Below are 136,564 nucleotides of genomic sequence, written 5' to 3'. Positions count from 1 at the left end.
TGTCAATGAAAATGTTGATAAAATTGATAACGGTCAATTTAGCTATGTTACTCGTGGATTCCTCGCCTACAAGTTGGACCCTGTTGATCTTAAGTGGGTTGAGTTTAAAACCCTTTGTGGTCGTGCAATTTTCCTTGGGGATAATTCTTCTTTCTCTGTATCAGCTACAGACTTCCAAGGATGCAAGCCGGATTGCATTTATGTCACCAATGATTACCATGAAGGCTATTTAGGTATGGAAGAACATGGAGTTGGTCCTCATGACATTGGTGTTTTCAACTTGGAAGACGGGGCCTATGAACCATACTGCCCAGTGGAGTCCGACATGATCCTGCCTCGTCCAATTTGGATTGAGCCGACACCTCGACTTTGTTGATGAAGTATCTCGTCATTTAGTTCCTAAAGTGTAGTTGCCGAGGGAAGTCTTTAGTCGCATCCTTGCATATGGAGTGCTGAATATCTGTTGTCTCTTGTTGGTTTGGAGTGTTTAATGTATGTTGTCTCTTGTTGGTTATGGACGTAGAGTCGAAAGATTTTACATTAGCTCCTTAACAATTTGGTGTAAAATATACAATGTGATTCCTGTCTATAGTTGTCCAGAGTTTCTCAGCATGTTGCAATATATCACTCTGTTAGATGAAATTGACTGACTTGCAGATTCACTTCTTTTTTTGTTCCAGTTCGAATATAAGTTTTACAAAATTAGGAACTCTATGTACAATTTTATGATACCATGCAAGTTTTTGAGGTGTAAAGTAAAGGATTATGTTTCGACCAAATATGATCAAAACACCAAGTGGTGACGAAAGAGATGAATAACGTAAACAAATAGTGAGAAAAGTGATGGTGATTGAGTGAATAATGAGACTGTACCTTTCAGTTGCCTACGTACCCAAATTATCGATGGAATCAAGTCTCAAGAACGTAGTTCTGTATGAAAAATAGTTTGGTATTTATCATCACATTGAACTTCATAAATCCAAAACATTCACTAAAAGAGGAACTTATGGCGAGATAGGATCGCGGTGAAGAGTGTATTGGGCGTAGATGACTTATATATTAAATCTAATAAATGCAATAGAAACTCAAAATGAAAAGTATAGTCCAAACCTGAATGCTTACACGTACATCAGTTCATATATAGACATCTAATGAGTCGGTTATACAATCTGCCACAATTCCATAGATGCTGGTGAGAAACAGTTAGTATGCTAGCAGTCTAGAGTTTCATAGCTTAAGGAATTTTCATTTTTTGGTTATGACTTAATTCTAATAGGAACTTTTGTCAAAGCTTCCAACACCGAGTTCAATCAACTATACCCCACTACTGCTTTGTTTCAAAAGTATGAACTTATTGTTGTTAACTCTTTTAGCTGAAGTAGCGGTGAACAAAGGTATTACCAATATCACCACTGTTACCATACAGGCTGTGCGCCTGTGCCTGTTGGAAACAATTCATGTACATTTCGCTAGAATAAGGAACAATAATCAACTTGAAAAAGTAGTTGCTAAGTAGTTGGTAGCCTAATAGGTGTTTCCCTCACAGGAAGCAACGATCCAGTTTTGAAATCGCATAATGAATTTCACTGAATCAGCATCGCTTTTGGTAGAGTTTTTATTGGTGGAAGTGAGGAACCACACACCAACTACATTCTAGTTTATATTTACATAAAAAAGGTTTCACAGGTAAACAAGCTCACGCGTATGACCATAAAGTATGACCAACCATCCATGGGTAGAACTTAAGATGGACCTATTCTTAGGGACTGGTAATTCCCACTGGAAATGCTTCTTCTCGATAGCATTGTATAAACTTTGTGTTGGTCCACCAGGGTCGACTTGGCTAGGAAGCATAAGCAAAGGAACTTGGTGGTGAATTGAAATTGAAACACTAAGTTCATCATAAACAAAACGATGCCACTGCTTACAAACAGCAGCAAAGTGGATTACATCTTTAAGAGTCTGAATTTGTTCACCAGCACATTTGCTGGTGAAATCTACCAGCCTTCACTTAGAGTCCACGTATTACCAAACCTCTTCTATTTTCTTTTTCTTTTTTTTCTTTTTGAGAAATGAATTAAAATAAAATAAGTATATCAAAAAAAAATCAAAAAGGAAATAACGATTATTCACATTTTGTATAGTTCTTCTCCCACTTTTTTCAAAAACAAGTTTACATTTGAGCATGCGATATTCCATTGAATGACATTTTTCATGCTGATCATTTTGGTAGCTCATTTGTCAAATTTGGGGTCGAAATGAATCGGGAATCTGCGTTTTAAGTAATTCGAGAAATCCGGGACATGACGAACATTAAGCATTGGGCCTAATGATCGAGTCCAACGGACTGATCCACAAATACAACCAACGAACATTAAGCACTAGGCCCAATGGCTTTATTTCGCACGCCTCCATCCAAACGGTCATATCTCTCCCTACTCCCTATAAGAGCATTCCCAATGCAGGTGAAAATAGGGGGTTTGTGAAAATAGTCACCTCCATTTTGTGGAAAACCAGTGCCCAATGCACAGGTGAATAACTTGTGACTATTTTGCCAAGTTGAAACCAAGGTAAAACCTTCAACCGAGATAGTGGCTGACTTGTGAACTTCGGACGGGATGTCGGATTCCGTCTCGTGTGTTTTTTTTAAAAAAATTAGTTTTTTTTCGGACGGAATGTTTCATTCCGTCTCGCGTGTTTTTTCGGTTTTTTTTTTAACTTCAGACAAAATACCAGATGGGATGTTACATTTCGTCTCGATCAAAAAGCCTCCAGACGGAATCCAACATCCGGTCCGAGATTTTTCAGTTTCACCTTGCTTTTCACCAAAACGGTGAAAAAAGGGGGAATAACTGCCTACGTGGAGGTGATAAGGGGGAATAAATCCACTTGCATTGGGAATGCTCTAAATATCAACCCCGCCCCTCACTCATCCCATTCTCTATCTCTCCACAAATTAATTCTTCCATACTCTACTCTTTTATCACATAATGAATCCGATCGAAAAATTTGAAAAGCAGCAACGTGATGATGCATTTAAGGTCTTCATGATAACGGTGTTTATCATTGTCAAACTGTTAGTTATGCATAACATCCTTCAACATATCTAGATCTATGTAACGTACATCTTTCCTTTTCTTTAATGTTTTTGTACATTAGCGTGGTGTATTAAATAATTATAACACATTTGTAAGGTTTACGTATTAAATGGAGAAATTGCCTATGTTATATTTGTATGTATTATTTGTATTTTTACTTCTTAAAAAAAATAAAAAAGGAAACCCATAAACAAAACAAGCTCGAATCATTATGATCAAATCAAGTCGCGCACGCTACTTAGGTATGCCTAACCAATGTCACGCACGCCACTCTGTAAGCTCTAACTAGCTTCCATTATTGAGGTTTGCTACATCAATTAAGAATTTACGTGTAGGTCTAACTACCCTGTGGCCATTTCCTCCATATGTTCTAGCTCTTTACATGCCTCGATAATTGAGTCTTAGGGGCGGACATTAAATGCCCTATTTAACAACTTAAGATAGAAAATACATGTTGGTCTAACTGCCCTATGAAACCTTCCTCCAGTATTATCTATTATTTCTGAACACCTCTTAATCGTCTCGAGAATCTGACATTAAAAGACCTACCCGGGAATTTCTTATTTGAACGTACTACCACATAAATGTGATGCGACCAGAGCACATGTTTTATCTGTGTTTTTCCTACATATTAATTCCGGATCTAATGCACTTGTCATCCTGATCCGTAAATGTTCATATCTTGGCTATAAATCTCTTTCTTTCAACAATCTTCATCTCACTCATTCTTCATTATTCTTTCCTCACTTATACTTTCAAATGGATCAACCAAGAAAAATAGTGTCCGAGAAAAAAAAATTGATTTTTTTTCATGAAGGCCTATTTTCCCCACATTTTGACACTGAAATTGTACGTCGAGGATGGATACCTCTACTATATCATTATACAGTTGCTTATTCCAGGGAATTGATGATGATGTTCTACCAATTTACCGAACCTAGCTAACAATGGTAAATTCTATTTCCATGCCCATGGACAATGTTTTGAATTGACTCCAGAAATCATCTCCGAAATCCTTCAAATTCCTATGGAGAACCCTGAGGTGCATAGTCAGGAATCATAATTTTATACCATCAAGCAACTAATGCAGGCCACTGTATCTCATGGCGAACTCGGAAACATAAACCAAGTTGTTCTTCAGCTCTCCTTGCAACATAATCAACGATCCGTTCTCCACTGGTTAGGACACAATGTGGCTGGAACATCAAAAACATCTAAAGTGACCAAACCTCTTCTCCAGATACTCTGGGTGATACAGACTCAAAAGGATGACTTTTGTATATTCCAATTTCTTTGGAACTCGATCACAAGGACCAAAGAACGGTTTGCCCCTTTGCCTACCCTAGTCACGTGAATTATGTTGCATTGGGGTTATCAAGCTATTTATCTAGAAATACCTCTTCAAATAGCTCGCCTTACTGCAATTCACGCAAAGTGCGCTGCTGGTTTTTGGACTCTAGATACTCCAATAAACCTGACAAAGGACCAAGAAAACCACAACACATACTCTGAACATTTCTTTGATGAAAATGTCATACATAACATCTTTAATCTTATGGAAGGCATTCAATTTCTTCACCAAGGCCTGCGAGCCCTGTATGTCCGTCAGGAGGTCATTGTTACAAGTCTGCTGGAATTATAGGAAGCTCGGGCAATACACAAAGTGGCACAGGAAGAATTCTTGCAAAACCACTCACAGTTTTTGGAAAATCACACTCTCCTAATGAAGAACCAAAGCGATTCAACTTTTATGCCAATATGGAAGTTTGGCTGCATACTTTTATGCCAATATGGAAGACAATTTACATTCAACCATGCACACGGTTTCTTCCTAGAGCGGGTTCATAATCACAAGCGGTTGGGGACACATAACATATTTTCTCTGAGCCAACGATTGCCCTAACTTTCGATCTGCCTTATCACCAGCCAGCAACAACTTGGTCATACATTAGCCAGAATTTGTACCGTTCATTTTCATGGCCTCATTTTCACTGGACATATGGTGATGGTCTAGCACGGATAGACAAACGAGCTACACCTGGCAGATGGCCATAAACCACCATTCCCTTAGCAAGCATGACCATGAACGTGGGAAATGCGATGTTGTTTGTACTTCTAAACATCATGGGAAATTGGCATTTTTCTACTGCCAATGACACTGCATGTGTAGTTTTTCATGCGCTTGCTCAAGGTCTAAGCAGTTAAAATCGATTTTTGAAACTAATCGGCCGAGGAGCGATATGGCGATTAATCGGTGATTTAATCAGTTATATCGGATGTATATATTTGACACTTTCAAAATATATAATAATATAATCATACAAGATATTTCTAAATAGTTATCCGAGATGCAACAAAAAATATCAAATTCTCATAATCATATAATCAACTCAATTTTAGAGTACTACAGAGATGCCAAACACAACAATTATGTTAAATATTTAAAGGAATAAGGAGAGAGAGAGAGAGAGAGAGATAGATTTGAGATACAATTTTGTATATTTAACATTAGCTAATGAAGAAAAATAAGTAAACTCTTAGTTTTGTGTGTTTATTAATTAGGTTTCATTATTATTAATACGGTGTAAAAATCCAATTTGTTAATTTTATGAATGTTTTTGGATGGAGAACTGATATTTTCAATAAATATTTTTCTTGGTTTAGTAAGAAATCGGTCAGCTCGGCCGATTAATCGGTCAATTCGGTGATTAAATCGGTTAAGTGAGAAAAGTCAAACACAACAATTATGTTAAATATTTAAAGGAATAAGGAGAGAGAGAGAGAGAGAGAGAGAGAGTACAATAATTTGTATATTTAACATTCGTTAAAAGAAGAAAATAAGTAAACTCTTAGTTTTGTGTGTTTATTAATTAGGTTTCATTATTATTAATACGGTTTAAAAATCCAATTTGTTAATTTTATGAATGTTTTTGGATGGGGAACTGATATTTTCAATAAATATTTTTCTTGGTTTAGTAAGAAATCGGTCAGCTCGGCCGATTAATCGGTCAATTCGGTGATTAAATCGGTTAAGTGAGAAAAGTTTAAAAATCGATAAAAACTAATCGGGTTACAAGCGATACGCGAGTAATCGATCGATATAACCGATATTGATAGCATAGGTCAAGGTCATATACTCTTTGATATCACAAACTGTGTTATCTCTAATTTGAAAAGAGCTCGCAATTTTCGGCACGAATATTTACTTTTACCTGTAACCGCATGCCGATTTATGAGGACACATTTCCCACAGTTTTCGGTCACTTTCATCGACTGGGTTAAAGTAGATTCTATGTGCTCTACGAACAGAATAACTCGTTCATTAAGATTTCAGACATGGTGTGAACGACCTTCACGATACCTGAGGTACGTCTGCTGTTTCCCTGACGATGAAGATATGTTGGCACATTTTAATGAATCAGGGGCACCACAATGGAGCACCATTTGGCAAACCATTATATATTGGCGCGATGCTAAGGAAATGCATTTCACTCGAGATGATGAGAGAAAGTCAGTATCTAGTGGTTGGTAAAATTTGAGTAGGACAATGTGTATATATATATGTAACTATATTTAGTTGTGTTTGGTGTGCTATCATTTTTCCTTTTGTATAATATATTTGGTTATAAAAAATTTATGTTGCAGATGTCCGGTCCTAATTTCGCTCACGGTTCTCAGGTAATTTCTTCCTCTTGATACTTCGAAGACTAAGCATCATTCTGTTTGGGGGTGGTTAGAACATGTAGCAAAAATCAAGCAAAATTTTTAGGATCTATATAGTTTTATTTCCTTTCTGAATAAGCATATTTAGTGACAAAGTCTTGTTTCCTTTTCTGTGATGAAAATTGTCTAGAAATCTCACATTAGCATTCGAATTAGGATTTGTTCTTAGAAACTTAAGATAATACATACGCAATAGTTTTTACATCTTTTCATGAGCATTCATGCACCGAGTATCATTGACTGTACATAGCAGTAAGTTTTTGAGTCCCACGGTTAGACTATTTAAATTCCAAATCCGGTGAGAATCTAACCAAAAAGCCTCGATATGTGTGAATTATGAGTAATGACATAGAGGGATAGTTTTTCCGAATAGAGAAAATCATGTGTCTACTTACTTGATCACTATCCAAATCCTATGAGAGAATTTAGGCATTCTTTGGATCGACATAGCCAAAAATTCATACCTGTACATTTTACCGCTAGTCGCCCTACTGAACCTTTCATCAAACCTTTCACTTTCACCCATAATTCCTTACCCATCTATTAACCCAAAATAAAATAAACCCACCTAAATGATAAGTATGAGAAATAGGATGAAATGTAGAAAAATAAAGAGAAAGACTTGTCCAAAATCAAAGTCAGTTACTTACTTCAGAAAGAAAAAGAAAAAGAAAAGAAAAATAGAATTATATTTCCCAAAAATCAAAAGAAAAAAAAAATCAAAGTTAGAACTCCCCAAAATCAAATCAAAAGGAGTTCAAAAGCTTAAAATAGCAAAGTATGGAAACTCATGTAGAAGCAGGAAAAGAAAACAAAGATTTCTCTAGTGCAAATATCTTGAAGACCTTATTCTCTCATACTTATCATTTTTTATTTTCCATTCACATTTTCTTCTATACCACCACCTAAGCCTCATAATACCTAATAAAGACATCTTGCTCAATTAGGAGTAGGATGGTGTGATAATAAGTAGTAGACGTGATTGATCGACCTTGGCTCCTCTGACTGTCATTGAGATGTGAGGAAAAGTGTGCCACTGCACACTGAAGTTAGCGAAACCTGAGTTGAAAAATTATGAGCGAATTTGTGTTTCAACACATACCTGTGAGAACCTATTTAGGAACGCTCTCCAAAGGATCCAGAAATGGCCCTGTTTGTACATTTCAATATAAAGTTCACTGTATGCATGTTCATATATAGATTTTTTTAAGAAACAATTATTGATATGGGTACTTAACTATAGTGGATTTTTACAATATGGGTAATCTATTTTTTTTTTTTTGTGAAATAGGGTAAAGTAGATTTCAAATATTGCTAAAATGGGTACCGCTCTATGTATACCGTGAAGTATGTATAATGTATTTGATGATTTGGCAGACATAATGCGTACACATGGCAACTAAGTCTCCACGCGTCGTAGTGCTTGCACGAAGCAACGTGAGTCTCCATTTAAAAGTTGTAAACGAAAATGAAGGACGATGCTCTCACTCATGTGAGTCTTCAAGAACTTTGCTTTCTCAAAGTCCCGATGTTGATCTCCTCCAAAATCCCTAACTTCACAAACCCTCATCCGAAGAAATTCAGGTGTTCTTGTGGAAATTCTTGTTGAAAGAAAACCTAGTTTAACTATCTAAACAAATAAGTTATATTATTATTACTTTTCTTTGTGTTTCATTTTGATATTTGTATAGAATATGGCCTATAATAATATAATATTATTGGTGGTTCTTTATTTGTATAGGTTTGATATAATATTGTTTGTTCTTTATTTTATTTGAAATCATTTTTATTTCGTTTTCAGTGGAAACTAATCATGAGAGTATGATGATAGAATTCCACCATTCCAAGAGATTTAAAACCTCACCAATGCTAAATTATAGTGGTATAATAGAGTATGTCACAGAGCTGGACTTTGATAGGATTTCTTATTTTAAACTTTTGGGGATAGTGAAGGATGATTTGAATATACATAATTTATCTAACATGTATTGGGTACCTCAAGGTAGAGTTTTGCAGAATAATATCCACCAAATCCTTAGTGACAAAGAGACAATTGAGATGGTTGAGTATGCCAGGAGAACAGGTGTAGTTAAGGTATATATTGAACACAATGAAGTTGTGTCCCAATGCCCTGTTATAGAAGAGGATTTGAGTAGTGATGAATCTGAGACTATAGTAGAAATGGAGGATGAATCTGATCAGTCTAATGCTGCTAGTTTAGATCATTTAAGTGGATGAAGAATTGCTTGAAGTAAGAACACAACAGTTGGTTAGTATGAAAAAGAAGAAGAAGTCAAAAGTTATTGAGGATGTCAATGACAATTTGGATGGCAATGTGAATGTTGAGGATGTTCCAACTGATGGAGGTGGTCCAAGTATTGAGGGATTAGCACCAATAGTGGATGGAAATGAAACTGATTATGCTAGTAATGATAATCATGATAGTCCTGAGGTTACTAGTGAAGAGGATGAGATCAGGCCTAGGTTGGCAGCTAAAAATAGGAACAAGTTCCCAATATTTAATACCAAGACTTAAAGAAGATTCAGTTTGAAGTTGGGATGAGGTTCAGTCATAGAAATGAACTGAAAGGTGCTTTAAAAGAATATGTTGTTGCTAGTGGGTGCCCAGTTAAGTGGTATATCAACAAAGCAAGTAGGATGCAAACAAGATGCTACCCAGAAGGTGGTGAATGTCCTTGGAGACTGTGGGCTAGTCCTATGCAGAATGAAGAAAGTTTCCAAATCAAGACACTTGTTAATGTGCATAAATGTTCAAGGAACTTGAACCAGTAGGCTTGCTAACTCTCAGTGGTTGACTAAAGCTTATCATGATAGAATCATTAGTAATCCATGTTGGAAGTTAAGTGATTTCAAGTTTGAAGTGTTGCAAACTTACAAGTTTAATGTATCAAAAATAATATGCTTCAGGGCTAAGAGAAAGTGTATGGGAGACATTGAAAAGAATTTGGTTGAGATATATTCAAAAATTAGGAACTATGGTTTTGAAATATTAAAGAGGAATCCAGGGAGTACAATGAGAATAAATGTAGATAAAGTTGTTGGATTAGCTCAACCTGTTTTTAAGAGAATGTACATTTGTTTGATGCATGTAAGAAGGGTTGGGTGGAAGGTTGCATACCTGTCATAGGTTTAGATGGTTGCTTTTTAAAGGGGTGCTGCAAAGGGCAACTTCTTACTGCAGTTGGGAGGGATGACAATGATCAAATGTCTCCCATTGCTTGAGCTGTTGTTGAAGCTGAGAATGCAAGCAGTTGGATATGGTTTCTTGATTTGTTGATTGATGACCTTGGAATTGCCCATGGTGTTGGTTTGACTCTAATCACTGGCCAACAAAAAGGTTTGCAACAAGTCATTAATGAAGATGTTACCATTTGCAGACCATAGATGTTGTGCAAGGCATATATATGCAAACCTGAAGAAGAGACAACCAGGTAAATGTGTTTTTGTTTTTATAATTGTTATTTTAATATGCAATTTTAAATTACAAGAATTTAAAATTTTAAATGTTTCAAATTACAAAGTGTAATTTACAAGAGTTTGTTTTGGCAGCTTGCCAAGGCAAGCATTCCTGAGGAGTTTAATCTTACCATGGAAGAGATAGCAAAACTGTCTGATGAAGCAAACAAATATTTGACTGAGCAACAAGATCCAAGATAGTGGCCTAGAGCTTTCTTTTCTTTTGTACCCTGTTGTGATGCACTTTAGAATAACATGTGTGTGACATATAATGGTGTAATCAAAGAAGCAAGAGGGAAGATTATAATTGCAATGCTAGAGGATATAAGATTGCAATGCTAGAGGATATAAGATTGCAATGTATGGAAATGATGCATAAAAAGAGAATTATATATGAGAAAGGTGTATGACAAAGGTGTTTTCAAGTTATAAAAAGAGAATTATATATGAGAATTATAAAAAGAGAATTATATGAGAATTATAAAAAGAGAATTATATATGAGAATTATAAGATTGTATGACAAAGGTGTTTTCAAGTTGGCCATAATATGAGAAATTATTGCAACTTAGTGCCACCAGCTAAATATGTAAGTAAATATTTTGTTAGTTACCCTCAAGTTTTCCCTTTTGGTTAACTTGTGTCTCTAACTTACATCTCAAACAACCATGCCACCAACTGTGCAACCAGAAGCTAAAGAACCATCTTAGGCAACCATGCCACCAACTATGCAACCATCTTAGGTTAGTAGTTTAGTTTATTGGTTTATAATGGTATAAGGTTAGTTTATTAGTTTGGATTTTTTTATTTTAATTTTTGAATGGTAGGAAACTTTTAGTGCAAGAGTTAGTACAAGGGGGAAGAGAAATAGTAAGAACATAACATCAGAGCCAGAGTCCACTCCTCAGCCAACCATGCCACCACCTAGTGTGCAACCATCTCAAAGTTAGTAGTTTCTAAATTTATTTAGTTTATTGGTTTATAATGGTATCAGGTTAGTTTATTAGTTTGAATTTTTTCTTTTAATTTTTGAATTGTAGGAAACTTTTAGTGCAAGAGTTAGTACAAGGGGGAAGAGAAAGAGTAAGAACATAACATCAGAGCAAGAGTCCACTCCTCAACCAACCATGCCACCACCTAGTGTGCAACCATCTCAGGTTAGTAGTTTCTAAATTTCTTTAGTTTATTGGTTTATAATGGTATCAGGTTAGTTTATTAGTTTGAATTTTTTTTCTTTTAATTTTTGCATTGTAGGAAACTGTTAGTGCAAGTGTTAGTACAAGGGGGAAGAGAAAGAGTAAGAACATAATCTTGTAGGAGAGTTTTAAAGTATCCCCGATCTTCCTCTCAGGCCTTGTGATCTAGAAGCTTTTCTTGAATAGAGAATAGATGAGATGATTGTGAGTCCAGGGTTGAACCACCCGGGCGGCTGCCTAATGATTTCCTTATTTATTTCAAGAATCAAACCCTATTTTTGTGTAGTTCCTAAGAGCAAATCCCTCCGGTTTATATAGGAAGAGCTCACGAGAGTCCTAGGGTTAGGATTGTCCTCCTCCGCTTGTGAGTTCCCTTCCATCTTTGGACTCTACCTTCCTATTAGGATTCCTCTCCTTATGGAAGTCTGAATCTATACCATATCTTATGAGAGGTAAGTTTCCTTGTTGATTATAATGTCCCATCGTGTATGGGAAGATTATATCTAAAAGGTAACTCCTAAGATATGTCATCACGATTCCTTCCTTACCATCGAGATCGCCATCTTTAGTTTCCTTCGTTTCCGGATTGTCTCTATATCGCCTCCTAACGACTTGGAAAGTCAAGCCATACTTAGAGGCAATCCACCGCGTGCCTAGCACATGTCCACTAAATACTGTATAATCCCGAGATCACTTATTCACATAACTGATCCGATGGTTCTCGCCTCATTCGGACATCTATAATCTTAGGTTATTTCCCATACACGTGTCATCTGTTCAATGATGGGAAACCCCCCTTAAAGATGCCCCCTCTCGTGCCATCTAACACGTGGGCTCTTGAAGCGACACTGCTTTTGGCGTGAGAATCTTTTTTCTAAACTGTTTACTGGAACTGCTTATGTATCCAACTAATTAAGACTCTAAAAAGATGGCTCGAACAGACACGTCATTTCCCGAAAAAGGTAATGATGGCAGTTTCATCTCGAAAAGACACAATGCTTGGGCTAATCGTAACCATCCATCTTATCTGTACATAAAGGATCTGGTGAGAGAACCCTAATTACCTCTTCCACTAATTTTTCTCTGTATGCTAAACCTTTTGATATCCCACTTAAGGTTTAACCAAAACTTGAAACTTTCTCTCTTTTCCGATCATGAATCCCAACTGGTCACTTGTAAACTTCGGAGATCTTTCCTCCCTGGAACTAATTCGAGAGAAATTTCACATCCCTGATGATATCAGCCTGGAGTGGGGGAGGCTGTCAGATGAGTTGGCCTATAAAGAAGTGGCGCTTATCACTATTGGTCAGTATCACTGGTTCTAAAGCAAAGTGGCATACTATATTTTTGAACAGATAGTGAGAAGATAATTCCCTAAAGGCTTAGTCCATGGTGGATCATAAATAAAGAACTGATGCAAGGAATAAATTCGATGGCAATATGGAGAACTTTATTGATGACTTGGAGAGGAGTGAACAATACATAAAGAAGCATAGAATAACAATTTACTGATAGTATTTGCGAAGGTGTTGTGGGTACGTCCACAAATTACATGGCAGAAACAATGCCAATTGTGCAGGCCATTAAGCAAGCGCTCAATCTGGGATGGCGATATATTTGGGTAGAATGCAATTCCTCATCAGTTGTCACGCTTTCCAGAACAACATAATACATTGGAGAGTGAAGGAAATATGGAAATCTCTGAAAGGAAAAGCAGCATGGATAAATGTCACTCCATCATGGAGAGAGACTAATTTGGGAGCAAACAATTTACCAAACTTTTGCTCTAACTTCGTGGAGATAGTATATGGTGGGAATCTCGACCCTCTTTCATGAAAAATTTGGAGAACCACTATACTACCTATTTTTGTTTTGTTAACTAGATAACCATATTCTAGTAATGACCCTGTATTCCTATTCTATTTCTGTTTTGTTACTTTGGATTCCATGTAACTCTTATTCTTTTATTAATCAATTACCTTTAGCAAAAAAAAATTTGCAAAGGTGTTGTGCGTTCCATGATTTGACAAGAATGTCCCCTTCAACAAATGCTTAGGTAGTTCCTCGACCCATAATTCTTTTAAGGCAACTAATTTATGCTTCATGTTATCCAAAATGACCCTATTAGAGGCTTCACCGCCATTTACCTTGTGGATACCTTGGAGTTGAGAACAGATGGGTAATGTGAAACTCCTCACAAAGTTCGATGATCATTCCTCCAAATAACCGCTGCCCATTATCCGAGATGATAACTTTGGGTATGTCAAACCCTATGCATAATGTTGTTCCAAATGAACTTTCGACTTCCTCGTTCTCGAATGAAAACAAGGAGAACTGCTTCTATCCACTTGGTGAAGTAATCCATTACGACCCAATAAGAATCTAACATTGCCGGGGGCCGGGTGGTATAGGTCCTACAATGTCGGTTCCCCATGTGCAAATGGCCATGGGCTGCCAACGGGTGCAAAATTGCTTTGGAGCATGGATAAGTGGGCGATATCTTTGACACTTTTCACATTTCGGCAAAAACCTATGCATTCTTTTGCATGTAAAGCCAAAAGTATCCTTGCCTTAGGATCTTAAGAGCTAGTGTTCTGCCCCCAGCGTGGTTACCACAAATTCCTTCATGAACTTCTCACATAAACTGTTCATCGAGGTTTGGGGAGAGACATCTGAGATGAGGTCCCAAAAAGGATTTCTTGTATAGATCATCTTCAAGGAGGGTGAATATGTGTACTTTTGCAAGCAGACGCCTGACTATATTCTTATCCTCAGGGAGTGTCCCATCTTTGAGGTAGGACTTGGCTGGAATAACACAAATTGTTTATAATCGCGGAGTGCTTAGATGCTGGATTTCTCTTGGAACTCTATAGGGATGGAGCGAGACTCGCTTTTGCCCAACATCGAGGTAACATACGCCAAAGCGTCTGCGTGCCGATTTTCATATCGAGGTAGCTGATAAAACTGAATGTTCTCAAACTTGCCCTGAATACCCCTCATCGGGTTCTAGATATTTGGCCATTCATTCTTCCCCGCCTCATATCCTCCATCAACTTGGAACACAACCAGCGTGAGTCACTAAAACTATGAGGTGTGTTAGGCCTAAGTCGAGAGCCATTGTGAGGCCGCCAAGTGTTGCCTCATATACTGCCTCATTGTTAGAGGCATTCCAACCTAATCGGATGGACTTCTCTAGTCACATGTTGTTAGGAGTAACTAACATAGCTCCCACTCCAGCACCTCTGTCATTTGAAGATCCATCCACAAATAGTCGCCACCCAGAGCTCGACTCCCATGGGTCTGGATGGGTATTTGGAGATTCAGGCAGGATGCCATCATCTGAACTGGGGGTGGTTGAGTCGTACCCAGTGTAGGTTATTGGGAAATCTCCCAAGAATTCTGCTAGTGCCTAACCCTTCTCTGAAATTCGTGAGACGTATATAATGTCATATTCTGATAGTTGCACAGACCATTTAGCTAACCTCCCTGACCTGTTCGGCCTTTCCAGAATTGATCGTAACTAGTATTCCGTGATTACCCAAATAGTGTGGGACTGGAAGTATGGTCGTAACTTCTCTGCTGCAAAAACAAGGGCTAAAGCGACTCTTTCGAGTTTAGGATATCTTGTTTCTACAGGGAGGAGCATTTGGCTCAAGAAATAGACAGGTTTTTCAACCTTCTTTTCATCCACACGTATCAATACATGACTGATACCGTAGTCAGATGAACAGAGATAAAGACCCAAAACTTCTCCCTCAACTAGTTTGAAAAGGATTGGTGGTGCCCCCAGGTACACTTTGAGCTGATCGAATGCTTTTTGGCATTCTTCTATCCATAAAAATGAGGTAGTCTTTCGCAGTAACTTAAACAGAGGTTTGCACTTATCTGAACTCTTAGAGATGAACCTGTTCATGGCTGCTAGCCTGCCTATAACTTTTTGAACCTCTTTCATATTTTTAGGTGAAGGCATCTCTATGAGCGCCCAGATCTGATCTGGGTTTGCCTCGATTCCTCGCTTAGTAACCAGATACTCTAAAAACTTCCCTGATGAGACAGCAAAAGCATATTTCGCAGGGTTGAGTTTCATGTGATACCCTCGGAGAACGTCAAATGCACGTTTCAAGTGGGAGAGATGATCTCCCCGCTTCAGGCTCTTGATCAAGAGATCATCTACATACACCTCCACAATGTCACCTATCAATCTTTCAAACATTTTGTTAACCAAACACTAGTATCGCGTGACCCCCGCATTTTTCAGCCCGAATCGCATGACCCCGATAACAATACAGCCATCCTCGGTTGTGAAACTTGTAAGCTTGTGGTCTTCTTCATGCAATGGGATCTTGTTGTAGCCAGATGATCCATCTGTGAAAAATAGCAGTTCATGTCCAGCCATCGCATCTACCAATTTGTCAATCTGCGGTAGAGGGTAACTGTCTTTTGGACATGCGTGGTTTAGATTCGTGAAGTTAATACATATTATCCATGACCAATTCTTCTTATGTACTGGGATGATATTAGAAATCCAGGTGGGGAAATTGATCTCCCTGACAAAGTTAGCTGCCTTTAGTTTTTCAACTTCGGCTTTTACTGCTTTGGATCTGTCAGCACCTATCCTTCTGGGTTTCTGCTTGACCACTATTGCATCACTGCAGACATTGAGCTAGTGACATGCCACATGGGGTCAATCCCAGCATTTCTTCAACGACCAAGCAAACACGCGTCTTTGTGTTCTCGAAGGAAGTGTATTAGAGCCCCGCTTTAGAACTCAACAAGGTGCCGATGAAAGTGGATTTTGACGAGTCGCCTCCACAATTTCCACTTCCTCTAACAGCTCTAGTGAGAGGGCCCCTCCCTCTCTCTTGAGACCAACTCCAAGATAGGGGATCCAACTGTAATTGCTATTTGGCGGGTTGCCCCACCTCCATTGGTTCAAAAGGGGAGTGGGGACCGCTTCATCGCCCGGTCGTAGCATGCTTTGGCGACCACGATCCTCTCGATTGTCTCAATTGTCCCGCTATATGGGTACTTCACACATTTGTGATAGGTGCTAGGAATGATTCAGAGAATGCGGCCCAGTGTCCCGCCTAAGATCATGTGATAGGGTGTGTTAGTTTTTACCACAACAAAATTTATGATAAGAGTTACCAAACCTGTAGTAACGGGTAGTTGGATCTCCCCAACTGTTAGAGCTTTGTCCCCGCTGAATCTATATAGGTTGGAGTTGGTGGCAATCATCTTAGAATCGAGAATCTGCAGCTTTTTGAATGCGTCGTAGTATAACACATCTGCTGAGCTGCCTAGATCAACCAATATGCGATGCAAATCATAACCTCCAAAAGGAAGTGTCATAACAAGTGCATCCTCATGTGGGCTCTGGATGCTACGACAGCCAGCCTCAGTGAAGAGGATAAGCAGATCTTTGTGGGGTACCGCATTGACCTGTGCGCCCATAGTCAGTTCATTGTTTATGATCCTCATTTGCTTGGCGATGCGCATCTGATATTGCGCACCCTTTTCAGTGATCTGCCCACTTCGTTTGCTTGCCTTTCTGGAAATCATATTTATCTGGAGGCGGCCATTGAGCGGTCCAGTTCTCGGGGATCCCGAATCGACGCGTCTTTGATCTCCTCGGCTATATTTGCATTCGCCTGTTCTTGTGCTACAAACTGCTTCAAATACCCCCTTTCAATCAGATCCTATAGTTCATTTTTCAGAGTTCTGCAGGCTCTGGTGCTGTTTTTTTCTTTTTTTTTTGTAGGCAAAATGTGAATATTATATATAATAATAATAAGGTTACAATAGGGGTTATGCACCACCCGGTTGGATTAAGTTCCCACTATGCGTGACATCCCAAGTTTGCATAAGGGCTTTGATAAACTAAATGGTTACCTCATTAGGCATTGCCCAACTAGTAAAAGAAAATTGGTTGAAACTACCAAGTTGGTTAAAACCCCAACAATTTCCAACCCAAAACTGAAAAGCCCATAGGACCAACGGGTCAGGGAGACCAGATCTCCACCTTCTTGACCCGGAAACCTTCACCCTCATTGTTGGCTGCCCCACCGCAACTAGCACCCTTGTGGTCATCCACGCACCAAGGTAATTTCCAAGAGCGTCGGGCGTATAGTCGCAGCTACCATCTCATTTCGGTCAGTGCCCATGTGAAAAGCACAAGCCTAACTGCAGTTCCTGATGGTGGTACAATCGCTAAATGTCAATTTATCCTGCACTAAAAACCGCCGGCTAATCAATTGAGATTCCCGTCCCCAAACCATCGAAGCTTTTCAGCTGTGATTCCAGTCCTTAAACCATCGAAGCTTATTAGCTGAGATTCCAGTCCTCAAATCGCAACACCCTCACAAATTGAAACGCACCGAAGGGAATTGCCAGCAGCTCCACTGCATCACATCAGACCACCTCCAGATTCCAATGGGTGTAGCACACTACCACACAACCCCACAGTCACCAGAATTACAAACAAAAAATCCAACAGTTCATTACCGATACAAGATCTGGCCATGAATACGAAACTGTAGCATGTAAAGCTTTCATCTTCCTGATTTGAAAAGCTAATAGAAATTTCAAGTTCAATCGTGTAACCCTTCATTGCTTCAAACAACTTCAGTGATCTGATCCCAAACTCTAGCCTTCAAGACTTAACTTGCTATCTCTAGTTCATACATCAAATCAAGAAAGTGCAAAGCTCTAAAAAGCTGCTCAAGAAATTAAGACTTCACCGTAGCTCCGCTCATCAGTACTACCAAAAACTTAACATACAAGCCGTTTCCAATCAAAAGAAGAGGATTAAACGAGTTTGCAGACCCATCAATCCATCTCCTCCAGGTAACAATTGCGGAAAGTACAAGCCAAATCTGCAAATCAATTTGTTGTTTCAAGCCAAATATAAATAAATTAAGTCTCAAACTTAAGCCTTCAAAGCTTCACAACCTGCAATCTCAAGTTCTCAAACCTAATCCATCATCTTCTCAACTCAAAACTCCAAACAGAATTACAAGAAGCTCCATACTACGTCACAACTCAAACTCTTCCAAACTTCAATGAATAAAATGGGTAAATTAACTTATCCTCTTAGCCCATGCAACTATGAAAACATATTTGTTCTCTTCTTCTCCCCATCACTACAAAGATGGCAATGGGTACTAAAATCGAAGGTAGTAAAGACAATAATTAACGAGAAAGGTAGAACCTTTACCCACATAATTACTGCCACCATTTAGAAATCAGAACGAATCTAGCAATCTTCAGTGAGAATCTTCTCAAATAGAGATGCTTTCAACTCAGTTCTGTTCTTCTCAACTTAGATCTGTTCTTGGAACCATAATCACAAGAATGAGAGGGAGATTTCTGGCGACAGTGCCTTTAGAAGGCAGCCACCGCCAGTGGGAGCTTTCTCTATAAGCTTTCTCTATGCGTTTTTAAGTTTTTTTTTCACTCTCGGAATCTAGCTTTCTCTATAAACTCTGGTGCTATGACCCTTACTCTTATGAAACTTGCAGTTGGTCCTTTGGTCTCTGGTACTCAGGGAGCCTGGCTTAAGCGGACCTGGCCATTTGAGGTAACTCTGATTCTTGATCGAGTCCGAACCTCATCCGCATTTTGTTCAAAGGGCGGTTTACGTCCATCGAGGGAAGAGCTTCTTCACTCCTTCCACACGCGGGCTTCTTCTATGGTTTTCCATCTGCATTCTTGGTTACATTCTCGCGTCCTCACGGGCATCCGTCCCCTTGATGGGGATTCAGCCCTTTGGCGCCACCCGCGATGGCGGGTCTCTCTTCGGTTTTGAAGGGAATAGTTCCTTCTCGATAGGCCACGGAGCCGTCCGACTAGCCTTTTTGCTTCCCCGACGTATGTTCGGGACATCCTCCTCCCACCCGCATGAGTCTCTCAACCCCCGCTCTAGGAGTTCCTCTAAATCACAGGGGGGGGTTTTCTGGAGAGGGATCCGAATAAGACGTTGTTTTCATCCAACCCTTGTTTGAAAGCTATTATGGCAGTTTGTTCGTCACAATAGTCTATCTGGATTGAAATTTCCATGAATCGTTGCATGTAGGACCTCAATGCTTCTCATCCTTTTTCTTTGATGTTGAACAATGCGTCGATCCGCTTTGGTTGGTGCTTGTTGCATGAGTACCAGTCTATGAAGGTCCTAAACATTTCTTCTAAGGACGACCGCCGCCAGGTAACCCTCGTGGGTACCACCGAGGCGTAGATCCGCATGGGGAAGCTTTGAACTCTTGATACATGATGTGGTCATACCTTTCATATTGTCCCATAGTTGCTCGATATTGGAACACGTGATCTACCGAATCTGACTTGCCTTTGAAGACACTAAACTTCGGTTGACGGTAACCGCGGGGATAAGGTTTTCTCATTATTCGAGATGCAAAAGGAGATCTGCCTGCCCCTATTATGGCGGATTGAACAAGGGAGTCTTGCATTTTTCTCCCCTTGCCTGTCATCTGATGCATTTGACGGATTAGGTCATTCTTCTCAGTTTCCCATGCAGTTTCTTTGGTAGAATGCTTCTTGGTATGAGTTCTTTTCCTATGTCGAGGGTCGACGTCACGATCCTGGTTAATTGACTTTGGTTCGGATGTTGTATCCGAGTCCTCATCTGAGTTATTGTATTACGACTCAGATGTCTCGCGTCCTACGCCTTGGGTTCCTTGCACGACCACCTTTTGGAAGGTCGTCATCTTCGAGATCGATGAGTGGCTCCTTCCCTATGTCAGATTGATGCAAATGCCTCAGCAGCTGTACTTCTCATTCAAGATTGCTTATTTGCTGTTCCAAAGCCTGTACTACCTGGCTTGCTTGAACAGACTCTGGGTTGGTGAGGACAGCATTCTCACCATCTTGACACTCCTCTTCAGCGTTATTCCTGGGGCCTACACCAGGAGCTACTGGTCCGTCGGTGCTGGTCATAGGTCTTTGGAGGGGATTACTCACATCGTGGTGATCGACATTCTCCCCCCCCCCCCCCTTCAGGTATCTCGTGCTCTTCTTCTCTCACAGCGACGCTGCGCATGGTTGCGCCACCCTTTGTTTTCTTTGCTCCTACCATCACAATGGTAAGAGTTTTTAAACTAAATTAGTCATTTGGAACGAATGTTTACTTGCTTTCGTCCTCACAAACGGTGTCAAAAGATGTATGGGAGTTTTCGAGTATCCCCTGATCTTCCTCTGTGCCTTGTGATCTATAAGCTTTTACTGAGTAGAGAAGAGATGAGATGATTTAGTTCTAGGTCTCAAAAATATTTATTTTAGATTCATTCACAATCGCTTTCAAGCCAACCCCAAATATTTGTTATGTGTTGGGCTATATCTTCTTGTCTTTGTAGTAGCATGTCCTCTTCAGTCGTCAGCTCCATAATAATAAGTGAGTTAACATGGCTTGCTTGATTTGACAAATCTTGTGAAAATAGGCTGTATTTTTTTCATTATCATTCAACCAATTCTTTCCACTGTTAATAAAACTGTTTATCGGGGAAAAAAACCAATATTAATAAACCAAAATTTTCAATAGCCCCCACAACAACACTGATTGAAATTTATCGTCAACTATCTAAAACTAATTAGTTAGCAACGAAGAAAAACGTTTTAAGTTAGTCACCACGAAGTGTATCTAATATCAATTCAAAACATACCAAGGGTTCTATATCATGTTTGATGTGTAACCTACGCATCAGAACCAGAGTTTGTAATGGGAAATTATATTTTTGTTCAGCAAGAACTTGAGGAAAAATAAATAATTAAGACACGAAGCACTATATACATCTTACAATAATGACAATGTTGCTTACATTTTCAAGCAACATGAATCCAAGTATATTACATTATAACGATATTACATCATATGTTCCACCCCCAGAAAATATCAACAGTAAGTGTGAACAAATAAGACCTGAAATCTAATGTGTCGTTCTACGCTTGCTCTTCTTACTGCTAGACTCTGGCCGCTCCACACCCAACAGATGGAGCTGTTCCGTTAGTCGGAGAAGCTCCCTGTCAAGTCGGGCATTCTCTCCTCGAAGTTGTTCCTCGGTTAGGCGTGCTCACTCCCGCTCCTCCCATCTCTCCTTCTGCATTTCCCTAGTTGTGCTATAGATTGATGTGCGTAATCCCTCCACCATACGAAGAGAGTCGATATATCGGGCACGTAGTGTATCCTGGATAGGTCTTTTAGTTTCTGATCAAATAACTTAAATATGTATAGAAAAAAGATTGAGAACATAGAATACATTGACTTACCGTTGAAAGCTCTACAATGTTTGGCTGGAGCTCAGCCACGCAAGTGTCATCAACAGATGAGATGGGAATGTACCGATCACATCCATCGAATCCCATGACAGTATAATACCACTCACAGTTGTCTCCTCGTGTCGGTGTAACTGCCGCATAGGCATTGTAGGAACGTGGATGAGACTGTGGAGATGCAGGTCCAGGAATACGAAGTTCAGGTCGTATCCCATCCCTGCCAATCATATCAATGTTGCCTGCTCGGTAAACTGCAGGAAGCAACGGCCCAATAGACACACGGTGCCAATACTCTGAGTAATCAATGTCATAATCCAAAAAGTGAATGGCATCAATCCAACCGTTAGTGCGATGGTAGTCCACAGTCTCGTCAGGGATGTCTTTCGAACTCAACATGTTCGCCGGGGGATCCCGAGGTACAGCTATCTCTCCTGTAGCATGTCGCCAGTATCTATCCCCCAAGTAATATGCTTTGTGATCGTGACTGGTAAGGATAACCCTAAATCTGGATAGGGTTGCAGCAAATTTGACAATCCCATCACTCATGTGGCGTGATCTCTCCCAAGGTCTCCATCTAATGGAATCAATAGATCGAATCTCTATCTGTTGTCGTGAGATATGGACGTTGTGGTGAATTTCATGAAATTCCTTAGCACGATTCTCGTAACACCAAGCTTTCATCCTGGGCCATGAATCATGATCATGGACATCATTGAGGATTGCATTCATTGAAGCTAAGTACTCGTAAAACCAGACCTGTGATAAAATTAACTAAGTAAGAGCGCATTCTAATTATGATGCTCATTATTTAAAATTAGGCTTGGACTAAGTTAAAGGATTACCTCGAGAATCGGGTGAACCCCAACCACCTGTCCTTTGGCAGCAGAACTCCTGGTTGCTCGATCAAGTCCGCGATACAGGTGACACAATGTAGCACCCCCCCAATCATACTCCCAAATCTTCTCTAGATCCAAGAGGCCAGTCAAGTATCCCAACCGAACACCACTATGCCCGCAATTAAACAAACAATGTCCAAGAAAGTACAACAAGAATGCCCTAACATACTCTGTCTCCTCCTCGGAATTTGCCTCGGGTTGCAATGAATTGTTCTGTGTAGCACTGATGTAATGATGACTAAATGCGCTTAACTTGATGCCCTTGGTCTCAAAACAATCAGGTGCCAATCTAGGTAAGTATTTGTTCATGTATGTCAAGCTCTCCAATGCATGGTCAAATGGGATTGTTTGCCCAATCCCAACGCTCATTCCAGTGAGCATCACAAAGTCAAGAGGAGTAATTCCAACTTGTGCACACGGAAAGTGAAAGGTGTGTGTGGTATCCCACCATCTCTCAACTAAAGAAATAATAACACCTCTATCAGAGTGACCGCCAAATGGTACATTCCTCAAACGACACTCTGTGACAAACTGGCAGTCCATCGAATACAAAATTTAAACCAGGTATAAAATCACAGTGAAAACAAAAGACAAACCCACACCGGGTATGATATATGTTTCTCATCTACGAAACTAACTAACACGCGAATAGTTATTCCAATCATGCCCTTCCTTGTCATTTATCAGCAGCACAATAGCCTCAGATGGTGAATAATGTAATTCAACTCTCCAAGGACTAAAGAATAACTACCCCAGTACAAGCTCAAATAAATTAATGAAATCAAACAATAGAAGCAATTAAATATAAATTAAAAACATTTAGGGCATTTAAATAATGTTATTACCTGATGAAAGTCACCTGAACCAGATGAGGTTCCAGAAATATTGTTGTTAATTAGAGCAAGCGTTACTTCCAAATTTTTACCATCTTCTTCTTTTTTAGTAACAACGATTGCATTTGATGGTTCTGTTTTTACTATGACACGTGTTGTTGGTTGGTTTGATTCTTGTTCTGCATTTTCATCTCTCTTTGTGTGTTTGTGTCAAAATTGTTAAGAAAAATGGCGCGACAAAAGATGATGTGGCTCGTCGGATTGTTGAAATGCCCATGAAATCTATGGTACACAATTCCATGAAATATCTGGTGAATTGACACTATTCTTTGGTATATTGGGTATGTCGATATTTTAGAACAATCGTTCCTTGAATCCCTTCTAAGAAATTTAAGAGTTGAAAGATCAAAATTTTATCACTCGAACAACGTCTTTTTTTTAATAGAAAACAATGGTAATAGTTTCATCAAATAATTGGAATTTCCTGTTCATTGATCAGTTGTTGATTTTTAGCTACAAGTCTACAACACTAGCCGGGGTTTCAATTTTCAAGCCTGCGTTATCAGAACAGGGGAAGTCCAGAGGCTGCCCGCCCAATACATACTTCATCCAACATGGCGTCTTTTCAATGATATGCCTGGCACAGTTAAACATGACAATCATAAGCGCTAGAGGCCAAGTGTTCCAAGGCAATAAGATGATATAGGTTCTAGATGGTAACGTAAAACCATATCCTGCACCAGATTTCACAAAATGCAGAATCTTCTGAATTAAGGCAAAACAAACGGTTTCACATCTTATCCTCTCATTACTCAAAGATATGCTGATGTATTTAATAACGATGCAACAAAACAATTAACTAAAAAACCAAGAAACAAAACTCTTCTATTACAATTTCGAATAAATAACAAAGAGTTCCTGCTGGTTCCAGTAACTGGTCTTATCAAACACAGACATAACTCTCTTCTCCGGCCAACTATCCAAGGAAATTCATAATCACCAAATGAAGCACCATATTGCATAGTACAAAATCTGCAAAAGCACGTTCTGGTGGTAAATCCTGCAATTGACGGTACATAACTCAGTTATCAACAACCCTAGAAGCAGCAACAACCAAAACACATGCACACTAGAGGGGACAGGGGGAGAGATATACCTTGAATTCTTTGTTCTCTTTGTTTACTTGGATGCGAAGACAAACTTCAGCATAGAAAAAAGAAACAACATCAGTCTTTTTGAAGTCATATAAGCATATTTTCTACCATACAACAGAAAATTGTTTATCCCCCAATAAATGCCTTTTTCAAAATAAATAATTTAAGAAGCACTTCCTTACCGGCAAGAACTGCAGTCCCTACGCACGATAATACACCAGAGAGAAAAGAGTTGAATGGAAAAGATCCAACAATTGCCATGTAAACAACCTGCTCGGCAGTAAAATGAATGTAAAAACGTGTTACAAATTGCAAATAATAATTAATAGGATGGCCAACTCGAACCAAATAAAAAAAACTTTGTTATCATTTAACCATTTCTCAGGAAGTGAGATATATATGAAAGTAGTAACATATTTATTACTTTATTAGTAATATTTATATTAAACTAATACTGATCGACCATTTGGACAATTGATCTCCTCATATTTGTGCAGGTCTTGATACAATGACGTTATGAAAAAGGTTTACAACTGTGATCAAATATTGGTCATGCCACCTGTCAAGACATTGTAAAATGATATGCCAACACATGTAATCACCCTCTGGGATTCACCTATATCGTGCACACTGTTTCCTTTTTTCTTTTTTAAGTTTTTCCTTTGATAGATAAAAACAGATTGCATAAGAGCAAATGCACAATGCACAAAAATCAGTGTGTCTATTAAAAGAAAATCGGTGATTACTTTCCAGGAAAACCATCTTCATGTATTTAAACTTTTTAGGCCCAACTTTTTAACACTTTAATATAAAGACAATCAAAACAAAAGACAAAACAAACATGCAAAGTTCTACTCGTTTCCTGCTATTTCCTCCTCACTAACATTCAGTACTCTATTTCCTTACGTATAACTATTTAACTATCAGATTTGTTACAGATAGGCACTAGATATAACAGTCTAAAAGTGAAGTCGTACAATTGAATCGAGCTCAACCTAATCTCTGGAATTTATGATTCAAAAGTCAATACAATACAATCTTGGCCCCCAGCCCCTCATTGTATCATAAATATACCTCTAAAAAAAAGAAAGAATTGTTATGTATGCTGCATTTGACATAGGAATCCCCTTTAATCACTTATCCATCAGCTTTATACAAGACTAGAGGACATCACTGCTTCCACTAATTTCATCTTTATACAAGAATAATGTAAATGTATAAAATAACTAGAATAAACCTTAACAACACCTGACAGCCTTTATCTATTCTAGTGGTATAAGGACAAGTTCGCTTCAAATAGCTAGATGTAGCAACCCTAATTGAAAAGTGCTTCTAGACGAGAAGAGAGAGCTGCAATCTATTCTGCTATTATGCATAGCAGCTGCCTGCCTCTGTCTGCTCTTAGCTTTCTTCTTGGCATGGCTAGCTCCGTAGAATCTCTTGTAGAGAGTAGGAGTGAATGAAGAGCGGAGGAGTGAAAGGAAGTAGAATCCCTTCCTCTAGAGATGAGTTCCCCTTTCCTATTACTTGTTCTCTTTCTTATGCGCCCTGTCCTTATGAGTCTTGAGTATGCTTTCTTCGAGTAGCCTGTCGTCTTTCTTAAGCGCATTGGTTTGGTAGGTTTAGAGCACGCTAGGCTCTATTATATTAGAATGGATTATATCGATCAGTTCGGGAGAGATGCAGTATATAATCTCTCTTTCCTCTAGGACCCTCCTTATGTATGAGCGAAGGTATCCCTGCTAGAGGTACTTGCTTCTTCTTTTTGAGGATTCTCAGTTGCCTTTTTTTATTTAGATAATAGAAGACGATTGTAATAAATATATCGTCTGCTCGGATATATAAAGCTTGAATGCCTGATAACTAATTAGATCGAGCTAGCCTTATAGCCTTCTTGTTTTCTTGTCTAAGACTATCCTACCTATGATTGAAGACGAAGACGAGATAACCGCATTTTCCTTCTATTCTTTATCCTAGTTAGCAAACGCTAAATTTCTGCATTTGCATCTTCTCTGTCTTCTCCTATAGGGCTAGTCCCTTCCTGTGCTAGTAGTTGAATAATGAGGGGAAACCAAGTCCTCTCTTCCTGCCGCAAGGAAGGTATGGGCTAAGGTAAGGGCAGCCCTTTCAAAATATGAGCTAGGTAGTTCTTAGAGCGGAGGTAGGACTTAATTAAGGCTGAAGTCCGCAGCTCTGAGTATCGCCCGCAGTTAGTTTTTGTCCTTGAGCAAGGACAAGGGACCAGGCAGGCACTACTATTGATAAAGAAGGCTGCGTAGCGTAGTGACGTGAACATATGCCCTTTCTATTAGCTGGATGTGCACGTATCCTAACGGGAATAGAAGATAGAGTTCGGATACTATGCCACTAAACAAAACCACATTCACCGGTTGGAGAAGGTGCTTATGCCAAAAATGGAATGAGACGCTACTACAGAGATCAGTAGGTCCAGCCGTCAGTACCTTATATTACAAAAACCCTTTGGCCAGCTATTCGGCCTAACCACTTAGGCATTCGTGGACGCGAAAGGCGGTCCAACCGAGAACTAAGAGAAAGGGGGCAACCCTCACTCGACGAAAAGGCAAAGCAAACTCAATTCAAGAGCGAGGTTTTTAGGATCCCCTTCTGGCACGAATGAGAAAGCAGCCAGCAGAGCTGGTAGAACTGGAAAAGCAGCACGCGTGTAAAAGAAAAGGGGAGTGCTTGCAGACATAAAAACTGGACTTCGTGCATGGGTTTGAGTTCAGTACGAGTACCTCGTAGCCGAGCAACTATTATTAAGAGATCGGAGGGCGAACCCTTTGCTCAACTTGAAGTAAAAGGAAGGTGCGCACCTATGTCCATCCTAACAAAATAAAAAACCCCGACTTGGGCAATAGCTGCAGGTTTCATTATCCAGAGGATTCTCTCTCAATAGAAGGAATTGGGGAGTCCGTGCGCGGGAACTATCTTCGTATTGGCCGGAAGCTCTATAAAGGCCAATCTAGGATTGTCCGTTAGTCACTTCTAGTCCTAGTCCCTCACTCTTTCACCAGAATGAAGAACACTCACGAGAATAGCAAATCTTAGTTAGCAAATCTTCTAATGGCAAACGGTAGATTTAATGGAACGAGAAGACGGCTGTTTGCCGTGATCGAAGGCAAATCTTTTGAGTTCGAGTGGTGGAGAAATGCATCAAGGAACGAAGAGGTAGGAATTACAGAGAGAGGGAGGGGAGGAGTCTTTGTCTGCTCAACCTCGGTCGGAAACGGAAAATGGTTGGGCGGTTTGCTATGTCAATGTTCTTTGGGCTTGATCAAGGCAGGAACATCGGTGGGAAACTCAGATGTCTCTGGACAATAGTTTGGGACCGTCAGACACAATGATAGAGGCGAATTCCTGCAGGTGATGTTTTTCTCAAGAGCTCGTTCAGAGAGAACCAAAACACTATGCTTCCCAGCAGGGAAGGACAACAATGGATGGGCTGACGCAGGTGCAAAGATATTGAAACTTTTGAACCCCCAATCAAGCGTTGTGGTCTCAACTAATCATGTCTTAAGTAATGGCGAACCACAAGGGCCAAACCTGGAGAGGAGAGACTTAAACCCTACATCTGAATGGCGAGACCTTACAACTCTAGCGTGGGAGGCTGGCGTGCCAACAGTTACAGTGAGATCAATGGGGTCTGTCCTCAACTCTTCATGGTGGACTTTGACAGTGTTATGTTCTTTTTCTAGCAAAGGGACACCGGACTGGGTTTGGGTCAAAAGTAATCTTGAAATAGTTTTCGGCCAAGTTGACTTCAGGATCATGGAAGAAGGAGACGAAGCGCTAGTCTTTTTTCAAGCAGAAAAGGATGTTGAGAGACTTATCAAGATGCCGCATCTTCGGTGTGGCGAAGGAGAAATCATTTTTAGGCGATGGAACCCCGAAGTCGGGAGTGTCAATGAAAATCGCTTGAAGTTGACGGAAGTTTGGCTTTCCTTCTCAGGAGTCCCTATTCACTTAAAAACCAGAGAGATTGCAAAGGCTCTAACTAAAGCATCGCGGTAGCTCGATGAACCTAGACGAGAACTCTTTAGATGTGTGCAGAAAAAGAAGATTCGGGTAAAATCAAAGGTGGGAGATGTGGGGTTAGTTCCTAGAATTATTCGTTTTGGAGGAAAGGGGGTATATGTTCCCTATTTGGGTTGAGGTGGAATTAGATGGGGAAAAGGAGGTTGATATACCTAGTTGGCCGGAGTTGGCGAACGTTGGTAGTGTGGTGGCGGAGAATGACACCGGAGAGGGAGCAGGAGATCAGGATGATGTGTACAGGAATATAGCTAGCAGTCCAGGTGGCAGCCATACACTGGACGATCGTAGTAGTCTGTTGGGCATCGCGGTAAATGCTCAAATTCAAATTTTGAATTGGGGATACAGTCGCAGGAGCATCCTTTAGCTGTACAAGATGGTGACATCCCTCTAGTTGGTGATTGTCAGCATCACGTTCTGGCAGAGTGTGAGGCAAGGGATATTGAGATGAGCAGTACAGAACAACCTCAGAACTGTGTACCAGGGTGTGATAATGTAGTTAGTGAACAGGTGGCAGAACATGATAATATTGGGAGTGAACAGGTGGCAAAACAGGGTAATGTTGAGGTGGCCACACATTCTGTACCTCAAATAGTCCAGCTAGAACACGAGTCTTTAATTGTAGCACAAAACAGAAAGTATGGGGCCCATAGAACAAGGGGGAGGAGACATCTTTCGGTGGTCAAAAAGAAGCCCATATGGGTAAGGGTAGGAGATCTCAGTCAGTGGGTGCATATGGGCTTCTACCGTGGCCTAACAAATTTAATTGGAGAATGGGTATTTCTACTGCTTACAAAGGTAGGGGTAGGCCTGCGAATCCAGCCCACCATAGAAAGAGAATGGAGGTAACAGATCCAGGCCCATCTTTGAGTCTTAATGAATCTGTCTCTTCGATCAATGGAGCAGATAATGCTCTTCCATGCCGTGAGCCGATTGAGGAACAACCTATAGAAGCTCCCAACGACGCTTTAAGTATGGGAAATGCTAGTAACTTGTATAGGTGTCAAAATCCAGGAGATGTGAGCGATTGGATTAGATTTATGGTGATTCCTCTTGCCGTAAATCTCGGTATTTCTACTTGGTCGGGCAGAACTGGTCTAGAAAAACTGTTTGGGGAGTTGCACGACAGCAGCAATGGTGGCATTGGACATGTTGTGGTGGACAGGGATGACGTAGGAGGTCAGGATTTGACTATGGCGGGGGATAATGTAGGTACCCATGTCGATTAAATTTGTGTCTTGGAATTTAAGGGGTCTCGGAAACGATGAAACATGCAATAACTTAAGGTTACTGATAAGGAATCATAACCCTGTAATGTTATTATTACAAGAGACCAAACTGGGGGAGGGACAACATTCTGTTCTTGGGGATTTGTGGAGACAGCCATGGGAGTATGCATGTGTTCCAGCAATGGGTTTAAGTGGATTGTCAGGGGGAATTATGGTGGCATGGAATTCAGACTTAGTTGAAGTTACAGACAGCTTGTTTGGGGCATACTCATTATCTGTGAAGTGCAATCTTAAATCAAACGGATTTTCTTGGCTCATGACTAGGGTCTATGGTCCAAATGATGATAGTAGTCGCACCCATTTCCTGAATGAGCTGGAAGATATAAGGGCGTGGTCTGAGTTACCATGGTGTATCGGTGGTGACTTTAATATTATACGGTTTAGTCATGAAAAAAGTGGTGGGAGTAGACTTACGAAATTTATGCGTAAGTTTGATGATTTTGTTTCTAGGAACTGCTTGGTCGACTATCCTTTAAATGGGGCCTTGTATACATGGGCAGATAGGCGAAGTTTGAGTAGGATAGATAGGTTCCTTGCTTCAGTGGAATGGGATGAACAATTTCCTCAAGCTAAGGAAATTGCCTATCCTAAATATATGTCTGACCACCGGGTTATACTGTTGGATTGCAGTCAGTCGACAAGAGGACCTTTACCGTTTCGTTTCGAGCTTATGTGGTTTGAAAATGAGAATTTAATGCATTTGATTGATGAGTGGTGGTCTTCTTTTGCTTTTGAGGGTCCTCCAAGCTTTGTGTGGTGGTGCAAGATAAAAGAACTCAAGAAAAAATTAAGGGTGTGGAACAAAGAAATATTCGGCAAGGTGGACTTGCTTATCAAATCTAAATCTCAAGAGATTGATGAGCTTGACAAAAAAGAGGAAACATCTACACTATCACTAGATGAAGAAGTGTACGTATGCGTCTTCTTGAGTGAGTGAGAAGTCTCATGAGGAAGAATGAAATATCTTTGGAGGCGTAAGTCTAGAACTCGGTCATTTAAAGAAGGTGAAGATAATACTAGCTATTTTCATAAGTTTGCTAACGCGAGAAGAAGAGTTAACAGTATAAACCGTTTGGTTATTGGGAACGAGGAAGTTAGTGATGAAACAGCCATTCGAGATCATATAGTTGAGTTCTATGAAGCACTTTATTCAGAAGATCCGCTAGTGAGGCCCGAGATGGAAGGAATGGAATTTAGCAAAGTTTCTGAAGAGCAATCAGTCGGTATTGAAGTCCCAATTGATGAAACTGAGATATTGGCTGCAATTAATGAATTGGGTGGGGAGAGAGCTCCAGGGCGAGATGGTTTCCAAATGATCAGATTTCGAAGTGTTGGCAAACATTTCGGTAGATTTTATGGTCGTTGTAACTGAATTTCGTGGAGCTTACGTCTATGGACAGAAGAAACAACTCAACTTTCATTACCTTAATCCCTAAAAAGGAGGGTGCATTATCTGTTGGTGACTATAGACCAATTAGCTTGGTCGGTGGTATTTATAAGGTAATATCCAAAGTTTTGGCTACACGGATTAAGGCAGTTTTACCGACAATTGTGTCGTGTGTGCAAAGTGCATTCATTGGTGGTAGACAGATATTGGATGGCCCTCTTGTTGCCAATGAGTGTATCGACGCCCGTCTTAGAATGAAGGAGTGAGGCAAATTATTAAAGGTGGATATAACCAAAGCATACGATTGTGTTAACTGGGATTTTCTCGATTACTTGATGAAAAGGATGGGGTTTGGTGATAAATTCCGAGGGTGGATCAGATTGAGTACCTCTTGACCTCTTTTTCTGCGGCTCATCGGGTTAAACTACGTGGTACTTTAGAAGCCAGCGGGGTTTGAGGCAAGGAGACCCAATATCTCCGTTCTTGTTCAATATTGTGATGGAGGCTCTCAGCCGTTTAGCCTTAAAAGCTATGGACCTGGGATATATGAAAGGCTTTAAACCAACTTCTACTGGTTCGGAGGTGGGCATTCTACAGTTTGCCGACGATACTCTGTTTATGATAGATGCTTCATTGTCTCAACTTTTGGTTGTCAAAGCGGTACTTCTGATTTTTGAGGCGTTGTCAGGCCTCAAGGCTAATATGACGAAGACCAATTTGTATGAAGTGGGTAAGGCTGATAACCTGGAAGAGTTGGCTCGAATTATGGGATGTGGTATTGGTACTCTGCCTTGTCGATACTTGGGATTACCTCTCGGTGCATCGTACAAGAATAAGAAGATATGGGATCCCGTGATAGAAATCGTTCAAAGAAGAATGGGTGGGTGGCAGAGGAAACTTTTTCTAAAGGTGCGAGATTGATACTTATGCAAAGTGTGTTAGCTAATTTGCCTGTTTACTACATGTCCTTGCTTACGATCCCGGTTAGTGTGGCTGAGGGAATCGAAAGAAGGGTTAGAGATTTTCTTTGGGGTTCCACAGAAGTTAAAAGGAAGTACCATTTAATGAAGTGGAAGATTGTATGCACACCCAAGGAGAGTGGTGGTCTTGGCTACCGCAACCTTGTGACAATGAACAAAACTCTTTTGGGACGTTGGTTGTGGAAATATGGAAATGAGGTCAATCCTTTATGGAAGAGGGTGATTGTTGCGAAATACGGAGTTAGTAGGTATGGTGGATGGCCTAACCAGGTTACACACTCACATGGTGTATGTCTCTGGAAAGGAATTCTCGCAGCTCTCTCTGACTTTAGAAACGGCATATCCTTTGTCTTGGGGAATGGTAATAGCATTCGATTTTGGTCGGACCGATGGATTGGTGCTGAACCGCTACGGGTGAAGTTTCCTTTCATTTTTCAGGCTTCAAGTTTGAAGAACGGCATGGTCAGTGAGTTTGGCAGTATGGATTCGACTAGTATCTCTTGGAATCTTCATCTCAGGAGAGCTAGCAATGACTGGGAAATGCAACAATATGCAGAATTTACTGCTATGTTAGGCAACATTGTCTTAACAGATCAACGGGACTCGTGGTGTTGGCGTTTGACTAATAATGGTGTTTTCTCTGTTAGTTCCTTCTATGACGCCTTGATGGGAAGTAATACTGGCAATGCTCACGGCAGTACAAGCTTCCCCACAAAGTTGGTCTGGACAGTCCTCATTCCACTTAAAGTCAAGTTCTTCTTTTTGGGTAGCAAGTGCATGGACGAACTTTAACAGCAAACTCCCTTATTCGTAGAGGAATGGACATCTCCCCTATATGCTCTATGTGTCAAACCTCTCACGAGAATATTTTTCACCTTTTTTTCATTTGCTCTTTTGCGCTGGAATTGTGGACGCTTATGATGCAGCCGGTATGCATTGCATTTCCTCAGATAGCTCGGGTAGATTCTTTGGAAGAATGGCTAGTGGCATGGCCTAAGCTCAGAGGAGTCAGCTTCGCTGCTAAGGTATGGAGAATGACTCCATACGCAGTGATTTGGGTATTGTGGAAATCAATAAACAATAGAGTTTTCAGAAACAAGTGTACTACAGCTGAAAGAGCTTGTGTGGAAGTGAAGGCTTTCTTATGGTATTGGTCATCGGCAACACTATAAAGGAAGAACTACAGGTTCAGGGACTTGGTGTTTAACTGGCAGGGGATCATAAATAGTTCTTTGTAACTGGTGGAGTGATATCCTTCAGGTTGGAGTATTCTTCTAGTTGGTGTAGCTCTTTGTTTCTTTCATGTTTGTGCTAAGGGTGATCCTCTCTGTCACCATATAGTACATCAAGACTGTTGATTTGTGTGGTAAGTATATGTAGGTATGTAATTGATCCCTTCCATTAATAAAATTCAATTATCAAAAAAAAAAAAGCTCTATAACCATCCCCAAAGAGAGGAAGTCAAAGATAGCTACTAACAGAGCTCAAAGCAGATAAGAAATCGGAAGAGACAGACGCAAGGAAGATCAGAGGTCTAAGGAGGCTCGAGAGACCTCTCGTCCTAGCAGCCGATCACTCACTAATAGCTACTACCTGGAAGAGAGGAATTATTAAACCTAGCACTGACTCTCGTCTGGAATGGGAGGCCGGGTTGAATAAGTCCTTATGGAGCTGGGAGCCCAGTTAAGTCAGATTATTTCCTGGAACAAACCAACTCCATAAGGAAGGGAAGGCTAAGAAAAACAAAAAAGGCATATGCTTTTGTCTCGGCGGATGAAACAGCATATTTAGATGCAGCAGATGGGGATTGCTGAAGCGGAGGACTACTTGGCTTTAGTTTTAGCAGCGTATGATTTGGCCTCTATGGATGCAGAGAAATCGGAATCCCGAAAGGAATGAAACGGAGCCAGACATGAATGGAAGGGTGGGTTAAAGACCGATAGGAACGAAACTGGTCCCAGGGACAGATAGGAGAATGACCAGTTAGCTAAGTGTGAAATAAGAGGCTATGAAGCGTAGCATTATTCCAGGTCAGCTTCTCCATTCTTCTTTCCAACCGGGTGGGCTCACCTCAATTCAGATATAGGGTACCTTTCGGACCTAACACCACAAACCATCTTTGTTTGTTTTACGATATGATATGCTTTGGCCGAGATGTCCGAGAGGTGCCAGGGGGCTTTGTCTTGTATTCTCTCTCATAGTCCATTCTTTCAAGAATGAATACGCCCCCTCAATAGAAGGCCTGTCGGCTTGGCTTCCATTAGCGTGTACTTGATACGAAATCTTTCTTCTAGTGGCTCAGTGACCTTCCCAATCCAATCATCAGTTCTATCTACTCCAAGTGGTTATCTTTTTTGAGACCCGATCGATGGAGTTCTATTCTGCCCATTCCTCTGATCCAAGAGTAGAAGACTATGCCGTGGCCTCTCTGAACGCTTTTTCTTTCTAGACTCCTTCAGTTCCTTGACACTGGCATTCCGGCCTAACGTCAAGAGCTGCTCGATCTTTGGTTAGAAGATCTCCCTTACCCCCCGCTCTAACCGAACCACCCCCCGCCCAGGCTGCCGATTACTTATCCGCAGAATTCCCAGAGCTCTGCTAACGCAATGATCGGGTTTTTTTACCAACTGCAACCAGAAGCTATGGACGAGAGTCATCATCGAAGCCTTTGTCCACACGGGTCCTTCGCTTATTTTCTTCACAGCTGCACATATGCATCCCTTTCGCTGTCCTTATAGGGTTCTTGCATACTTATACTTTCTATTATGTCTCGAGCCAAGCGTTCATCCCGCCGAGCCCCCTAGGTTGTCTATGCAAATGCCCAATCGTTCTTTACCGGGGCCTGTCACCAAGAAGCAGACTTCTCTTGTGGGATTGGCCGTACCAGCTTCCCACTTGATGCAAAGACCATCTAAGTCAATAGATATGGGGCAAGAAAGAAAGCGAGTCGCTAGTTTTCTAGTCTGGAGTCTTGTAAAAAAGGGTTCCACCTCAAGCTACAGGTTCTTCTGGTAGACAAGGCCCGCGCGCCACGCAACTATAAACCAGATCACTCTAGTCCGCACTATTCGTATTTCTTTTAGGTCAGTGGCACAAGCAACAAAGATTTTCGCTACAAGTGCACCTAGAGCTCTGCAACCAAAGGCCCTGTTGCTTTGCCGGCCAGCCTTGTCCCCTGAGCCTAACTCTCCTAGATTGATGAAGGAGCACAGGAATGAGCCATAGGGAGTCTTCCCTGCTTGCTTCAGTCAACATAGCACCCCTTAGGGACTGTCTTGGGGGGGGGCGAAGCCTCAATATCTTCGTGCCTGATGCCCAAAGCTTGGACTATGCCACCGCTAGGACTATTTTAAAGACACCACTCTTCCTATGATCCCTCCTCAAGACTAGAGGACATTTTAACCTTAATAATTGTGTTCTGTTGCCCAGAAGCACATCTTCTCCAAAAAATCACTGCAATGTGATAACCCGTGAATAAGAGCAGAAACAAGGGCCTTCAACTAACTCAACAGAAGCAACCACAAATATGTTTCATGATGAATAACAAATCTGCTATCGGTATCCTTATCCTACATTTTTCCACTTTACAGCTACCTTGAGCTCTTCACAAATTGAATTAAGTCTCCTAAGTGCTCCATCAAATCTTTGTGTCTTATTTCCATCTAACCCATTTAAGTTTAAAAAATTTGGTACACTTATTATCAATTAAAATAACACACATAATTTAGAATCCAATTCATAAATCTGACTGCCTAACATATAAAATGGAAGTTATACCTGAATGACAGCAGTAAGAATATAAGGACCTTCAGATTGGTGGGTGTAGCCACGTAAGCAGATCGGAGGGATTGGAAAAGAGCTTGCGCATCTTTCTTTCTTCTCTCTCGCTGTTTTTTGTGCTACGGGCTGAATCAGAACCAAATTAAGGTAACAGATAGTTGGGCCTGAAAAGGACAAAGCCCAATATTAGTGAAAAAGCCCAAATTCCCAGTTTCCAAGACATTTTGTCTTGATCAATAAGATCAGACACATAACATCACAAAGTCTAGGGCCAACAGGTTTAATTATGACCTCGATCTTCTGACTTCTTCCAGATAAAGATCAAGCACAACCTCTCTTGAGTATTCATTCGTCACACCATATTTGATCAAAATGCTTAGTTGCTAAGTCTAGCTGCAACAACGAAACAAGGATTTTTTTAAGTTTTTTTAGTTGTTAATTCTATCTATGTATCACCTTGATAACCTTGATTGACTCTATGGAGTTTAATTTAGTATAAGCATGTTTAGGAAGCTAATGCGTGTAGAAAGGTTTCTTTTCAACTCATGGACGGCATTATTAGAAGTCAGATTCCTATTTGTTTTAGGATTTCTATTAACATAGATAGCAACAATATGTACGGATTAGGATTAGGAACTTGTAAACTCTATATAAACAACTGTGTAAACAGTAGAAATCAATCAAGTAAATATTCTCTCAAATCTATCTCTCTCTAATTTATCAGCCTAATTTTGATCCAAACCCTAACCGTAGCGGCTCTAAGCTTCTGCCTCCTCTCAATTCTCAATGACCAACAACTCAAACACCAATAATGACTCTCCTCCAGAGTCCGATGATCCTTTCTTTGTACACCACTCAGATAGCCCTACGGCTGTTTTTGTATCTCCTCTATTATCCGGTGTCAATTATCCGACATGGTTACTGGCTCCGTCACACGCACCTCCCACTACTCCCAAAGAGAACGCCAAGTGGTCGCGATGTGATGATCTCGTTGCTTCATGGATTTTTAATTCTGTTATTCCAGACCAGATATCCGTGGAAGCATCCTCTATGCCGACTCTGCATCCGAAATCTGGAAAGATCTAGGTGACCGTTTTTCACAAATTAACGCACCCAAGGTCTTTTAACTGAAGGATTCCGTCACTCTTCTCAAACAAGACAACTGTCCGGTATCTGTTTACTTCACTTTGCTTAAATCTTTATGGGATGAATTAAGTTCTTTGTCAACTATGCCTGCTTGTACTTGTGGTCATGCATCTATTTTTACCAAAGAGATTGAAGATAGTCATTCTATGAAATTCATGCAAGGCCTCGATGATTGTTTTACATCCATTCGCAGTCAAATTCTCTTAATGATATGGATCATTTTCCTCGTATGTCTAATTCTCCGATGACCATGTTCTATGGCAATCAAGCCGCCCTACATATCTTTTAGAATCCAGTTTTCCATGAATGAACGAAGCACATCAAACTGGACTGTCATTTCTTACGCGAAAAGATACAAGCCAAGTTATTATCTCCTACGTTCGTTCCATCCTCAGATCAGTTGGCTGACACCTTCACTAAACCTCTCGGCAATGACACCTTTATGAGATTAATTCGCAAGTTGGGAGTTCTTGACATTCACTCTCCAACTTGAGGGGGAGTATTGGAAGTCAGAGCGTGCACGCCCTCTACTTTAGTACAACTAGAGCGCCCCCGCGCTTTCTATTCCAATAAACAACTCTCGCAACTTGTACAATTTGTTTCCTATTTGTTTTAGGATTTCTATTAACGTAGATAGCAATTAGAACTTTGTTTAGGGCCGATTGCCTTGAGCCGCCCCTGGATAGAGGTGAATAGTATTTCACTAATTTGGGGCTAGAGTAGAGTTTACTGGTATAATATGTTATAACAAGTTTTTTAACATAACTTATTGCAGCTAGTCAGCTAGATGAGAGTGAGAGAGAAAAGCAAGTGAAATAACTCTTAGCAAAGTTTTTTTTATATGTAACTAGCAAAGTCGACGCAGGGATGTAGCAACACTCTAAAATTGAGTAAGTGATGCTAAATATTCACAAATCCAAATGTGACGTGCGGTTTATTTGAAAGTAAAATTATGGTATTAAAAATTAGAAATTTAGTAATAATTAAAAGGGGGAGAATTCAAAAACTATATTGCCATTAATCAGAAAGAATTGAACATTTATTTGATAAAGAAAAATTATACAATTTAGATATTATAATGTCAAAACCTGTACGGGCTCGCTACATTGAAAAAAATAAACTGAAAATGCTTCAAGGTGTAATAATTATAATGTCTTTTTGACTACATATTATGAAAGAACTAGCCATTTGGCCCGGCCTATGGCCGGACTTGCTACATAGATGGCTAATTACTCAAAAACCTAAAGTCCACTTGAATAAATAATATATGTATATTGATAGCTAATGATTCATTGTATACTTTGTTTGAAGGATTTATGTTTTTCTAATATTTTTTGAAGGGGATTGCAAGCTCTCAAACCTTGATCTAGTAAGTGTAAAGCATAGATATATCTTTTCTGGCTGATACATCAGGAGTAGCGAAAGACAAATCGATATCAATTTCAAATCTAGATGAGAGTCCTACCTTAGCTTTCTCAGCTGCTTGATGAAGCATTTGGACAGCTAACTTGGCGATTATATTGTAGCATCAATCCCATGAATGCATTTGATCTCACTCACCAAATACTCCACTATGACATTGTCAAAGTCCTCCCCATCCAAGAAAGGATCGTGTTTTCCTACAATGTTGAGATCACCATCGGAAATTCGTAGTATGGAGACATCAAAGTTCCTATCACCAAGATCACAGACTGCTATTAGACCCTCTTTGTTAATCAACCCATAAGATATTGCAGCAATAGGCTCATTAATAAGTAGTAGTGGATGTAGCCTTGCCATTAACCCAACATTCATTATTTCCTTATATTGAACATCAATAGTTTCTCTTGGAAAAGCAAAGATGGCATTAGATACTGACTTTCCGTAGTACTTCTTTGCAGTCTGTTTTATGCCTTTCAGAATCATGGCTGCAATATTTGTTGGAAAATACTGCTTTCCATAGGCAACACACAAATCTCCATTAGGAGCCCTGACTATCTTATAGGAAACCATTTTCATTTCTTTCGACTATCTTATAGGAAACCATTTTCATTTCTTTCGATCTGGACCAGTGGGTCATCGTATTTTCTGCCTAAAAGACGCCAAATCCTAGTAATCGTGTTTGTTGGATCGGTCCCTGCCAAACTCTTTGCTTGCGGTCCAATAATAAAATTCCCCTCATAGTTAGCTTTCGTCTCGCTAGTTCCAAAATTGATACCGAAATCAAGAACAACAGTTTTTGTAGCATCTTTCTTCAAAATCCCCAAAGGTCTCTTAGGTTGTCTATGCTAACCTCTTTGTCTTATAAAATTACATTTGAATATTTATTTCAAATACATTTTCAAAGAACAAAATCAACGTTTTGTTTTATGTTGAATGGAAAAATAATACAGGGTTGGTTTGAAGAAGTTACCGACCGATCGATAGCCAAAAGAGTCGATTTCTTGAGAGGTCAATCTTCAGGAACACATTTTATAGTCTGTTTGATATGCAAATAAATTGGCTTTCTAGTCCCAATTGATGTATGGATGAGTTGCCTGCCAAGTTTTGTGAGTGTAAATCCGGATATCAATCTTAGAACTATATCGAACCACTACTTGTATCTAAAATTGAATTCTTCCAAGGTCCACTCAACAGAAGATCATTTAGAGGACCAACGGAGTAGGGAATAACATACAAAGAACTATTCAAGGGAAACTGAGCAAGTGGGCATATAAGTGATATGCCACAAATTGCTCTTAAAAAACAAATGGCTAACGACATTTCAATTATGTAATGCGGATACTCCTACATACTAATGCATCATAATAATTATAAATAAGAATCGAGATCCAATTTTAATCATTAAACAAACTAAACAGAAGTTAATACACAATTGTTTGTGTTGTGACGACAATCAATGATTTAATAACATTTATTTACATTCGGAGTTCTATACATAGAAATAATGAAAATCAGTAAACTCGTAATGACTCTTTAGTTACCTAGATGTATATACAATTTTACAATTTATAAAAGATATATTTGAGAGTAGAATCCCAAGTCTCAACACACATTTTACAATGAAACATTCAATACAAAAGCAGTGTAATCTCCTACATTGTGACTATGTCTTTGTAACTGTCCCATACCTGTAGCACAATTACTATGAATAATTAGTTGGATTACAAAGTAAGGTAACCATGATTATTTACTGACACATCTACAAAAGTGTGCATATTAGTGTGATTATCAACTCTATATCCAATCACAACATTACAAATCAAGTCACAGTAATTCCTATTCCATTCCATAGCTCAAAATATTAGAAAACCTTAATCTTTGTTTCATCACAAATGTGGACGTTAGTTCAATATCTAAATTTCTCCACAGAGTTACTGACGGATCAAGTCCATAAAGAGTTAATTGTTTAATTAGGATTATTTAATTGAATAAAGTCAGGGGTCCTTAATGCCAGAAGTGAATTGTTATTAACACTTCAGCTAAAAATGTTTCATGTACAGGTTTGTGCCTCTATACTATTATTATATTTGGAGATTGTCAATGCACCCTTCAGAAAATAACTATTTGGCACAAACTATACAATCCAATTCCAACATTACCATTGGCACTACCTTAACTTACCAAATGAATGCAGATGCAACATATTCATCCCCTAGTTTAATGGGTTATATAGAGTATTTTTTATTTTTATTTTTTTTTCGATAAACATTTTTTTTTATGAAGTCGACTTCCTTTCATCAACTCTAGTTTGAAAGGACCTGACTATGTTATAAATTAAATATTCAAATGCAACTCCCTTTGAGAACTCAAACAAATCCAAGTATCTATAATGAAATCAAACACCCTTACCGAACTCGCTATCCTCACCAAACTCATCCACAATTTCACTCTCACCTCCACCACAATATAATGGACTATTCCCAAAACTTGTATGATCAAAATCCCTAACCAGATATTGTTCTCTATAACTCCATGGCGGCTGGTTTTGCAAAAACCGACAGCCCAACACGCGCAACTCTTCATTAGAATTCTCCACTTGGGACTGTATCATTATGACTACTTATTCCCATCTCTTCAAAGTAAGGCATGTTCAACCAAATCAGTTTGTTTTCATATTTAAATTTGCTTGGATTTAAATATGAAAACCAAAACCGACCACAGTTCCACATGCTTTTTCATTCTTCTTTTTGTTCTTATTATTTTTATTAGTGAAGCCATCTCTTTCACATAATCACATTAATATTGACAACCAAGAAAACACAATCCGCGATGGCTAATGTTGCTCCCAACTTTAAGGTCAATTAGACCAGATACGACACAATATGATATCCCATTTGGTTATAAATTAAAGTAGATATATGATAACTGCCTTTTCATTAGAATCATTTCGACACTTGCCATTGGGCAACGGAATATTTGACAGGCCAAAATCAATTCGATCAAAGATAACCACGCGGTTGTTGTTTAGCAAATTTGCATGTGCGATCTTTGCTATCCCAATGTTGTTCTGTAAAAGCGTCCATTGGCCCCCTCTGGCTGCATAGGCAATTAAAACACCGTGGATCAACATTAAGATTAAGTATATTTTCAACATGCTACAACACATCCACATTTTACTTCATGGCTCAATAACAAAACAGAGAGGCTGCAAAGAAAAGAAAAAAGAGAACTTCCAAGTTCAGCAATGGGTGAAGCAAAATGAGCATAAAATTATTTGTACAATCGAAATTGTTCAAATCTGACCAATTTAAATTCAAACAATATTGTAATGGTTGTTTAACTCCACACACACACACGCAGAGAGAAAGAGAGTAATCGCGGTCAACGCCGACCGGCTTTCCATCCTCCAGAGTACCTCAACTACGGTTCCTGACTGATCAGCCTGAAGTAAAAAAAGAAACAAAAGGTAGAGTTACACAACAAAGCCTGTACATGACATGATTTACAAATTTTCGGTAGAACCACGACTTGTTAAGCAGGAATTTAAAGAAAATACAATCATTGTCTAAAGGAACGAAATTCAAAAAAAAAGAATATTTAAACCTAACACAGACACTAAAGATAATTGCACTTACTTTGATTGCCAAATACTCATAAGTTGTGAATTCGACATATAAACCCTCTTTGTCTCGAAGTGATGCTCTGATAAAAAGTATGTCTCGCATAACACAATGAACGTAAACGGAAGCCCAAGGATTGAGCAATATTCTCCTATAGTAAAACTTGCACTCATTGACCTTATCCTATCTTTACTTGGGAATCTCACCCATCCAGGTATCTAGTACAGTTGGAAATATTGTGTTCCAACCGTCTAGAGGCCATTCACTGGCCATGGCCTCACTAACTTAAATTTCCACAACTACACATAGCCACATCATGCAATATAAACTTGTAAATGACATTGAAAGTAAGAAGAAGAACCAAAAGTACCTTCATTGTCAGGCTCAACAATTCCTTGCTCTTGCACATTGGACACACCAAAATTTATTTGTCCATTATCTTCTCGTTCACAGTACTACTAATATCTTCATTCATTTGTGGGGTCATGCAGTTTCTACCATATCTTTTTAGATGAACCGGTGCCTAAGAAGATGAATAGAGTAGATTCTATCAAAATAAGTATTGCCTTTGAGATTATTTACAAAGTAAACAAAGATAAGTAATGAAAGATTTTCACCAAGACGACTATTTTTCTCAATCTGAAATTTGTTTTTCAGTAAATGTTGTTTATTGCTTCCAAAGCTTTCTATCTTGCCAGAGATATAGTGTTGGATTTCACCGTTTACTTCAATGTTTTGGAGCTTCTAATAAGTAGGAAAATGGACGGTTCTTGGGAAGTTGCCTTGTTCTAAATTGTTGCTGCTACTTACTATTATTATTTTTCTATTTTGTTTGGTAAACTTTATTTCATCAGGATCACCTTCCTTTTATGGTTATTGTTATTGCTACTGCTGGTAACTTGATATTATCATGCATGTTTCATGACCCTCGTAGTATCTTCTTCTTCTATTCATCTTCCAGCAAATGATGAAATTATTAGTCATATAGTGGGGATACGGCCTTGGGTCATGGGTCACACCTCCCCCACCCAAAAAAAAATGGACTCAACTACTCAAGTAAAATTTGTGAAACACTAACATATAGATTTTACTCCTCTTCTCGCACCAATCATTTCTATTTGGTGTATCATTTTCCGAATCAGTGTAAACTTATTATTGTAAATTACTTCAGCACTTCTACTAAATGTTGCCTCTAATACCACCTTAGTAAAGGTGAGTAGTTAGTAAATCCCTGGTTAGGCAAGATGAGTTCAAGTGCATAATCGCTTTTTTCTTTGCCTTCCATCAAGCTATTTCTTTTTTCGTTACATTGCTAGATAACTTGTTTGATGATGATGTAAGGCATTAAATCTCGCATGTGGTACTCAGACTTCACCAACCGGGCAAAAGTCATTTTAGTAGTATAATGTACATAAATCCCTTTGGGGAACATGCAAACCAAATTACAACATTGGGAAATTTATAGCCATCTGATGACTTTTTTTTTTTTTTGGTACCTACATCAAGCCTATCTCAATTGATTGCTAAAAAAACAAGTAGGGCATTAGAATGGTGTTGCTCAACGTGGGGGCACAAACATGCAATTGAGATGGTCCATGTGCTTCGGGTTTCGGTCCTAGCATGTGGTACTCATACTTCACCAATTGGGCAAAAGTCAATTTTTAGTAATATCGTACATATATATCTCTTCTTTGGACATAGAAAATACTATTTTGAAAAATTAAGGCCCTCGATGAGTTGATCCATGTGGCTACCTTAAACTCATCTCAGTTGATTATTAAATATATGCAGAGAAACAATAGGGCGATAGAGAGTGGTATAGCTCGATGTGGAGGGCACAAACCTGAAATTGGGCTGAAAAATGTGAAAAATGCTGCTTGTACGGAATTTTCTAACTGAAAAGCTCAAAGCCATTTTGTTTTTGATGTCTTATTGAAATGTGGTTTGGCCTGCTTGGCCTGCATATGATGATCTATAATCTTCAAAAATCTTTGTTTAGTCTGGGTATAGTTCCAACCCACCCTTCATAGGTGTTTTTAGTATGTTCTATGTCCTTCGAAAAGTTATGAGTGTGTTTGTAACTTTTTTACAATTGCGTGCAAGCACAATTTAGTTTTTTTGGAACCGAAAAAGGAAGATGTGAGTATGTAACATCTTGGTTCATCTTTGAGCATCTATATTATACTTGAATATTTTATTGTTGTAGTATGCATTTTCTCAATACCTCTATTTGATGACAATCAAATCTACATTTATGTTTTATGATGCATGCACATATTACAACTTGTGCATTGTACGCTTTGGATAATATTATACATAGGCTTCCTCGTTTACCAAGGTTGTCACCCAAAAAGAAAAAAAAGTTTACTCTGCTTCACTGATGAAGTTTGTTCCATATCTAAGAATGAAGACAATCAACATTTCTACTTTTAAGTAGTTCGTATGGACTTTCTTGATTCATGGTATCTGTGTATGAAAACCAGGACTCTCAAACCGCTATTGCAATTGGATCAAAGTCGTACAACACTCTTATGGGCGAGCTTGTTGCGCTCGAAACAACTTGGTTATATGGATCTTTACTTCTTGGAATGGAGAAATCTCTAAGAAAATGGATCAAAACTGTGCTTTTTGGCAAGAAAGCATCGAGATCGAATTCATGGTCAAAGCGTAAAATCAAAAGTGAAGTAGATTAAACAAAAAGTAACTTACCGAGGTTAAATAATTCAATTGTTGTTTGTTGGTTTCTCCACTTGTGGCTTTCAAATCCGATCCAATTATTTTTCGGATGACAATTTTTCTTCCAAATTCGAAAAGTTCGGAAAATCGGAAAATTTTCAAAAATTTCAGAATTCACAAAATATAGAAGTAAAATTATATATCCAATTAATATATTCATTTAGCAATTATTTTAAAATGTATTAATTCAATAAACAAATTAGACTTTTTAATACATTCATTCAGTAAGTTTTTTCTTCATGTTAATACATTAATTCAATAAATAGAAAAATGGGAGAAATTGAGACATGTATTAGAATGACAATATTGATTTTTTGAAATTGTAAGAGAGACAATATTCTACTTCTCTAGGATTTTTATTTGGTTTGTAAACTATTTGCAGTTTTAATTTAGTAACTATATGAAATAAATAGTTATATATTAAAATTTTAGAAATTAATTAATTCCGATCCAATTATTTTTTGAAAAAATCGAATATCAAAATTTCAGATATTGAAACACAAATATCTTGGCTAAATTCGAAAAAATATCAAATCGAATTTTGGAAAAATTGGGTTTTCGGAAAAAAAAAAAGACGCCCTAACCTTCACACAATCGCCCAGCCTACATATTTGCAATGTTTAGGGGGAGAGCTATCCTTTTTTCTCTCTTATCATACAGTTTTCTTGATTTCTTTGCCGCAAAGATACCTCAATAACTTTTCATACAATTGTAGTGGTATAGAAGTATATTTCGTTTTGACATATTTAATTCTCTCACAAATGGTTTACCCCACCACATAGAATTGAAAATTTGGACAAATAAAAATGAATGAAATGATAACAACAAAATAATAAAAAATTGAAATTGAGTGAAGATATTCTTGTAATTTCATTTAAAACCCCATCAGATAACCACACCCATTGAAGTTACAAAACAAACACAATTAAGCACGTTCGCCTCGAATCCTTCTAGCAAGTTGAATGTCCTTAGGCATTATAGTGACCCTCTTGGCATGAATTGCACAAAGATTAGTATCCTCAAACAAACCATGGTAGGTGGGAGGGATCGTGACCTTTGTTGTGTTTTGAGTCTTATCAAAGGCCGTTATAGATTTTGCGGGATTCACTTGGATCGGTGACATGGCCAGCGATGATTCGGCTACATCAAAAATAAGATTTAAGTATATGTCTACTTAAATATTTAAGAAAAGGGGAAAGATAAGATTTAAGAATGGAGATAAGATTTAAGAAAGAGGTTTTTATCTACTTATCTATTTTGGGTTTTATGTATTTTGGACTTTCTTAACAATTGAAATTGCCAAAAAAAAAGCAGAATTCATTTTTTAGGTAAAAATCTGATGTGTCACCGAGAGAAAAAAAACGGGATCAATTGGGAGCATTCTCAACTACTCGATGGATCGGTGACATGGCCAGCGATGATTCGGCTACATCAAAAATAAGATTTAAGTATATGTCTACTTAAATATTTAAGAAAAGGGGAAAGATAAGATTTAAGAATGGAGATAAGATTTAAGAAAGAGGTTTTTATCTACTTATCTATTTGGTTTTTATGTATTTTGGACTACGAACAATTGAAATTGCCAAAAAAAAGGCGTAGAATTCATTTTTTTAGATAAAATCTGATGTGTCAATCTGAGAGAAAAAAGGAGGGCTGACGTGGGTCACTGGGAGCATTCTCAACTACTCAGTATTAATGGTCTTTGATAGCAATGTATAAAAAAAATGTCAAATAAACCGAAGAATAATTCCCAAGTCTTTCTGTACATGAAATGTACAACAATTGTGATGTCAATAATTGGAATATCACTTCAATTATCATAGCTGCTCCTTAGAGACTTGGAATACATTATCTTACAGACAGAGATTAAAAGCACTGCAACAAACTATATTTCACATAGCCAAAGCTAAATGGCTACACTTCGCCTTTAAATAATATGCCAAATTGAACTTCTCAACACTCACATCTGACTGCACACTTCAACATATGCACAATTTTTACATCCCTAAAACAAAGCGCAGATCACTACGCTACACTTTCTCTTGATACAGATGAGAGACACAGAACGCCTAAACAGGAGTTAGGTATTGTCTACAAAAATAACAAACAAAGAGCAATGGTCCGAAACAGTCAACACTCACATATGACTGCACACTTCAACATATCCAACCTAAAATGCAGCTTGAAAGAAACCAAATACAACCTCCAACAAATTTTTCCTTGGACCTTAACCTGGACACAGCCTTAGGTATCATCGACTTGAGAGTGAAATACAAAGCTCGGGAATGTAGTTGTGATGTCCCTGCCCAAGGAAAATGTCAAAAAAACTGTCAGTTTGGGCCAGAACGATGAAACCAGCACGTTGGTGAACATAATAGACTGCAGATCGCAAAGGGAAACATAACATGCATAGTCCTCTAACTAACGCTGCAATCTCATTGGCTTGTTTGCAGAAGTTAACACGCAGGTTAAGGGAGCTTCAGATCTTTGTCTGAATCTGATTGGTTTTTTTCTAATTTGCTTTATGCTGCAGATGCTCTCAATGGATTTGATAGTACGACGGTCATTCGATAAACGTAAAACTGAAGGGCGTTGTCAGCTTGTTTCCAGAGCTGATTCTAATCACATGGTTATGAGAACTTCATCAAGTCAGATTTCTAATCAGAAAAATTAAACACTAGATAATACATGTAAAATTTCTTCTTATTCTAAATCACGCCTTTGATCACCCAAAATAAAAATCGACCAACTCTTTGTTAGGAACTTAAGAATTTAATAGCACTCAACTCAAAGTCGCCAGTAGAGATGGCCACGTAAGTTCACCGGTGAAAAGTTTTCTAAGTGTTATGCCTTGAGGCAGACAAGGATTGAACCTAGGCATTTCAAAAAAAGTACGATCCAAAAAATACAACAAAAACTTCTGGAAATCAAATGTAAAAGGCATTATTGAGGATAGTTGAAGGCCCCTTCTCAAATTAACAGAGGATATGACATGACTCATGAGTTACTGAAGAATCATAATCCTCAACTTATGCTGACAAACATTCTTGCCATTCCCCATCTAACTAGGAAAGAGCATTGAAGTGATAAAATTGAAACTTACTTGAGGTATTGAAGAGTCATATTCTTCAACAGAGATGGATGTCGCAGAACAAGACTTCGCCACTCTTCCTTGTCGATCTTCCCATCATGTTTTGTATCAGCTTCCTCAAAGGTCTGTTATCATCATCAAAAACAACACCATTTTTATATTGGTAACAACTGACAAGTAACAACAAAAAAGCCTTGTACCAGATGATGAACAAAAAAATAAGGCAATCAACTTTTGACCCAACTCTTCTAAAACTGCTAAGCGAAGTTGGTACACCTGACCAGACAAACCAGCATAATGACGAATAATATACCTAATGAATGATTAGTATCATTAGCTGTGTAAGAACTCCCACCTAGAAGCAGCTCAGCCTTTCCATCACACATCGACTTAATTCACTCGGTGGACAAAGAGACGCGATTATGAATATTAGTTCACTAAAGGCTTTCCTTGTCAGACGAGAGCCTTCCAGATCCATTCCCGTATAAGCCTAGATCGTGGTCCTCATTGGCTATTGATGCATGGGTCATGAGGATCTGGGCCATCAGACCTGCAATATGAGGATAGTGTCGCATGACTACAAACCGGTGTATTTTGAAAGGATCAAACTTCCTTCCAGAGTATCACCATCATGACCAGAAAAGCCTGGTATTTCTTGGTAGAAGCACTGTACAAACTCAGAAGGCTAAGGCTCTACTTGGTAGCGACTTTCCCTCTATCCCTTCTTACGGTAAATGCACTGGGAATACTGCCTTTTTGCTCTTGTACATAATTTGGCTCGAGTGTAACAGGACGCATTTAGACGGGGACAAAGTCAACTTTGCAAATTATCATCTTCACCATTCTGGTCATAGTCTACAGGTTTGAGGGCCTCCTTTTAAAGTTTGTCTTCAAATGGAAATTTATACTGTTCTTTAAGTGTACTAGGAAAAAAAAATAGGAAGTTCATCATCACGGTGGTACTCTTTCTTTCTTTTTTTAATCTAAGCTCTGCTATGACATTCTTAAAGGTAATTCCACTCGACGTACTCCAACTTTTCTATGTTTTGTAAGATCTTTAGAAAATAATAATAATATTAATATTACTACTACTACTAATAATAATAATAAAGGTGAAACTTTGAATGAAAGTATTCTTTCAGAAAAGGTTTTGTTGATGATCACAAACTTTCAGACTATTAGCAACAGATTAAAACGGATATCACACACAAGGACACAATGTTACCAATGTCAAGAAGCACGGCACTCAGATAAACGCATTTGAAACTCAAAACGGCAATATGAAAGGTGAAATCTGATTTGAAATATACAAATAAACTAATTATAAGATAGTTACAGATTTATTTACTTCTTTTTATTTTTTGATCACTAAAAGAAGTTCCATTAACGGTGGAACAACTTAATAAAGCTGTAAAAGAGTGGTGTGATTTATATTCATGTGTGCTATTAACTTCAATTATCAAAACCATAATTGGTAGCGTTGATATATATTTACATGATTATCGGGATAAATATCTTGTATGAATTGCAAACCTCGGATAGACTAAGATAGGGTAAAGCAAAAACTAAAAACAGAATCAACAGTTTATGTCTACAACAATATTCATAATGGGTAGAAAATGGCCTAACATGGATGCAGAACAGCACATAATGGTATCACTGACAACAGAGAACAATAAAGAAACACCACTGACTGAGTTAGTGGTGGTGGGGGAATCACAGCACCTTGTCAATAATACTTTCTATCACATCATCGGAAAGATTCATTCCAGATTCAGCTAGCGTAGCCACTACCATTTGCTTCACCTAGACATACAGATGTGAAGTGAAAATGTCAAAAAAAACTCTTCAGACTTTCATAGAAAATGAAGGTTCTACAGAATATAGATTCGAGACAATAATGCTTCATTTCACAGAAACAATGCGTTTCAACATGTTGTATATAGATTCTTAGAAACTCAAACAAGAGTGTGTATGTATACAACAACACGTCTGTGTATTTGAATTATGCATGGCACTACAGCAATATATATTTAATAGCAACAAACATAAAATGAGGTATATGAGTATATATCAAATAATTGTTTTTTTTAATCAGTTATTTAATCCGAGCGTAACAAGCTATCTCTCAGAAGTCACAAGTTACTGTGAGGGTTATGAAACATAAAGTTGGACATAGAAATCGCAGCTAAAAATGATAATTACAGCTAACTAATATCTGAGAAATTACAGCTTAACACTAATATCTCTGAGAAATTATACGACTTGAAGTTTCGTTTATAACCAAGATACAGTAATTACCAATAACATATTGATAAGAATAATCACCTACCTTATTAATAGAACAAGCTGGTCTAGGGAATATAGTTAGCAATCATGGTCCCAAATTCATCTAAATGATGCGGACTAACCTTTTCTGGACCAATTCTAATAACGGTGTTTGGTTCCCCTGATGTGTCTACATCATATTCTAATAATGACCAACTTTCTTCTTATTTTAACATCACTAACATTACCTTATGAAGAGGAGCACCGGAACATGTGTTTGGGCTGTCACACATCCCATATTCTAGAATGCCACCAAAAGTTATGATGTTTTGTGATTTGATTGTTCAAATTTTCAAAGTGATTTTCCGACAAGAGTTCTGATTCTTAGCAACTCATCCTCAGATTTCAAAGAAGTATAGACAGTTACAAGGAAATCAATTTAGGCAACAGAAGTAGGTATGTAAGTATGTACGCTCATTCCAATCTGGTGGATCTCTCTCCCCGGGATCTTTAATTAGCATGTTTTCTTCAGCTAATGAAAAACATGGTTAACATATACTAGCGTAGTTTTAAGATTAATTTCATCAAAAGGTAATATCCAATTTACCGCCATCATATATATATGGACACACTAGCAACTATCAGTGCTCACATTACGCCAATGCCTACTAGATACAGCATGAAATCAAATTTTCATTTTATTCACCATCCTTTTGCATGTCATTTTATTTTATTTTTTTATTTTTTTTCAAGCACACATATCTGAAATCAATAAGTTGTCAACAAATGATATAAGGGTGTTGCTATAGCTAGCTAAAGCGCCAAGTTTAATTTAAGCATAAGCAGGCATAAGGTAAGGTTCACAATATTCGATTCTATTACAAAATTATAGGTGAAAATAATAATAGGTACCTCCTGTCTCTCAATGAACCCTTGTTGCTTAAGATCATACAATTGAAAAGAAACTGCAAGCAAAGAATGTTTCAACATTATTAGCCAATTCTACTCATCAACCAAATAGAATGAACTAAAAGAAAACGTTAAACTGACAGCTATCTACAACTTACAATCAATCTTATCGTCAATTGGAGCATTGGGATGAAAGACAGAGAGAGCATGAGCAAACTCTTCAAAACCTAATATCCCATTATGCTTTGTGTCAAACAGGTCAAATACCTGAAGATTTGAAGTTTTGAACCATGGAAATGATTATAAATAATTAGAAGAACACCCTCAAAAAGTAAGCTACGAAAAATGACAATAACAAGAAACTTGCGTGCAACTATGATAGAGTCGTCACAATCATTCTTTTTGGAACAAAAACTAGAATGTGTCTTCAATCTTCATACACTTATAATAGTATGAAACGACATATATAACCACTTAAACTAAGGGGGTGTTTGTTTTTTGCACTTATAAGTGCCTTACTACATGTTTACTACTTATAAGTTTCTGTAAGTCAAGTTTTCCTACTTACACTTTTGGCACTTGTAAGTAGCAAAAATATACCAAATAAAGGGTCTACCATTTATAAGTACGCTGAAAAACAAACACCAAAAAAAGTGGTCCACCGCTTACAATGAGAATAAGTAGTAAAAAGAACTTACAAAAAACAAAAAACAAACACCCCTAAATGTAACAGTTGTGGATATGATCCTTTGATGGGATTAGAAGCACGTCCTGGATGCGAAAAGGGAAATGAAGAAGAACAAGTTGGCTGAAACAAAATGGGTGTCCAAGGAAGATGGAAATGCAAAACTGCATAAAGTAAAATCTTCCACTTCATAGAATCATTCACTTTGCTTCTCAAACCCTGCTATTTTTAGTTGAGTGTTTGAGACGCCGGTCATGTGGTATGACTCAAAACAAAGGTAGTAAATGAAAGTTAAACACACAAACAAGCACACACTATAGTATCTTGAACTCACCAACTTGTAATACAAATCAAATGTAACAAAATCTGTAGTAGACAGTGATAGACCACTTTTTTTCACCTCGCAGAATGTTGCCATGTTGGGCACTAAGGAAATTAATATAATTAGGATGTTAATATGCAGATTGGTTAGTTCCAGAAAATTAACAGTAGGAAGCCATAGTAGTCAGTATAATGTGCTGAGAAATTTTTAGTTGGTGTTTATACAAGGGACATGTACTGATTGCAAGTATTCCTATCTCAACTTTATCTATTCAGTACTAAATGTTTTGATATAAAACCATCTTACCTCGTACTTCAAACATCTCTGATTGCAGGAATGACTGGAATTATAGAAGAACAGTTATAGCATGCTTCATCCAAGCCATCTAGGGCTGTTCTAGCTCTCAGAGGAACGTTACTGAAGAGCCCAACCATATTCAAAGAGATATTGAGGATGGGCTTCGTTTCCTAGCTTACCGCAAGGTCGTGAGTGGCTGTGCTGCCTTTTTGTACTAACATTCTGGAATCAATCAAATAAAATATCTATTAGATGCACACTAATTAAAAACAAACTAAACTAAAGACACTAGAATCTTGTTTTTGGTTACCTTGAATTCATCTGTTTCCCAAAATTGGCACCAACTCTCCCAGGCCTCTTGTGATACACCATTATATGGGCGTTCAAGTTTGTTTACATTATTTCGAATGTCAAGGTAGTACTTGTGAAATCTCTAAAACGATCCCCGATATGATTATTGACAGCAGTCGGGAAATGTGGTAAATGCATATCCATGTCAAACTTGTCCTACAAAAAAAAAGGAAAACACAAAACAAATTGACAAAGCTCACATACAAAAGGAATATCCAGATTAAGGCCGGTTTAACAAATTCAGTAGGAGAAACAACTAGTAAAAGTCAATTGCCAAAACAAGCTTATGAAGACCTTTGTCCTGCTGGAGGTTTCACAGCAATCCACTTGTGGCAAAAGGTGGTATAAAGCCTAGAAATGACACCAAGCTCGGTGATACACTGCTGGCTCCAATCACCTACAGGCCCTACAGGCCTTTCTTTCCCAATAGCAATCTCTATCCTGGGTTTTGCAACCCCTCACTTTAAGTGTTTCATCAGAGATGGGTTTAGACTTTAGAGTGATCTAATTACAAAAGTTTAGAGAAAGAGCAAAAGAATCACAAATAGAGTAGATTCGACAACTGCATCCTCACTTAGAAGGAGTGTTACTACTGACGTCTCCATTACAAACGACACTTATTTCCCGAAATCTTAATTTATGGTTAAAACACGCATAAAAGAACTTGGTCTATTCTTAAGCACCATGGAGCAAAGCATTATCTTTAAATAGCCAAAAGGATGGTTTGCAGACTGTACCGTGGTAAATTGGAGGAACCAGAGATAAACAGAAAGCAGAAAAAATGCTTTTGAGGTTCATTCAATAAAATTAAATTTAGGTACACAAGCATCTTTAACTCCCCTCGCTGCCTGTGCTGAGAAGTGCAACATAATACTGAAAGTAAAGCACATTATACTTCACTTTCAGTGTACGCAGTCTCCCTTAATTTCAACTTTTTTTTTTTTTTTAAAATTGTTAAGGTGTGTGAAAGCTATTTATATATTGTCTTGTTTTGAGTTTCAATATCCTCACAGCATTTTTATGAATACTGCCCTTATGCCTAACATCACCTTGAAGCAACTAATCAATAATAATGGAATGCCAAACCAAATAAGAAACCAAATACAAACAGAATATACACAGACAGGACAGGCATGTTCATCACTTAGTACAGGCAAAGTTACAAGTTGGCCTAGGCACAGAGCTTCTAATAGTCAGGTGCTAGGTTACATTGACACGCCGTATCGGACACGGATACGAATTGTCGGACACGGCAAAATATCCAAATTCGAGGTAAATTACATGCAATATGTGTCCGACAAGGACACGTGGATACGTATCCGACACGGATTTTTTTCAAAATATGGTGTATCCATGTAACCTAGGTCAGGTGTGATTTCATGTGTGATGCTTCATACTTTAAAAAATTGATCATGTCGAACACATCGACACTTGTTCCAGATACACAGATACACGTTGAGGGAAAAGACAAAGAAGGAAAAAAAAAATGATATCCTCCACCTAGTAACATTTGGAAGAGGGAAGAACAAAGGTGAAGGATTAGAACATCACCCAGCATCAACTGTCAACATCCAATAATTCCTACATCACAAATCAAGTGTAGATTTTACGCTGCAACCCCCTCCTCCAGAGTGATTTCATCTGAAGGGTTGAAACTTGAAAGCTACGTAACACTGATGAGCTTCCAAAAAAGATTGTGTCGGACACAGTGGCAGATCTGCGGGGAGGGGGAGGGGAGTGGCAGCACTTTAACTTTGGAAAATGCTGTTGTGTGGTATATATTTATGTATAATGTGGAAGAATGGGTTAGTGGAAGGTGTTAATTTGCTCCTCCTAAACTTTGGAGTCCTTAGCTGACATTGGTTTCAGAGTTTGCTTCAATATAACAAAATTTGTAATTCAAACTATCAAACATAAGAAATATCACAACTGCTTCACTCACAAGGGTCCAGCCATCAAATTTGTTTAAATATTGCCATTGTTTTCAAGATTCTAATTAAATATTCGTTTTCCCATATTTATTTAATTGTTGTCCAGACACTGAATTACCACTTTCTAGGCTTGACCTTGGGTTCGAAAGTTCGATGAATAGGGAGGTCAAAATTTACACTTCCTAGGGTTGAACAAACTCTTTCTCGTTGTTAGTCAATTTGCACCGTTGAAAAATATTCCAGGCTCTGCCACTAGTCAGAGTGTCAGACGCAAAGACACACGTGCCCGAATACAGAGATGCACATCGATGCAGACAATCTTCGTTTTGATTCTTTTACTCTCACTAAAAGAAATAACAAAATAAAAAAAGTTGAAAAAGTAAGAAACAAAGCGAAACATGACAAAAAACGATTTCCTTCACCTAATAAACATTTGGAAGAAGGGAGAACAAAGGTGAAGGATAAAAGAATCAGCCGTCGCCAAGTGTGAACATCCAATGTTTCATAAGTCAAATCAAGTGGTAGATTTTAAGCTACCCCCAACACACACACACCCACCAAAACCGGAATGGTCAGACACATAGCTAACTTCTATCCATGTTTATAGTAAAACAGAAACAAACTCATAAGTATTTCTGTTTATTCTTTAACGTCCATTGATGATGGGTAAGGAGTTTGAGACCTGGTTGAAGGAGGTGCAAAGGAGGATTAGTGAAACAAGGGAAGACTAGGTCCAAACGTGAAGGGATAGAGGAGAATAGCGACCAGAAGGTAATTGTAGATGTATGTTTGCTTGCGAAAATACCAATCTTCCCTAAGTTAGTGATGCACTTGCGTCCAAATAAGGATATGAACGACACGCCGAAGTATCACAAATTGGTGATTGTGAGCCACTACGGTTGTTCTGCGTGACAACTGACAACCAGATATGAAACTTTTTTTTTGCTTGGTATAAAGATACGAAACTCACAAATTGAAGAAGGGGATGACAAATTCTTCCTTGTAATCACCCTGCAAAGAATAAACAAAAGCACACAAAGAGAAACTCTTCTCTCTCACGAAACACAAAGTTTATAAATCAAAACCAAATTGGCCAACAGCCTAAACTCAATATTTAGGCTTAAGCAACTAGTGAATTTAGAAGCTAAACTCCTAATTCAAATAATAAACTAAAAACACCTAATTTTAATTAAAAATAACTAACCTGTGCTATAAACATCAAAACAGCAACCAAACATGATTACAAAAATCCCTCGTATTATAATAACCAATTGGACCTGCTCCAGCCAGCTCGGTGCTTCACGAAGACAGACCGGAGTTCGGGGTATCATCAAGTTCGCATTACCCTGGGGGATGAACCGAAGACGACCTGCTCCACCAGATATGGGGCCTATGACTTCCTGGTCATGCCATTCGGCCTGACTAATGCTCTAGGCGCATTCTTCAAATAAAGGTTTTGGAAACCTAGGATGCATCATTTGGTTACTGATGAATGCGCTGGCAAATGACCACATGAGCCCTTATGCCATGTTGGCGTGCATCAGCATGCCTAGCCTCTTAAGAGTGAGCCTGTATCTTAAGCCTTTGAGTCCACCTGTACTCGGATATGCTTCATAGAGGTTGGTATAGCCACGTGATTATCCACTTGTGTCGCCTCCAAACGTGTCAATCCGCAACCCCCCCCCCCCCCGGTCTCCCTTATTGTTCTAGAAGTCCTTTGCGCTAGTCTCTAATGTGGTAGACGCCTTCTATTACTGCTACTATATCAATTGCCTAGGCTCTGGGTATAAACAGCAGTTACTTAAATTGAATTTGTGTCTAAAATTCATAAGACCTAGATCCTCTTACAGATTGACATGTAGAAAGTCATTATTCAGATTTCATGAATATCTCATCCGACTACGAATAGCACCAACCAATATCTACGCCAGTGCAGACCACTAGGAGAGATTGAGAGAATAACGTGATTTCTTTGATAGATGCAAAATTCCAACTTACTCCTAGACAGCGGAGTACATATGTTTACTGAACAACCATTTGAATATTTTCAGTTTCATCAATAATTCCAAAAGGAAACCCCTATGGCTCTATCCATTAGTTATGCTTACTTATTACAATTGTTAAACACAACTATTTGAAAATGTGTTCTTAGATATAAAAAACAATATCTAGAGACGAATGCCCTAACCTAGGTTAAACTGATTGCAGTTGGTCACTTGCCTGCAATTGCTAAACACACACGCACGCGCACGCAAGAAAAGAAAAGAAAAGAAAAACAAAGACAAACTTAATTTTGAAAGTCTCTGGATAAGATCTGACCAAGAAACAGAGGTGGCGTATGGCTGTGGAAGATTTGAAGCTTTGTGGTGTAATGATGTTTCAAAAGTGCACACTTAATAAATGAAATGCTGCCACCAATGTGTAGGAGCATGATCAAAGCTTCTTCTACTTCATATACCAGTAGGATCTCTCCTAATATTTTTCAACAAAACACGTCTATTTTAATGTAGCCAACGTATTGTGCTGGTGGATGTCAAACATACTTATCCAAAACGTAAATTTCAAACGATAAGCTTATAACCAATAATAAAAAGTAATGACCATATATACCTTGTCTGACCATCAACATCCCAGAGTAAGAAGCTAACCTAGCGTCTCCACATTAAAACCTAAATGAAAGAAAAAAGAATAAGAGTTACAAGAGTGAAAAATATAGGAAGCTGATATAATCTTAGGTTCTCATTAGGCTATCTGTGAATTGCTCCCAGTAAAGTGGGGTGAGCAATCAAAGGAAGATAGGATGTGGGAGCTCGATGGCCACCCTCCTTTATATCTTTCTCTCAAGAGAGAAAGAGAGATGAGAGGGAGAGACTACTTATAAATTGTTTTACGACAACTCTATCCCTAAAATGAAATAATATAGAAAGTGTCGTGTTGTTCTTCCGGCTGAGAAGTCATGCTCATGAACTTCTCAGACATCTGTCTAAGAAGGCATCCATATTTAGGGGCAATGTTAGGTACTTTTCCCACTTAACAAGTTGTATTACTTTCTCCTTTTTTGTTTTCCCATAATTTTTTTTTTAAAGTAGAAAATACAGATCACTTACATTAACCTCCATGGTTAAAATTAACTGTCAGTTGATCAAAGTTTCAAACTTAACACCCTCTTGTTATCATGCGGCTTCTTCCACATCGCTATATCTTCTGCAACCTTCTAGGAAGGTACGCCAAATTACTACATTCGGCTGGAAAGGCATCCCACTAATTAATTTCTCTGCCTCCTTAAGATGTCCATTTCTAGCAAGCAAATCGACTACACAGATATAGTGATCCATCTCTGGTTCAACATTATACCCTTTCATTCTTCCAAATAATTCCAACCCTTCTTCCACTAATCCACCATGTCTACACGCAGAAAGCACAGCGATAAAAGCAACCCTATCCGGCTTGATGCCAACTGATTCCATTTCTCTAAACCTTTCAAGCGCCACGCAAGGAAAACCATGGAGCCCAAGGGCTGAGATTAGAGCTGTCCATGAGAACAAATTTTTCTTTGGCATTTCATTAAATACTTTCACCGAACTCTCCATACTGCCACACTTAGCATACATGTCTACCAGGATGTTACACACAAACAAGTCACAGCGGCTGAAGTTCATCTTAATCATATGGCCATGTATGGCACTGCCCAAAGCCAGGTCGCAAAGCCTAGTGCTGATACTTAATAGGCTTACCAAAGTATAATTGTCGGGTAGTGTTTGAACCGATTGCATGCCTTTGAACAGTTCAAAAGCCTTTCTGTAATCCCCAGATCGGGCACAAGCTGCAATCAAAGTATTCCAAGACACTATATCAAATTTGTCAATTTGATTAAGCAATTTTTGGGTTTCTTGGTATTGGCCACTTCTGTTATGTATTCCAGCAAGTATATTCGAGGAGACTGTGGTTAGTGATTGGGTTGAATCTGTGGCAAACGACAATGCATGAGAAAGCAGGCCATTAATGTGATACGAGGCAACCAGAGAGCTGGAGACGTACTCATGTTGATGGTAACCCTTCTTTAATATCAAACAATGAAGCTGTTCCAACTCTTGAGTCGAAGACGACTTAAGAACAGCTGAGAAAGTATACTCATTAGGATGATAATCAGCACGAATCATCTGCCGTAATAGATAAAATGGTGTATGAGAATCCTCATTTGAATGTCCGGCTATCAATGCATTCCAAGAAACTACATTTGTTGATTGGAGTTCAGAAAATAAAAGATCTGCTTGTTCCAAACAATTGCATTTTGCGTAGCAATCAACCAATGCACTACCCACAAACACATCAGACTGAAAATTTTTCTTAACAGCTTTGGCGTGTATAAGCTCTCCATATTTAATAGTTTGCATCCCAGCACAGGAACTAATAACACTTGCAAATGTGGACTGTTCTTGCGAGAAACCCTGCAGGGGCATTATCAAAAACAGGTCCAAAGCTTTTCCTGGATAAATACTCTTTGCAAAAGTTCCAATAATAATGCTCCAAGAAACCATATCCTTGACAGGAATCTGTTCAAATACTTTCTCACCAAGGAAAACATCCGCACATTGTACATACATTTTTACAAGAGAATTTGCAACTGAGGTGTAAAACTCTGAGCCAGTTTTAAGCACCAACCCATGAATTTGTTTACCTACTTGAAGATAAGCTAACCCTTTAAACCCAGACAAAACACCTTCAAAAGAACGTTCCGATGGATATTCAGACTCTCTAAGTAGCTCACAGAACATAATCACAGATTCCTCAACAAACCCATGATGCCCAAAGGAAGAAATCACAGAATTCCAAGTCACCAAGTTCCTATAAGGCATTTCTTTAAAAAGTTTCATAGCTCCATCCAAATTTCCATACCGACCAAACAAACCCACCAACGACGTTCCAGGAAAAGCATCACTATAAAGCAACCCACTCTTGACCATCAAACAATGCAATTGAAACCCTTGAAAAAGCTCCAACTCAGACGACGAAAGCAAACTTCCAAAAGTATACTCCGTAGGACTAAATCCCAACCCCATCATCTCAACAAACAAACTCCACACTCCATTTTCCTCCCCACAGCGAATAAATGCACTAATAATCGAATTATAAGACACAGCATTCCGTTCAGGCATTTCATCAAACACTTTCTTGGAAATTGAAACATAGTCAAGTAATGCATATGATTTAATGAGATTGTTACTAAGGAAAATGGGTTGGTCGAACTGAAACCCAAATGTGATAATGAGTGCATGGATGGATTGTATTGTGTGGAGTGATGGGGGTTTTGAGGTTGATGCTTGAAGAAGTAAATGAGGGAGTTGGTGTTTGACGTTCAAGTGTTCATGCCGTGCAGTGTGAATAAGTTTGGAGAAGTTTTTGACAATGCAGTTTCTGTATAGGTTTTTAGTGCATGGATATAACAACATCCAAACCTAAGGAAGCTTAGACAAGTTTTAGGATTGTAGGATTTTCTAGGCTTTTGAGGTGGCAGCTGGTTTCTCGTAATGGGCCTGCCTGTGATTAAATACAACTTAACATTTTATTGTTTCAAAATTGACAGCATAAACACTGGAAAATTGAGCCTTAAGCAAAAATAGTTTTTAAAAAAGATGAACTGTTATTTTAATGTCCAATATCAATTCCTCTAACTTTCTTGAGTATTATACTGCTTCCAATTCAAATGTAGTGACATTTATCTTCTCATTAGCGTGATCATCTTTTACTGGATTGATCATATCTCTCCCTTTGCCCCAAAGGACAATATAAAGTCCAACCACGATCAACAAGGATCCTACAACACTGAATCAACAACACAACAACTTGTAAGTCAAATCATGCCAAATAAAAAATTGGGAATAAATGAGAATTACGTACGATCCCACATTGAACTTTTCATCAAGTAAGGCCCAACCAAATATAGCCACAATAACAAGCATCAATGGGCTGAATGCAGCAACATAAAGAGGTCCTCTCTTTTGGACACTCCATGCCATTAAACAAAATGCAAGTCCAGAACCAACGATTCCCTGTGTATAATGTTATCACTTATTAGTCCATTGCACCTTATGAGTTCGTACAAAAGTGTCGGCTATTTTTCTTGGGCTTGCAACAAATTAAGACAATAGGGACTTACAAAGTTGTAATCAAAATTAACCTAAACAGCCCAAAATCTTATTAAAAAACACATTAATAAGTCATCAAAATTAACCTGTTAATATGGCCCCATTCATAAGTGGACTACCTAAGTCAATTAAGTACTCTAGGAGTACTTGATCATTTACGGTTCCTTAAGAAGAATTACGTATTGAAACTTACTCCATATAAAATTGCAATGAGCCTGATCTGGGAAGCCAATGACCATTCTTTACTACGGTGTTCCACAATTGCTCCAATGAGTGTGCACTCGATGCTTCCGATGAAACACATTAAAGTAGTGCTTGTATAAGGGGCTGGAAATATCTTGCTTAGTTTACCCTGAAAATTTTCCCAGACAAAAGTATAGTAGGATGAGGTATCATGTAGTTTTGTTCCACCAAACCAAGTCCTCGTTATTCTTGAAATGAAAATGACATATGTTTGATCAGAATGTCCTTTCAATTGGTTAGAATTCGTTATTTCTGAGAAACAAAATTGATAAATTAAAATCATGCCGGTACTTATGTTAACCAAGTATGAATTATATATTTACTATAAAGTAGGCTTATATACATACCCATCGGTTCTTTTGCAAACTTGTTTATCTTAGAAGTACATATTTATTTTAAGTTAAAAATAAATACGTAAGTAAAATTTCACCTATACAATGAATTCAAACGTAATTTTTTATGGATATGAATATATGATATATTCACCATAAATATCATCTCCACAAAATTCTAGTTCATTTGGAAACCTCTAACCTAGATAAAATATGATTGCAAAACCTCGACATTTCTGAATCGTTAGATTTCTTTTTAAAAATGACATCAATTTTTATCTAGGTTAGAGGTTTCCAAATGAGCTGAAATTTTGTGGAGATGATCTTTATGGTGAATATATCATATCCACAAAATATTATGTTTGAATTCATTGTCTAAGTGAAGTTTTACTTACGTACTTATTTTAACTTAAAATAAGTATGTACTTCTAAGATCTGTGTGTGTGTGTGTGTGTATATATATATATATAACAAATTGTGATTCCTGTTTTACTCACTAACCCGTTATAATTTCCTAACAAATTGTTTTAATTAAATTTTAAAAACCCGTTTTTTAATTGGGAGAAGGATGACCCTGTTTTAATAGTTGATTTAATTTAGAAGTGTGATTCTCGTTTTAATAGGAGAAAGATTCTCATTTTAATTAGATATGCCATATTTTCCATTTTCAATAGAGGAGAAATTTCCGTTTTAATAGGAAAATGATTCCCGTTTTAATTATAAGTGCTAGAATTTCTTTTTTCTAATAGGGGAGGAATTCCCATTTTAATTAGAAGTGTCTAGATTTTTTTTTTTTTTTTTTTTTTTTTTTTTTAGAGAAATTCTCATTTTAATAGAAGACAATGATGTGGAATTTTAATAAACTTCAAAAATACATTTGTGAGAGCTTTAATATTAAGACTAGAAAGTAGGCTCCTGCATACGCACCAGCTCTTTTGAAAACTTGCTCAACAATCATAATTATATATATAATTTTTTTTTAACAAATCGTGCTTCATGTTTTAATTGTTAACCCATTATAATTTATTAACAAATCATTTTAATTAAATTTTAAAACCCGTTTTTTAATTGGGAAAAAGATCTTGTTTTAATAGTTTGCTTAATTTAGAAGTGTGATTCCCATTTTAATAGGAAAATAATTTCCGTTTAAAGAGGAGAATGTTTCCCGTTTTAATTAGATATGTTAGATTTTTTCTTTTCAATAGGAGAGGAATTCCCATTTTAATAAGATAATAATTCACGTTTTAATTATAAGTGCTAGAATTTATTTTTCTCATAAAGGAGAAATTTATGTTTTAATTAATAGAAGATGATGATGTGGAATTTTAATAGAGCTTGAAAAATACCCTTTGTACGTAGGAGCTTTGATATTAAGATATAGACTATGAAGTATACCCTTGCATACGCGTCGACTCTTTTGAAAGTTTACTCCACAATCATAATTATGCATATAGAAGTTTTCTAACAAATTGTGATTCCCATTTTTAGTCGCTAACCCGTTTTAATTTTCTAACAAATTGTTTTAATTAAGTTTTAAAAACCCGTTTTTAATTGGGAGAGGAATGATCCCTTGTTAATAGTTGACTTAATTTAGAAGTATGATTCCCATTTTAATAAGAGAATGATTCTCATTTTAATTAAAAGTGCTAGATTTTTCTTTTTTCGATATGGGAGGAATTTTCATTTTAATAGGTTAAGGATTTATGTTTTAATTATAAGTGCTAAAATTTTCCTTTGTGGGAGCTTTAGTATTAAGACTAAAAAGTAGACTCGTGCATACGCACCGGCTCGTTTAAAAACTTGTTCAACAATCATATATATATATATATATATATATATATATATATATATATATATATATATATATATATATATATATATATATATATATCGTGATTCCTGTTTTCATCGCTAACATGTTTTAATTTTCTAACAAATTGTTTTGATCAAGTCTTACAAACCCGTTTTAATTTCTCAACAAATTGTTTTAATTAAGTTTTAAAAACTTGTTTTGTAAATTGTAATTGAAGGAGGGATCCCGCTTTAATTTAGAAATGTGATTCCCGTTTTAATTAGAAGTGATATATTTTTCTTTTTCAATGGGGGAGAAATTCTCATTATAATAGGAGAATGATTCCCGTTTTAAATAGAAGTGCTAGAATTTTTCTTTTCAATAGGAAATAAATTCCTATTTTAATAGGAATTGATGACATGGAATTTTAAGAGAGCTTTAATATTAATATATTGATATTGATAAAGATATCTACCTGGACAATAAACCATCCAGCCCAGGATAAGCAACCTAGTGTGACCAGCAAGGGGCCCAAAAATGTGGCCTCCGCATTGTCTGAACTCCTTGCTCTCATGCTCTCGGCGTACCTCCAATGCAGACCGGATTCCCCAATGTGAATGAGCTTTCCTTTGTAAAATGACATTACCATGGCACCACCTACACATAATATCGTCCCTAGCACCTTTGCTTGTCCAACTAATCTTTTGATTCCTACTGTCTCCATCCTACAAACATAATTCAATAGTTGAGATGAGAAATTAGGATGCAAATAATAGTGAACTATAATACTGATAATAGTAATGATAATAGTAACAACTAAACTTGAAAGGGACGGCGAGAATGAAAGTGAAAGCTGGTAGTAAATTGTTCAATGCACATGTTATAGTTGGAGTTGAATGTTTTAGACCAACAAAGTAGAAGCACTGATTCAAGGTTGCCCTGCACATTGAAAGAAAAGTTATTATCTTTCAAAAACTCACTTGAACAAGTTAAAGGAATCAATATTCGTGTCACTTGTGGGAACTTACCCCAATGTCCCAATCACCAAAATATGAAATAAGATATCTTTGGTGATCTTTGGTCGTGCCTTCCTATAGAAAAATGTAAGATTAAGAGAGACCATGGGCAAAAGATATTGGATAAGATTCAACAGTATGTAACTAAAATGTAAACATGGCTAGCTAGTACTATTGTGAAAAACTACTACATCTGACATGGTGCACTTACATATTTCTAGATCATTATTTTTTTTTCATTTTTTTTTGATAAAGTACTTTGAGGTAAAGTACTTTTTTTTCATTTACACCACGTCTTAAACTCTAAAAGTCAATTAATTTCCAAATATATAAATATAAAAGTTGTCTCTTGAGTGTGCAATTAGTTCGCAAATTCTATTTATTTAAACTAGCTCTTTAAGAAACTGCCTAATTGGACGGTGTCAGTTTACTATAGGCAGTGCTCAGTAAATTAAAAATCGTCAGTGACTACTTATGAAATCCTTTTGAAAAGTATCATAATTTATGCAGATTCCAATCCAATTAGAGGGGATTAGATCAAGCAAAACAAGGTAACTGTTGTGCCATTTGTTTCATTTTGTATCCTTTAATTTCTCACTCGCAAACAAAATACCATTCTCTCCTTTCGTAATAGTTGTTTCAAAATAAGTCGATTGTGGCATGTCTGGATTCAAAAAATCCTTATATGCATAGAGTACCGTGACATTTAGCAACATTTGGTTATGTGCATGAAGAAATAAATTTTACTAAATGAAAGAACAATGTCAAAATAGAACTCATGAAAAAGGGTAGTAAGAAAATAAAAAATAAAAGGGAATTGCAAAAAATCAACATGTCATATATTGTTAATATTACTACTCCAACATAATCTTAAGTTCCACAAATCTGAACTTTATATTATAATAAGACTCTAGCAATGTGTCTTGCTTTCAAATGAAATCAGCTATGACCTATGTCACCTTACCTCTCGAGCAAAAAAGCTAATGGGGCAACAAAAAGCGTAGCAACCATCTGTCGATATGCAACCATGACAATAGGATTCATACCAGAATCCATGGCCAACTTCATAATAATATTCATTCCAGCAAAACCTATTTCAACAGCAACCATGGCTAAGCAAGGCAGTAGTCCTTGTCCCATTTTTTTTCTCTTTCGTCTTGGCAGTGACAAAAAAATGAGGAAAAGAACCTATTTGAATGGCTTGTTGCTTAAATCTGATTACATTTGGTGCTAAGATTTATTGAGGATTTTAACAAAATTAATATATGGCAATGACACGTGGTTATGACCTTTACAAATATAGCCACTTGGTAATTGCTTTTAGGCACATTTGGAAATACAAAACTTAATTCTATGTGGGGTCATCACATGTTATTTTTTTGAGTAGTTCTGCTCCCTCAATAACTCCCTTGTGACTCCATTTCTTATGTGTCATCAAAATCCTATTCTTTTTCCAAAATTCAAAAAGCAAACATATAAATAAATTAATACCAAATAACATACCTAATTAAATGACTAAAACCAAAATAACAAATAAATAAAAAACTTGCCTATATTTCCACAAACAATTCAACCAAAGAAAGAAATAAATAAAATAAATAAAAATAAACCTTAACTCCCAGAAAAAGATTTTTTGACATAATCATCCAAACGTTTGTTTAAGTCAATAAATAGATAAGCATATGGATTTTTTTTTTCTCAATTCAAAATGAATGTAAACTAAAGTGATAAAAAAAAAAAAAGAAATTTTGTGACTAGAAAGAGAGTGAGGGGATTGAGAATAGCGAAGGTGAATTTTTTAGGTGCCCAACTTCTTTTAGGGTGTTGGGTTTTATTTTTTTTACTTTTTTTTTTATCTTATTTATTTTTTTGTTTAATTTTTTTGTGGAAATATAGGCAATATTTTGTTATTTATTTGTTACTATTTTGGGTGTTAGTTATTTAATTGAGTAAGTTATTAGTTATTTTTTTTTTTTTATTATTGGAAAGAGAAATATAATTTTGATACCACGTAAAATATGGAGTCCTTATGGAGTTATTAAGGGAGTCTAAATAGATTTTTTATTTTTTTTTTCCGATAATCAGCCATTACATGTTATATTACCACATTTTTGCTGAAATTAAAGACAATTTTGCAAGATTTGGTAATTAATTTACATTTTTATGCATTCTAATCTAAAGAGATATATGAAGAATTGAAAAACATTTATTAAAAGGATGCATAATCATTAATTATAAACAAATAATTACTTTCAATATAATTGATGGTTATATGTTTTGTTTTGCTTAATAAAACATGACGGAGCCCGGAATAAAAATACAGATCGGGCTCTCATAACCAACTTTTTTATTTAATCACTTATAAGGATTGGACTAGGTAGATGAAAGGTCAAGTAGTATACCCTTGACGCGAAATTAAAAATGGCTCGGGTAGATGAAATGTCAAGTATACCCTTGACGCGAAATAATAAACGGCCTGACCCAACCGAAATGACCCAGTGTATATAGTATGAACAATCATTGTTCATACCTCGAACAATCATTGTTCATATATACATCAACATGAGCTATGAACAATTACTGTTCGTATCATACGAACAATGATTGTTCATACCTAACAGGTGCCGACTAGCAAAGTCGGTAAAACATTTGGGTGATGATACCATAAGTCTGGGGCTTGAACTTCGCCAACATCAAAGAGTTACTGATCTCATTTAAAATAAGATTGCCAGTAAAAAAAAAATTGTTCATACCTATTTGGGGTGGTCATACTTCAACTGAAGCTATTCCAATAAGTGTTCCTACTGACCATACACCATACATTATGTTGAGGTATGAACAATGATTGTTCATACTTCAACATGAGTATGAACAATCATTGTTCATATCTCAACATAATGTATGGTGTATGGTCAGTAGGAACACTTATTGGAATAGTGAGTATGAACAATCATTGTTCATACCTCAACATAATGTATGGTGTATGGTCAGTATGAATACTTATTGGAAGTATAAAGTATGAACAATCATTATTCATACCTACTTGGGGTATGAACAATCACTATTTATAAGTTCATACCTCAACATAATGTATGATTAGTAAGAACACATATTGGAGTATGAACAATGATTGTCCATACCTCATGTTGACGTATGAACAATCATTGTTCATACAACAACATAAAGTCATTGTTTATACCAAAACGACATAAAAGGTAAAATCAGAAAATATTTATTTCAAATCTGGAATATTTGTCCTTACGAGTTATTTTCACTCGAAAATTAGTTTTCCGGATTATTTTTACCGAAAATTGTCCTTGAGAGTAATTAAAAAAAATATATTGGTTATGAGAGTAATTTTCACCCGAAAATGGGCCTTGGAACCAATTTGTTGAGAAAAATGAGCAACCAAGCTTTGTAGCAAAATGGTGCCTTATGTAAGGGTATGGATTTTGCTTTGAAAACAAGAACAAGAAAATACTGACGATGAGTAATGTTTGTCAACGTAAATATTGAGAGTAGTAATCCCTGAAATTGGGGCTGTAGTGCTGCACAGCCTGCACTTATGACGGGGAAAGAAAGATTTCAATCTAATGAATCAACACTAACACACAATGTTATATACTTCTATAGTTCTATGACTTATTCACCATTTGAAAATTGAAACTTATCAGTGCAAAACCCCATAGTAGATTAGTAGAGAAGTAATAATAGTTTAACTTCAAGGCTTAAACCAATCGAAGTAGGAGCCAGGAGGTAGGACTTCCATAGCCCCAAAGCTCTCAAAGAGTCTGTTGTATATGGTAATGTTATTAGTTATTACAGTGTGCGTTATGCTCTGGCCCTCTTGCCCAACCCGTTTGGCTGAAGCAGCTTTTGTCCACTCAGTGGTACAAAGGTGTTAGGGGCATGCTAAAATCAATTTTATAAAAAGCTTCAGAACTTATGAGCCACAGAGCCACCAAACTATCCCTCCATGTATAATAGACTAATCAATTCATATATAGACATCATTGTAGCTGATTCTTGTTTGCTGTTTCAGTCCACCAAATCACCAATAATTTATTTGTAATCAATTTATTTGTTTGCTGAGAATCGAAGGCTTCCAATGCATTTTTCAAAAAGAAAAAAAAAAATAGAAGTATAGCTAGTCCAATACTCCAATGTATTGAAAATATGTAGAGTGCATACAAACTTTCAAAGCAACAATATACACATGTCTTTTGGTAAGAAGACATTTTGTTAAGACCACATCGCAAGAAGACATTTTGTTAAGACCGAATAAAGCGACTGATGATTTTCTGATTGGGCGCTAGAGGTACACAGCCTAAATCCAAAATATATTGTAATAGAAGAACATGCTCAGCTTTGAAAACCAGTTAACTAGTCCACAAGTTGAACTATTTTGATCGGAGGGAAAACAAAACTCATATATGCTCTTTGTATATGTGCTACAAATTTTACTTGTACCAAATAGCTCTTTTATACGCAAGGTTTATGCTTGTTGATGATCAAGCTTATCTTTCAAAGGCAGAGGAGGCATCTCAATGTCACATTTTTCTTTCTCCTCCGTGTCTCCTAAGCTGTTCTCCTCAATTTTCTTCACCTCCATCTCTTTCTCTTTGCCCCATAGTACCACATAGAGTCCCACCACTATGAAAAATGATCCAACGGCACTGTAACAACAGAAACAAGTAATCAGAAAATTATAGACAATATAAATTAATATGTAAAATTACTTTAAACCACTCAATCAATTTGAACATACCTTCCAGCATATACTTTTTCACCAAGGACTGCCCAACCAAATATGGCAACGATAATAAGCAAAAAGGGGTTAAATGCAGAGACATAGAGAGGACCTTTCTTCTCAATACACCACGACATAAGGAAAAATGTAACTCCAGAGCCCACAACTCCCTGAATGTTTACAGCAACATGTTAATCAGTCATGGCATTTCGCTCCTTCAAACAACAGAAAGATTCAAAAGTACACTTTTATTCTTTGAACCGAACAATTTTAAAACAAAAACACTTTAATTTGGTTATTACAGTATACATTGTTCACTACACTCACATTGTATAAAGCTCCAATCAGTCTAATTCTTGATCCCAATGACCATTCTTTGGGATGGTGTTGGAAACAGGCCGCAATGGCTGCACACTGAAAGCTTGCCATGAAACACATCAGAGCTGTAGTTGTGTAAGGAGCTTTGAATTTCTGGCCCATCCTACCCTGCATATATATGACGTTGTAAGAAACAAAATCACGGAACAACTGAAGCCATCGAAACCATAATCGCTTTAATTGCAGTACTTCTGTAATTACCTGCAGAATAAACCATCCAGACCAAGCAACACAACTTCCAATGACAAACAGCGGACCTATAAATGAAACTTTGCCGCTTGAACTCCCTGTGCTTATATTCTCCGCGTACCTCCAATGCCAACCTGAAGGCTTAATTACACTAATTGGCTCTCCTTTGTAAAATGACATAAACATTGCACCGGCTACACATACTACTGTCCCTAGAACCTTAGCTTGCCCAGTGATTTTCTTGATCCCCACTGTCTCCATCCTGCAAAATTAACAGTTAATATCATTTTAGAGTTCGCATGAACTTTCTATTAAGTTGTAAAGTTTGAGGTTATAATTCATTTTTGTCTCAAATGCTACTTTAGTATTTCATGTTTATTACTAGCTTTCAGTTCGATTTTGCCATAGGGTGAGGTCAATTATGTAAACAGGATATATACTCAAGCTTTCTCAATTTTTGATCAAATGTATGTAGGCAGCACACACATTATATTAAGTGCAAAGAAGCTAATAAGATCACGATCAATCACATTTTCTTTTTAGTCATACATCATTCAAAATGGGATATTGATCGTTTGCTTAAAAGAAGTATGGTTTATAAGTTGTAAGCTATTCACACCGACAATTACAGATTTTTATTTTTTATTTTTTATTTTTTTTACTTTTTTTTTCCCGATAATTTACAATTACAGAATTATGTAAGTATTGATCTCGTTTATTCTTAGTACTACTAAACAGTTTCATGTCAAATTTTGAAGTACCTGAAAGGGACGGCCATCACGAAAGTGATAGCCGGCAGTAGGTTGTTCAATGCGCATGCGATTGTTGGGGTCGTATGCTTCAGGCCTATAAAATACAAGCACTGGTTCAACGTTGCCCTGCCATTCATGGAAAACAACGTAAGCAACAGCCAGAAAACTGTGCAGAATATATTAACCAGATTCATTACACACTTTCATTTGTGGACTCTGAAATCTCACCCTAGTATGGAACATACGAACATCTGGATTAGGATACGTTTATTCAACTTTTGTATTGCGCTCCTTCAAAAGATATAAAGAAATATGAGATCACGAGAAATATATCTTAAATGTGTCAAACTAACTGTCATTATACAATCAGAAATATATTTCATATCTAACCATTCAAGTGCATGGTAAGGTCCACTTATTTGCATATATGTATGATATGTTACATATAAATTAAAATCTAACAACTTGTATTAGTTGTTTATGCCACACTCTGTATATATATGCTTGCCATATTCACGATGATATTGACAATGGGCAGCCAGCACTACATCACTAATAAGTAATACTAAAACTAAAAATTGTTGACATAAGCATATATGCTAGACTTTTACTTGGGAGAATGACAATAGTCATTTTCATACTATGATAGGGCGTCCTAAAATTAGTCATTTTTGACATATACTATAGCACAGTATCAATCTTTATTAATTATGTTCCATGCTATTCAATTCTCGATCAGCACTCTCCCCTGAATTGGTAGCTAGACCCATAGTCCCATACACAAACTAAGGTCATGGATATATCTGATATGATTTATAGCCATCAGATAACATGACAAACGTGTAAGTTCTTACAGAAGCTGGATGTTAAGTGGACTACTAAAATCTTTGCATAAGCATAACTGATATGTAGAACTATTTTCATCCCATACTAGCGGTTCCATAGAAAACTTTCATGCATATTTTGAAATGTACTGGTTCAAGAAGATATATCCAATTTAGTGGGTGTTCAATTATCGTGAGATGACTCCATGTGGCAGTCCTTGACTGGTTGCATGATTATACTTGGGAAAGCAACAAAAATGTCAAATATTCGTATTGACTGATGAATCTGAAACGCCGTCATTTAATCACCTAAATCATGTTCTGACAAACTCGAAGTTAATTTGTACCTAGCTTGAGATAGAAATTAAAACTAGAAAAGAAATGCAATATATGGCAGAAGTGCAGAACAACTCTTGTACGTATATGATATGGCATTTTCAGCTAAATATGACTTGTTTAATTTGGCAGTCCATGCAATACAAAATAAGAGCCAAGGAAGAAAACAAACTAAATACTACACAAATTTGACTAGGTAAATTTACCTTTCGAATAAAAAAGCAAATGGGGCAAGGGCTAGTGTTGCAAAGATTTGTCTATAAGTGACCATGACCAATGGGTTCATGTCGGTATCTAAGGCCAGCTTGGTTATAATGTTCATTCCGGCAAAACAAAGTTGAACAAAAACCATGGCCAAACAAGAAACCAGCCCATTCCCCATTCTTACTAAGAGAGCAAGTGAACTTAGCCTATTTCCCTCTCTTTCTTTCTTTCTTCCTTATTTTCACTCTTTGCTACCACGAAGAGAGAACGAATGAAGAGTATATATAGAGGAGGGGGGAAGAGCGCACTAGTACTAACTAGAGCAACATGTATAGAAGTAGAATGTGGGCTAGATAAAGCGCATTATACTACTTAATACTTATGTGTACTAGAAGCTAGCTAGCTTAAAATCGTCAGGTTACTTCTTACACTTGGGCATTTGCATGGGGTGACTAGGCAGTACTTTGTACTTAGTAAAACTACCTACCTACATACTTATCAAGCATTTACCAAAAACAAAAAGACATTGGGGGTCATGAAGCTGGTCACATTATTTCTTTCCCTCTAAAGTGTAAACAGGAGTTAGTGAATCTTGGACCCACTTATGTTTGATGGTTGGTTCATTCTCTTAATTGAATCCTACACATGGTGAGTTAGTCACCCTTGATGCCCAACGGAGTCGTGCTATGTGGCACATCTTGGAGTCGATCCTGCAAATGGCTGGTCTACCCTTTGGTGGATCAGAGTATTATTTGATGAAATGAATGTATGTATGTAGCTCCTATATCAGCCACTAGAGGAAGTGAGGAACAACAAATATTTGCAATCTCGATGGCTTAAACTTCCTCATATTCTAACCTTTTGTTTTTTTCTTTTTTTAAGCAACATCTTTCAAAATCTGTGGTATAGCGTATGTGAAAATTGTTGAGTTAATAGTAAGAAGAAACAGTTGTACGTGTGGCACGGAGTGATTTGATAGGTATGTCGAGGAGGGTTAAGTTCTTAATTAGAATCAAGGAAAATTTTCTACAGATTCACAAATTAAAATATTTTGGAAAGTGGAATTCTAGACGCAAACTTTCCCCTCATGGCAACGTGCGAGGCAGTTTCCAACCAGTGCCCTGGGATTAGTCGAGGTGCGCGTAAGCTGGCCCGGACACCCGATTAGCAAAAAGAAAAAAAAACACAGCATTGATACTTTATAGTGCGCATCAAGATGCGCCATAATCACAAATCTTAAGAGTTAAGACTAATCTGAGTTGGCTAGTATTAGGCTAGTATGACGTTAAGCTACTCCAAATTTCCAAAAGTTATATCTATGTGTATTGTACGTGTTTTCCATTGATAGATGAAGGAAGAAGTTCACTCTCGCAATGATGGTATACTTTTCATATTGACTACTGAAAAATCACTCTGTCCCTTCGTACAAAATATAGATGATCGCCTTTGGCATGATCGCCCTTTGGGATACACTTATCCTAATACGTTACATGAACTTATGAAGCAATCTTCAGTATCCGACCAAAAAACTGTATAGTAGGTAATAATAGAATGAAGAAAGAAAATGAAAGAAATGGCATTCCTTTGAGGACATTAAAAGGTACACCGAATTCACAAATTTTGTTGATGATGATTACCAGAAGTCCAAAAATTTAATACCAATAATGTATTCGTTTGAACTGTTTTATTTAGTTTAGTCTGTATTCTGTACATATAATACCTCAATTAACCAGGCGTCGACGAGTACTTCTGTTAAGATCGTGTTCATGTCCAAGTCAAAAAAGAAAGAAAACCAATTCGAGTCCCCACGTCCCAACAACCCATTTGATACAGGGAGTAAAAGAAATTAAAGTAGAAACTTCGACTTTCTTCTTTTGAACAGCGATTATGCACCTAGTTAATGCCTAGTGACACATTCCACACTTTGTTTTGTTCCATTTTTTTAAGTCTGGCTTAACTCAGCAAAAAAGCAAATATTTTGGCTATCATCAACCATGTAGCGACCCACGCACATCATACAGATGACAAACGTTTTTTTTTTCCTGTGGTGAAGTGAAGCTCATAATCCCTTATATGGTGGTGGCTCATTATTAGCCTTAATTATCTCACGACTTAAATGTACTTTCCCCCTCCCCCCCCAGCTTTTTTTTCACTTACTGGCCTGGGCTATGAATTAATGAATTGAAGTTTAATTAAGAGTTAGTGTATATACACAGATACACTGATACACGTACTCCATTGAGGCCAATGAATGAAGGTAGTGTATATGGTACACTTTCCTGACTTCCAAACACAACAATGATACAAATAACAAAGTATACAATGCTGCTATGGTCACTTAGGCCTGGTAGGCTGATACAATCCAGAAATATGGTACACTTTCTGATATGTTCTTGTACTTCAAATAGTTAGCTAGTGAATGCATTGACTGCGTGATCGAATGCCATGGTAGGTTGAATTGAGAATTTCCGCGCGTGTAGTAACGAAGGTAAGTACTAAAACAACCCAGATATATAGAGATAAGATGCCTCATTGAAGCTAGGTACTAAAACAACCCAGATAGAGATAAGATGCCTTGTTGCATAAAAGGATATGATAAATGCCCCCGTTGTCAAATCATGGTGGACATGGTGCTGTCCACAATATAATGGAATGTGGATTTCAAATCCGGCCTAAGAATGTCAATCGACATGCACTGTAATTTTAGGAGAAGTTTCGGCTTTCTTGGCTAAAGCCTAGACGTCTCTATTTCTTATTAGCTTCCCAAATACAGTTTTTGAAGTGGAGAAGTGGAAGACAATAGAGTTATGGTGGTCGCAAATTTTCGTGAAAGTAAAGAACTTGATATGAAGTTTGCTATCTTTATGTTTTCTAAATTTTGTGGATAGTATTTCATATCTATTTTATAATTTTGTCGGGTCATATTTTACAACTTTAGCAGTCCTTGTTGTCTACAGTCTACACCATTTATATTTAGTAATGGGTTTACGAGTCGATCGATGCCAATGCACAGTAGAAAAGATGGGAATATGGATTTTATTAGAAAAAAATCATATCCCCTTTGTCATCTTTCCAACCATATATAGCTTCTCACAGTCGTAGGACATTAGGTTGTGGCGTTTAAAACACATGCCTACGCCCTATCCCAATTAAACAGGAAAACATTCCACTGTTTCCACTTGTAGTTTATTCCAGAAACCAAAATATCGAATTCGCCCCAATATTTTGTGCACTCCAAAAAATGAGATATATCAGATATATCTATTTTTTTTTTACTAGTCAAAAATTTATTTTGTATGTTAATATATCAAAAAATATTGAAAATATCATCGATTATATAAAAAATATTGTTGATATATTAATAAAAATTTGTAAAAGTCAACAATTTATATTGGATATATCGGTCGATATATATTGATAAAAAACAAGATTCAATATTTGGTGGAGATATATCGAATATTAAAAAACGAGATATATCTCGGTGATATTTTGGGCCCTGGTTTATTCTGAAATATAATGTTTTGGACCCATTTACATGTGAAAGGCCCAAAGCAGACTATAGAAGAATTTTGACGCGGAATAGCCCAATGGGCCCAAAATGCTAATTTCGGGGTTTTTTTTTTTAAAGTTATCGGAATATATCAATAACAATTCCTCACCTCCTTTATAAGATCCACATATATTTGTCTCTCATCACAACCCCACAGCCTGATACAATTTTCAGGCTCCAACTGAATCAAGGGTGGGCTTCCCTGTTTTCTCCGCTTCTCCAATCCCACCACAAAGGAGGTAAATAAAGTATCTTTACTTTTTTTTAATTGCGTCATTAATTCTAGGGTTTAATTTTTAATGTATTTTCTAGGGTTTGTATATATGATATTTATGTTAAGAAGTATTTTGTTTGGTTACTAAAGATTGTTGTATTTAATTAGGGTTTATTATTATTATAATAGTAATAATATTTATCGATGGCGAGTTCGGAAGGACCACAATATGCACCTGAGGATCCAACACTATTGAAACCATGGAAAGGATTAATTGACGGGACTTCGGGTGTTTTGTATTACTGGAATCCTGAAAGTAATGTTACTCAATATGAAAGGCCGGAACAACCGGCGCCTCCGTCTGTGTCTGTATCTGCACCGAAGTTGGCTCCGATACCAATGGCCCGGTCGGTGGTGCATAATAATGGTACAATGGCTCCTCCAGGGCAGGAGTTTAACCAGTATGTGTCGCAAGGGCAACAACAGATGTTTCAACCTGTGCAGCAGCAAGGGCAGTTTAATAAGCCACCTCAGTATCAGAGTTCTTATTATGGTGAGGATACTCAGCATCAGCAGACAATGCAAATGGGACAGGGGGTGCAACCTAATAAGTGGCAGCCGATGCAACAACAGCCGAGGGAACAAATGTTACAGCAGCAGCAGCAACCGGGGAATCAAATGCCACAGCAGTTTGAGCAGCCAAGTTGGCAACATGAAGTGCCGAAACAATCGCATTTGCAAGGGCAACAGTTTTTAAGTCAGCAACAACAAATTCCCCCTCAGGCAACCCTTAATATGCCGGGGCAGCAAATACAGCCTCAGTCACATCAAGGTGCTTATCAACAAGGGCAGCAAATACAGCCTCCTCCTGCACTTCAAGGCAATTATCAACAGGGGCAGCAAGTTGGTTTTTCACCGAGGGAAGAATCCAAGTTTCAACGAGGAAAGGAAACTGGGTTTTCTCCCTCTATGATCAACCAACCTGGAACATATTTTCAGAATCGTCCGGAAACTGGAGCTCCTGTTCAACCACAGCCACATAGGGCTGATCCAGTCCACCAACAAAGCATGGGTAGACCTATGTTTCAAAGTCAGCCTGGTTCAGGATTCATCCCTGATCAACAACCTGGTGGAAGAAGTATGGGTTTGAAGATGGGGTATGGAGATGATATGCCAGGAAGAGCTGGAAATACATCTTATTTTAATGCTAATAACAGGGGAGGGGCTGGGATGGTTCCTCAGCTGCCAAACCTTGCTACAGTTCCTGTTCTCCAGAATCCTAAGGTATTTTTTTTTTCTTTCATTTATTTAGTTGTCCTGCCTTATTTTATAATTGTCCTATTACGAGGTAATTTATGCGGGCAAAGTATGTGAGGTGTTCTTCATAATATATTGGGCAAGAAACTGTCAGCTGGGAATTGGCATGGGTGTGAGGTGCCTAACACGGTGACATGGAAAGCTGGCTATACTGACAGTCGGTTGTATTGAAACAATGTTTGTTTTTATGATGCTTTTGTGCAATATTGAAACCATTTTTTTTTAAAAGAACGTTTGCCAAGTCCATGCTCTTTTGATCTGTAACACTGTCACAATTCCGTCTTTAGTTCCCGAAATTTCATTTGCAAGAAGTTGGCATATATTCTTCACAGACCTGTGACCACATAGGGAGAATGAACTTGGTCGGCGCCTTTAATACTTGAGAACAAGTTCCAATTTGGTCAAAACTTCAAATACCAACTCTATCTTTATTTTGGTTTACTTTTGGCAGTTAAGATATATCGGTTTTTTGTATCTTGATTATAACATATATAGGTACTATTTGCCTATCATTTATCCAATGTACTCATTAGAGTTGGTCCAGTGTAACATTAGTTGATTTGGTTGTAAGTTGATGTTGCTATTTCGTACCAGGAGATGGGGGTCCCTCATTTTATCGCACCTGGTCACGCCAATGGGTCAAGCTCTGTCACAAGTCCGGCAATGGCTCAGATGAACAATCATGTCACTGGTGGTCAACCATTTAGCCGTAATGCAGTTGGTATACCACCTGGCTCATTAGACCCAAATCTTTCAGCTGTTGACATGTATCGCCGAGAGCATGAAGTTACTGCAACGGTTTGTGTCCATCTTCTTTTAATTAATTTATACAGATTGAAATTGTTACACCAAAATCTTTGTAAACACAGTATTGTGCTTTCCTAAGTTTTTGGTTTCTGGATGTCTGTGTAATATTTTTTCTATTCTGTCTTTTCTTAACTTCTGACTGAGCAAGTATAACCAAGAATTTTTTTTGGTGGGGGAAACGAAAGATAGAGATGCAAAATAATAGTAAACTGATGGGGATAAGCTGTAATCCATTTACTCAAAATCTGATCAAGTTATCATCTTATATATCCATGACCCTTTAACTCTTAAGCCTTTAGAATTTGAAATGATTCAATAATAAACTAGTATGTAGTTAGATATTACTCGAGACAAATGATTGTACGTGCTCCAAATAAAAAAGAGCTTTCTGATACTAATAACAAATTACTATTATAAAAAAATTATGTATGAACTTTGACCAAATAGGAAAACTACAGATGTTGATGTCTAATGTTGACTTTTCTTGTCAAGATTTCACTTTTCAGAGTCTCTAATTCATGTCGTCTTAGAAACGAACTCAGAAAATTGGGGCATCAATTTATCGAGATATGATTTTGGTGAAAATGACAGTTAAAATGTGCCAAATAATGACCGGTAATGGAATCCACTCCAAGTGGCAGTCAGTGATACTACACGTGTATCAGTTTTCAATTTTTTTGCTAACAAGTCTTATTTAGTGCAAGATGGGCATAGCATTTAGGTTTGACTTACTGGTATATTGTTATGTGACTGAAAGATCACTTGCTAGATATTCACTCTCTCAGAGCTTCATGAAGTGAAGACTTTCTCATGAAGTTTAAACCAGTGATAAATCAAATTGTTTCTTCATGCATCTGTGGTTCATATTTTGGAAATAAGCCTTCTGATCTTAGTGTGGTCAATAGGAGGAAGACATATGCAGACAACTGATACATTTTCATATGGAGATTTCTTTGAAATAGTTAACAGTTAAATGGTACAAAGAGGGTGAACATGGGATATGAGTCAAGAGTATGGCTGGCTGACATTAGCTTGGAGGCTAATATTCTTTTACTTGTTCAAGTATAAGGAGAAGATATTTTCTTAAGTAAAATAGTATAAAGGTGGTTATTATTATTATTATTATTATTACTTTTTTACGTATGTAAGTTATGCCCAACACACTCACAGTCTGACACTACCTGAATGCGTGTAAAGTTATGCGTGTTACAATGTGAAGTTGCATTTCTTAATTGGGGCTTTTTCTATAGGTATATCCGAATATATGCTGCATTTGTAAAATACTTGCATGCATTTTCTTCTGCATTGCGCTTAATCTATGCCTGATTTTGAATTAACTTCTTTACTCAATTTCTGTTGTTATTATTAGCGAGTACTTGCAGTTTACTTTGACTTTGATTTAATACTAAATTGTATATTCAACTGAAACTTTTAAATGAAAATGATTAGGGTGACAATGTTCCTGTTCCCTTCATGAGTTTTGAAGCCACTGGTTTCCCTCCGGAGATACTTAGAGAGGTAAGTTTTCTTTTGTCATATTTAACAATATCAACCCCGGGTTTTGGTTAATATAGTAGTTCTCATATCTTATGGGGTTAGGTCAATCTTAAAGATAAGGTTTTGAACTCATCCCTTGTTGCTTGTCGCAGGTGCGATATCTGCTCCAAGAGAGGAGCATATGTCGTACACTGTGCTGCTATGTTACCCCGATACACAGCTGCTCCTCTGTCCTTCGGGGGCTGCAAAAACATGGTTGGAGCTATGTTGTGGACTATTTTTGAGAGGATGGCAAGGCCCTACTTCCAAATCACCTGTGATATGGCGGGGATTTCTGGCTCTTGACTTCTCCACTTGGTCTGATGCCCCACCTTTGCTGCCTTGAGTTGCTTAAGTAAGCAACTGTGTACATGTGGGGTTGTTTAGCTATATATTTCCCTTTAAAATACTGAATGTTTCACTTAAATGTGCATCCGTAGAATGATAGACTTTTCTCCTTACTGGTGTGGTCTCATGGGATTTTTTCATTATTTTGCTCGTACCTTTTTTTTTTCCAGATACGTATGGCTGGTTTCTCTTCCCCCACTCCAATTCAGGCTCAGACTTGGCCTATTTCACTGCAAAGTAGAGACATAGTGGCCATTGCCAAAACAGGTTCTGGGAAGACCTTGGGTTATCTGATTCCAGCTTTCCTTCATCTAAGACAAGGCCGTAAAAATTCTCTAAATGGCCCAAGTGTGTTAATTCTGGCCCCAACTCGGGAGCTTGCCACACAAATACAAGATGAAGCTGTAAAGTTTGGTCGATCTTCTGGGATCTCATGCACGGTTGGTTTTGACGAACCCATATTGATATGTGATACTGTCATTTTATGTTTATTTGCTGTTTTGATATCTATTACCATCTTATGGCTTGGTTGTTGCTCAGTGCCTATATGGAGGTGCTCCAAAAGGCGCTCAGATTAGGGAACTTGATCGAGGAGTAGATATTGTTGTGGCCACCCCTGGTCGGCTCAATGACATACTTGAGATGAAAAAGATTGACTTTCGCCAAGTCACCTTCCTTGTGCTTGATGAGGCGGATCGAATGCTTGACATGGGTTTTGAACCTCAAATCCGTAAGATTGTGAATGAGATTCCTCCTCGAAGGCAGACTCTCATGTATACTGCAACCTGGCCCAAAGAGGTCAGAAAAATAGCTGGAGATCTACTGGTGAATCCCGTTCAGGTGAACATTGGCAGGGTTGATGAGCTTGCTGCAAACAAATCCATCACGCAGGTACGTTGTTGTTGGTGTACAAGTTCCACGTAGTGTTATAGGCTTTGTTGAATCCTCTGACTTATGTCCCACTAGCCTGATTCTGAAAATTGGTTAAATGAATTGAACATGCTTTCCTACCTTTTCGTTAGCACTCTACAGGTGTGTCGTTACGTACATACAAATAAGATGCAATAGATTTGGTTATGCGTATCACTCTCACATTTATCATTTTATTGTGTGCCTAGAGTTGCTTGAACCCATCAAATGGATCGTTGCCAATAGTTACCCTGTATTCTTCATATTTCACCTAGGTTGATGAACAAACTAATAATGTTGTTTTACAGCAAAACTGCAATTGGATACCTCTAAACTTTAGTTAGTTGCATACTTGCATGTAGGTTTACCGAGCATAAAAGAAAAAAGAAAAAGAAAAAGAAAAAAAAGTTTACCTATGCAGATTAATTTGGCCTTTTCAAATTTGTTTGTCATATCTTTTCTGTCTTTACTTTTTCTCCTTATCCTCTTGACATCTTTGTTTGAATTGCAGTATGTTGAAGTAGTTACACAAATGAACAAGCAGAGGCGCTTGGAACAGATACTTAGATCCCAGGAACGTGGAGCCAGAGTCGTTATCTTTTGTTCAACGAAGAGGATGTGTGACCAGCTCACACGCAGCATTGGGCGTACCTTTGGTGCTGCTGCAATTCACGGAGACAAGTCTCAGATTGAGAGGGACCATGTTCTAAACGAGTTCAGGAATGGCAAATCACCAATTTTGGTTGCCACCGATGTAGCTGCTCGAGGGCTTGACATCAAAGATATTAGGTCAGCTTCTTATACATTATAACTATTAACTAAATCTCAAGGAGGAAATAACCTATCTCTTCTTTTAAACCTTGTAAACATTAAATCTTCTCTTTCTGTGTTGGAAGGTGCCTCTTATATGCTTAGTTTTGCCATTACGTCTCCTTACATTTGTGAGATTCTCGTGTTTTAGGATGGTGATCAACTATGATTTTCCCACGGGAATTGAGGATTATGTTCACCGAATTGGGCGAACTGGTAGAGCTGGTGCTACTGGGGTGGCATACACCTTCTTCTCCGACCAGGACAGGAAGCATGCGGCTGATCTTGTGAAAGTTTTAGAGGGGGCAAATCAGGTGGTGCCACCGGAAGTGCAGGAGATGGCTGCATGTGGAAGACAAGGTTTCGTTAAGAACCAGGGAGGGATGTCTCGTAATGAATCTGGTGGTGGACGGTTTGGTTCTGGAGGCCGGAGTGACATGAGAGACGGCGGTTTCTCTGATCGCGGTGGCATGAGAGACGGTGGTTTCTCTGATCGCGGTGGCATGAGAGACGGTGGTTTCTCTGATCGCGGTGGCATGAGAGACGGTGGTTTCTCTGATCGCGGTGGTATGAGAGATGGTGGTTTCTCTGGCCGTGGTGGCATGAGAGATGGTGGTTTCTCTGGCCGTGGTGGCATGAGAGATGGCAATTTCGCTGGCCGTGGCGGGGAGAGGGATGATGGGTTTGGTGGCCGCCGAGGCAGAAATGATTCTGGTGGACGTGGGAACAGGGGAAGAGGATTCCCTGGACCTGGCCGTGGTCCTGTTGGTTGGGGACGGCATGACAGTGGTCCTCCTGATCGTTACAACGATGGACGTGGACAATATAATAACCGGAGAGGCAGTCGTGATGATGCCAGAGGCAGAAGTTTCAGTCAGAATTACGGTGCAAGTCCTGACATGGTTAGTACATGGGACACCAGGAGCAGTAGCAGCGATAGAAGTCGCAGTCGCAGTCGTAGCCGGAGCAGAAGTAGGAGCCGGAGCCGGAGCCGGAGCCTTACCCGCAGCCGTATTCGAAGCAGGAACCGTAGCCGCAGCCATGACAGTTACAAAGGTTCACGTGCACAATCTCATGACCAGGATAGGTCAAGGTCTGAACGTGTAGATGCTCCAAAATTGGAATCCTCCCTGCCATCTGACATTGAAAATGGTGCATCAGGATTGGTGGATGGAATCAACCCAAGCCTTGAGCCAGCAGCAGAGGTGGATGATGTGCCTACATAGTCCTCCTTTGGACTTGTAATGTGATGTTGAATTTTACGTGATTTATGTTCTCTCTTCAATGGGGGATAACGTCTCTCACCTGGTTTATTCCGGTGTTCAGAATCAATTGCCATTGTAGTCATCATTTGTTTGGGACATAGTTGTGGTGGCTGTATGCTAGTAGTAGTTTAGAACAGCTTCGAATCTTTTTGGCCTCTTAAAGTAATTGTTGTTTTTAAGTTTTAACATTATGTAAAAATTCTTAAAGAATTTTGAGTTCCGTGGAATTGGAGCCTGGCACTGTTGAATCCAGGAAAAAAAATATTGCAGTCTCTTTAAAAAAGTAAGTGTGCAAGGAAAAGTTCTGCAATCCAAGAGTATTAACTGCTATTTTAGTTTTAATTAAAATCTAGTTCTTAATAACATTGTGTTGATAATTGATACATGCAAATTAGACATGCACTTAAGTCGCCAATAAAGAAAAACACGTATCCATCGCTCAACTCTTACACCGAAATTTTGAACCAAACCAAATACCAAACCAAAAAAATATCAACCATCTTTAGGAGCAACATCAAATTTTCGACATCAAATGACGCGATTTTGGATAAACCGCGCTATATAGCTCACGCGGTTTTCCCAAAATTGCACCACTAAAGCCCATCTGACAGGCCCAAGCCCACGCGGTTCTTAACACCGCGTGCTATTTCTATATAAAGATGACGAAGACCGTACTATTTCAATTATAAACTCTCTCCTTAGTAAAAAAAAAAACAACAAAACCTACCTAAATTTTTGAAATTTTATATGGATTCTTTTCAACCTTTCGACGGTGATGACGATATGTATTGGTAGTACACAAACGACATTGGCGATCAAGTAGAGGTAGAAGAACCCGAGGAAGTACAGGAAGGTAGGGGAGAAGAAGCCGAGGATGTCGCGCCAACTGATAGACATCCCTATGTATGAATGATTTCAATTAACAATTTAATCCCGGTGAAGCACTTGATATGCAAGTTGTGTCTTCTACACGTGATACAAAATACGTGTCAAGTATTGTAGCTAATTCTCAGGTAATTAATTAGTTTTGATTAAATATTTTGAATATTATGCATTAATTAGTTGAGTTTGACCAATTAATTATTTATTTTATATACATTATTATTTTTTTCATAATATCAGCAAGTTGTTGACTATCGAGTTAGATCGGCTTTACTTGGTGTTAGAAAGTAGTTAAAAGTTATTAAGAGTTTAGATGAGTTTGTACATATTAGAGATAATATTCTGTGTACACCTTTGGGTCTTTTGGTTGATGTAGATTATAAAAAGGTTGATTGGGCAGTGGTCATAGCTTTAGTAGAAAGATGGTAGAATACAATTCATACATTTCATTTTTCTTGTGCGGAGTTAGGGTTCACACCACTAGACTTCACCATGATTTTTGGGTTGAGTATCGGTATAGGCCAACCGATATCTTTTAATACAAATTATGAGAATATTGATAGTATGCTTGTGAGTTTCCCTCGCTTGGATGCGGATGCTTATGATTCTTCTGGTATTAAGTTATCTTATATTAAGACTGCATATATGGAACCCTCTTGATCCTGATACATGAGCAGAGTTAGCTTTGACTATTCTACCTGATAATAAGGGTGATGATGTGTATGTTAGGGTTTTTTTATATTTTTTATTGGGCATGTTATGTTCCCAAATAGTCATTATACAGTATAACTTGGATATTATGCTTATATTTCTGATTTGCATAATATGAGAGATTATGACCTTGGTAGTTCAGTATATGCCACATTGATATCGGCATTAGATAGATCTTCACAGACATTCGGATGTAGAAGTCCTCAGATTGCAGGATTCACAGGACTTTTAGAGATTTGGTTTTATGAGTACTTTCGTTGTCTTTGTCCTAACATAGACATGATTGTTGATACTCGCCCTAGATTTGCTAGTTGGTCAGGGCCTCACTTGACTCGTAACAGGGGACATATTATAAATAATGTCTGTATGGCTCGTACTTAGATTGATATTAGATCATTGTCATCTATTGAGTGGAGACCTTAGCGTTTGTCTATTGCCTTTGACGATCCAGTTGTGCAACATGCTTGTGTGTTGTCATGTTACAGAGTTGTTTTTGTTGCACGTGACTGTAAGGTTTGGTACTGTGGTGATAGATGTTGGAGACAGATGACTGGACGTTATGGAGTTCCATGTGCTCCCATACCAGATGTTAGTGATGTTAAGTCGTGAAGTAGAACTCAAGTTCATGAAGTTCATGCCAGTTGTAGCCCTTGGCTAGATGTGTCTTTTTGTTGTTGAGCAGACTGCTGATCAATATTATAGATGGTGGAACCGTGTCTCCATGGGCCCGTTGTTGCCCCCAGTTGGTCGAGCTAGCAACTTCGAGTTTGTGGGCTTAGAAGGGATGAGACGTGAGCTACGTATTCCTCATCTGCCACAACCTATTTACAACCCACAACCTCTGAATGCATATCATCCAGCTCCTGTGTCTGCCAGTAATCCCCAGATATTTGCCGTGTGTGGACCTGATGGGGAGGCTACTTACATTTCCATTCATGAGGTGCCTCGTGCTCGTTGCCATGAGTTAGAGCTGCAGATTGATCAGTATACCACGGTGAGTTTAGTTGTTTTATTTTTCTTTTTTGGATTTTCAGGTTGAGGTTCGAGAAAGATATGAGAACTAGATTTGTATGTTTGATGGGATGATGACTGTTGTGTATCATTATAGCTAAGAAAGAGAGGAGACATATTATCAAATATATCAGCAATCCCAACATGCGTATGACGAGACTCGAAAAGCGTATGATGATATTCAACAGGTGTATACGCAACAACATCAGGGATATGAGGAACTTCAGGCTGAGGTATTTAACCTTCTTGCAGACAGAGAAACTCTTGGTTCTCATGTTAGGAACTTAGAGGAGCAGTTTCGGAACATCCAAATAGAGAAAGGAAAGACATCGAGTGGTAAGAGGCGTAAGAAGAGAGCTAAATAAATTTTATGTAATATGATAGATTTTGGATATTGGATTATAATCATAGATTTTGGATCATTTTTATCGTTTTGTATACATAATCATAATCATAGGTTTTGGATAATTTTTATCATTTTGAATACATAATCATAATTATTTTTATAATTTTCAAATACAATTGCACAATTATTAATTTCTTCATTTGTACAATTATTAATTTTTTCAAAAAATGCGTTTGAATTTTTAGAAAAACCACGTCATGTTAGCCAAAACCATGCCAGCGTGAGAGATTTGATACAACACTAAAACTGGAACCAAATTTTGGCTGATTTGGTGTTTTCATCAACATGTGACTCTCCTGAAAATGAAATGGAAAATATTACTCCTAAAGATGGTCTTAGTAATAGTAGGGTGAAAGTGTGAATGAAGGAGAATATGCATACGCCTTTACCAACTGTCCAACATATCGATGATTTTGGGCCTTAAAATATCGGGGCAATTTAATGGGCTGGGCCCAGGCTGAATTCTTGAACAGAAGTTTGATGTGGAAAAAAAAAGAAGAAGATGAAAATGATGGAGGGAAATGCAGTAGAAAAAGAGGAAGAGTTTGTTTACAGAATCAGTACAGCAGAGGAATGGGAAGAGTTACAGAAGAAGGGTTTTAGCTTTGGTGGCGAACTTGATAAGACCACTTGTTGTTTTCATCTCAGCAAGCTTGATCAGGTAATTCAGCTTGTATGTTTTTCTTAGAATTTTCATATATAATAAGGAAATGTTTGTTTGTTATGCAGGTGAAAGGAACCTTGCAGAATTTTTTTAAAGGGAGGGACGATCTTTACTTGCTTCAAATTTACACTAAGAAGGTAACCATTTATTTATATCCTATCAATACTAATGCTTACTGGTCCTAAATGCCAATTTTTTAATATATTGCTTAAAGGCCTATAAGTAACATTAGTAGTATTTTTTTCTTCTTAAAAGCATGGGAAGTGTGTTGTTATTTGCTAATCTTCACACCAGATTGTAATAGAATCAGGATGATAATTGAATAAGGATGTTAACAACTGCAAATGTTTTCAACAGTAAGAAATCAACTCTTCATCGCATCAAGTGGAACTTTATCAAGGATAAATCAAAGATATTGTATATTGTATATTCATATATAGTGGATGCATCAGGTCTTGTTGATGCTAGTCTTGAAAGTTTTTTGGAAAGGTGGAAATTTAATTCTTCTAAGCTCTGGTGAATTAAGATATAGCATCATTAGATAGAGTGTGGTCCTTTGGATTTTCTGTTATTTCAGTTTCGTGTACAACTTGTTCAGCATGACTGGAAAGAAACTAGGTAATTGGCATTCTTTTAGTACTCTGATCACTGATGGAATGCTTTCAAATTCTGTATATTTCAAGAAAAATGTTTCATGAATTAAGATAGTCAAGTTGTTAAGTTATCTTATTTACCCAATGTTAGAAATCAGATTAGCAGCATCCAATGTTTGGATATAGTATTTTGAAAGAATGGTTAACTTATGAGGTACTTACATACTTATATGATTGTATCCTTGAAATGATGCAAGACACAGTGGATAAACGAACCAGTTGGCCGAACCAAACCGACCAGCCCAAACCCGAGGGGAATTTTTCAGAATTTCTGTTTTAGCTGATATTATGATTTTTCCAAGTGACAAACAAGGTCAGGATGTGTGGAGGGACGAAAATTTGGAGGATTAATGCTACTTGTTCCTCCAAATTACCATTACGAAAGGCATTTTTAATGTCGAGTTGGTACAAAAACCATCACTTAGTTGCAGCAACGGAAAAGAGGACACGGATGGTATTTATATCTGCAACCGGTGAAGAAGGTTTTTTGATAATCTATGGAATGCTCTATGCATTACAGTTGGCTACAAGTTGAGCCTTATGCTGAGTAACATATTCACTGCATGACTTTGTGGTGGAAAAGGCACAAGCTCTCTAATGCATTATTTTATAGGGTATTCATGTTTTCCAACATAGACATCATCCCATGAGCCTGAGCAACAGCATTTTAACTGTTTCAGGTATAAAAGTGAAGCCAATGAAACCATGAAAGAGCAATAAGCAGGTGAGGGATGTTGGTCAGGGACACAGTTCTCAATAAGATAGGTTCTAACATCAGTACATGTGCGTCGGGCCTTATGGAGAGCAATAGGGTGATCATTGATAATCACCACAGCTGACGTTTTGAGAAATATTGACAATGACTCGGGAGATGATAACAACACTAACCTTTTTGAGTATGAGAATAACCTAGAAACAAACACTTCAAGGCATGTGGATCGTACTTAAATGAGCTTGACCTAAAGACCTACACCAAACGAGTGCTCCCAAAAACTTGGGGTGGTATGAGAGTAACAACTGCCCCAATACCAAGTTATCTTCTTCACCAAGAAGAGAAGATTGGGAGACAAAACTCAGCTTCTTAAAGCGAGAAGCACGTTCATTTATATGAAGTTAATATTTACATACTTAGAACGAAGGACAAAATGTTGTAGTAGTAGAGGACAGATGCCAAAATACTCTATAATCTAAATATGCAAAAGAAGAGTGAACTAGTGAACCTCCTCCTTTCCAAAATCCTTCTCAACTAGAAGTACCTTTGCTCTTTATGTTCAAGGTAGGCCCAGTCTTTCTTTTGTATCAATTGTTGAATATATACCTTCTATTGTTGTTCATTTTCTCTCTTCTACTTGCTACAATGAAGCCAAGATGCTTGCACAACCAACAAGGTTTGCCTATGACTGATTATAAATGCGCCTGATGTTACTTGTAATGTTGGGAGAAAATTTGTCTGGTTCAAATTCTTTTAAGTGTGCCTGTGGATTCCTGTTAAATCTTTGTCTAATTTGACGTCCAGTTTCATCTTTGCATTGCCTATATATTTGGTATTTGCTCACCAATGTGGCAATGTTCTTTGTGCTAAGAGTTCCTCTTCTTATGTATTTTTTTGTAGCTTGGCGATGGGTTGGTTTATGAAGCTGATGACAATTCCAACTTTTTTCCTCATTTTTATGGCCCGTCTCGGAGTTTCGGCCCTCTTCCATTTGATGTTGTCACCAGAGCAGAGAAGTTAACTTTATTAGGGGGACAATTCAGTTGTTGTTGGCTAGACTAAGCAGGTTTGACCGTAATGTTGCTTGATCCTGCCAATTCAGCTTTATATTATATGTTTTACTGGCGTACAAATAAAGAGAAGGCACTATCCAGTACTGTTTGTGTAATTTTATTTTGTTTTATTTTTTTGAGATTATTGAACAAAGTGAGACTATGTTGCTATAGTTTATTTTGTATATCACTGCTATGGCTCTAGAGGCTGAACATCAGACTGTCAGAGCAATCCATATGCCACTTTCCATGTTGTAGTGTAATGCAGTCGACCTAGCTAACTATAGATGCAGGCGATTGTTAATTCATCCTACAGGGTTGGGTTCTAGGTATGCAATTTTAAAGCTGAAGCTATAAATGAGAGAATATGAGGTAGGCTTAGAGCAGGTCAAGCCCTTTATAACCATGCATTTAGCACTAGAATGTGAAGGGTCTAGGTTTATATTGTATTTTTGGGTTGCTGCAGTCAGCATTAGAACCAGTGCATGACATTTGGATGACAAAGGGTGATTGTGTATCTTGGACAAGATAGAAAGATTTGGGGGGGGGGGTATTGTTATGCTCTACAAGGAATAGTTTGTCAATTTAGAAAAAGGGTGCATGGATTTAGGTCGTGGTTGAGTACCCCTTATTCAGTAGAGGCTCATCTGCCCAATCTTTGCATTATTTGCATGGATCTAGGCTGTGGTCCGAAGCCTATTCCTTTTTTTCAGAAACAACTAGTTTTTTTTTTTTTTTTTTTTTTTTTTTTTTTTTTTTTTTTTTTTTTCCTCAAACATTTTCATATTATTTAAACTAAAACGGGCGTGGAAATACCCATACAGTCTTTACTGATGATATCCGGAGGTCTATCATGCCATGTGACGAGCTAAAGAAATGCCATATTGTGCCGGTGTGTCCGCAGTTGCATTTCCTTCTTATGGATGATGGATATGTTTTCAACAAAGAGAAAAGTTGACGAATATCCTCAATGATCCCAGCTGCCTCCCATGGACTATCCCCTGTCTTCCCCTTAATGCAATTGATCAAAGCCCAGGAGTCACTTTGGATATTTATGTGGGTAATGCCATATGAGATTGCTAGATATAGACCTAGTCTCATGGCCAAAGCTTCGCCGGAAAGATGTTCTAATCCAAGCACAATAAAACCCGTCATACTTCCTTAATACACATCCCATACCTGCAGGGCCTGGATTTCCGTGACACGCACCATCGACTGATTATAGATGAAGAAGTTGTTTTGGTCTCTTGGGTGTAAGGAGTAGTGGATGGGCATCCTTTGTGCTTCTCCGAGAAAACAAGACTAGCTTTGATTGTGCCTTGAGGAGTGACCTTCTTTTGTTCAAAAATCATTTCATTTCTGCTCTTCCAGATGTTCCAACAGATGATTGCAAAGAGTTCCATGGCAAAGGGTATTTCTCTATGCTGATTTCTAGATGTTGAGTCCGTGATATCCATCTCTCGTTATTGAAGGGTGTTAACAATTTGGGGGATGGGGCTGAGTCTCCATATTGTCCGAAAGTGAAAGGGCATTCTTTGAACAGGTGTTGTGAGGTATCCGGGTAGCTTTTACAGGTTAAAGTTTAAACCTATATTGAATAGGTTAGAGGAGGAGTTTAAAGCATCAAGTGCAAGTTTCCACATGAATACCTTTACTCGCGGGGCACCGAAGTTTCCGTGATGATTCTCCAATCAAAGAGAGTTTGGGTTTTGGTTGTCGGTTATAGCTTGATACCCGATTTCACCGTGTATTTTTCATTAATTGTTAGTGTCCAAATTCTTACCTCCGTTTTAGCGGTATGTGAAAGTGGAATGGAGATAATTTGTTTCGCAATATCTTCCTCCGGCCCGTGTGGTAGATGACGTTGGAGCGCCACTTCACGGTGTAGCTATCAATGAGGTCCGGAGGCGAAAATCGGTTTGACAATGGGATTGGGTATATTGGAGCGATGCCTTCTTTACTTGGGATCCATCTTTCGTGAGTTTGATATCCGAACCATTTCCTATTTCCCACCCCAATCCTTTAGTGAGGAATGTATGGATGTCTCTTTCCGTGGTTTGGGACTCACAATCAAGAAATCCCGATTTCTCAAGTTTTTGTCTTGACAATATCGATCCATAAAGACTGTCACTTGCAATGACTTCCCAACCTTTCTTGGCGAGGAGAGCTAGATTTGTATGTCAAGATTTCGACCCCGTGCCTCCATATAACTTTGGCTTTTCAATGTTGTTTCCAGCTTAACCGAAAGTGAACTTTCCTAGTGTTTGCTTCATGTCCCCGAGAAAAATGCACAAACTACTTACGGTAGTTTAAAACCCCCATCCGATGAATTGGGATTGGAACAAAACCGCGTTAATAAGTGTCGGTCTACCCGCTTGAGAGGGTAGATGCCTTCCATAACCCGAACCGTTTTGTAGTCTCGTATAATAAGGACTTGCTTGTTACTCTGGCGAGGCAAGTTGGGCTCCCGATAGTTTGAAGTTGGCTTCGTCTTTTGATGTCAAAAATTATGAGTTTTGCTTAAAATCTCTCGTCGCATGAGTCTTGAAGAGCGGATCGGATTTTCAAAGTTGATTTGATGACCGATGCTTAATGAGAATAGCTTCAAAGCCTCGACCATTTCATTAACTTTTTGAGCTCATTATTACCAAAGAGCACAAGATCATCTGCATAAGCAATCGAGGAGACACCCCGCCAATAGAGATTCCTTTAATGAGTTTGGCTATTTTAGGAGATGGGTGGACGGGACCTCCATGCCTAGAATAAAGAGGTATGGTGAGAGCGGATCTCCTTTGTCGGATGCCTCTCTTTGGATTAAAGTATCCGCATGGTCCGCCATTGACGATAATAGAATAGGAGGCAGTTGCACACAAAAACATCACCATGTTACACCGATTGAAACCAAATGAAGAAAGAGCTTTCCTCGAAATTCCAAACAACACGATCATACCTTTAGATAGGTCAATTTTGCTCCCCATTTTGTTTGGCTTTTTGTTTTAAATGTTGAGGTGGTGAAAAAGTTCGCTATAAGAATGTTGTCATGGATACATCGATCTGGGATGAAGCGCTTTGGAAAGGGCCTATTATTTTATTCAAGATGGTCGTAAAAGCGATTCACTATGACTTTTGACGATTTTATAGGCCACATTACAAAGGCCGATTGGACTGTGTAGGTTGTTCGAGGATTTTTGTTTTGGAATTAGGGGGGCGATGTTTGTGTGATTGGTTTTGTGAAATGGGCAAAGGAGGTAGAATTGGATGTGATGTCCCTACCGATGATATCCCAATAGGTATGAAAGAACTTTCCTCAGAAATCCATCCGCCCTCTGATTTGTTCGCTCCCAACTGATAGGCCGCTCTTCTAATTTCGCCTCCTCACGGGGTTACGTTCATGTCAATGTTGTCTAGAGCGGTGATCCTTGGTGCACAAGAGTTGAAAATCGGCTTGTCATCATCATCATCGACCTCTCGAAGTTTTTCCGAAATGGTCCACAAAACCTTTGAGATGGCTATCCGAATGCCAGCCCTTGTCTTTGGATCAGTAGTGATACCTTTGGCTTGTCCGCTGATGATGATGACATATGGAAAAATTTTGTATTATCATCCCCTTCTTGGTGCCTTGTGTTTGCTCTTTGTGCCCAATGCCTTTCTTCCCTTAATACCAAATTTGCAAGGAGCTTTGACAATGCTTTTTCTCGTGATCAATTGCTCTCGGTTCTCACCGTTGGTGGATGTCCGCGATGATCGCTTCTATTTCCTGGATTTTCTTTTTGAGTTTCCAAACACGGTGTTTTTCCACCGAATGAAGTTTTGGCAAAGGCAAAAGTCTTAGTCTCCCCGAAAGTGAGTTGAAAGGAGCTTGAGCCTTTAAAGGTTTGGATCCAGCTCTTTGTGCACCGGGATTTGTTGTCCTCGGTGTAAAAGCCATGCATTTTCAAATCGAAAACGATGGAATTTAGGAGAAAAAGGCCTAAGGTTCTTGGTGAAAATCAAGACTTTATGGTCACTTTTGAGAAAACATAGCTCAATTGTGAGTTTGGAAATAAAGATGCCATTGACATTACAAAATAAATGATCAATGGTTTGAGCCACTCTAGCTAGTCCATCTCTCTTATTTGTCCAACTAAAACATTTTCGGGGTGCATTAGATTACATCTATCGAGGTGAGAGGCATCACTTTTCTTTGGTGTAATGGGTCTTCCTCCCATCTTATCGTCCTGACATAGAACTTGGTTAAAATCTCCGAACATTGCCCAAGGACCTTGTACCGTATCACCAAGAGCCGCTAACAACTCCCATTGAATTTTCCTTCCATGATGCTTTGGGTGGGCATATACAGCAGTGAAAGTCCACTTAGGTTCAGTTGATGAAAGGCACTGTGCCGTACCATGTATCATCCAGTTCTCAAATTTTTCAATGTGAACTGACAGCTTGCTTGTCCATAAAAGACTCATACCACCAGACCTGCCATTTGAGGGGACATGAAAATGGTTTACAAACCCTTGTCTTTGGATTTTTTGGGAGATTTTTGGAGATTTCACTTGGGTTTCAACTAGCAGGATCATCTCCGGTCGATATTTGTGGATTTTCTTCAGCAAATCTTCACCTGTTGAGGGGTGACCAAACCCTTGACAGTTCCACGAGAATAGACTCATTGTGAGGGGGGGGGGCTGTTTCCGGCCAGCCGCCATCACCGTTTCAGTGGTCTCTAATATCTCATTGGCCGAGGTCTCCTCTTCCTGTATTTCAGTTATGGTAACTGAGGCTTTTTTGGTGGAGATGTCTTCTGACAGTTGCAAGAGGTTGAATTTCCGTTTGAGGTTAGATTAGGCATGTGACTAATGAAACAAATCAAACAGGAAGCATGTCCCAGACATCAATATGCGATAGTTGGATAGAATTCGAAGACTTGTTATTTTGGATTAGAATGAATTTTGCGGCAAATATAACAAGTGGTCGCTACTTGAACCACTAAATTATATTAGTGGACTAATATGGGATGGAGATTGTAGAATCTTGGTTGATGGTAAATGTAGAAATGGGCCATGGGAATACAGGAGAGTGAAGGATATATGGGATAAAAGCAGGGACACGGATTTTTATATGCAGAGCTACAACCATATCAAAAGGATTATCGCATAGTTAAGCAAAGGTAGATGTTATAATTTTTAAAGCGTTTTTAGAATAAAGCAAGGATTACTTTCATTCTTATTGGTAGTTTGATTTGATTAACAGTTGGAATAACCTTTTGTTTAGCACACTTTTGGTTCACTGGAAACTTGACTTGTCAGATGCAAAGAGGGATCATCTGTGAAAACTAGAAAGGATCACTGGTCCTCCTTTAGTCCGTTATCTATAACAAAAAGTTCATTATTTGAAACAAGATGGGTAATTTTAGCCAAAGATTGTACTATCCAATTACCCATGGAACTCCAACATTTATTGCAAAATGGAAATCACATTCAATAATGGCTACATGTTGGCTGCAGTGTAGCTCTAGCCTCTAAATTACAATGCTAGTGTGGTTACCAACTTGCTATCAGGTATGCTAGTGGTGAATCTTGTCTATTAATTGCTAATATAATGTATATGGCTAATATCACCATTAATTGAATTATTACTATTATTATCAACTCTTTTGGAAATGAAAATATTCTACTCTCTCAATATTGGTAACTTTGTTATTAATTATCAAGTCCCAAGGTTAAGGTGCAAGCACGTTCCAAAAAAAACCCTTGTCAAAAGTAAAACATAAAAGGGTAGAATCGGTATTTCCAAAACAAACCCGAAACTTATACATAAAAAAAAACTGACCCCTCCCACCGAAACGTTTCAAAAAAAAAAAAGGAATCTCTCTCTATTTTTTTTTTTTTTTGTTTGAAATAAAAAGAGAGAGAGAGAGAATTGGAATTAGGGTTTTGAATTGTTGAATTTGGAGGCGGATTGGGTTTTGCTATGGTGGTACTGCAGATACTTGCCGCCTCAATTTCATTCAATTAGGGTTCGTTGTTTTCTATTCACTTTATTTGTGTGTGTGTTTTTTCATTAAAGTTAATTGTTTATATATAATATGAATTTTGAAAGTTGTTAAAGATAACGTCTTGGTGGTTTTTATTGGTTAGATTTGGTTTAGTGAGGTCTTTCATATAGTTTAATTATTGAAGATGGAATTATTGTCTACATAGGTGTTACTTTAATTAGATATAAATCAGGCGGGGCTTTGTACTTCTTTTCTCATTGCCTTGGTAAGGTTTTTGTGTTCCTAGTTGTTAAACATTTTTTATGTGTACGCGTTGTTTGGAATAGTAGTTTGGGAGAGTCAATAGTAGTGGGAGCACCTTAGTTTTTGCTCTATATTTAACCAGCATAGCCTGAACATATTAATATAGTCATCAACTTATATCCTGTGCATTGTTCAGACATTACTGAAGCTTCCCTTCCTTAGGGATTGGTGTTAGGTATACAAATCTATTCGTTAAACTAGTTATTTAATGTGAGTTTCTATAGGTTAACCTTCTAGTCTTCTTCAAGTGGTCTTTCAGTTCATTTTCCTTTTTATTTTCTTCCTGTAATTCGTAAGGATTTGACTTCACGCTTTGATCCATATCAAATGGAATTATTGGGCCGAAGAGTAAAACTAAATTTTAATATACAACTTTATCTGTGTGCTGGCTTCTGCTTATGTTTTATCCTCTATCCTACAGAGGTGGCAGTCCCAGTATGGCAAGCTACACTGGTTCTGAACATGAAACTACAGAAATATACATGGTAATATTTGAGATTTAATGTTTAACATAATATGTTGTGATGCTGCCTTGAATATTTGAGATTAAATGAGAAAGTATCTAGAACATGATAAATAGTCGGCAACATTTTCCAGGAAGATTTAATCAGATTGTTCCTTATACAACAACTTCTTTCATTGAATCTTCTACTAATATATATTAAGGGATACGATTTTTATTCGGTGTCATTTGGAGATAAATAGGAAATACCGATTTTAAAGTCAATCTCAGTTAGTTTAATTTTACACCTTTTGATTAATTTTATCGTTACTGGTACTTATTGAGAAGTTCTTTTGGTTGAAGTCTTTACTTTGAATGTTAAATTTTGGTGGTAGCTGGTTATCCCAGATTTCTGGGTCTTGAATCTTGTGATATTGTACCTGTGGACTAACCATATATCCTTGCCATGAATTTAGATTCAAGGTTCCGAGTCAAGCCCTCATTTAGCTACAACTCCTTCTCTTGGACAATTTGGAGTTATGGATAATGAAGGAGGTCCCGAATTCATTGTTGACCAGGGTCTGTATTATCCTGCTTCCACCAACTATTATGGATATTACTGTACAGGTTTGTTTTGGGGTTTGTTTGTCTGAACTATTCTTACACCTGCCACTCTCTTTTTCTCTTTATTATGAACTTGTTGCTGTATGTTTCCAGGATTTGAACCAACTGGAGAATGGGATGAAAACCAAAGGTTTTTCGGGCTGGATGGTCCCAATCTTCCTTATGCTGTAAGTTCGTGTATATATATATATATATATATATATATTTGTATTTGTTCCTGTTATCTGAAATTTATTAGTGTACTAATTTTTTCCCTGTTCCCAATTATGAATGCTTCTTTTTCAGGGATTACAAAATGAGAATTTACCATATGTATATTATACACCTAGCTATGGGTATGCACAGTCTCCATACAATCCATACAACCCATACATACCTGGTGCTGTGATAGGAGTTGATGGTTCGGTTGTAGGAATGCAACAATACTACACTGGATCTACATACCAGCCTCCTGCCTCACCTACATATTATCCTCTTCTTGTACAACCGAAGACGGAAAGTACCCCAAGCAATGCCCAAGAATCCCATTTGATTAGTGCTGGTGCGACAAATACTAATGGTGGTGATGGCCCCGGTTCAAAACAACACCTGCCCCCGACTTCTGGAAGTATAGTCAAGATACCTCCCAGACCTTCCCCAGGAGATGTGAGAGCTGAGCAAGGTGATAGGACTTCAAGTCAGCCCCATTCTTCTGGTAAGAGATCGGAAGTTTCAAAAGCTAATGTCACAAATTCAAAGCAGCTTCCAACTCATAGTAGTGCTTCTGTTGGTGTATCTCGTGCTGCTTCATCTCAAGTTACTCAGGTGTGTTTCTTTGTTCTTTAGTTATGAAGTGTGTATAGCTCTTTCGAAGTGGAGAAGTTAGATGCTGATATGTCCCCAAAAAAATGGTGTCACATCTAGAATGCATCAGTCATCAGAACTTAATAAATAATTTTGATTATGTGTTTCAGGGTAGAAATGCTTCTGGATCAGTTCAAGCTACAGATCAGTTAACATTTGGACAAGTTCCCTCACTTCATGCCCCAGTAAAAGTTGCAATGCCTGTTACTAATGGTATATCTGACTTTGGCACAAATGCACGTGGATGGCCTATGGTGGAGAAAAGTAGGCCCAGGTTTCAATATTCTGGGATTATGAACAATGGAAGCGGAAACTCAGATTTTTTCAGTGAACAAAATCGGGGTCCTAGGACAAATAAGTCAAGAGGTCAATGGATGCCATCCACTTCCCTTGAAGTTAACTCGGCAAATACTGGGACTACTGGTGGGCATGGAAAGATAATTATACATGCTGATCAGTACAATAAGGAAGATTTTGCAGTTAGTTATTCTGAAGGCAAGTTCTTTGTAATTAAATCTTACAGCGAGGATGATGTGCACAAGAGCATTAAATATAATGTATGGTCCAGCACTCCAAATGGAAATAAGAGGTTGGACAGTGCTTATGCTGATGCTCAGAGAGTAGCTGCTGGGTATCCAAGGGGATGTCCTGTATTCCTTTTCTTTTCTGTAAGTATCATGTTATTCAAGTTGGATAAGCTTTTTATTTGATTTTCTAATTAATAGTATCAGGAAAGAGCACATATCAGCATTTGGTTTTTTTGTACCTTTAACATTTTTTATTTTCTGTGGATTTTGTTGCACCTGCATTCTTTATTAATAAGCTTTGTTTGACAAAAAGTATTGTTATGCACAGGTTAATGCAAGTGGGCAGTTCTGTGGTGTTGCAGAGATGATTGGTCCAGTTGATTTCAACAAGGACATGGATTTCTGGCAACAGGATAAGTGGAGTGGTAGCTTCCCTGTTAAGTGGCATATAGTAAAAGATGTGCCAAACACTAATTTCCGTCATATCATATTAGAGAACAATGAGAATAAACCGGTGACAAATAGCAGAGATACACAGGAGGTAATCAAGCTTTATGTTTTTATGATTGTTTGTTTTCAATATTCTATTACTTTGATATATGGGCCAGTGGATGGCTATTGAATGCATGTCCTGTTCAGCCCTTTATTACTGCGTAAACTAATCAGCTTAGTTTTTCTTTTGTAAACACAATCTGTGTTAATACAGTTATCTTTTTCGTTTCTCATTAGCATTGAAAACATAAATTTATAATGCACAACTCTCATCTAGATGAAAATAAATGCAGAAGCAGGCTATTTGTGCAATTAGAAGAAACTTATAATTCTGTGAGTGGGTCTACCATTTTTGTGCTATATATGTTTCCAAGAGTTCTAAGAGTGCACGCAAAAAAAAAAAAAAAAAAAAAAAAAAAAAAAATTGAAGGTTCAGATTGGGGCTGTACCCGTATTTTGCATAAATAAAGTGTAAAGCTCTTTTTATTTTTACTTTTTAATAAAGTTATATTTAGTAAAGTACTAATTCATTGGAAAAGGCGTAGTGCAGTGCATCCTGAAAGGGGGTTAATGGGCATTTGTATGGAAGCTAACACATTTTAAACTGGTTGGCACCGTGTACTCCTTTCGTCACGTGTCATCCGACCTTTTGCTCCCTCAGCATGACACTAAAGAAAGCAATAGTCTAATTCCAATCAAGCTATGTCTTTAAGTGTTTTTGTCCAATTGCAAATAAACTGGTGTGCATCCTTGTAATAGCTGATTAAGTGATTATGTAGTCAGGTGGTAGAGTCACTTTTCCTAGGTGCGTGCTCTCTTTACGCCAACTATTGAACCTAAATGAATACATTTTTTCCTGTATAGGATGATAGGCGCTGGCATCACCACTGCATAGTTGGCGTAAAGATTTTGTTATAGTTTTCCTAGGTGCTCTCTTTACGCCACTGTGTACATATCCTAGGTGCTATCTTTACGCCCAAAGATTGTTAAGAAATTTAATGTTATGCTATGTCTTTTATAAACTTGATCATTACTGCTGTTCGAAAATGAGATTTTGATAAATAATTGTTTAGCCATATATGTACACAGTCTAGTGATTTTTCGCAAACTAATCATGGTTAGCAAGATTAATGGGAAATGCATCACTAAAAGAAAAGCTTATATATGAACATGTCTATAAAGTTATTTCTTGCTTTGGCTCTTCTTAGTGTTCCGTTCTGTATATTATTTTAGAGTTGTAACATGTGCAACCTTTTGTCATATTACTCATGCTTGAGAATTTGAAAGTGTGCTTAATTATTTTGTTGTTGGTCTATAAAATCATTGTTAATATGTGAAAATTTTGCAGATAAAATATAGACAAGGAATGGAGATGTTGAAGATTTTTAAGAACTACACATTTAAGACGTCTATACTTGATGACTTTATGTACTATGAACAAAGGCAAAAGGTTATGCAGGAAGAAAAAGCAAGGCTTCATGGTAAAAGCTACGACAGTTCCTTCTATACACCTGCATTTGTTCCTCTGAAGAAAGCAAATGGTGTCACTGATCGGCCTCCTAGTGCAGATGAGACAGCCAACAGGCATAACCAGCTGACTAGCTCGGGGAGGAAGGCGGCCTCTACGACTGAGCAAGTTGCTTTAAATGTAGATGTCATCAACTCATCAGGTAGTGAAGAGGGTAATGCTAAGAAAAATCCAGTTGAAGATGCAAATGATGTCACATCTATTTTGAAGATTGGTTCCCTCTCAATTGATTCGAAAAATGTTGAAGCTCAGCCGACTGCAACAGTTACGATAGCAAGTACGAACACAGTTGATGTTTTCACTGTGGGCTCAATGCCTGTCAAGGTGAATGGGTTTTCTGAAGCTTCCTCTGCGACGTTGACAGTAGGCTCAATTCCCATTGTTACAAAAGGACTAACAGTTGATAAGCAAAACACAGGGAAATCTTCCTCAGCTGGCATGTAACTCTGACAACTCAAGGAAATGGATTGGATAGATGGAAGATAATGGTTTTTATGGAATACCATCTATGACTTGGTGGGGGTCTTTGAAATTGTTTTCGTTTCTTTTTCTTTTGTAACCCAACTGTACCATACTTCAGTTACCTGGTTATAGCCTTAGGTGATCAGACATGTCTTGAAAATTTTCTTTTTTTTCTCTCTCATTCCATTGATGCATTGGATGGATCCTCCAAGGGAAGTTCTAAATTGTTTTAGTCAAAAGGGATGGATTGAGTATGATGGGGATTCTTTATATGGTACTGTTTTAGTTGGGAAGTTGCAAGTTGTAAGATTTCCCATTTCTTTTGTTGTTTTCTTTTATATTATCTTTTTTTTATCAATAGATTCATAATACAAAAAAAGTTTTATTGTCAATGAGTTTCAGATGCTCTCTAGTTGTTTTTGATGTGTTGAGTTGGAGGATTGTCCCTTTGGTTGTAGTTTAATTAGTAAATATATTAAATTTGTGTTATGTTGTTCTTAGTATGTGATTTTGGATGTGCTTAAGGAATGAAAGCATTGTGCTATTGTCACTAAATAGGCTATTGTTTGACAACAAATTCTTTATTCTCTTGTTATTACAACAACTTCTTGTTATTTTGATTGCTCTTAGACATTGATTGATCTTCAATCACATGTTATTTTGCTGATGGTGGCTCGAGACAGACTTGCCTGTTTTATCTGCATGGGTGGATGAGAAGTTTGAAACCAAAAGAAAAAGGTTCTTATCTGCTTTTCTCCACCATCCACATCTATTTTATCTTTTGGGGTTTGTGTTGCACTAATGGTTGTTGATTGTTGGATAATGACAGGAGGTATGAGTACTCGAAAGGAAATAAGAGAGGGTAGGGGCTTTCCTTCTCTTTGTTCTTAGAAGGTAGACTGTATAATGGTTCTTACAGTGGATGAATGGTTTGCAGGGAAAGTGGCTTCTTAAAACAGGTTTGCACATGATTGAACCATTGCGTAGTTGCCATACTTGGTTGTTGCGAGTTTGGTGTAATCTCATTGCTACCACAATGCAAACTTTTCATTTGCTTGTGATTTTTCTGTTAGCTGTTACATTTCATTTCCATTTGGTCTGAACATTTTCTGTACTTGTGTGGCATTTGAGTAGGCTCTCTTATTGAGAGGTCTGATATTATATTCACATGCTCTGTGTGGAAGTAGTCAGAGGAGTTTTGGTGCATTAGTTTTGATGTTATTAGGGTTCTTTCTTCGAATTCTCTTAGGCTACATTAGTGAGGTGGATGGTAACTATTATGTTTATTTGCTATGTTTGAGAAGTCAAATGAAATAACTGTCCAGAAAGAAACAAGTTTTCTTTTATGTGTGTCAACTGACTGAAATTCCAGCAGTTTTCTTTTGTGTGTTAACCGACTGAAATTGCAGCAGTTTTCTTTTATACTGAAGTTTCTAATATACACATATTTTACACCTCCCTTACTCCGTGCCAGACACAGCAAGTATATGTTTGTACAGCTATGAATATTTTGGGAAAAGCAGCTTGGAACCTCAGCTTTGCTAGATTCTGCTAGATCGTTAAAGATTGCTTGGCGGAATATTTCTAATGTGTTTATGGAATATTTTGTCTTGGTTTTGTGCATTTTCATTTTGATGCAAGTTTGTTGCCTGGTAAAATTTAAATCTTCATTATAACTGCCTGAGTTACATGTGCAACCTGTTTTCATGGCAAACAACTGCTAGTGCAGTATCTTGGAAAAGAATAATATGCCAGGATGCAATCAATTTGTTCTGAGGGTATCCGCACCCTTCAGGCAGTTTAGGAAAATCTTCTTCTCTGTATGTATGTGTGCTCGAGTGTGCGTGGGGTGTTTGTGAAGGTCCTAGTCTGTGGGTCGGTGCAAACCACAACCAATAGTTACACTCTCTCTCTTAGGGGTGCATGTGCATGTGCATGTGCATGTGCATGTGCATGTGGTGGTTCTTTTTTTCTTTGTTTTTACAGCAGTCCTTAGCATAGATATAGTCACAGCTTTTCTCAACAGACCAGTATTACTAGTAAGTAGGAACCACAAAGACTCAGATTACATCTCAAGTAATTAAGAAGACTGATAAGTACTATGAATGCATCCAAACCTGTATGTCTTGTCCTTATTCACCACTGTCCATTCTCATGGGGTCCTTGTCTTTGTCTTCTTGTTAGAAAGGCCTTTATAGCCCACAAACATAATGAACATTAATATTTTGTTCTGAAGCATGGGAGGTGAAAGAAGCATTCAGTCTTATAAGCTTCATAACCACCAAACATTATTCCTTCTTTTAATCTTTGTTCCACATTTGGGTAATTCTCAATGCAACATAAACCCTGTGATATTTAACTTTGGTGATTCTAATTCTGATACTGGTGGATTTTGTTCTGCAACTGGTCTCATATTTGACATACCGAATGGTCGTACATTCTTCCACAAACCCTCTGGCCGACTATCTGATGGACGATTAGTGATTGATTTTCTTTGTAAGTTTTGCTTGAATCATTTTGTTTAGTTTTTGTTCTTCTTATACATGGAATGATCATAGACTCTCTCAATTGATCATAGAATTCGCAGGGTACTTCAGAGTTTAGAGTGTTGGTATATGGATATCAGAATATCCATGCTATTTTTTCTGCTTTAGAACTCAATCATTTTCAGTGATGCACACTAATTCACTTGCGTTTCACCGCCCATCATTTTTGGTGGTTTTCTTAGTTATTTTATTGGACAAGTAGTGCACACACGGAATCATGGGGGAACTAAACGAGCCACATCTAAAGGATCCAAATATGTTTCAAATATGCTTAGCAAGTTCTGAAACATTCCCAGTATGTGAGAAAATTTATAGAATTTAGACATTGTATATGACAAATTTCTAGTTCAGGTTGCCGGACCCCCAGCCTAGATACAGATCAAACGTTGGCCAGACTCAGACTCAATCTTCACAAGTCATGGGTTGCGCTTGGATTCGATTTTCGTCCAAGTTGCGCCACAACATAGAACCTTTTTCGAAGTGAGGAAAGGGTCAAGCTCTTGTGTTCCTTCAGAGTTCATTTGGGCTAAGAGCAACTATATGCTAGATATGCCAATAATCCCAATATCAACCAAGGTCCCTTTAATTTGTTCATTTAATTTTCTTTAACTTATATATATGGCGAATGTTTCGTTTTCCCTGAATCTCTTTTATAACCAACCAAGTAGGTGTTAAAATCAAAATGAAATATGACATATTGGCCTGTTCACCAAAGTAATCCAAGTGAGAGGCACAGACGTAGGAATGTGGGGGACTTTTATATGTATCCATGCTAAAGAGATGAAGAATGGAAGTATCTGCCTTTAACTGGTCGGGTTTATCACAGGTGAAAGTTTAGGGACAAGCTATTTGACACCATACCTGGAGCCACTTGCCCCGAATTTCATAAATGGGGCAAATTTTGCAATAAGTGGTTCGTCGACTCTACCCAGATATGTTCCTTTTGTTCTGGACATTCAAGTCCTTCAGTTTCTCAGGTTCAGAGCTCGCTCACTGCTACTTGGATCACAAGGTATATATATTATATCTTAACTTCTCAAGTCTTACTCTTTTGAAGCGTTTTTTTAGGTGTTCCTATAGAATAGACGAAAACTTCATGCTTCGATCTAGTCCTCGCAATCAACAAAAATAAGTAGAGTTGTTTATGTCCATCAAAGTTTTGACGGAGTTGTTCAGAGTTTAGACCGTCACATGCATATTACTATAGCAAATGCTGATTCATGATGATTACATCAAGAGATGGGTCTCATACTCTCATGTAGATTGTGGTTTGCAACACTAGCTTGTTTCCAACGAATTGGACGCTTTAATTTTTAGGTAAAAATTGTACATAAGTTTAAACCTATTAATTAGGGACATTACTCATGTCCAAACGTGAATTCCATTAGCATACTAAGAAGTTCCAAATATTCACATAGGTACGACAGGTTTGGTCAAGGAAGCAGGATTTCAAAATGCAATTTACACAATAGACATCGGGCAGAATGACCTTGCTGGTGCATTCTCTTCAAAATTATCTTATGAGCAGGTCATCCAACGTATACCATCTCTCCTGACGGAAATCAAATATGCTATATGGGTAAACTTCAGCTTTTCTTCAAAGAAAATTGCATATTCTCGGCCTTATTGGGTTGGTATGCCTTATATACTGTTCTTGCATAACATATATTTTGTACTCTAATATTATATATACATACAGAGTCTATACCAACATGGTGGGAAAAACTTTTGGATACACAACACTGGCCCCTTGGGCTGTTTGCCTCAGAGATTAGCAACATCCAGTCAAATCGCGACTGACACTGATCAGTATGGATGCATTCAATCTCTTAATAATGCTGCAAAAGAGTATAACAAAGGGTTATTTGGCTTGTGTGAAGAATTAAGGTCAGAAATGAAGAATGCCACCATTGTTTACACAGATATATATACCATCAAGTATGATCTTATAGCAAATTCTACCATATACGGTATGTGTGTCTTCAACATTTCTCCATCTCCACGCAACTAATTACACTTTGTAATTGCGATATAATCATGATGAGCTTCACTTATCAACAGGTTTTGAAAATCCACTTATGGCATGTTGTGGGTATGGTGGACCACCATACAACTACAATGCTAGCTTGACCTGCGGTACAACTGGCTGCAACGTTTGCAAGGAGGGGTCTAACTACATAAGCTGGGATGGTGTTCACTACACAGAAGCCGCTAATGCAATCGTAGCAACAAAAATACTTTCTACAAATTACTCTACACCTCAGCTTAAGTTTGATTTTTTCTGTCACGCATAATTAAGCAACAAAGTTACGGACATATTATTTTCTATTTCACACACAATATACGTACGGTTTATACATCTCATGTTTTCAACAGAATGGATGTCATGGTCATGAACAACAATTTGCAATATATTGCGCAGCAGTCATCTTATCACTTATCAGGACCAATCGCACTTCAGCTGGCAAGGGTGAAATCTATAGTTTGGTCGCCCAAAAATGAAGGCAAAACGAGCATTACATTCTTTTATTTCAGTAAGCTGCATTTAGTTTACTGCTAAGTGAACATGTGAGTATGTGACCCATGAGGACCAAGTACAATTATCGCTCACTATCAAAAAAATAAACTGCCGAAATTGACTAACAGCAACATCAGTTCCCCAAGCTAGATCACTGAAAACCCAATGACTGCTAAAAATTCTAAACGAAAAATGGTGCCAATTTCTCTATTAGGTGAAGGTTTGTTTGACACTTTGACCACATCTAGTTTCATTGGCCCGAAGCCTAATGCACTGACGGACTGACGGTTGAGCATGGGCTGGCTGGCCCAAACCGAAAATTTGAGAAGGGCCTGAAATGATCTATATATTATATATAACAAATTAGGGTGGTGCTAATCCAACACCACCCCCTAATCTTTGGATCTATCTTATGACGTGGCGAATCGTAGGGTTTATGAGGTGTGGGTCGTTTAATAGTGTGGAACAAGAGTGTTATATTATCTACTAGGTATAACCCGTGCCTACGGCACGGTTGGTTATTAGGCGCTAATTATATCGAATGGAGTTGCTTATTATGTTTTAAAGACATGTACACCTTGTGATCTCATGTCAAAAAGTGTCCTTTGACTTGCTATACTGGAATAAGAATTGCTCGACGGGGAAATGGATCCTCTTTGAAATGTATCTTGTAAGCATGCTCAACGGGGCGATCGGTCAAACTTCTCCAAGGTGTAGATGCTGCCCTCCTGGATGAAGTCTTCCCTGACAACGCTATCGAAATACTGGATGTCCTTTTCGAACAAAATGGTGTGGATTTGATAACCCTGACCGCATGATGAAAATTAATCAAGGTGCAAACACCCATACAACATGAAACCAACATAAATAACAAAATGGATATATTAATATATTGAACATCACAATGAATACTCTATTCGACAACGACCCAATTCCGCACAAATCATATATATGTCTAGCACTTAAAAGAATATGAGGGCCTAAACCAAGGGCGACAGCCTCCCATGTTGGTGCAATCGATGACAACATAGAAAGGAATCAGATAAAATAAAAAAGAGGAAAAAAAAAGAAAAAATGGAATGACTGATTCTAATTAATGGACACGAATAAAATTTAAAAACTCATAGCGATTCAACGGGGTAGGATTGATATGGAAAAATCAACACCAAAGGCCGGTATAGAATAAGAACAATCAGCTGTAATAATAGGTTGCATTCAAATAGTTGTAATGAGAAGAGAAAAAGCAAACTTAGGAAAATGTATATACAACATGCTTATTAAAGGACACATCATTTAACATATGAAAAAGCATAATGTGTCAGTTCCGAAAAATTCATTTTTTTTTCACCTAAGTCTAACGGATAATCATTACCTTAGAATCGAGCATTACAATTTCAATACTAATGGCGCAATTCTTCTTCAAATTAATGGGTTTCCACATCCGTGTGACTCGAACCCTAATTTTCTACCGGTCTGTCGAGTGTGAAGTTTGTCGAGATCGGTGAATTACTGATTCGACATTTTCTCCAGAAGCTATTATTTGGAAAATTAAATATGTTAAACCGGGAAAATGGGAAACGTGTCGAAATGCCTTAAAATTCAATAGGAAAAAGATCCATTTCGGTTTCATAAACGATTAGCATAAGATGCAATTAAAACTCATAACTATTCAGCAAACTGATCAAGCATAAATGAATTACATATACAATAAACATTACAAAGAAACTAACTAAACATGGCGTGCACTTATAAGAGTCACAACGTAAATTTAAAACATTAATCCCAAGAGTCACAAAGTTAAAAAATGGAAAACCACCATAATGTTGGTTTTAATGTGCTAGACTCCGCAATGGTGTTTCAATACCCATCATACACTTGTCTACCCTCTAACAAAATCTCAACCTAATCTGACCTTGCCGTAACAACGTGATATCTAAACAAATTGCAATTTACAACTTGATATCATTTGAAAGCATAGGAAATGTATATGTAGTTTAAATATTACACAATAAACAGTTAGTAAGCATTGCCTTTTTTGATATTCACAATCATCTATTCATGGGAAAAATAAGAAAAAGACATCGTCTCTAACCTACGTCCAGGACCAAAACATTGTAATGATCTAAGGTGCAATAAAACCTCACAACAATTCGGCAAATTGAGTAAGCATAAGGTACCCAACCACAAGTCCACAACGAATATACTTGTACTTTTGTTGACTTGACTGTTACTCTAATAGAACGAACATGAACTGAAAAGACAGAGGAGGATGCAGGCTAATGGGGTGTTTGCTAGGAGGTCAAGATTATCAGCATCAATGAAATACATACACCATAAACATCACAAAGAAACTAACTGAACATGGCGTGCACTTATAAGAGTCACAACGTAAATTTGAAACATTAAGCCCAAGAGCCGCAAAGTGAAAAAATGGAAAACCACCATAATGTTGGTTTTAATGCGCTCGACTCCGCAATGGTGTTTTAATACCCACCATACACGTGTCTACATTCCAACAAAATCTCAACCTAACCTGACCTTGACTTAACAACCTGATGTCTAAACAAATTGTAATTTACAACTCAATATCATTTGAAAGCATAGGAAATATATATGTAGTTTAAATATTACACGGTGAAAAGTTAGTAGGCATTGCCTTTTTTGATATTCACAATCCTATATTCATGGGAAAATTAAGAAAAAGACGTCTCTAACCTATATCCAGGACCAAAATATTGTAATGAACCAAGGTGCAATAAAACCTCGCAACAATTCGGCAAGCTAAGTAAGCATAAGGTACCCAACATAACGAATATACTTGTACTTTTGTTGACTTGACTTTTACTCTAATAGGATGAACATGAACTAAAAAGACAGAGGAGGATGCAGGCTAATGGGGAGTTTGCTAGGAGGTCAAGATCGAAGAGCTACAATTAATTAAAGATAACTATTGGGATTCCAAATGTAATAATTCATTTAATTTACAAACCATTTTATTAATGGGAACTCTTAATTCATTTACAAAACATTTAATTCATTAAATAAACCTCAACTGTACATGTCAATGAGAATTAGTGAGAAATAGCCTCAAAGAAAACGATATCTACCGTACACATGCATGTCCCCCATTCATTGAATTTCTTGATTTACACTAATGGTTAAAAAAAACAAATATAGTAGTAAAATGAATTCTACGAAATTCAATTGATCTACAATTGTTTTTTTCTGAATTAAAAAAAGTATATTAGTAAAAGAGTATAAGTACAAAAAATTATATGATGAAGAAGTATATACACTTATTCACCTCCTCATTTGCTTGAATAACTGAGTGACTATTGGCGAGCATCCGTTAGTGTGGTTGATAGTTTGTAAACTTGGTCTTGGTACTGTAAAAGTTTCAAGAATAGGAAAAACAGTTACTCTAAAGGGTCTTAAGTATAGTAGCATGCATCATTATAAAGATTTGGAAGCTCTTGTACTAACTTTGTTGCGCTACTCCTCTTCTAATAACATAACAGTTGGAAGGCGTAGCAAAGCATGTTTTATCGCCTATTCACAACTTTTATGTAAGAGCTCGCGAGACAAAGCTCGTCCTATAAGGAACCAATCTAAATTAGAACAAACAAACAGAGAACATGAATTGGGAAAGGAACAGTTAGAAAAGATGGAAAACTAAGCTACTTCGATCGACGTATTTTAACATGTTGTTGTTGAAGTATATACTACTCCACTTTCAAGAAAGATGCTACTTCACTTGCCAGTGGTCGAATCATGATCATTAGGAGGGTCATCAATTATATAGTTTTTTTTAAACATAAATTAGAGATACCAATTTAATACTTTCGGTTAAATATAAACGGATAGTTTTTTACGGGTTTTTTTAGCAACAAAAAAGGCATTTGCTTTATAAGCAGCTATGTCTTAAAACATGCTCAGTACGTATTGGTTCAACTTCGACCCATTTAGTTTGAAGGCCATGCTCTAGGACTTTCTCCTAATTAACTCTTGTGCAAATTCAAAGAAATACTAAAAAGACCTTAATGGCTTAGACACACAGAAAGATTAGGGCAGCAGGTGTAACACCAAACACCAATATTCCAATATCACTAAACGGATATACTAAACGTTGAATGCATATAAAGCTTTTGAGTGGAACTTCGACCCATTTAGTTTGAAGACCATGCTCCAGGACTCTTTCCTAATTAACTCTTGTGCAAATTCAAATAAATACTAAAAATACCTTAACGGCTGAGACACACAGAAAGATCAGGATAGCAGGTGTAACACCAATATTCCAATATCACTAAACGGCTATACTAAACGCTGAATGCATATAAAGCTTCTGAGTGGAGTGAGAAATCCCGACTGAGCATGTTATGAACCGAAGTAAAGAAATATAGCATGCAATCGTAAATTACTGGAGGTTTTTAACACATGAAGGTTATCATACTTAATCAACAAATAGATGGTGGAAAACTAATTGAAGGGGAAACAGATTTAATCATGTAAAAGCACCTTTTTGAAGCCTGGCAGTAAGATTTCGGTAAGCCGAGGCCGGAAATCTGGAGCGAGAAACAAACAGAGAACAGTTAAAGAAATGAACAGTTAGAAAAGATGGATCGTGATTTAAAGAAATAGAGATTAATAATAGAGATTAAAACTAATTTAATCATGTAAAAGCGTCTTTTTTGAATCCTGACAATAAGATTTCGGTAACCTGACACTTGAAATTTGGAGCGAGAGTTTAGCGAGTTGTGAGAGAGAGGGCGATTTAGGTTTTATACTGAGAGTTGAGTGTTGTAGAAGACTATTAGAGGAGCAACGTAAGGAAAAACTCATTGTTGTTTTAATAGTTACTCTAATGGTAGTCAAAGTTGGTTATTTTGGAAGGCCAAACGAAGAGAGGAGTTACAACCATAACATTTGTAAAGTAGCTAGGGTATGCGTGACTCTCAACATCACCACTAATTTAATAAACTTCTCAAATTAAACTCGCTCATTACAATCATGCTAGAATTAGAAGGTCACATCGAATAATAGTAAACAATATACTTATTTAGGAGAAAAAAACATAAAACAAATTTATCAAACTTATATTCAAACATAGAACTCCATTTTTCATTGAGAAAAACACACAACTAAAGTGGAGGGCATGTGTAAAGCCAATCATATACATACCCAAAGAACATAGTACATTGAAGTCATCAGAAACTGAGACCAAATATTTATGTCACGCCATAATATTTTCTAAAGAAATAGATGCTACATTACCACTGAAAAGATTCATTCCACTTAAAATATACTTTGTAAAAAGCCTAACCCAGAAAATTAGATATTCTCATTAAGGCGAAATAAAAAATTATCAAATACACTTTTTTCGGTCAATTTGAAGCAACTATGGATATTGATCAAGGGCTTGGAATAGAAATTGTGAAGGTATCAAAGGAAGACAGAAAAATATGCGTAGGGTCAGAGTTTTTACGTGGGTGATATCATATAGGATTCAAGGCCCAACACTCGTCAGCATAAGACCACATCAAAACACTAATGAACCGCAACTATGCAATACTTACTGAGCCAATTTTTTCGTTCATAACATCAGGAAAGGTAAGTTATTTCCTATTAAGAATAACATTAGTTAGTGTAGCATCACAATAAGTAAAATGACTTTTTCCTTAACCAAAATAATGGTAGAAACATAACAGCACACCGCAGAGACTTTTCTCTGTCTCAGTGCTTGCTCATTACTAAAAAAAAATATCTTCCTAGTGGTCAAGCAAATTGGATCAATCAAATTTCAACGAAAGTGCCATCAACTACCATATAGTCATTTTCCACATATACTTCGCAACATCGGACTCAAAGTTTCACGACGACAATCATTATTGATTGGACATGGGAAAAATGGACTAACAACATTGATCAACATAAAGAAAAACAATATGAAACAAAGCAAAACTTTATTTGCATCAAGCGTGGCCGACGAAGAAGGATAATCAGTACTACAAAATGTAAAAGTTACCTGAGACTTTGCTGGTTAGAGACGGAGAAAAGATGCCTCACTGACGGTTCAAACACCTAGCTTTTACCAAAAATCTTAAACAAATACCGAGAAAATACATTAATAAAGCAGGTAAATAGATTTTCTTAGGTAGATGATAAAGATGTTAAATATAATATGAATATTCCACTAAAGAAATACAAATAGGGGCATGTTATTTCGTACCTTTTGAAGGTTTTTTCGAAAGGTTCCAAAGAAGCAATTGAAAGGAAATTTATACCAAATGGAAAGGAGGGAAGAAGTTGTAAGAGAATTTGGAATGAATGATTTAAGGAGAGTGGACAGTTTAAGAAGTTAATGAAGTGGTAGATGCAAATGTAGATGCAACAAAAGTGACAAAGTATCTAGCCGTTTTGCTTTGGCTGAAAAACCCCAATAACCAAATGGTAACGGAAAAATAACACCCGCAGCTACGAAAATGGGATTTGAAGTTCTTATTAAGAAAGAGAACTGCTTCAGAGTGGTTCTTGTCTCTTGGGTAGTCAAAAGTTGGCTCGAGAAATAAAACGTTTGCATGTGGTACGTTGAATGACTAACATTTAACTCACTGTTGAGGATAGTCATTTTCATTGCCATTATTAACTCCTTCCATTTCTTTGGGAGCTTGGAAGGTGGGAATGAAGGAGGAGAGAGGCGAGCAAAGATGGTGCAATTTTGCGTAGCAAATTTGGGGCGTTTCACAGCCTAGCCCATATCCATAAATATTTATTAAATTGGTATATTTAGTATGGAAATGAAGGAGGAGAGAGGCGAGCAGAGAGACGGTGCAATTCCGTGTAGAAATTTGGGGCGTTTCACAACCCAAATTGAACCTGTATGTAAATATTTATTAATTTGGTATAATTAGTATGGAATAGGCATAATTGTGCATTAAATCAATGATTAAAGCTCCAAAGAGATCACACAGATCCCCATGTGATCCCGACCACTCTTTGTCTTGCCAGGTATGTCTCGGTGACCTGTGGTTTATAAAAGTAAGATGGAGCACACAAACATCATCAGTTCTCAATATTATACTGACAGAACACCACGAAAACAAAAAATCTACGGAAACCTTTGATTCCTATAATGGTCTTTACAAAATGTATGTAAGTAGAAAACACAAAACAATCTGCTTCAATTTATTAGTTATCCAAGTTGAACGACGCAATATGAACCCATTTCGCAACCTGAAATAAGGCTTGCACTCATTCAAACTAAAATAGCTGAATTCAAAATGAAAATGAAAAGTTATCAAATGTGATCGAATTCGTTTAACTTGTTCAATTGTAGAAATCAGAAAATATAAAACCTGCATGCCAAATGAATTGGAATTGTACAATTGTGTCCTTAATAAAAAGAAACTTTTCAAGTACCAAATTTAATTGAATTTTGAAATTGGAATCAAGATTCACCCAATAAACAATGACTGAAAAAAGTTTCAAGAAATTGGCGAAGACTTAGACAATGATATTGGAAATTGTTGTTGTATTATATATACATTATAGAACCCTTCTGGAGATTTGGGGGATGACTACAGCAAGTGTGTTTGAGTAAATTCGAGTTGAAGGAAAAAATGACGCTTGAAGATGTCCTCCACACTTTAATTTGAATATCAATATGCATGTTTTATTATGTTCAAACAGTAACAATCATGGTAATAGACTTAAGGAAGGCATATTCTATAGCAGGTATGTAGATCGAAGTATGCATCGAAAAAAAATGTAGATCAAAGTCACTATAAGTTCTCAATAAAACTTGGACCATCAGGCATCATCGTATGGTATACCATCAATTCGGAGTAGCTAACTGTTAGAAATTATTAGCTCATGCAAGAGCTATTCATAATGTACCCAAGCCGCCAACCATGAAATTAACTACTATTCCGCAACCATAGAGACCTACCAAGTAGGAACACTTGAAGAGTATATTTCGTCCATATGCACATCTCAATGTGTTTCATTGCTGCCTATGGCACCCTTGTGTATATGTTTTTTAAGTCTTTAAAAATCCAAGAATGAACTTGCTGCAAAACATAACTATGGACCTTTGTTTTCGTGGAAAAATCCAAACTATGGCCTGTTCTATAACTTTTATATGAGTTCACCTTCGTTATCATTGGCTAAATCAAAACCATGGCCTTGCTATGCTTTTTATATAAATTCATAGAAGAGCTTACTGAAAAGTCAAAAGTTTAAATCTTAGATGAGTTTGATCCTTTATTAGCAAGACCCATTAAAAATCTTGGTCCTCCTCGCTACATAAAATAATAAAACTACATACAAAGATTAGAAATCGATCTAAGGCTCGACTCATTACATTTATTTTACGTAAAAGCTTAGAAATCTAGAGCTTCATAACATAAAACTTAATCAAAATTTCTTAATCAAATCATTTTAAGAACTTCGTAGAGGGGTTTCTACTTTCTAGCTTACATCCAATCGCTTTAACCTAGCTAGTCCTCTTCACCAAGTTAGCCATGAAAGAGAACAGTAGACACCATTAGCTTGGTTCTCCAAAATCTTGGTCGGGCCATCATCATTTTGCCACTGCACGCAACCAAAATTCGTTATCTTTGAGAAATGTTTCACACTTCCAAGCCTATACTTCACGTCACCTGTGAGTTCACCCAAGAGAAAGCTCTGGTAAAAAGTTCACTTGCATGTTAATATCAAAATTAAAGGTTTTTATATTTTTATTGCATTGTTTAAGGTGGGGTGTTGACTGCCAATTAAAAACTTTCAATTCTCGACTTTAGAACCACTTTCATACCCAACTTCGCTTGTTTTCTTTCTTCTCAGAGCAGTTGTATACTTTCTGCCCCTTACGCTAATGGTCGAAGCACATGGTATACTTTCTTTATCTGCAATAATGGCATGAATCAAGTAAAACTAAACATGGTTCAATTATGCATCAATTTGGACTTCGAAGCTCATGCCAAATTTTTATCTAATGCCAATTGATCAATTATAAAGAATTGTTCAATGGATAGGCATTAAGGCATTTAGTATTCCAAAAGCAATAAAAGAAATTCGATTAACATTGGCATAAACAATAAAAACAAAAAGAAGTTTACTTGAATATGTGGTAAACGTAACTTACTATTGGCAAAGTGTGGATGTCGGCCGCTACTTTTCATGCAAAAAGTAATTCAGTGTCCATCAAGATTATTTGCGAGAATGATGTGTCGCCAATCGACAAACTCCCAAGTTTTTTGGAAATCATCCATTTCTCCACAAAAGAAAGCCCTAAAAATTACCCCAAAAAAGCATACAAAGCATGTACAAAACAGTTTAGCAAATTTATGGAGCATGAGGGAACAGAGGGAGATTACCGGAGATAATACAACGACACTTTGGTTGAGGGTTCCTGGCCACCACAAAAAACAAACAGTCAAACAGATGAATAAATGTGGAGAGTTGCCGTAAAATTTCACTTGCATGTTAATATCAAAATTGTTTTATTCCCTTTGACCAACAAAAAAAAAAAAATGCCATGAAATTTTTGGAAGGGAGAGAGATTTGCGCATTTTAGACTTCATGCTATCACTGGTGTTTAGAAGCTGAACCCCATGCAAGGGATTCAAAACGTAATAATTTATTTTATTCATTTACAAAACTGTTAATTCATTAAGTACACCTTTTAAATGTCATTAATAATAAGCTTCAAAATGGTCCAATCCCTATAATTCATGCAATATAAATCTCATAAAAATGGATATTGATTTTACATTTCTTCTAGAGAAAATACATCAAATGGAAGAAAGAGTTCGTGAGAGTGAGATTACCTGAGAAGGGACGATTTCACTTAGGTAGAGATTCCCTGCACAACTACAAATAAGAAAAGAGACGAATAAACGGATAGAGTGAATATCAAACTTTGAGTTGAGGAGGTGAGGAAGATTGTTGTTTGCACTTTGCCAAGCCGGGCTTCATGCTATTAAATACGAACATTTTTGGGTTTAGATTGAAATCATTGAGTACAAGTGTACAACAATTCCATCATTTCCTTATAGAAGAAGCTAAATCAGTGATCATTAACAAAATCAAAACTTTGATGAGCTTGATCTATAGTGCATTAGAAACATGAAAACTGGAATTTAGACTCTAAAAAGACGATGAAAAATTGAAAAAATCCTAGATGGATGACAAAAACCACTATATTTCACATCTGCAATAACAAAAGGTATTGCACATGTGAAATATCTCAGAAGTACCATGGTTCGTAACTAATTACATAGAGTGTTATGTAAAAGAAGATGTCCTTCTAGATATGGAATATATAGAGTTAATTAGATCCTTATCTACATATATTTCTAATCAAAATATGATATTCTCAGTAAGCTTATAAAATACTACATTAATGTCACAAAGGTATTGTTATTGTGCATTGAGATCTGAGAACAATATATTACAACTTCATATATATGTCAATATAGTATGCCAATCGAGATGCACAAATTGGCTTCTTTCACCAAAGTTTACAGATGTTGGAGCCAATCCAATCAATTCATCCCAAAAGGTCGTCAATAATCATGACACACTCGTGTTACCTTTTCTATGACTTCTGTTTAGTCTCAGCCAATTTGCCAGCTCAACTAATTGTTGAACCAGGGGCATGCAGAAGCTCTATAATGTTCATTATGTCGGTGAGCAATCAAGAAAACAAATCTAATAGTGTAGTTATTCTTTGTTGTTTTCTTTCCACACAAGACCTAGATATCAAGCAATAGAAATACTCATTTATTAGAAAGTTAAATCTTATGGAAATACATATTGATGTAACGGTAGCCTAAAAACAAATCAATTTGATATTTACCTTGATTCAACAATGACCAAAAAAACCATGCATCAACTAATAACTTCAAGTATACAAAATATCAAAGAAATAGCTCAACAAAAGCACCCGATTGATTCAAACCAATAATTCTCTACTCTATTTTAAATACCCATATATTGAGTCTTTCTCTCAATAAATGGTACTGCTTAAATTAAGCTATTCATATTTCATTAGCAAGAAGAATAAAAGAGAGAGAGGAGGGAGGTGTACATTGAGTTGTCAATCCTGCTAGACATTGAGTTAAACCATCATGATTTCCCATATTCAGAACCAATTAGAAAAATAAAGACCAAATGCTGCATACCTAAAAATTAATAAAAATGACAATCCAGCTACTATGCTATTAAACATGGAAATATGGATTCAAATGTGACAAAATTGATGTATTTCTAAAATAGAGATACCTAGTACGTGTGTGGAGAGCCCTTGATTGGCTTCTGACCATACTTCCCCATGAATACTCATTAGGTGGTATATCAGCAACCTTGTTACTTATAGCTAACACCTTAATTGATCGATCTCTTCACTCTTAGTTTCCTACATAAAACACAATAGCAGTTAGAAACTAAGCAAAGGTAAGCGCAGTAAACTGACATTATGGTTGATATGAAATAAAACTTTTCTCTTCAAGCAATGTCATTTACCACTACTTCCACATTTGACACTTCCATCTACTCCCCTAACAGAACACCGCTTTTATTTTGTGTGCTTGACGTGTTTCTAAAATAGATATCCTAATCAACGGCAACATACTGCTTAGGCAACAACCATTTATATATCTGATACCCATTTCTGCCAAAAGCAATACACTACTCTTCTAAGCTTGGTCAATTGACATTTTGAAATTAACCGATCAGATTAAGAAGTTTCTGTGAAAGTACCCATCATATTTAAGGTTGTTGTTAGATCACAGGGAATTACGTGGAGCTGTAACTTGCAAGTGAAGCGGAATACTAAGTGAAGAGGGCACCATCTGTGTATTGTAAATATCCAAAACCGTTACCAATTATCATAAGCATTGCACAATTGTCGAACTTTGGTATTCCTCGAGGGTTACACTAAAAATATGTGATTTACGGTGGTATCCCCAACTGGTTTTGATCGCTTGATAAAAATAGCTTTCACCTTTTACATGCTAGGAACCCAAAGTTGATTAAATGGTTTATGAACTTGCAATCTAACAAAAAAACCAAAAAAAAATAAAGAACAAAAATCAAAGCAGTAAGGAATAAGTTAGAACAATAAACATTCATGAGATAACCTACTGTACATGAGATTCATGTTTGTGTGATGGTGCACGGGCCAGGAAGGCTGAAAAAGAGAGAAGGGCGCAAGAGAAACCCCTTTTCCACAGAGTAATTGGCTGGGGACGAATGGACATTTGGAAGTTGAAGAGTTTCAGTAACATACATTCAACACAAATTGTTTAAGTAAAGCCACATGAGAATCAGTACATGGTAAATAACTCAATTAGCAAATAGAAGATATGCAGATTGCGTAGCAGGAATATTAATTAAACCTGTCATATGAAACCATCTCATGTCGTCTCCTTGAGATATCCAATTGACTTTTCTAAGAAAGAAGAACTTGTTTACAAAAAAATGGGAAAATATATTAACGTAGGGAATGGAATTAACGGAAAAATAGGAAAATATTGAAGTAGGGAATGAGATATTAACGTTGATAAAAAGAGAAAATGAAAATAAAAGAGGAACTCACCTGATCTTGAGAGAACCCAAAAAAAAAAAAAAAAAGATGCATTCAAAGTTGATCCGTTGTAACATAACAAAATTTCAACCGTAAGCAATCAACACTGAAAATAAGTTTGTCTAATTCACAGAAAAATGAGGAGAGTCGACATTTGTTTTTCTAATTGGCTTCCATTTCTAATTGTGTGGTTTTTTTCAATTGAGTTGGTCAGCGAGAGAGATGGAGATAAAATGCTACCTTGGGTTGGGGAAGACAATTAGGCGGGGGGATGGAATTAATGGAGGAGTAATTGAGAAATTAAACTATGGAGCTAAAAGGAGAGATGAGAATAATAATGTGAAACCCGATCACGAGTCTTGGGGAGTGGGGAGTGGCGAGGGGAGAGGCGTTTTAGGCCGTTTTAATTGGTGTTGAAAGTTCGTGGGTCTATTGGGTGTTCGGGTTTTTTTTCCAATAAAACTTGCACTCGTAGCCGTTTTTAGTTTGGAAATTAAATAGGGTAAGATGAACGAACCTGAATTTTCTCGCCATGTTGCTGTTTTTTAGTTATTTTAGAAACCCAAACCCACATTTATGGCCTTTTATAGTTCGTTTAACTCATTTACAACATTTAATTCATTAAATAAATCTTTTTAAATGCCATTGAGAATTAGCCTCAAAACGGTTTCAAAATGATATAAGACATACACGTGTCTCTCTTCAGATCTCCATGCACACCTAACTCAAATCCCCACGCAATCCCGACCACTCTTTGTCCTGCCATTGTGTTTTATTATAATAGATATAACAAATTAGGGTGGTGCTGGACATCCAACACCACCCCCTAACATTTGGATCTAGCTTATGACATGGCGAATCGTAGGGCCTATGAGGTGTGGGTGGTTTAATAGTGTGGAACAAGAGTGTTGTATTATTATTGAAGTCAACAAATGTGGATGGATTTTTAGTGGGCTTCGGTTGTGTTTTTTTGTCGGGTTTCTAATGGGCTTCAATTGGAGTTTTTTTAGTCGGGCTTAGGTGGGGTTTTTTAGTGCTGTACGCCACATGCAATATACTAGTCTATATCTATATAACAAATTAGGGTGGCGTGGGTTGACAAATTCCACCTCATAAAGTGATACGTGCTCGTGCCACTCCCTAACCATAGCCACTAAAATGTTTTTCTAGGATGAGTTAGCAAGTTTTTTTGGGATGAGTTTAAAAATTTTCTCACCTCACCCACCCCACACAAAAAAGGCCTTGACTGTTTTTGGGCTGAACTTTTATGGGTTGTTGGGCTATGAAAACATGAGTATGAGTTTATTTAAAAAAAAAATGTAGGGAAGGAAGGGGGTTGAAGATGCACTTATTTATATTGTATGGATTTATATTGTATGGAGGGCGGATGTGCGTCGAGGGTGCCGAAAGGCGCGCATATCTGTGCTGTTCGGCACTGGCAAATACTAGTTATAAACATAGTCACAAAAAACTCCGATTTAAAAAAAAAAACGTAAAAAATCTCCAAATTAACTGTTACCGAATTTCTAAACGAATAAACAGTAAAAACAGTAAAAGTCTCATAATTCTCAATGTTTAGCGATTTTTTCAGATTTTTAACAAATTTCAGATTATTTTCCGCTTTCCATTTATTTATTTTAATGCTTTATTTTCTGAATATTTGTAGGGTATAACAAGAATTTACTTATATATTTGCAAATTTTGACTTTATATATGTTGGAAATAACCTTACAATCACACACTGCATACTATTTTATATTTGAAGTATTTATGACTTTCCCAATTTTTTAAACAAATTTGTACTTTCATCCTCGCCGAATTAACAATGAATCCGAATTTGTGAGTATGGGTTACAAACAAACAAAAGAGTTGAAGACACGCCAGTTGTGGAGTTGTGGTAATTGGATTGGATCGTACGATAAAGTTGGTTAAATAATAACATAATCTCAAAAAATTCCTCGCAAGCAAGGAAAGTTGACCCATAAGAATAAATGAATCATTCAGTATGTCATCTTTGAATTTGACGTAATTCTAGTATATAATAATCAAACATTTCACTCTCTCTTGTTATTGGTCAATATCAAATATCATCAAGGCCCTTCTTGGTTAGAATGGTGTCTTCAACTTTCATGTATCTTGTTACACTCCTACTACTTCTGGGGGTCTTTCCACAGCACCATCTGCTGCAGGCAAGTTTCTCATCCATCTCCTTTACTGTTATGGATGTTGGTTTTTTCTTTACTTGATTGATTTTAAGGTTCAAAGATTCATTAGTTTTTTGTTTTATTTAATAACTTAGTATGCTATCTTGTCTTTTTGATACTGATTGATAAACTTGTATTTATTTAAGGATGTATCACGAATATGTATCAACTATGAAGTATGTAATGAAACTATTTATTATTATATCTATTTAATTTGAGTATTACCCTATCAATCTATCATTATCTTATTGTTACATATAATAACGCAGGGGCGTGCCAACGTGATCATATGGATGCTAATTGCCAAACCATCAAATGTTTATATTTAAGGCAGTTGTTAGCTACCAGTCCTACCACATTTTGATTGTATTTGCATGATTATCAATGCCCTTAAAGCATCTTACTTTGTATTTGCATGACCAATAAGTTTTTGCTAAACTTTAACCAAGTGGATCCTGCATTACAAGTGAATTCACTTCGTTCATGCTGTCGTTAACTAATAGCTCCCCAGTATAGACTATTTCAACCTCAGACTTGGCAACACAATCAAAATTATGGTGGTGATAAAGTAGAGAAAGCAGTAAACACAGTGATTCAACTCATCTTATTTACTGTTACAACAAGTCAATAACCAATGTAACTTAAAATTCCACATTGTTATGCATAACGCAAGCCTGGTGCTTAAACTTTAAGTTATGCTTCAAGGTACGCACTGAAATGTGGTAAAAGCACATAGACATGTGTCAAAAGGTTATTTAAAAGGGAGAATTCGACTGAGAGTAGTGTTAGCACAAAGCAACCTCTATATGGATATTGCATTCGTAATCCCTGCTTAAATGAGAAAAACATGTATAAATAGCAAACTAATCTGAAATGTACACTTGAACTGCAGGTCCATGCTGTGAGACTGACAGCTTCTTTGATCAGGTCTTCAGAGTCCATCATACTCCAGGTTCTTTTCACTTTTTCTCTATTTCTTCAAATGTCAATGAAGATCTTCACTAACCCCATTCCCATAAGGATTTCCAATTTATTAGGAAAACTTATCTTCCTTCTTTTGTAGGATTCAATTATTGCACAAATAAACTCGAACCCTCATGCTGGATGGAAAGCTGCAAGGAATCCCCGCTTTTCCAATTACACCGTAAGTCATCTAGTGGCAGGAACCAGTTCATATTCAAGTTAACAATATAAGACTAACGTTACTTTAGTGAGACCGGATCAACTGATCTAGATAAAGCTTGTATGGCCCTCCACACCACAAAGACATTAGCCAGAAGTTGAGAAGGCTAATGTGTTGTTAAGGACTGTACAAATTGTAATGTATTGTTGTTAACGACTATGCAAATTGTAGACTGTAACATGATCAACTGGTCTAGTCTCTACTATTAATTTCATTAAATGCTTATAAGAATCAGCATTATTATCAAAACAGAAAACGTTATATCTGCAACATCCTAAGCTTATCAGGTCTTTTTATGGATAGGTTGCTCAATTCAAGCACCTTTTGGGAGTGAAACCAACACCTCAAAATGTTTTGGATAATGTTCCTGTAATTTCTCATCCAAGATTCTTGACGTTGCCTAAACAGTTCGATGCAAGAACTACCTGGTCCAAATGTGGCACCATTGGAGTAATACTTGGTCAGTTAGCTTTGCTTGTTTGTTGCAAATTTGTAATTCTGATTTTCTTCAGATGAAATACTGAACTGACCTTTCACTTTATATTTGGAACACTGGCTCTATGTTCAACTTGTTTCAAACACAAAGACCAGGTAACTTTTATTTTTTTACTTTTTTTGACAATGTTCCCTATGATCCAGATAAAAAGGTAGTCTTGTTGCTTTACACTGAAATTTTGCTGGAACAGGGGCATTGTGGTTCTTGTTGGGCTTTTGGTGCAGTGGAGGCACTATCTGATCGTTTCTGCATTCATTTTGGCATGGTAACTACTGCTTCATGTTAAAGGATAGGGCTTAAGTCTGTTATCATCCTCATCTACATTTTGCATTTTTGGTGCAGAACATTTCCCTGTCTGTAAATGACTTATTGGCATGTTGTGGCTTTATGTGCGGTGATGGATGTGATGGAGGTTATCCTATCAATGCATGGCAATACTTTGTTCAAAACGGTGTTGTGACTGAAGAGGTAAAGAGTCAAGGCCTTTTCACCCCTTAGAGAACACCCACAGCGTTCAATGTTTTTCTGGATGTTGTTAATTCCATCTCATATCACCTCTTGTACATGAATCTGTGTTTAAGTCTAGTTGTAAATGGTTGCTCCTATTCTGGCAGTGTGATCCTTATTTTGACAACGTTGGCTGCTCTCACCCTGGTTGTGAGCCTTTATATCCCACCCCAACGTGCGAAAAGAAGTGTCAACAGAAGAACCAGTTGTGGGCAGAATCAAAGCATTTCAGTGTCAGTGCATACAGAATTAGCTCCGCCGTTTATGATATTATGGCAGAAGTTTACAAAAATGGTCCGGTTGAAGTTGCTTTCACAGTTTATGAGGTGAAATGAATACCATTTGCTTCAATTTTGTCTTTACTCTCTAATAATGCATCAAACTGAAATTCAGAGCTGCCTAGCATGATGTCATAGTATCTCATTTCACCATTAGATAATTCATAATTAAGATCACAAACAAGTTCTCAATCCTTGTGTCTAAATGCGCTATAGGTAAATTAGCTTCGACATCCCTAAGCCCTATGTTCCTTGGAGATCTGTAACAGAAGAATTTAGCTTGCTTCCTTGTTGCATATGTTTGGCTACTTATAATTATCAGAGATCTAGTTCTTACTTCTGCAAGTAAGTCAAAGTTTATCTGGTTCACAAGTATGGATTTATCTTTTATTGTTGTACTTCTTGTAAACTTTCCAGGACTTTGCTCACTACAAGTCAGGTGTATACAAACATATCACCGGAGGTGTCATGGGTGGCCATGCTGTTAAGTTGATTGGGTGGGGCACTACTGATGATGGGGAGGATTACTGGGTTTGCTTTTATCTCAACATTTCTCTAAACCTAAACTTATTAGATCCTATTATAAGCCGTTTACTAATGCATGCTTGTGACCATCTTTTTCATTTTTGCAGCTTCTGGCAAATCAGTGGAATAAGAGCTGGGGTGATGTATGTCTGTTAATTCTTTCCCAACAAAGTCAATAAATTTGAAATTAATTAATTGTTCAAACTCTGAAGTAACAATTTTTATGTTTGTTTTGCCTGGGTTTCAGGATGGTTTCTTCAAGATCAGGAGAGGAACAAATGAATGTGGAATTGAAGAAGATGTAGTTGCTGGCTTGCCTTCAACGAAAAACTTGTTAAGGAGGTTTGCTTGGTAGTGACCTGAGTCTCAATATCTAAGCGTCGTTGCACTGGTCATTTATGGGACTATGGGAATAAGTTATGACTTCGATTGTTAGGCACTAGCAATAAGCCAATAATATATTAATCCTTGTCTGTCCATTGACTCATTGTGTGAAAAGAACTTGGTTGGTAAGAAAAGAAATCGGGGATATCAATCCTTGTGTTTCACTATATATGATAAAGTTTCATGAAAAGAAATACTATACGAATATATATTATTTGCTACTCCAATCGGTATCATTCCGGTATGTTATTCGAACCTGAAATCTGTTGGGTTTTTTAAGAGTTAAAGTGAAGAATTCGTAAGTTCATTGCAAAAGGAACCAAGAGAAAACTACACTTGTACATGGAAATGCATGTATTCTAGTGCATATATAATCTGGGTGTTGCAAGCAAATTTTCATGCAGCTGTGAGATGTCTGTTGAATTTGAAGTAAGTGTATCTTCTCATACGATCATATATCATATGGTAATTGTTCGATTCTAGAGAATTCCTCTTTGCTGGTGGGTGGGATGGTAAACTCGTTCTGGCTTGTCAACAAGAACAAGAAGATGATTATCTGAAAACAATTTCGTACGATGTTATACTTTGCTCATGTCCCAAAGGTCTTTTCAACCCTGGTATCACTAATTTCAGCTCCCGCCTGATGTTCCCCCTGTGGCTTATTGAATCCCAAAATCAATCCTTGAATCAAATAAACTTCCATTTGATACTGCCATAAACGGTAGCCAAAAGATATGAACACAGGTTGAGGCGGCCGAACCTGAGCTGTATTTTTTGGTTCCTGTTCAAATGCTCTCCTACAGTACTTTCAAAGTTTGTTCATATTTCATAGATTACTTCCTATTTAGCAATTTGGTCCCGAAGATGATTGGTAATTAAGTTCATAAGCGAATGATCTGTATAGAGATATTTTTATTTCGATAATTGTATAGAGATCCAATCTGTATATATGTGTTTCCTTTTTCCTTGATTAGTTGAATATCTGTACAGATTCTCACTATAATTATTGGATGGCTCCTTTTAGGAACTTAATAATACTTATAAATGATCCTTAATACCATGGTCTAATATCTCATTCCCACATTGTGATTTGTGAACCCAAAAAAATGGCTCAATCCTCTGTGGTTGTTCCTCTACTAGTGTTACTTGTAGTTTTTCCATTCTCTTCTGCGAGGGTTAGCGTAAAGGTTACTAGACCCGAGATTGAGAATATTTGTTCGCAAACCAAGGACCGAAATCTATGTCTCGCAATCTTAAACGCCAACTCTGAAACTTCAATAGTTAATCTCCGTGGTCTTGCAGGTATAGCTTTGAATATGGCATCGGCCCATTTCGCAGAGACAGACAATTTTATCAATGCACTGCGTAGTAGTGCCCCGCTCCTGAGGAATCAACTAGAAAGTTGTTCTAGTGCTTACAAAAGTGTGATTAGTGACATCAGTACAGCAAAAATCTACTTAAACGGACACAACTTTTTTGGCATTGTTGAGAAGGCAGATGGTGTTTCGGATGACATAACCCTATGTGATCAACAAGTCAGTGGTGTTCAACCACAATTATCAGGAAAGAATCATCGTGGGCTGATTATTGCTGAGATCATTTCAGCAGTAGCTAATAGGCTCCATTAGTTTTTAAAATAATGAACACGTGATCGATCTATCTTACAACTATATTCAATAAGATTTCTTCCCCTCTTTAGCTGTCTCTCTTTATTTTATTGTTTCATTCAGCTCTACAGCCTCTACTTTTATTTTCACCATTACTTGTTATAATTTTTGTGAGAAGATTGTTGAGGGCTATAATTAACAATTACAAACATTGGGGGTTGCATGACCAACCGACATATTGCTCTTACACAAATGGACTACTTCTTCAGTTCGTCTACGAAATAAGAGATGGATGATTACTCTGCACTTTTGCAGTCTTACTTTGAAAATGAGGTCACCCATTAATTACGCTCTTGTACGCCCTTTCTTAGGGCTGAGTCCAAGTTTTGTACTCTTTATTTATTCCTCAATTTAACACTGTTTTACAGATATTGATAAGGAAAATGGGTCCAATGGTTTAATGAAAACCTCAACAAACCACTCCATTTCATCTAGCTAAGTGTAAGTACTTTCCGTTCCACATTACAGAACATGTGTCCACATACTAGGACGTCCTACTTCAATTTGTCCTACAACATCAGATTGTACCAACGACTCAATACCTAGATCGTCAACAGCATCAGTTGCAACCATTTATGGAAAGATATCAACTAGCACGATCTTAGAGCTCAACCAATGCCACAATCAAGGAGACATTAACTTTATAACAACAAAGTAATGACAAATCATCAAGATAGCACACAAGGTGGATCTACAATTCATAACGGTCCAAACACACATCTATAAATAGAGAGATGAACTACGTAAGGATTAATTCAAGTTTATCCCGAGAAACTTGATACATAGGCAACTCTTATCCCAAGAAGAGTGCAACCATCAGTAAATACCAACATCTACATTGGCGCCGTCTGATGGTTTGTTTTCTTGAGAAAACAACAAAAATGACACTTATTCTTTTCTCAAGCCCATGAAGCTGGTCAAAGCCACCATGGATACATCTCTTCAAATATTGGCAGAACAGATGAAGACGCTGCAAGACGCTTTCACCACCTTACAACAAGAGAATCAAACGATGCATGACCAGGCCACCTCCAACGCCAACAACGACACCACAGAAGCAATGGAGAACAACGCCGTCGCAGCCCTCACCAACACCACCAACCAACGCTTTAGAAGACTTAAAAGATTTAGAAATCAAACGAAAAGCCCGGTAAAGAATCCAGATCGCTCAGAAGATGCTACAAACGTACAAGGCATCACCATTCACCACAGAAATTAGATACAAGTAGCCGCCTTCAGAGTTCATCCAGCCAAAGTTCCCATTATACGACGGTAGCTCCTACCCAGGCGAGCACGTAGTTCGCTTCAGTCAAATCCTTGCACTTTACAGCCATCCAAACTACGACTACCTGAAGTGCAAACTTTTTCCAGCCAGTTTAAAGGACGGAGCAATAGACTGGTTTTACACACTCCCTCCTGATTCGATAAGCAACTTCGACAAGCTAGGGAGACGTTACAGCGAGTTAGGCCCACAACGTAGAAAAGAAGTGAGCCGACCTAGACTCTTTGGTCCAGCTCAAGCAAGCTCATGGCGAAACGATCCGCGTCTTCCTAGGACGTTTTAAGAAGGACCTCCTCTCCCTAGAATCAGGACTAAGTGGCGGCTTTGCAATTTCTGCGTTCACAAACGCCCTTTTAGACGACTCCGACCTAGCAGGATCCCTCATGCGCAATAAACCAGAAACCTCAGACGACCTGTATCACAGAGTCGACAAGTATATCAAGTACGAAGAATGGATGACCCACCGCAAAAGCAAAAGGGTCCTTGCAGTTAGCAACGAGCAAGACCCCATGGAAAGCAAACAATATTCAGCTAACAACAACAGCAACAACAACAAGAGATCTAGCTCCAGCAAACCTTCGTACACAAAGAGGGCATTCTCCAACTTTTCTAAGACGCCGAGTCAGATCCTGAAAAAGATATATACCACCCCATACTTCAAGCCCAACATCAACAAGGTGATAGCAATCCCAGAACGTCTATACTGCCATTTCCACAAGCTCCACCACCACGACACCAACGATTGTTGGAGCCTCAAGCACTACCTCCAAGACCTAGTGGAGGAAGGCAAATTGAAAGAGTTCCTGCCAGAAAGCGACCTAAGGCACAAGCTGGATGCCAAATGCCATAGAAGCAGGAGCCGCAGTAACGAAAGCCCTGCCAACAACAGAAGCAGGAGCCGAACATAATGACGATCTAAATCTCCAGGTCGGTCGAGGCACAACAAGAGACAACACTCCTCCGACCACGATGAGGAGAAAGTAATCAATATAATTACAGACACCTCAAACGACGAAACCTCAGGTTAGGAGAAGCGCAGAAGAGTAGGAGCGCTTCAAGAAATCTACCACCTCTCGCACAAAGCTGAAGTGATCAAGCCCACCAACACTCAAGCAACAACAACAATTTCATTCACTGAAGAGGATCTAGACAAAGTGTGCCTACCCCACAATGATGACCTGGTAGTGCACATCAAAATCAACTGGTGGACAGTCAAAAGAGTCCTCATCGATCCAGGCAGCTCGTGCGACATACTCTTCTATCAAACTTACAAGGACATGCACCTGCCAGATTTGGTGATGATAGAATCAAATGCACAGCTCTACGGGTTCAACGGAGATCGCACAAATGCCATTGGAGATGTCATCTACTAGTCTCCATTGGAGAAAAAGAAGACATGGTCAAAACTTCAACACGCTTTAGTATGATCGATGTCAGGTCATCCTACACTGCCATCCTAGGACGCTGGTGGATTCACAAGATCCAAGCAATCCCATCAACCCTACATCAGGTCCTGTGATTTCCCGGTCCCAGAGGCATCATGGAGCTTAGAAGCAACCAACTAGAAGCTCACCGGTGCAATCACGTCATCACAATGACCTCACCAAAGCCTCAGGTCATTGAAACCAAAGACGTCCCAAAGAGGCAAGATCCTTAAACATCCAACTCTCCAGCAACTGCAATAGATAAGCTCAAGGGGAAACAAGCTCAAATAGAACCAGGAGAAAAAGTCAATTTGGGCACAACTGATGACCCAAAATTTGTCTATGTAGGGGCTGACTTAGACCCCAAGCTCAAGGAGCAACTTGTCAAATTTCTATCTCTCAATAAAGATGCTTTTGCTTGGTCGTACATCGATATGCCAGGAATCGACCCTCAGGTCGCTTGCCACAAGTTAAATGTAAATCCAACGGTCAAGCCTATCAAACAACGACCTAGGAAACTAGCACTCAAATTTCAAAAAGCCATCAACGAAAAGATAGAGAAGCTAAAAAATGTTGAATTCATCAGAGAAGTCGTGTACCCGACCTGGCTGGTTGGCCAACATTGTAGCCGTTCCAAAGAAGAATAGTCAGGTACAACTTTGCATAGACTTTACCAACGTCAACAAGCACTGCCCAAAAGACAGTTTCCCCCTACCAAAGATCAACATACTTGTAGATCAAACTTGTGGCCATGAGCTATTATCATTTATGGACGCATACAGTGGATACAACAAAATACCACTTGCAGAAGAAGACCAGGAAAAGACGTCCTTCATAATCGAGCAAGGTACGTTATGCTACAACGTCCTACCTTTTGGCTTGAAGAACGCAGGTGCAACCTACCAAAGACTGGTCGCCAAAATGTTCAAAGACTTGCTAGGAGACACTATGGAGGTCTACATTGACGACATGGTGGTCAAAAGCTAAAAGGCGGGCGATCACATCTCCCACCTGCAAGAAGCCTTTGAACGACTTCGCTAAAATAAGATGAAGCTCAACCCAGCTAAGTGCGTATTCGGAGTAGCCTCAGGGAAATTCCTAGGTTACCTTGCTTCACAAAGGCACATTGAAGCAAAACCAGAACAGATACGAGCTCTCCTTGAAATGCCAGAGCCAACTACAAAGCAACAGATCCACAAGTTATTTGGCATAGTTTCAGCCCTCAACAGGTTCATCTTAAGAGAATTTGACAAGTGCAGACCATTCTTTCAAATACTCAAAAAAGGAGCAACATTCACATGGACAGACGAGTGCCAGAAAGCCTTCAACGACCTGAAAGCTTATTTATCAACTCCACCCGTCCTGTCCAAACCAGAAGAAGGAGAAACACTGGGGCTTTACCTTGCAACCACCGACTTTGCAATCAGCTCAGTTCTCTTTCGCGAACACGATGGAGTCGAAAAGCCAGTATACTTCACCATCAAGACGTTGGCAGATTCAGAAACACACTACTCTCCGATGGAGAAAACAAATGTTTTCTTTACTCTACTCAGCTCGGAAGTTTCGACCTTACTTCCAATCTCATAGCATCAAAGTCATCATTGATGTACCCATCAAGCGGGTATTAAGTTCCAACAACAAAATAGCCCGTATGGCCAAATGGGCTGAAGAACTCGGAGAACATCACATCGAGTTCGTTCCCAGAACGTCTCGCAAAGGTCAGGTCGTTGCCGACTTTTTGGCAGATTTCCCCGTTGAAGACGTCAACTGGGAACCTGAGCCCATCACTTTACTTCATTAGCCAGCCACCCCAGACACATGGCACCTCCACGTAGATGGAGCATGCAATAACAGCGGTAGTGGACTGGGGGCTGTGTTAATTTCACCAGAAGGATCCCAGCTACAGCAATCAATCAAGATCGATTTTGCAACGTCCAACAGCGAAGCATTGATCACAGGCCTCCACATGGCACAACAATTATAAGTCCCAAAGCTTAAAGCTTACAACGACTCCCAGCTAATCATCAAGCAGATCACCAAAGAATATGTCAGGAATGGAGCAAACTTGGCAAAGTACGTTCAGGTCGTTAATGACATCATCACCTCGTTTAAAACATTTTTCTTAGAACATATTCCTCGAGAGGACAACAGACATGCAGACAACCTAGCTTTCCTAACCTCCAAAACACAAGAAGCATGTCCGACCACAGTCTACATTGACGTCTTGGAATGACTTGCATACCACAAAGAAAGTGTCAACAACCTCACAGATTTACAGCCCTCATCCGCGGAAGAAATCAGTCAATCTTGGATGGGCCCATTTATCAAGTTCATCTTACAAGGTGAGATCCCATCAGAAGCAAAGAATGCTCGTACAATACAATGTCGAGCCCCAAGATACACAGTGATCAACGGACGACTGTTCCGCAAATCAGCAGAAGGAGCCCACCTAAGGTGCATAACTCCGAGGGAAGGACAACTCATTTTCAACGTAATCCACAAAGGTGAATGTGGCAACCAAGCAGGAGCAATATCTCTGGCATATAAAGCAATAGCCCAAGGGTATTATTAGCCAGGCATGCATAGAGGCAAAAAGGTACGTTCTTAAGTGCCTCCAATGTCAAACTTTTGGCCACAACCACCTAAGACCATCAAGGGAGTTGATCAACATAGCCAGCCCATGGCCTTTCCACATGTGGGGGCTAGACATCATGGGACCATTCATCCCACAAAAAAAAATAGGGCTCAAATAGGTCCTAGCAGCCATAGATTACTTCACCAAGTGGGTTGAAGCAATCCCACTAGTCAAGTCAAAAAAGTAAACGTCATCAATTTCATATGGACTAATATCATCACAAGATTTGGTCTACCCCACACCCTTGTCATGGACAATGGAACCCAATTTGCTGGCACACAAGTCAAGGCTTTTCTATAAAAATGGCGCATCACTCAAGCATTTTCTACACCAAGATATGCACAAATCAATGGTCAAGCAGAGGCCACAAACAAAGCCATCAAAGAAAACCTCCAAAAGAAGTTGGAGAGTAAGAAAAGCCAATGGCCAGAGCAGCTCGAGAACATTCTATGGGCATACAGAACAACAGCCAAAGCCAGTACAAATGAAGCCCTCTTTTCACACTTTGCTTCAGAACAAAAGCAGTAATACCATCAGAACTTACACTCACAACCACACGATCTGACATCGTCGAATTAGGAGACAATGACACCATCTTGGCAAAAGAAGTTGATCTCCTAGAGGAACAAAGAGAAATAGCTGCAATTTCCCTAGCTTCGGTACCACCAAACGATCCAACGATCTTACAACAAGAAGGTCGTCCCAAGATCTTTTTTAAGCTGGAGACCTAGTCCTCAAAAAGACATTAGCTCCAGCCAAGCTCGACCCAACATGGGAAGTCCCCTACATTGTTGACAAAGTCGTTAGAAATGGCGCATACTGGATCAAAACTCAGCTCGGTGATACGCTTCCCCGACCTTGGAATACAGCTCTCCTAAAGCGATTTTATCAATAAGTTTTTTTTCCCTCTCTCTCCAGCTCATAAGTCGATATGAATAAAATTTCATCAACATTTCAAATACTAATGTCATTTTTGCATTACATGAGTACAATGCATTTCACTCTACGCAACCTGACCTAGGGCATCACAATGTCAGGTCGTACATCAAAGGCGGAGTCTACAACGACCCAACTACAACCACGCAGTGGTTAAATATCAATCAATTCAAACAAGGTCCCTCAAAAGGACCCTAAATCAAATTAACGCCAACACCAGGGTTAAGTATGATTCAACTGTAATTGCCACTCAAAGGCCAATTATCAGACAAATACAATCCAGGGGACCCCCAAAAGGACCCCAAGTTAACTTACGACCGCACAAAGGGTTTAAGTTAGACTCAACTATAATGGCCATTCAAAGACTTATTATATCAATAAGAAGTTCCCCTAAAAGGAACGACTCAGCGCATATACCTAAGGACATGACAAATCATAGGTGCCAACGACGCAAATATATCAGGTTGTACACAAACGCTCTACGACCTGTTACAATCAAACGACCTAGCAAAGTCAAGCAGTTCATCAAAGCTACTACTATACAACACAGGTAGTCAGACAACAAATCAAAAGCAACAAATGCCTGTTTCAAGCCAATTTTAACAAGTAAGTAATTTAAATATTTATACTTACATACAATTTTGATTAGATACATGAGGCCCCTAGGTTATCCCAGGAAACGACCTCAGTATCCTCATCGTAAAAATATATCAGTATCAGTATCAACTCAGACAAGAAAAGAATATTATTCAAACAATTCAACCACATCATAAAAAACCAACAAACCCAAGAAAACCAGTTAACAAACGGAAGATTCTCCACATTCAAAGGCTCTAGTGGTCCACCCTTTCCACCTACTGGTCTACTAGCCGGATCAACAACAACTTAAAAAATGTCCGAGACAGGAACAACAGGAGGAACGACTGGAAGAATAGCTGAAGCAGCACCCAGGTCGGATGGCAGGTCAGATCGTCTACTAGCATCTGCACCAGTATCTTCAGCAGACACTGTTGCAGCCCCACGTTCGACTTCCATCTTCAGGAGCTCGTACCTACGATCTAGCTCAATATAATTATCTACTAGAACGTAAGTATCACCACCTTCCACCAAATCAACTAGTTTGTTATACTCAGTTTCAGCTCATTCAGCAACGGCCTGCGCTTTTTTACACTCGGCGATCCATTGCTGAACCTCCAGCTTTGCAGAGTCAAGAGAAGGTTACAACAAAGCCACTTTCCCACCCAGCTCTTGCACCTGCATCCTCAGCCCTGCGACCTCAGCCCTCTCCACCTGTTGCTCGGCCACCAGCTTGCCATAAGCTTGCTTGCTGGCATCCAGATCCTTCTTGTACCGATCGGAGATGGACGCCATCTCCTTTAACTTCCTGTACATAGCCAGAACCTAACAAATATATATATATATATATATATATATATATATATATATATATATATATATATATATATATATATATATATATATATATATATTGACAAAGCCCAAAAGAAGTAAGCTCAGAGCGGAGGAACACTCACATAGCACAGCGACCGATCCATCTCCTGTAAGCTCACCTCCAGATCCTTACCATCCAGCTTGCACCTATCCCCATCAAGCACAAAACTCTCCAGCAATCCCCCAGCAACCAACTTGGACTTGAAGCTACAGTCTCCATTCTCCACAAACTTCCTCAGCCCACTAACAGGGTCTTCATACATAACTAGCCTATCCAGAATGTCACTTCCACTCTTCTTACTTGGGTCCACACTTCCTGACCCCATGCACTGTTCAGAAGTAGGCTCAACATCATCAACCTTCTTCTTTCCACAAGCCTCAGCCACCCTAGTATCAGCAGCCAAATTAATCAGGTTCATATTCTTCAGATGAACCCAACCTGAAGATGCACGACCTTCACCAGTACTAGGTCGTTCCTCAGACTTAGTTCCGGCCCTCTTAGCCCCCTCCGACTCAACTACTTCAGAGCGCCTCTTCAGAACAGGCCTCCGAAATGAGGTGGGAGCATCACCTTCTCCACCAGCAGCACTTCCAGCACCCGCATCTCCGGAGGAGAAGCAGTTAGATGCAGAGCATCCTCCATCTCCCAGCTCAGAGCGTTGGGATGCCAAACGATTTGCGTCACCCAACTCAGAATGTTGGGATGCCAAATGATTTGTGTCACTCAACTCAGAACGTCTGGATTGCATCACCCCTCCAGCCGTCCTCACCGCCCAGGCGGCTTTTCAAGAGCTCCACCACCGCCCTAGCTCCCCAGGCGGCTGTCACCAAAGACCTCCAAAATTTTTCGTTCGAAGCAGTGCTTTCTTTTGGCTCTCCCTCTCCATGACATATTCCGAGCTAGAATCAGAGATAGCAACCACAGCTTTGCGAGCCCTCGCCTTTTGCTCCAGCTTCTTACGGTTGATCTTCTCTCCTTTGCGCCTCTTAAAATAATGCGCAATCTCCTCCAACAACGCTTGTTTCTCCACCAAGCTCAAACAAGCAAATCTTTCAATAACACCGGCCTTAGTACGAAAACGAATAGAGATCTCTGCAAAAACAAACCAAATAAATCAGAATGTCCAAATTATAATATACCATACACACATTACGACCTAAAACCAACGACCTATCAGGCAACTGTACAACACGGTTCTCAATCTCCAAACCAGGAGGACAGTATCTACCCACAGCCAATAACGGCCTATGCCCCTATTCCTCCTTACTCACCGCCACGATAACAAGAGACTTCCCCTTAAAGACATGAAAATTGAAATTCAGAGCACCCGACCTCCTCACAACAAAGTGCTCCATCACATCCGATAAACATATGTTATAGCCCCTGTCATTTAACAAATCCAACACATGGAGAATCCTCCAACTATTTCCTACGAACTGACAAGGGGCTTTCCCCAAAAAGTTCAATACCTCCACAGTAAGACGGGAAAAAGGCAACCTCATCCCAGCCTTCAACTGTCCATAACAAACAACTACTCCTCCACCTCAAGGAACGTAGTCATTTCCATACAAATTCCTCTCCTCACTCAGGTCGTACATGGCCAGGTCGGCATTCACCCAACCAAACTCCTCCCTCAAAGATGCATAGCAATTCTCCGACCTAGGCCTCCTCTTATCATCAGCCATCATCTCTAACAAGGAAGACGATGAAGCCTTATCACAATTACAAACCCTATCCTCAACTTCTTCATCACTTACCGTTCTCTCTCTCCATTCATCAACTTCAACCTCACCACTCAAACTATCACTAGTCATAGACATTTCAAATTCAAAGCAAGATTAAAAGCTCAAATTGTTAAATTGACAAACACGAACCTAATAGCAAAAGAAGAGAAAGTTTTCTTTCTTTCTTTCTTAGTTTCTTTCTTTCTTTTGCTCTGGGTTTTCCTTTTTCCTTTGCTTGAAAAATGAACAGACGAAAAACTTTTACAAGTCAAAACCCCTCAACTGCCCAAACACCTCGAGACAATTAAAACGTTTTGTGTTCCCAAAACCTAAATCATTACTCGCCCACAAATTGTCTTAATTTTGGGCCCACGAATCCAGCCCACCAGTTCCCGCACAATCCCCGAAACCTAAATTCAAAACAAAATAGCTGTTAGACATGTGCTTTCAAACTTTACTTTTTAACCGTTCTCGTTCCACGCAATAGCTGTCCAAAGAATGAATAAAAATAAAGGGGTTGTTGTAAAGTACCCTTTGTTCCATACTACAGAACACGTGTCCACATACCAGGACGTCCTACTTCAACTCGTCCCACAACATCAGATCGTACCAACGACCCAACACCCTGGTCGTCAACAGCATCAGTTGCAACCATTTATGAAAAGGATATCAACTAGCACGATCTTGGAGCTCAACCAACGCCACAATCAAGGAGACATTAACTTTGTAACAACAGAGTAATGACAAATCATCAAGATAGCACATAAGGTGGATCTATAATTCATAACGGTCCAAGCACACATCTATAAATAGAGAGAGATGAACTATGGAAGGATTGATTCAAGTTTATCCCGAGAAACTTGATACGTAGGCAACTCTTATCCCAAGAAGAGTGCAGCCATTCCCTATCTTCCAAATCATCAGGTCGTAGTCCAGTAAACACCAACATTTACAATCAGAATGCAAATAAAAAAAAAGTAATAAAGTAAGTCATACCAGTCCACTTGAACTGGCGTGGAATAGAAAAGTAAGTCATACCACTCCCTTGAATTGGCGCGAAATGTACTTTGTATCTCAATAATACTCCCTATATATAGAGTAAATTACATATAAAGAGTGAAAACCTCCACGTTTGGGGGATAAAGAGCCATTGGACTTAGCCTTAGCCAGACTGGTACGCAATTATACATAACTTCCGTCCTTGCTTCAGTCATTCCTGTGCGCAGTGCCCGCTCATCCATAAGCACTATTTGAAAAATCGGTCTAGGCAGTCTCTAGGCGCTAGGCGGTGCCTAACCGACTCGCCTAGGCCCAAGTCGTTTAAAAAATCGGTAGATCGACTAGGCGGTCCAGTCATTTTTTTTGAATGATTAAATGTCGAAAATTAAAAGTCCGTGTAGGCTTAAGATTTGAATGAGTTTAAAAGACTAAAGTCTAATGTAAATTATATGCCACTATAACAAAGAGTATGTTTTTATATGAAGTCGATATTCTTCAACTATTATGCATTTTTGTAATTAGTATATTTGTTTGTGTTTATTTTTTGAGTTATTGTAAATGATTTTCTAAATTTCTTGTAGTATAGGTGTGTATTACTATCACTACACCAAAACATCCTTTTTGTGACACTATTTTGGCATCACAAATATGGCGTCACAGTTTGTCGTCATTTTATTTTGTGACGACATTTTGGCGTCACTATTATTTGTGACGTCATTTTGGCATCACTAATTAGTGACGACGTTTTGGTGTGACAAATATTTGTGACGGCATTTTGGTGTCACTATTATTTGTGAAATTATTTTGGCGACGACGTTTTGGCTTGACAAATATTTGTAACGGCAGTTTGGCGTCACTATTATTTGTGATGTCATTTTGGCATCACAAATAATAGTGACATCAAAGTAGCGTCAGAAAATGTTCAGTGTCACAAATTTTGTGACGTCGTTTTGGCGTCACTAAATATATTTTAGAAATAAAATAAATAATAATAATTGTTTTCTATACATACACCTTACAGTTTTGCACCCTATAAAAGAACTCATTCAAAACATAGTCCACTCTATAGAATACATTCACTCTATAGAATACAAAAGTACACCATCAATCCCATTCAAGATGATACAGTATTTATTCCATCCCTTTCAAAATTATGAAGTCACTTGCAAGACTAAGTACTTACATTTCCCAAGTGAAAGTACTATGTTACATTACATTGTGTTTACAACTAGCTACCTAGAAAGAAAGAGCCCAAAACTGTAGTTTTAACCCCTTAGCAGTCAT

General features: G+C 37.9%; 9 protein-coding genes across 12 annotated transcripts; 5 read left to right on the top strand and 4 right to left on the bottom strand.

Annotated features, from left to right (window-relative positions):
• Window positions 1-24,246: 24,246 nt before the first annotated feature.
• Window positions 24,247-36,509, bottom strand: LOC147480741 (dolichyl-diphosphooligosaccharide--protein glycosyltransferase subunit DAD1-like). The gene is made up of 5 exons (XM_086577531.1): window positions 36,437-36,509; window positions 36,143-36,309; window positions 24,839-24,926; window positions 24,659-24,702; window positions 24,247-24,562 (listed from the first exon to the last, which is right to left on the bottom strand). The coding sequence occupies exons 1-5, from the start codon at window positions 36,492-36,494 to the stop codon at window positions 24,479-24,481; spliced, it is 441 nt and encodes a 146-aa protein (XP_086433657.1). The 5' UTR covers window positions 36,495-36,509; the 3' UTR covers window positions 24,247-24,478.
• A 10,323-nt stretch (window positions 36,510-46,832) lies between these two features.
• Window positions 46,833-53,013, bottom strand: LOC147480740 (calcineurin B-like protein 3). Its single transcript, XM_086578738.1, has 7 exons — window positions 52,952-53,013; window positions 52,651-52,684; window positions 51,496-51,604; window positions 51,341-51,393; window positions 49,886-49,966; window positions 48,173-48,285; window positions 46,833-47,371 (listed from the first exon to the last, which is right to left on the bottom strand). Exons 1-7 carry the CDS (start codon window positions 53,011-53,013, stop codon window positions 47,314-47,316), a joined length of 510 nt encoding a protein of 169 aa, XP_086434864.1. The 3' UTR covers window positions 46,833-47,313.
• A 2,465-nt stretch (window positions 53,014-55,478) lies between these two features.
• LOC147480739 (Pentatricopeptide repeat (PPR) superfamily protein) lies at window positions 55,479-60,373 on the bottom strand. Its single transcript, XM_086575788.1, has 3 exons — window positions 58,031-60,373; window positions 57,534-57,592; window positions 55,479-57,395 (listed from the first exon to the last, which is right to left on the bottom strand). The coding sequence occupies exon 1, from the start codon at window positions 60,371-60,373 to the stop codon at window positions 58,097-58,099; it is 2,277 nt and encodes a 758-aa protein (XP_086431914.1). The 3' UTR covers window positions 55,479-57,395; window positions 57,534-57,592; window positions 58,031-58,096.
• Window positions 60,374-60,606: 233 nt separating this feature from the next.
• LOC147480738 (uncharacterized) lies at window positions 60,607-72,631 on the bottom strand. Its single transcript, XM_086578737.1, has 14 exons — window positions 71,888-72,631; window positions 70,752-70,812; window positions 70,531-70,652; window positions 69,782-70,031; window positions 69,530-69,688; window positions 69,221-69,372; window positions 68,954-69,128; window positions 65,417-65,640; window positions 64,465-64,527; window positions 64,259-64,375; window positions 63,912-64,161; window positions 61,263-61,421; window positions 60,822-60,973; window positions 60,607-60,746 (listed from the first exon to the last, which is right to left on the bottom strand). The coding sequence occupies exons 1-14, from the start codon at window positions 72,061-72,063 to the stop codon at window positions 60,608-60,610; spliced, it is 2,199 nt and encodes a 732-aa protein (XP_086434863.1). The 5' UTR covers window positions 72,064-72,631; the 3' UTR covers window position 60,607.
• A 2,907-nt stretch (window positions 72,632-75,538) lies between these two features.
• LOC147480737 (DEAD-box ATP-dependent RNA helicase 40-like) lies at window positions 75,539-82,867 on the top strand. 2 transcript variants are annotated; one of them, XM_086581587.1, is made up of 8 exons: window positions 75,539-75,674; window positions 75,818-76,933; window positions 77,564-77,764; window positions 79,223-79,291; window positions 79,828-80,097; window positions 80,198-80,548; window positions 81,078-81,355; window positions 81,528-82,867. In XM_086581587.1, exons 2-8 carry the CDS (start codon window positions 75,854-75,856, stop codon window positions 82,600-82,602), a joined length of 3,324 nt encoding a protein of 1,107 aa, XP_086437713.1. In that variant the 5' UTR covers window positions 75,539-75,674; window positions 75,818-75,853; the 3' UTR covers window positions 82,603-82,867. The 2 variants fall into 2 exon arrangements, with proteins under 2 accessions (XP_086437713.1, XP_086437712.1); XM_086581586.1 differs by having other exon boundaries at window positions 77,561-77,764.
• A 3,049-nt stretch (window positions 82,868-85,916) lies between these two features.
• On the top strand, window positions 85,917-88,982 carry LOC147480736 (dihydroorotate dehydrogenase). Of its 2 annotated transcripts, XM_086575387.1 has the most exons (4): window positions 85,917-86,312; window positions 86,381-86,452; window positions 87,649-87,692; window positions 88,581-88,982. In XM_086575387.1, exons 1-3 carry the CDS (start codon window positions 86,154-86,156, stop codon window positions 87,652-87,654), a joined length of 237 nt encoding a protein of 78 aa, XP_086431513.1. In that variant the 5' UTR covers window positions 85,917-86,153; the 3' UTR covers window positions 87,655-87,692; window positions 88,581-88,982. The 2 variants fall into 2 exon arrangements, with proteins under 2 accessions (XP_086431513.1, XP_086431512.1); XM_086575386.1 differs by lacking the exon at window positions 87,649-87,692 and having other exon boundaries at window positions 86,110-86,312.
• A 5,538-nt stretch (window positions 88,983-94,520) lies between these two features.
• On the top strand, window positions 94,521-100,325 carry LOC147480735 (uncharacterized). Of its 2 annotated transcripts, XM_086575383.1 has the most exons (8): window positions 94,557-94,733; window positions 95,437-95,500; window positions 95,934-96,084; window positions 96,175-96,248; window positions 96,367-96,885; window positions 97,035-97,592; window positions 97,780-97,992; window positions 99,292-100,325. In XM_086575383.1, the coding sequence occupies exons 2-8, from the start codon at window positions 95,453-95,455 to the stop codon at window positions 99,913-99,915; spliced, it is 2,187 nt and encodes a 728-aa protein (XP_086431509.1). In that variant the 5' UTR covers window positions 94,557-94,733; window positions 95,437-95,452; the 3' UTR covers window positions 99,916-100,325. The 2 variants fall into 2 exon arrangements, with proteins under 2 accessions (XP_086431510.1, XP_086431509.1); XM_086575384.1 differs by lacking the exon at window positions 95,437-95,500 and having other exon boundaries at window positions 94,521-94,733.
• A 483-nt stretch (window positions 100,326-100,808) lies between these two features.
• On the top strand, window positions 100,809-104,838 carry LOC147480734 (GDSL esterase/lipase At1g09390-like). The gene is made up of 5 exons (XM_086575385.1): window positions 100,809-102,429; window positions 103,306-103,491; window positions 103,898-104,058; window positions 104,179-104,449; window positions 104,541-104,838. Exons 1-5 carry the CDS (start codon window positions 102,171-102,173, stop codon window positions 104,771-104,773), a joined length of 1,110 nt encoding a protein of 369 aa, XP_086431511.1. The 5' UTR covers window positions 100,809-102,170; the 3' UTR covers window positions 104,774-104,838.
• Window positions 104,839-119,586: 14,748 nt separating this feature from the next.
• Window positions 119,587-123,354, top strand: LOC147480733 (cathepsin B-like protease 3). The gene is made up of 10 exons (XM_086581178.1): window positions 119,587-119,772; window positions 120,680-120,739; window positions 120,851-120,931; window positions 121,274-121,447; window positions 121,618-121,731; window positions 121,809-121,934; window positions 122,081-122,299; window positions 122,669-122,782; window positions 122,884-122,919; window positions 123,024-123,354. Exons 1-10 carry the CDS (start codon window positions 119,695-119,697, stop codon window positions 123,129-123,131), a joined length of 1,110 nt encoding a protein of 369 aa, XP_086437304.1. The 5' UTR covers window positions 119,587-119,694; the 3' UTR covers window positions 123,132-123,354.
• The last annotated feature ends 13,210 nt before the right edge of the window (window positions 123,355-136,564 follow it).

The sequence above is a fragment of the Coptis chinensis genome, chromosome 8 (assembly GCF_015680905.1).
Source record: "Coptis chinensis isolate HL-2020 chromosome 8, ASM1568090v1, whole genome shotgun sequence".
In the NCBI taxonomy this organism is placed as follows: domain Eukaryota; kingdom Viridiplantae; phylum Streptophyta; class Magnoliopsida; order Ranunculales; family Ranunculaceae; genus Coptis; species Coptis chinensis.
The sequence above is the reverse complement of the archived record's forward strand: the minus strand, read 5'-3'. Positions and strand labels throughout refer to the sequence as shown.

Bases quoted from the DNA above. Each gene is read 5' to 3' on its own strand.
- LOC147480741 (XM_086577531.1), bottom strand. From the start codon at position 36,494: ATGAATACTCAAGAGAGGTTGTGCTTGATCTTTATCTGGAAGAAGTCA. The intron at 36,310-36,436 runs GTCATAATTAAA...TGTCCTTTTCAG, and splicing joins GAAGAAGTCAGAAGATCGAG to GCCCAACTATCTGTTACCTT. The intron at 24,927-36,142 runs GTATAACTTCCA...ACTGCCGAGCAG, and splicing joins TTCTTACTGCTGTCATTCAG to GTTGTTTACATGGCAATTGT.
- LOC147480740 (XM_086578738.1), bottom strand. From the start codon at position 53,013: ATGGTGTATCACAAGAGGCCTGGGAGAGTTGGTGCCAATTTTGGGAAA. The intron at 51,605-52,650 runs GTAAGATGGTTT...TCAAATCTTCAG, and splicing joins AGAGATGTTTGAAGTACGAG to GTATTTGACCTGTTTGACAC. The intron at 47,372-48,172 runs GTAAGTTTCAAT...TTCCTTGGGCAG, and splicing joins ATGACTCTTCAATACCTCAA to GGACATCACAACTACATTCC.
- LOC147480739 (XM_086575788.1), bottom strand. From the start codon at position 60,373: ATGTTGTTATATCCATGCACTAAAAACCTATACAGAAACTGCATTGTC.
- LOC147480738 (XM_086578737.1), bottom strand. From the start codon at position 72,063: ATGGGGAATGGGCTGGTTTCTTGTTTGGCCATGGTTTTTGTTCAACTT. The intron at 64,162-64,258 runs GTTTAGTTGTTA...TTATGTTTGTAG, and splicing joins ATTCTCGCCGTCCCTTTCAA to GATGGAGACAGTAGGAATCA. The intron at 60,974-61,262 runs GTAAGTTTCAAT...CATTATACACAG, and splicing joins TCATTGCAATTTTATATGGA to GGAATCGTTGGTTCTGGACT.
- LOC147480737 (XM_086581586.1), top strand. From the start codon at position 75,854: ATGGCGAGTTCGGAAGGACCACAATATGCACCTGAGGATCCAACACTA. The intron at 80,098-80,197 runs GTTGGTTTTGAC...GTTGTTGCTCAG, and splicing joins CTTCTGGGATCTCATGCACG to TGCCTATATGGAGGTGCTCC. The intron at 81,356-81,527 runs GTCAGCTTCTTA...CTCGTGTTTTAG, and splicing joins CTTGACATCAAAGATATTAG to GATGGTGATCAACTATGATT.
- LOC147480736 (XM_086575386.1), top strand. From the start codon at position 86,154: ATGAAAATGATGGAGGGAAATGCAGTAGAAAAAGAGGAAGAGTTTGTT. The intron at 86,313-86,380 runs GTAATTCAGCTT...TTTGTTATGCAG, and splicing joins ATCTCAGCAAGCTTGATCAG to GTGAAAGGAACCTTGCAGAA. The intron at 86,453-88,580 runs GTAACCATTTAT...ATTTTTTTGTAG, and splicing joins TTCAAATTTACACTAAGAAG to CTTGGCGATGGGTTGGTTTA.
- LOC147480735 (XM_086575383.1), top strand. From the start codon at position 95,453: ATGGCAAGCTACACTGGTTCTGAACATGAAACTACAGAAATATACATG. The intron at 96,085-96,174 runs GTTTGTTTTGGG...GTATGTTTCCAG, and splicing joins TTATGGATATTACTGTACAG to GATTTGAACCAACTGGAGAA. The intron at 96,249-96,366 runs GTAAGTTCGTGT...CTTCTTTTTCAG, and splicing joins GTCCCAATCTTCCTTATGCT to GGATTACAAAATGAGAATTT.
- LOC147480734 (XM_086575385.1), top strand. From the start codon at position 102,171: ATGGGAGGTGAAAGAAGCATTCAGTCTTATAAGCTTCATAACCACCAA. The intron at 104,059-104,178 runs GTAAACTTCAGC...ATATACATACAG, and splicing joins AAATCAAATATGCTATATGG to AGTCTATACCAACATGGTGG. The intron at 104,450-104,540 runs GTATGTGTGTCT...ACTTATCAACAG, and splicing joins AGCAAATTCTACCATATACG to GTTTTGAAAATCCACTTATG.
- LOC147480733 (XM_086581178.1), top strand. From the start codon at position 119,695: ATGGTGTCTTCAACTTTCATGTATCTTGTTACACTCCTACTACTTCTG. The intron at 122,300-122,668 runs GTGAAATGAATA...TAAACTTTCCAG, and splicing joins TTGCTTTCACAGTTTATGAG to GACTTTGCTCACTACAAGTC. The intron at 122,783-122,883 runs GTTTGCTTTTAT...TCATTTTTGCAG, and splicing joins ATGATGGGGAGGATTACTGG to CTTCTGGCAAATCAGTGGAA.